Genomic DNA, 144,179 nt, shown 5'->3' with positions numbered 1-144,179 from the left:
TTTCTTTTACTTTTTCCTCTTTCTCTTCCTGAAATCTCTATTAAAAAAAAAAAAAACTTGATCATTTGTCCTACAGCATTTCCTATAGTCTAGATTTTGCTGATGAGTTCCATTACTACTTTCTTATCTTGACATTTACTGTGAATGGTGGTTGGATCGTATGAGTTTTTCTTAGTGAAACTGCTTCATAGGGGTGCGGTATTCTTTCAACACAAAGTAGGCTATCCGCTTTTGTGATGTAGGCAGACATCAGTGGGTATTACCTATGTCCATTAATGCTTTCAGAGTTGCAAAATGATAAATTCCAATTCTAGTGCTCCAACTTAATTTATTAATTGGAATATTTCTATACAGAAAAACATCCCCTCATCAACTTTTTGGCTACCCAGCAATAGAGTTCATATATGAAAGACAGGATAAGTGCTTTATTTGTTCCCCTTTTTTCAAATTAAGTTTCAAAATAATAAGTTTACAGGCATCCTGCAACAGGTACCAAGTAGGATTGTTATTTATCTCAGATATTGATGAGTAACCTCCCACTCCCTACTCCTTCAAACTTGATAGTTTAAAACAATAAAGCACTTGGCCAAGATGGAGAAACAAGGCCCAGATTACCCTCCTGCCTAAAATAAATTCTTTAAAACCATAAAATATATGAAACAACAATTTGTAAGACACTGGACATTAGGCAACAAAAGACAGTTATCTCGGAGAGACAGGAAACAAATAAGGTAAGCTCAATGAATTCCCCTCCACACTGACTTGAAGGAATTTAGAGGCAATGGCATTGGGGGTGGGAAGTGGGGAGGCTGAGGCAGATCTCAGCATACTTTCTAAGATGAGATATAGCTAAGTTTCTAGGGAGTCCAAAGATGCTAGAGTTTACAGGACTAAGTGCTAGAGAAGAGAGAACTGTTTATATAGAGAGAATTCTGGAGATATGCAGAGATCAGTCCTCAAGGATCGACTGAGTACTGATCAGCATATGCATGTGAGGAAACTACCTGAGATTGGAGAAAGACCCATCTGAAAAGATTAGAGACAACAGTACCTGGCAGTCACACAGGGCCACAAATAGTGCTTATCTCCACCAGCCAGACAAGGAAACCCCATGATTCATAAAGCACTGGGAATAAAGTACATGGGAAGGCCTATCTCAACAGTAGAAATTATTGAGCATTGGAGTAAGCACTAAGCTGGTCTGACCTAAGAATCTTAAATTCCAAATGTAAAAGGTCAAACTGTTTTCAGGTAACATAATCATAACTAAGAACAAAGGCCAAGTATCCTTATAGGAATGCAAAAATACCCAATACCCTACAAGGTAAAATTTACATTATCTGACACCCAATTAACTGTTATTGGTCTAATTGCTTTTAAGATTACCCTGGTTTTGAGCAATTTGATTATGACATGCCTTGGTATAATTTTCTTCATGATTCCATAAGAGATATTCTTTGTTTTAAAAAAATGGATGGAAATATGATCTACACCAAGGAATGAAGAACTCCAGAAGTGATAAATTCATGTATAAATATATGAGTATTTCTTTATTATTTAAATATTTTAAAAGATCATTTATTATTTAGCTGAAATAATAACAATGTACTATAAGGTTTATAACATATAAAATATGTCACAGAAAACATGTATAACCACAATAGCACAAAGGTCAGAGAGAAAGAGAAGTATACTATTGTAAAGATTTCTTGCTATATTTGAAGGTACATTGTAATAAAGTAGAGGTATATACTTTAAAATTTAAAGCGACCACTAAAAGAAATGATATGTTATAGTTAATAAGGAAACAGTGGAAATAAAATAAAATCATACAAAATATTTAATTAAATGAAGGAAGAAAAAGGGAGTAAAGACTAAATTAATCAGAAAGAAAACAAATAACAAGATGACATATTCAAACTTACCCATACTAATAATCACATTGAATGTAAATTGTCTAAATACCCCCAATTAAAAGGAAGAAACTGTCAGGTTGGATTAAAAAACTGAGGCTTAACTTTGTACTGCCTACAAAAAACACATTTTAAATAAAAAGATACAAATAGCCTAAAAGTATAAGAATGGAAAAAGATATCATGCTATTGATAATCAAAGAAAGTTAAAATAGCTATATTAAAGCCATACAAAGTAGATTTCAGAGCAAAGAAAGTCACTGGGATAAAGAATGTCATTTCACAATTATAAAATTGTCATTTATCAGGAGGACAAAACATTCTTAAAAATTTATTCACCTAATAACAGCTTTGAAATACATTAGGCAAAAATTTATAAACTACAAAGAGAAATAGATAAATCTACAAGTATATTCAGAGTTCAATACCATTTCCTTAATAATTGATGGAACAAGTAGATAGAAAATCAATAATGACTTCTGTTCTCAGAGATCATCAATCTATGTCCTGAGAACTAAATCCATTCCACTCCCTGTCCCACCTATTTTTGTAAATAACATTTTATTGGGCTAGAGACAAGCTCATTCACTTATGTATTTTCTACGGCTGCTTTCATGTTGTAACAGAAGAATAGTATTTAGGGGGACATTTGTAGCTCTAGGTGCCAGTATTTTGTACAGAATAAAAATAAAACCAACACATCAAGCTTCATGAAACACCATTAAAGCATAACTTAGACAGCAATTTATAACACTGAATGCCAATATAAGAAAATAGAAAAGATCTCAAATAAATTACTTCAACTTCCACCTTAGCAGCATAATTGTGACAGAGACATATTTTGTGGTTTGCAAAGCCTAAAGATACTATCTTTCTCTCTAAAGAAAAGTTTACTAATATGTAACATAGAAGATTTAAGAATACAACCACTTTGACCTAATAGACATTTTAGACTACTCTATTCAATAACAGCTAAATACACGTTCTTTTCAAGTGCATGTGGAACATTTACCAAGAAGGACTGTATTTTGAGTCATAAAACAAGTCTCAATTAATTCAAAATGATTAAAGTCATACAACATGTATTCTCTGATCACAATGGAATTAATGGGATGATGGGCACACTTGCCAAACCATCAGTGATGGTTTCATGTGTGCACATATATGTCAAAATTTACCAAGTTATACATGTTAGATATATGCACTTTATTGTATGTTTGTTATACTTAAATGATACTTTTTAAAAATAGGCATTAAAAATAAGCTGGGCAATTCAGCTTCTCCCAGCTGAGCTTTGTTGGTCAGCAGGTTGCTGGCTGGTTCAGACTGGCCTCAGCTGAGATGACTTAATTTTGTTTAATGTAATCTCTCATTGGCCAGTAGGCTAGACTGGACTTTTTCATAATCTGGTAGCAGTGTTGCAAAAATGAGAAAGCACACCCGTATAAGAGAGTAAGCAGAAGCATGTAAGGTTTCTTGAAGACTAAACTTAGAGCTAACATGGTATCCTTTCTGCTACATTCTATTGGTTAAAACAAGTTACGGGATCAAAAACTTACCCCAAAACAAAAGTCCTGGACCAGATGGCTTCATAGGCGAATTTTACCAAACATTCAAAGAAGAATTAACACCTATTCTTCTCAAACTATTTCAAAAAGTTCAAGAAGGTGAAAGCCTCCCTAACTCCTTTTATGAGGCCACCATTACCCTGATTTCAAAACCAAAGACCTTACAAAAAAAAGAAAACTATAGGCCAATATCACTTATGAACATTGATGCAAAACTCCTCAGTAAAATATTAGCAAACCAAATTCACCAATACATTAAAAATATCATACACCATGATCAAGTTAGATTTATTCCTGGGATGTAAGGTTGGTATGATATCCACAAATCAATTAATGTGATACTCCACATTAACAAACCGAAAAGATAAAAATCATAAGATCGTATCAATAGATGCAGGAAAAGCATTTGACAAATTCTGGTATCTATTTATGATAAAAACTCTCAGCAAAGTGAGAATAAAGAGAACATACTTCAACATAATAAAGGCCATATATGACAAACCTACAACTAATATCATACTCAATGCGGAAAGACTAAAAGTGTTTTTCTTAAGATCAGAAACAAGACAAGATGCCCACTTCTGCCACTGCTCTTCAACATTGTATTGGAAGTCTTAGCCATGGCAGTAAGACAAGAAAGATAAATAACAAGTATCCACATTGGAAAGGAAGAAGCAAAACTTTTGTTATTTGCAGATGACATGATACCATACATAGATAACCCCAAAGATTCTGTTAGAACTGAGCAATGAATTCAGTAAATTCAGGATACAAAATAAATATTCAGAAGTCAGTGGCATTTTTATATATCAACGATGTACTTTTGGAAAGAGAAATTAAGAAAACAATCCCATTCACAATGTCATTAAAAACAATAACATACCTAAGAATCAAATTAACCAAGGAGGTAAAACACCCGTTCTCAGAAAATTATGTCATTGAAAAAAGAAATTGACAAAGATACAAATACATGAAAGCATGTACCATGCCCATGGGTAGGAAAAGTCAACATCATTAAGATGACCATAGTTCCCAAAGCAATCTATAGATTCAACGCAATCCTTATCTAGATACCAATGACATTTTTCGGAGAGCTAGAACAAAAAATCCTAAAGTTTATATGGAACCATAAAAGACCTCAAATAGCCATGGCAATCTTGAGAAAGAAGAACAAAGTTGGAGGTATCACACTACCCGATATCAAACTGTACTACAAAGCTACGGTAATGAAAACAGCATGATATTGGCATAAAAACAGATGCATTGATCAATGGAATAGAATAGAGAGCCCAGAAATAAATCCACACCTATACACTCACTTACTATATAGCAAAGGTGGCAATAATATACAATGGAGTAGACAGTCTCTTCAATAAATAGTGCTGGGGAAATTGAATAGGTACATGCAGGGGGAAAAAAAAGAAAGAAACTGGACCATCTTCCTATACCATATACAAAAATAGACTCGAAATGGATTCAAGACTGAAATGTAAAACCCAAAACCATAAAATTTCTAGAAGAAAACATAGGCAGTAGTCTCTGATATTGCTACTAGTAATTTCTTTTCAGACATATCTCCTTGGGCGAGGGAAACAAAAGAAAAAATAAACAAATGGGACTATATCAAACTAAAAAGGTTTTGCACAATCAATAAAACAAAAAGACAACCAACTGAATGGGAGAAGATATTCGCTTATGATAGATCTTATAAGAAATTAGTATCGAAAATATATAAAGAACTCATATAAGTTAACAATAAAAAAAAAAAAACAATCTGATTAAAAAGTGTGCAGAAAACCTGAACAGATATTTCTCCAAAGAGGAAATACAGATGGCTAATAGACATATGAAAAGATGCTCAGGGTCATTAATCATCAGAGAAATGCAAATTAAAACCACAATGAGATATCATCTCACACCTGTCAGAATGGTTATCATCAATAAAACAAGTGTTGGTGAGGATGTGAAGAAAAGGAAACCCTCATACACTGTTGGTGGGATGGAAAATTAGTACAGCCACTATAGAAAACAGTTTGGAGGTTTCTCAAAATATTAAAAATGGATATACCTTTTGACCCATCAATTGCACTTCTGGGTATTTATCAAAAGAAACCCAAAACAATAATTTGTAAAGATCTATGCACCCCTATGTTTATGGCAACACAATTTACAATTGCCAAGATATGAAAGCAACCTAAATGCCCATCAACAGATGACTGGATAAAGAAGGTATGGTTCATATATACAATAGGATACTACTCAGCCATTAAAAAAAAAAAAAATGAGATTCCACCATTTGCAATGACATGGAAGGACCTAGAGGTTCTTATGCTGAGTGAAATAAGTCAGGCAGAGAAAGATAAATACCATATGATTTCACTTATAGGAACAAAAAGGCCAAATAATCAAAAACAGACTCACAAATATAGAGGACAATTTGGCGATGCCCAGAGAGGTGGGGTTTTGGGGGAGCTGGGAGAAAGAGGTGAAGAGTTAAAGAAGTACAAAGTAGTTAGTAGTTGCTAGATGGTCACGGGGATGAGGAGCATGGCACAGGGAATGCAGTTAGCATTAATGTAATGGCAAAGTGTAGAGCCAGAGGAGAGTAGCAGCAATTAGGAGGATCCTTTATAACCTATATAAATGTCTAACCAATGTACCGTATAATTAAAACTAATAACAAAATTAATTTTTTTTAAATGCAAGTTACAGAGCCAGTCCATATTCAAGGGATAGGGAAAAGTATTCCAGCTCTTGATTGGAGGAGCTGCGGTCACATTGTAAGGGGTGGAGATACAGACAAAAAATAGTTGCTGTTTTGCAATTATTTTAAGATCATTATTAATTCATGGCTTTTATTATATCTGATGTATTTTAGTCAATTGCAGTTGTCCTTATTGATATTCAAATTGTTCATATTAGGACAGTGGGAGCCAGTATTAACTTAGAACCACCTGCCACATCCTCTAAGTCTGGAGATTACATATACAAGAATTACCTTTCCTATGTGGTTTTTGGTCAGAGTTTGTGAATCACAGGAACTCATGCCAAATTCGAAAGCCGGAAGTAGAAGCAGAAACCATTATTCTCAAGAGTTGGCTGTGATCAGATTCAGTCGCATCATAGACCTAATTGAAAGGTTCTCAGACTCTTCTAGAATTCTTGCTTTTCATACCACTTCAAGCTTCAGACCGAAAACATTAATAATGTTTGTCTTGTGATTGTCTGTCTTCTTTACCAGCTTTTCCACACTCATGTAAATTCAAATTCATATAATAAGCCAGTTTATTTCAATAATTGTTGTTGTGGCTCTTTTTGAATCTGGGCTGATAAAAGAATTTCTTCAAGTTGGCTCCTGAGTCCTTTTGATATAACATTGTTCAGTCTTTGATAACTCACTTACTTTCTGGTATAAGATATTCTGAGGCTATTTTATGCTATTACTTCACAAGATCTGGAATCAGCCATTTCTTTAGGAACCTCTGTTTTTGTTTTTGTTTCTTTTAAGTCACTTGAAATAGTTCCTCTTTGTCTGAGTACATGATTTATTAATAACATCTCTTGCCACTATCTGACATTGAATCATATATTTATTTGCTCATTGTCTGTCTCCTTCACTAAAATATAAGTCTAGTGAGAGCAAGTACTTTGCTTTGTTTCCCACTGTATCCCTAATACATTTCCAGCTACTAAAAATATTTACTTTCTTATTCTTATCAAGGGATTTCTCACAATTTCTGTTTAATTACTAATAGCTTAGACCCCTTTAATGCTGAATATTCTTACCTCATTTACAAACTATATTCCACAGATTTCTGACATCTTTCGTTTTTTTTTTTCAAGGCTATGTGCAATGAATACAATGTTAACAAAGCAAATAAAGTTTAAACCTTTTTTGTTAAACTCTTATGCAAAGTGACAGTTAGTTGCTAGTTGTTTTTTTGTTTTTGTTTGTGTTTTGTTTTGTTTTTGTTTTCATTTTTTGGTCTTTATTATACTGCAATTAAATTCAACATTTACTACTTCAAAAAAAGTGCTCAGAAAAGTGCCTGCGATATGCCAGGCCTTTTTATTCCCACAACAAGCCTTGGAATGCATATATAAGAGTCCACTACACTGGGGCAAAAGTAAGTGCAGATTTCAGCAAAAATTTGCTGCAATGCAGCTGTTATGCGACACCTAGTAGCTCTGAGGTTTCTGTGGACACAAAAAATAAATAGTGAACTTAGAAAAGTATCACCACAGTAGTCTATTTCATATGGTACCAAACATTTGATACTAACCATGGAGTGAAAATGTCAGTATGCAGATTAGTGCAGGGTAAAAATTGAAATGTAAATAATTATAATCCCGCCAGTATAAAGCACATGTTTTTCATAAATGTCTCTAGTTTTCTTATTGGCAGCCTGAGTACCTGTAATCGGAGAAATGCCTCAGACTGAAAAAATATAATCTTTCTACTATAAACTTCAGTTATTTGAACTGATTAAGATGGAGAGTAGTATAAATTTTTGGTGTTTTAACAAATCCAAATTATACAAGCTAAACGGAAAGAGTGTACCCAGAGAGGCCCTTTATTAAAGTTTTACTAGATCAATATGTTTTAATATACAAACAAATATATTGAATTATATTTGTAAAAGGTATACCAAAATACACCAGGTTTTTAAAAACAATTGTACTTTATATTTTAAAGATACATAATCAGTCTTCTTTACGAACTTGCCTGTACAATCTACAAAGATATTCTGAATTGTTGGTGTCTGGATTCTTCAGTTTTAGTGTTTTGTAAAGTAGTAACACATTGAAGATGAAAATCATTAATTCTAAATGAGTCAGAAACCACTTACAGATTTCTTAAAACCAAAAAGAATAAACAGGAACTACCTAATCAGTACTGCTAAACCACTATCCAAGTTGTCATCTACTATGGAAAATGAGTCTGTTTGGTAAACTATGAATGGGTTAAAGAAATAATGTTAGACATTTGTATTCTCTGTATGTACTGTAAATATAAAATATGTCAACCCGAGAAGGCTATAATAGAAATATTCTATGATTTATCACAACAAAAGGTTGATCTACATTTGATAGCCCCAAATTCATTTCACCGCAAGCCTTGATGGGGGGATGGGGGGAGGAATAGGAAAAGCAGAGTATCCTAGGTAACAGTAGTACAACTCCCAAGGCAGCAGATGTAAAATGATCAGATTGCAAGTCTTCTGATCTGGGCTTTCTACTTCAATAAATAACACACGTGGACAGTCATTTTTTCCTGTCGGGCCAGGTCCTCCAGGAAGCAGACACCAATATGGAGTTAGAAATGCAAAAGATATAGTGGAGGTAACATCTGTGTGACTTAAAGAGCAGAGAGAGGCAAAGTGGGCGGAGAAAACTTACAGTCCCCAGTGCAAGTCTGACACCTAGGAAACTGAAAGCAAAGGATGAAAGATCAGATCCGGAGAATGATCTTCGATCTTTCTATCTTTCGAGTGCAGCTCTGAGAAAGTCTCTGAGAAAGTCAGCCCAGTGGAGAGCACTGGTGCAAAGTTTGCTCATAGAGGAGTTTCAAACTGGGCAGAAATTGCCATGCTCTAGTACCCCTGCTGTGTTTGGTCTTTCCAGGGAGCTGTTTAGAGAGAGCTTGGCCTTGATTTGAACCTTGGGGTAGATCCTGAAGGCACTGCAGTAGGAGGCTGTCAGCTCACTGTAAACTTTGTGGTAGCTTCTCTGTTGATGGTAGATCTAAGTGACACACCTTCATCATGGCTGGCATGTGTCCCATTCACATCATAATGATCCATAAAGCTTTTTTTTCCTTTAGTGATAGAATAGATATTACCTTAAGAATATGTCATCTGGACTACTTGATCTTTCAGTTATTGTGAAAATATGATGTGCACAAGGAAAAAGTACACCTAAAGGTTTTAGAGAAGTGCACCAAGACATCTACAATGAAACAAGAATTAAAATGACATCAGGCTTCTGAACAGCAAGGGGATAAGAGAGTATGCATCTGAGTATGCTTAAGTAACTGTAAACTAGAATTTTATATCTAGGTGATCATTTAAATAAGAGTAAGATGAAGATGTTCTCAAGCATACAAGGTCTTAGAAATTTCATCACACATAGCTATTATTGAAAACACTTCTGGAAGAAGCATTTCAGAAAGAAATGAACAATTAATTATAATAACATTTTATGTAATCATTACTCCCATCTCCCACCCAAAAAAAGAGAGGAAATAATAAAAAAAAAAAAAAGGAGGAAAAAAAAGATGCATTAATAGGGATTCTGAGATAATAATGTCAACATAGTTGGAGGGTGTTAGACTGGTGGGAGTTGAGAGAAGGCTAAGATATTGATCTTCCTGGAAAACAACATATCAATATTGTTTTAGGCTGGATTTTCCTTGAATCAGATGCTGAGCCAAGGACTTGAGGGCAGATACTTTATTTTATTGGTGGGCCTAAGAAACACCGATAGGAAAATGCAGAAATGAAACAGGGAAGGGAAGAATGCTAATACAGGATACATTAAGGAGTAGATCATCACCTGGGCCATGAGATTAAATCCCACTGGAACCATCTGAGAAATATAGAACATGCCTAATATTTGTCCTATTGGAAGAGCACAAAAGCTGGGGTGGTTACCCTCCCACTCTTACCCTCATTGGTTAAAGACTGTTCTCATGGGCATTAGCGACCTGGAGATTCCAGTTTGCCCCACATGTAGCCAAACACCTGCCTAAGCTCTGGAAAATATCCTGGCTAGGGGCCACAGTGCCTGAAGTGAGAAGCTATTGGTATGTATGGGAAACATAGTTACAGCAGATGTGGGTTGGGTACCAATAGCAACTGCTATAGTCCACACCTTGCACTGTACAGATCTACATATGCCCTACATAAAATTTACCATTTAGTTGCTATTCTTTAATTTACTGACCAGTCACAATTTTAAATAAAATATAGTAAAATTTAAAATAAAATGAACTACTAAAAATGGGAAGCTAATTGAGACAAACCGCAACCTCTCCTTCAATTATTCCTGAGGTTATGACTACTATTCATCATCTTACCTCTTTGTTAGCCATTTTATTGTCCACTCACCCTTGACTAGCACTTCTGCTAGTCTAGGTTGCTTCACTTTAAAGAAACTCAGAGCCTCACTGCTGAGGGGTCTGATCTCTTTTTTACTGTTTTCTAACCAATCTGTGGTTGTTTCAGTTGCCTTTTCACTGTTATCATTAGGATAAAGAGCATCAGGATGAACCCAGTGAATGTCTTAAGTTCCAGGCATACTTCTCCTTGACCCCATAATGTAGTAGTAACTCTATCTCCTCATGGTAAGTCAATCTACACCATTGTGTATAGTACTCTTACTTTGCCTGCTGGCCTGTTGGCACAAGGAATCAAAAATGATCAGGTAGCAGCCGCACCTTCCTATTTAGTAGAGCTTTATAAGTCCTTTCTAGTCTAGCATAACCCAAGTTTTGCAGATAAAAGTACAAACATCCAAAATGATTTATTGTGAGTGATGATAACAGTCACTCCTACTTCTATCCTTTCATTCTTGGACCCATGTGTCCTGGCTGTCACAATCACAGCACAGATAATGATTATTAGTTCAAAGCATGTATCACATCCTGAAGAACAGCACTCCAATGCCACAAAGTATCATGCACAAGGTGATGCCTTAGCTTATATCTATAAAGAAGCCACTTAACATTCTGTCAGAGTCATGGATTCCGGTAATGTGTTGTATGATAGAATCAGTAGTTCCTGGTCATCTGCACATTGTCCTGCCTCCTTTGCTGTAAAGCGGCCCATTGTAACCAACTCACACAAAGTTATTGATTGATCTCCTTGAATGACCATACCATTTTAAGGCTCAGCATCAGTCTCTGCTGCTGGCAAATCTGATATTTAACAGCAGAAGTAGGATTAGCTTTGGTAGGAGGAAGCTATGCTGTCGAGACCATACACAACTTCCATCTCTACCTTCAAGACAACTTTTTCTTATCATGAGCACTGGCATAGCCAACGACAGAAGCTAGCTAACCTCTCTGGATGAGTTATTCTGTACACTGTTTTTTCAGCTCCTCCTCTTCATTTTATGCTCATTCCAAAGATCCATCCACATATTTCTTCCTCAGTTTTCCTTAATTCTGTTTGTTCAATCCTGTCCTTTTTAGGCTCTTGACCCACAAGCCAAGCCATGTGGCATTTTCTTTAAATGTTATGTATGGTCATTCGGACTACTTTTCTGTCCACATAAAGGTGGTGACCTAGTGTGCTTCTTGAAACTCTGCCCTCTGGAAAAGTTTCCTTTCATCATTGTTTTTCAGTGCCACACCTGAGTAGGTCCATAGCGTAGCAGTAGTTCATTTTTAGCTCACTCTAACATATTGAGCCGGCTTATCTGGAGAAACAAGTATAAAAGAATACCTTAAAAAATCCCATGTGTTTGGAGATTTGAAATAACACACTACTAAATGACCTTTGATTAAACAGGAAAAAAAAAATGAAGGGAACTTGTAAAATATTTAGAACTAAAACACAATGTACTATATGTCAAGTCTAAGCAACATTACTAAAGCAATGTTTAATGGAAGCATTATTGTTTTGAATGCATTTATTAAGAAGCTAGAACAAGCAAAAACAAACAAGTTGGGAATTCAAGCCAAGAAGACAGAAAAGGGACAACAGAGGCCAGTGGGGGGGGAGGAGGAAGAGGAGAAAGAAGAAAATAATAAAGATAGAAGCAGAGTCAGTAAAATAGAGAATGACAAAAAAAAAAATTAAAGCAAAAGGTAGAGATCAACAAAACCAAGAGCTGGTTCTTTGGAAAAACAAAAAAGACAGACAAATAAATATGCATATAACGTATGACTCAGACACCCCAGTCTTGGTAACATGCCCAAAGATAATCTTACACAAGCCCATAAAGGAACAGATACAAGATAGTATATCTCAGCACTACTTGTGAAAGTGGGCTTTTGAAGGCACATTAGTTGGCCATCATTGAGATAATGGAGAGATAAAATGTAATGATACATATTAGAGTATGCTATGAAATAGTCAAAAATAATGAACTAGATATAAACAGAGCTAAAGAATAAATCTTGAAAACATGCTAAGAAAAAATACACTATGCAATATCATTTGCGTAAATTAAAAACACATGAATATAAAAGGAATACTGAGAGTTTTAGAGATACAAAAATTTTCTAAGAAATAAAACACATTGGCATATAACCTGGGGGGAGGGAAGCAGATATGATGCAAATTGGAATAGAATCTAAAAAGGAAATATAATAAAATTAAATAACACAAAATCAAACAAGAGAAGTGCTTTGCTAATAATAGTGTACCATAAACCCAAAAAACAAAAAAAAAAACAAAAAACAAAACAAAACAAAACAAAAAAACAGACTATTTTGTATGGAATAACCTCACATGAAATGAAACACTCTTGGAAGGCCCATTGGAATAATCTGAGCTATTGACCAAGCTATTTACATCTGAGGTTAAAATAAAATCGTATATTGCTATTAGCTACTAATTGCATGACATGGAAATTGAATTTCATCTAAAGTAGAGATCACATTCTTTGATAAAACCAAATAAATAGACATGTCTTTTTGAAAGATTTTAAGATATGATTTCTGACTTTATTGTGCTTTTTCTATGAGCAAATTTAGGACATATTATTCCCAGTCCCTAAAGAGTTCAAATATTTATCCAACTTAATACTCTATGGTACATGAAATATCCTAAAAATAATGAATGGTGACATCTGATCTTAAAATCCTGGTTTTAGATTTACATTTCCAATGTTCCAATTCTTTTTTTTTTTACTTTAAAAGGTTTTAATGACTTTTAAATGTAACTTATGACACTTTTATGTCAAATCTAAATATTAATTTACTTATATTATAAAGTATACATTTTATAACTATAAAGGTCTTTAACAGTTATTCATTTATCTCTGTTTTGGACACTGTCCAAACATAATAACCTAATTCATGTATTTTCTATTGTTTTGAATACTGATGACAGCTATGTCCTAAGCCAAAACAGTTTTGTGCAAAAACAGACATGTTTAAGTTTGGTAATCGATTTTAGAGTGGAGATAGAATAAATGTTTTCTTTAGGCAAAAATAACTGTCCCAAAGAAATCTCGACTGCACGATCACAAGCTTTAAGTCTGGAAGAAGCCTTAAGACAGTTCAGGAAAATCATTTGCGAAAAGAATCTCTTATGTTAAAAATAAAATTTACATGATTTAGTATACTGACAATATAGCTGGTACTCAATTAATACTTTCGAATGAATGAAGTGCGAAGATTTATCACAGCAAATCATTTGCTTTTAAATGCCCTTCATTGAACTCTTCTTCTGAAGAAGTAACAGGAAGATTCAGGAGGCAGGGCCTGGAGAGTGGTGCAGATAAGGCTGAGTGAAAGTTCTGCCTGCACTTTTAAATTTCCCTAGTGATGCTAATGTTGCCTATAACAGGCTATTGGCTAAATAGGTATCAGGAGGTGTTATATGCCCTTGAGAGTACAGACTAACTGAATTTTAGAGCTGTTAGATGTAAATATACATATGTATTTATTCATGCTAGTAGGTGGACTACTGAGAATTTATTCCGATTAGTTTCACTTTCACTATCTTATGGTATAATAGTCACATTTAGTAATGTGTGTTGCAGTGCTGCTACCAACCATTCAAAGTTACCTCCAAATTTCTGTAACAAAAAACAGCATCTTTTACCAAGCCTTTTACAAAATGTCATTCAGAGACTTATGCTAATTCTGTATATTTAATTTTGTTGCCCAGATTTTATTTAACAACGTTTTACTTGTTCTCATCTTCTCCTCTCACTGTGATTTTGACAACACGATTTGTCTCTTGCCTCTCTCTAACTGTACAGAATCTCTCCTGCTGCACTTCACATGGATTCCCTCTGTATCTCAATAATTTCCCTGGATTTTGTGTTTTGTTCTTTTAGCTGCCACGATGTGTAAATGAGCCCTTTTAATTCTTCAGATATGAACTATATGGGTTTACATAGCTGGTCTAATTTTCAGATTCCTCCTTTATTTCTAAACTTCTCAAGGCCAGAAGCTGTGATTTACTCATCTTTGTATCTCCAGTATCTAGATCACAGCCTGAAATATAGAAGAAACTCATTAAGTGTTGAAGTGAACAGAGGAGAAGCAGATTCAGAACTTGAAACTGGGATAAATTAATTCTCATTGCTCTCTATGCTATCTATCATATTTTATGCCCAAGTTATTTTATGGAAGATGCTTTTTATATACATACTTGTCACTGAATTTACAACAAAGTAGGATTACTATCTCATTTAAGGACAAAAGAAAACCAGCAAATCTTGTTCTGAAAGAATTTGAGTAACTTGCCTAAAGTTAAACAATATTAGAGTAAATAGTAAAAAAATCTCTTTCAAAAAGTTTCAGCTGTCCTGTCTAAATCCAGCTGATAGATACAGAATTTCTCCTAATCCAAACCTGGTGTCAACCATGGAAGGCAGGAATATTTGGGGAGAAATTGCGTGGTTAGAACAAGAAGTTATTGGATCTTACCTAACAGAGCTTGGATTACTATTCAAGAGACCCAAAGAAATTCTGGCCCTATAATTGGCATGCAGCCACCCAAAACAATAGAAAAGGAGTCAAAGGAGTGAAGGAACAACGCAGTTCTTTCCAGATGTAACATCCAAGAGTCATTGAGATGATAGAGATTAAAATGTCTGATTTCATAAACTATCTCTCCATTATACCATGAGCCAAATAAAACTTCAGGGAAAAAAGACCTATTTCTTACAATTTTTTATCATATTAATTCAGTTACCTGTTACTGCATAAGAAATCATTGCAAGACTGAGCAGCATCAAACAATTTTACTGTATCTCACAATTTTGAGGGGAAAGAAGTTGAGCAGGTCTTAGCTAAGAAACTCTTCTGTTTTATGTGTGCTTGAGATCATCATTGTATAAACTGGTGAATGGACTGGTCTGGAAGATCTAAGACCTTTCACCCGCATGACTGGTACATTGGTGGGAAAGTCTAGAAGGCTGAGTTCAGCTGGAACTGTTGACTGGAGCACCAGCTCCTAAATTTTCTAGCATGACAGTTGCAAAGTAGTCAAATTTCTTACATGATAACCCAGGCCCCCAGAAAGACTTTTTCAAGAAATGGGAAGTAGAAGCTGCCAGTTTATTAAGGCCTGGTTCTGAAAACTGGCAATGTTGTTCCCACCATGATCTATTGGTCAAAGCAGGGATAGAGCTCACTATGATTTAAGTATAAGGGGACAAATTTCCAGATTCTTTGCTCTTCTAAAAGTAGGTTGAGTGTGTTGCCATTACTACATTTCAGTATGCACAGAATTTTTCTTATTAACATTAAACAATAGAATGTAAAGACAAAAAAGTGTTTTAGGAAATGTATAGACAAAACTTGACATTTTACAGAAGTAAAACTGAGGTTCATTCCTCATGAAAATAATTTATACGTCAGCCAGAACTAATATCCAGTGCTCATTGATCTTCTTTAGTTGTACTGAGAGCATAGGTATTTTACGTTGGTATTTTTTCAAAGAAATTTTATTAAGAAACTGAAGAGGAGAAACTGTTTTTAAAAATGCCAAATTAACCAAACTATTGAATGACCTGAAGGCAGGTATTTTTAAACTTAACCAAAATATTTATCTTTAATGAATAAGTGTCTTATGGCTCAATCTAAATGGTATTTGTGCCTTTTTTTTTTTTTACTAGCTTTCCCTTCCTTAACCCTGTCTCCTTCCACATCTTCAAAAGCATCTTTCTTCCTGTTTCTGAGATATTTCTAATCACTTTGGCCTAATGAGACCACAGGCTCTTAATTATCTACAAAATCATTTCTTGTACAAAACAATGCATTTTTATTTCATAGCAATGTGATAACATATTAGTCTCTATCTCAGATACTCATCAGAAATGCTATAAAAGGCAAATCAACTTCAGATTCTATCTTAACCTACTGGCAAATATAGTTTTCCTGAACATTCTCAGACTGATCGCCTGGTATTGAGGAAACAGGTAATAAACAGTGTTTAAGTAGATACAATTATAATGCCAAAGTTTATAATTAATGCATTTATTCAGTTAAATTATTTTATAACTAAAAGAAATTCAGTCACTATAAGAAATTCCACTCCAAAAAAATTATCTCATTCAGTCACTATGACAACTAACTCTCTCAAACCACACAAATCCACTGAAAATTTTTTTGTAGCACTTTCCCTGTAGCCTATTCTCCTCAGTGAGGAAATAACACCTATTTTATGTGATACTATCAATAAGCTGTAATTGTTGTAATACTGTATGTATAGTAAAAATTCTTTAAATAAATCAACAAACACACTGCTCCATTTGCCAGGGCTGTTAAACACCACAGGCATGTGAGTATCTGGTAGTAGCAGCTGGGTAAAGAGGAAGGATGAAAAAAATGTTATCAGTGGCTCCTGACTTAACAAGGGTACACAATGGAACAATTGACAGACAGCTTCTACACAGGTTCTAAAGATTTTAATTCTAAATTAAATGACCAACATACCTTGGGCACCTCTCATACTCATAAAAGCAGCATGTGCATGACAGAATCTCTTAGTAATGGATTTGATAGGCTCCCATTTCCCACTGGTTAACTGTTTGCTCCAGGGACTTTAATTCCCTCACATTTCCATATTAGAAAGTATGAATATGAATATATAGGAAAATAAAAATTCCTAAGCTTCTATTACCCAGAGGTAAATGTAAATGGATTTTTATGATTTATTTTTTTATGATTTATTTTTTTATTTAACATAAAAACAATGTGTGAAAATTTTTTTCATGTCTAAATCCTCATCTAAAGCATCTTTTTCTAAGAGCTTTGTAGCATTCTACCCTATGGTTGGTTCATAAAAATGTACTAATTATTGACCATTTAAATTAATTCCGATTATTTGCTAATAAGATAATGCTGTCATAAATATTTATTGCATTCATTTATGATTATTTCTTCATGACAAAAGCAAAGAAATGGAATCTCTGGGCCAAAAGTTTTGACCTTTTAAGGCTTTGACTGCATATTAACAAATTGGATCCATAATCTACCAATTTTTATTCTCTTAGCATTGTATGAGATTCATTTTTCCCATATACTAACATTAAAAAATAATAGTCATCTGTACTAGTCAAAAATAATTTATCTCACTGATACTTCACATTTCATTTATTTGACTAGAGTAAACTTATATTATGCTGAGATTTTTTTTCTCCCCAATTTTTCTCTTTAGAGCTTCTTGAAAAGAGGAACCTAGTCTTATGTTTCTCAGATCTACAAAAATGTGTCTCTCATAACACTCAGACCAGAGTTTGTACCTAATTATTTTTGTTAAATTAATGAAGGCAAAATCAGAAAAAAAAAATTAGACCAGAAACATAATAGATAGTGAATATGGGGTCATCTGTGATTAGGAACTGGTTTCATGGTAAATACACAAAGAAATACACAATGTAACAATTTATGTATAAGTAATATTCTCATAAATGTAAGATAAGTCAGGAATATTATTTGGGACTAATTGGTAAAAGGTCAGTCTAAAATAGTGAAAATACTTAACTGGATTTTTTAAATGTGGTTTTACTAATTTCTGAATATACTTCCACAGCTTGAAGTAGGAGCATCCAAACCTTTTCTAAGCCTAAATACAGGCCAGCTGCAATGAACAGATGAGATACATAATAATTAGAGCTTTCTCTTGCCTATATTAAATTTGTTGCTAAAACCTCAAAAAAAAAGTGTACCTTAAATTAATATACTGAATTCTACTGATTACACAAATGCTGATAAAAGAAAAAAACCTAGTTATCGTACATAATATAATGAGAACCTTAGTTAGATCAAGGAATATAATTCAAACCAGCAGAACACAAGACATAAGTGTGTGAGATGAATGGGTGTGTATCTCTGTGTGTGTCTCTTCATGATACTACTACCCGACTGAAGAAAAGAAAAAGTTTACTGCTCTGAAGACCTGCTAGAGAGAAATCTTCCCTAACAATTTGCTGTTACCTTTATAGGAACACAACCACTGCCTCGCTCCCTTCCACCTCCCCCGGAATTCCTTTCATTTTGTCATTCTCGCTTTCACTGAAGTGTAGGGCTCAACGAGCAGAGAGCGAAGAAAATGAAAGACTACATGAAAAAGTTAACATTTGACTTCTACTCACATCCCATTGGCCAGAACTCCATTACTTGGAAAAAGAGGCGGGGAAATGCATTCTAGAAATGTGCAGGTTTGGTGAGCAGCCTGCCATTCTGTGCCACATTGCCCTTTGATTTTCGTCATATCTGTGTAGCTTCACATGGTGACTTCAGGAATTTTGCGCTGCCCTAGTCTTATATATGCTATTATTTACTTAGTATATCTTACATTCACTTGCTTTTTATACTTCAAAAGATATATTTAAAAAGAAAACTAGCAAAACTATAATTGGAAAAACAAAGTGCAATACCCATGAATAGAACTTAACTATAAAAATAAATGTACTAAAGACAAAACAATGTTATAAATTCTAAGGCAATATTGGTGCCTTCAGAAGCTTCTAAGCTGAATATGGCTCTTTGTTGAAAAGAGAGATTAGCAAGGGATAGGAAGAGGCATAATGGATATTTTATCAATATCAAAAAAAATCTTTTCTATTTTATAATTGTAAATTCTATTTGTTTTTTATTTTAATATTGTCAAAATTGTTTTTGTTTTCTTAGCATTTGATTAATATATTAAACTTTGGTGCAGTTTTATTGTAAGTACAGTTATTTTCAGTCATAGAGTTGTTTGTTAAATCCAATACTTTTTTAATAAAATACTTTTATATACAATAATGCTAGATATATTTGGACTTAATCCTGCCATCTCGTTTTGACTTTTGCTTTGCTTCCTTATTTTATTATTTTCTTGACTTGTTTGATCAATCGGATTTCTTTTTCTATTTTTTTTTCATTAATGAAATTGGAAGTTACACATCCAGTTCCTCTTCTCCTTTCATTTATATACGATTTAATATATTTTTAGCAATATCTATGGTTAATTATAGCAACGTATAAAATTTTTAATTTTAGCAATATCTAAGGTTAATCTTAACACAGTTTCAGGTTTTATTTACTTTGAATTTTGCCCCATTCCTTCTTCCCAATCTCTAAATGTCATTATCATCAGGAATTTTAGGACCATATTTTTCACTGTACTTAATTAAGCATTATGCATCGACAGTATTAAGACTTAATTGTGTATTTGTGTGCTGCTCTTTCTTATATATCACAGTTTCTGTTTTCTCATATTTATTTGAAGTTTTTCTTTTTACGTATTTCATGTAATTATTTCAGAGAGGTTCTGTGGGTGATAACTTTTTGAGCTTATGCAGGTTACAACATTTATTTCTTTTTATCTCACATTTAAATTCTAGTTTGGACAAATGTATACTTACATTTTCAAAATAATTCATACTGAGTACTTAAAAGGTATTTTTGGAGTGTTTTCCAACACTATTAAGCAATTCTCAGGGAACACTGATTTGGAGTCCTATAAATTTAACTCAATTTGACTCTGTCTACCTGGGGATAGCATTAGATCCCACCGGATAAGGGCTCAATACCTCAAGACTGACTCCATATCGGAGGCCAATTACAAGTCCAGGTTGTCATTTGTACTTCTGCCCAACTGGATATAAATTGGAGGTCCCCACTACTCCCTCCTCAGTTCTATTAATTTGCAAGAGTGGCTCATAGAACTCGGAGAGACATTTACTTACCTTTACCAGTATTTTATAAAAGATATTATGGAAGATTCAGATGAATAGCCAGGTGAAGAGGTACACAGGTGAGATCTGGAAGGGCCCCGAGGACAGGAGCTTCTGTCCCCCATTAATGGGGTTCTGCTACCCTCCTAGTATGTGGATGTATTCATCAACCTGGATAGTTATCAAGTCTCCTTGTTGAAGAATTTTTATAGAGCTTAATCTGTGGTGGCACTCTTCTTCCCAGAAATCGGTGGGTGAGGCTAAAAGTTTCTACCTTCTAATCTCTTAGTCTTTCTGGTGACCAACCCCATTATAAGGTTATCTAGGAGTCCCACCCTAAGTCATCTCATTAACAGATATGTTCAAAGGGCTTGTTATGAATAACAAAAGACACCCCCATTACAAAGAAAATTACAAGAGTTTTAGGACTCTGTGCTATGAACCAGAGATAAGGACAAGATATATTTTTTACTATACCACGTAATGATCTATTAACTTAATTATTGAACCTGTTTTTTTATAGGTCCAATACAGTGGTCAGCCTTGTATGTCTCTTTGCTTTGCTGTTTTTCTGGCAGTATATACTTATATTATAAATAAAATGTAAGAAAATATTAAACCACCTATTGAGGAACAAAACTGAGAAAAGCTCTAGATTTCTTAATACAATACCAGATACTAAAAGACAATGTAGCAATGCTTTCAAATGATCAAATAATATTATTTTCTACATTCTTAGCTAAAGTTTCAATTTATCGTGAAGGAATGATGAAGTTATTTTCAGTCAAGCAAGACATCAAGAAATACACCTTCCATACACTCTTTCTTAGGAAGCTTTTGGAGGATGTGCTTAAACCAAGCAATGGATTGAAACGAGGTATGGGTTGTAGAATAGGATGTAGCCAGAAAAGCAGCAAAGCAGGAGGAAAGAAGACTGAGAAGGAAGGTCTCTAGGAAAGTAAAGTATATTGATAGTCTGATATATTTAAGCATTTGAAAGTTATCTGCCATGTACTGGTATATAGATATTTGCTGGATTTCTTGGTGCAAATAAAAATTGACAAGATGATTTTTAAAAAGTATTAAACTTGAAGAAAGAAAAAGAAAACATGAGAAAGGAAATAATCACAGTACACTATTTGGTTCAGTGGTGAAAAATCATTTACATGTCCATAAAAATGGAAACATTTTGTATTAATTTTAACTACATAAAAATCTTATGGTGAGAAAAAGTATGGGATGATGCTAGTAAAAAAGAACAAAATCTTAATTTTTAAGCATCATATCTTAAATTGATAAATCATAATTGCAGTATAAGCACTTATCATTCAGAAATATGAAAGTAGAAGAAGAAACAGGTAAAGGACTTAAAGTAGGTGGTAATGGGGGAATGGAAGAATAGGGAAGGGTGGGAGGGTAAGGCAGGAATTTCTGATTATACATTATTTAGCATTATTTGATTTTTAAAGCCACGTACATGTATTTACTGATGTTCATAGCAGCATTAATCACAGTGGCCAGGACATGGAAACAACCGAAGTGTCCTATGATAGATGATTGGATAAAGAAGTGGTGGTAATATATGCAATCAAATGTTACTCAGCCATAAGAAGAGATTAAAGACTGCCATTTGCAACACGGGTGGACCTCGAGTTAATCATGCTAAGCGAAATAAGCCAGACAGAAAAAATTGAAAATCATGATATCGCTTATATGTGGGATATAAACCTGAAAGTAACAAATGAACAAGACAAACAAACAAAGACTCATGGACATGGACAATGGACAACTGGTTATCAGAGGGTAGGGGAAAACGGGGAGGAGAGAGGTAGATGGGGTAAAGGAGATCAAATATGTGATGACAGAAAGAAATCTAACTATGGGAGGTGAGCACACAGTGTAAATATATATATCCCTTACTATTTATTTAAGTGTATAGCTGAAACATTGGATTTCATTAACCAACGTCACCATAAAAATTTCATTAAAAAACTATGTGCGTGTATTATTTTGAGAAAAATAACAAATTAAAAAAAAAAGAATGCAGAAGCAGATAAAATGATACCCAAATATGCTGAATGTAATTTGAAAACCTATCTCTAAATGCTATTTCTTTACTAAATGTAGTATGTTGATTGATGCTCTTTCTACACAGACTTAAGAAAACAATTAAATCAATCAGATAGTAATAGTATTAGCATCATTCTCAATACCGGTTAAGAAACACAAAAGTCAGAGTGACAGACACGGTAATAGACACCTTAGCAAATATAAGGTTAATTGCAGTTAATTACGGTGGCAGAGAATTTTATTGTAAGACCTATTTCTATAGAAATGTAGAATCTAGAGTCATGTGCATGTATCACTTGAAGATACTAGATTCAGCTTTCTGGAAGTATTTGCAGTTTGAATTACAAAAATCAGTTCCATTTTATGGGTATACCTAAACATGTGGATTAATGACTACATGAATTCTAGACATGACTTTTCTACTTAAAACTCTTGTGATCACTGAGTTGATAATATTTTGTGTTAGCCAAAGGTAGCTATAAAAACCTGCAAGGGGGAAGAGATGAAGAAGCATTAGAGAAGAAAGAAGGAAATCAGACAGGAAAGAAATTAAGAACAGATGGTCATTGGTATGGAGAAAGGTTGTACCTTGATTGTCATTATTGCCATACTGAGTACTAAAGAAATTACTGTTGTGTTTGCAAGCAAGGAGACATTAGGCCACCCCTCAGGAGAAAAAGAATATTCAAAAGACTGAAGTTCCAAAATAGCAACCGTCATGGAGAAGAATAGAGTTGGATGACAAATAATTACCAGACATAGAGTTCTAATCCTGATCTAATGACTGTTTTCTGAAATAGAAAATTAAGGTGTTATATAGAATTTGTTATAAAGAACTACTTGATGATATTTTATGACATCCACTTTATTACTTATATTAACCGACATATTTTGAAACATGTCTAGAGTTTTAGAAGTGATTAAATTTGTGTTTTTTATAGTCATAATTGAAGCACAGTAGAATAATATATACAATTACCATGAACAACTAGGAAGTTTAGACTGTAGAAGAAAAGTACAGGAATATTAAAGTCATAGCTTTGAAATTAATTCTCTATTAGACACTTAGTAATGAATAACTTGGGAAGAGGAAGATGATTTTGTAAATGTGCAACTAACTTTTATAAAACAATTCCGAAGAATTTAAAAAGATGTTTTTAAATATTTTTTCAGCAATTAAAATTATTTAATAGTCTTATTAGCAAGGTAGGTGAATTATGTGATATTGCATACTTTACACTTTGGATGTAACTATTGTGCAAGCAGGTTTCAGTAAAAGTCTACTTCATATTTACGTGTATGACAAAAATACATGTGTTTGTTGTAAATATGTCAATATACAGGGGCGTATTTTAAAAAAGGCAAATATTCCTCCCTGCCCTATTCAATATCACTACTTGTCAGTAATCTGAACAACATATGGTGTGTTCGTCACCTCATACAAACATAGTGTCCTTCCATAGCATTGTTCCTTTTTTTTTTTCAAAGTGAGAAAATACACTGAGCAATTTTTTAAACCTTAGCAATATTGCAAACATCTTTTCTGATCTATATGTTTAGATCACTGAAGGCTCAATAACATGGATATGTTTTCGGACCATTCCCCTATAGCTGTACGTTCTTAGTATTTGTTTCCAGCATTAAAATGAGCTTCCTTTTACATATTGGGTATCTTGTTCTATAGAATATACTTATATAAGTGGACCTTCCCAGATTAGAAATAATGCATATTATTATTATTATTATTATTACTACTGAATAGGTACTATGTGAGCATGATAAGAAAAATTTCAAAGAGGAAAAAAGCATATAAAAAACAATGACTTCCATTACACAGATTTTCTTTATGCTTAAATAGAAAAATTTGGAGAGTTCATCATCTAATATATATGCCAGCCCAGGAGGTTGGATTATGATAATCATTAGTTAATATGTGATTAGGTGGACTAGTGACTGTCATTGATAGCCAATGTTCATTAAAGCTATTGATGTACAATGAGCATTGAATTAAAATGTGTGGCAGGTTCTTACTTTACTAGCATTTAAATTGATCAATCCCATTGCTTAGTAAATTTTTATCTGGAAATTGATATTTTATGGATTTCATAGTCTACCAGGTTTTCAAAGGATATGCAAACTATATAATCTGCAAATTTTCCATTTTTATTGCTGTTCTTGTATGAAATAAGACTTCAAGAATCAAGATGAAACTGGTGATAATAATTTGGCTGGTAACTAATTAGTCCAATGAAGAATGCTTAAGGAGTTGCTTAGAAAAAGCAATGTGAAGCTCCCCCATCACCATATTATGAGAATGAATCACCACTAGAATTAAAGGCAAGAATTTTTTTCTCTGATGTCCCCATTGGCTAGAGTAGTATCAAGCACATAAGGACTCAATAAATACTAGTTGATTGCATAATATTCAAATTAAACCAAGAACTCGAAGACATGGGCTTTTAAATGATCTGATTCCAACATTTAAACGAGAGATCTAAGAAGCATTCACTCTAAATAGTATGTATATAAAACAATTGAAATCAAGTAATGTACTGGAGAGGCAATCGGATGGAAGTTGTGCCATATCTATCAAATGTATCCTATCATGTCAGTACTATTTTACTTCCTATTTTTAGCTTTCAAAGGGCTAAAAGCTGGTCTGATTCTAGAAGCATCTTTCCATCATGACATACCATATTAAAGGTACATAATACAACCCAATTTACACAAGAAAAAAAAAACAACTTATGAGACCCAAGGGTACATACATTCAATTGGTTTACATTTTAAAGGTTATGATGAAATTAGGAAAAATAAAGACATGTCTCTGACGGTTTGGAAATATTAAACTGGAAGCAGAAATATTGACTGATTTGTTAAAGTCCTTTCTATCTTTTTGATTCCTGGAAAAATAGAAGCTACTTTATACAAAGAGAAGTGAATAGAATTTGACAAATATGAGTGACTAGCACTCAAAACTATATAACACTACTAAAAAGCAGGACAATTTTCAACGTCTATGCATTTTTTCTTGCTCCCAGTGGCAAATAGTATAGCAAATCTTTCAAAAACCTGACAGACCTTATGAGCTGCAAATTAGGCTTGGTTTTGATAATTGGTATTTCTAAAAGTAGAAAATTAAAATGTTCCCAATTAAAAGCACTGACTAACTTTACTTAAACATTACCTATATAATTTTGGGGGGAAAGGTCTATCTGTAACTACAATGTGAATCTAACTTGACAGAATATGTGCTTATATATTGGGCATAAGGATGACTAATTCTACAGATATAATAGAAAAATAAAACTCAATTAGTAAAATTATCTTGATCTTTTGGAATTATTATTCTGTTAATCTTTTGGAAATGTTATTCACTCACAAAAAAATGTGCTTTAAAACTTCTGAAACAAACTCTTTTTGAAATTTATTTCTAAAAGTCAGAGACAAACTTTAAAAGTAACATTTATACTAAGAATACATGCGTTAGCAAAAAAAAAAAAAAGCACGGGAATACACAAATGAACATAGCAACATTTTAATGAATACAATATTCTGGATACAAGTGGAATACCACTAGATAAGAACTGTATTTACCTCAAAAGTCTATGATAGTATGGATTGAGATAAACCAAAGTTTAGGATAGTCACTTCACTATTCACATTTTAATCAGTGCTGACCAAAAGCTAAAGTAATTTATTTTAGGCTAAGATTTTCAATGAAATTATAGAATGAATCTTTTATTTAATGAAGGTGATCTGTACTCATTTAAAGGCAGCTGGGGCAAGTCAAACCACGGAGAGCCCTTACAAAGACTAAGCACCAAATAATGAATTGTTTGTGGCTTTCGTTTTGGGTCACCTTAAATTTTATTTTGTTTAAAATGTGTTTTCCATTAACATTAACATATAAATTCTTTCAGGCAAAAGTTTTAACATGGAGCTTTCTATGTAGAGATCCTACCATCTGTTACTTACAATAATTTTTAAGCAATGAATACTTCAGAACAATCCCAAGCCCATACTTAATTGGTTACAATTCTAAGATGCACAACTTTTTCTTTAAAGTTTTCTGGTCCCTGAAAAGTAGGGCCAAATGTATTAACTGGAAGTAGCATTTATTTGTAAAAGAAAATCTTACTCAAAGATGATAATGAATAAAATAACTATTTAGACTTGCATATACAATCTTTCTAAATTTTCATCTGGTAAGAAATGGTTACAATGTCCTTCAGGCTTACTATACGCCCCATAGAATCCAAAAAAAAAAAAAAAAAAAAAACCAACAAGGAATTGAACATTTCAACAAGCTGGGAATTATTTACTGTAAGCATAGAGTGAAATTCTGGAAGACACACTACCATACTTTGATAAAACACTATTAACAGGTAAGCATGTGTTGAAGGCAGTTTATAAATGAAAACATTACAAATCTTTTTTATGCATACAACTTATAAAATAGAAAAAAAATGCTATTTTCCCAATAGTATAGCATCCCACTAACACTATATAGTTAAGATTGAAAGCTTCTGTACACACATCCACTACACCTGAAATGCAGCAATGCGCCTCTTAGACAGTCTCATTTGTTATCTAACATATGCCAACCATGGTTTTACGGGAATTGTTTGCTCGAGCAGGCTAAAACAATCATTCTGCTTTATCCATTGAGACAAAGTTAACCAGTTTCAGGGAACAAACTTTTATAATCGGTAAAGAAACATATTAAACCTACACAACAGGATGGAAAATGCTTCTAAGGACATGATATAATCCAAACTGGAGGATAGCTTATGCCCCTAGATATAGGGTATGCAGGAATAGTTAGGAGCCTGGAGAAATACATTAAGACATTTGAGACCTAAATGATCAACACATCAGTAATAACTACTAGAAACTCAAATGTTAATTATTGGTGTTTTTCCAGCAGAACATTATCCAATTTTACTGCTTAAGACTACTCAAAGCTGTTCTGCCACTATGTGTTTGCTGTTAAGTGTAAATTAATATCCAAACAATAGGGAACAGTCTGAATCACACAGAATTTTGAAAAATTAGAATGTGTATCTAATTTTATTTTCGTATTCTGAAAATAGTGCTATAACACTCAATTTTATTATCTTCCCAGCTTCTTAGACCTGCTACCATTATAGGTTAATTTAAACATGGTTGCCTGCAAATTCTTTACTAGAGGAAGTAAAAGCAAAGTACATTTTGGTTGTTTTATTGCTGGTCTCATGTATGTGCTTTATCAATGAGTACTACTCCAGGCATTTATTGTGCTACTTTAACTGAACATGAGACAAATTGGTAGTTCAAATTTTGACAAGTGATTTTGGGGGGTAGGGCTGGCAGGCATATTTAAAATGAAAAAACAAAATATCCACATAAAATCTAAAAGCAGATGGGCATTTGTGACCACCTGAACTAGGAACTTACGTCTGTAAAATAAAGACACGGAAAGCTGTTTCTGAAAAATATAAAATCTAACCTTGTTCTTACTCACTTTGGCTCTTTTAAAATGAAGACATGGTAAAATGACCTCAACGATAACTCCCATAGGACATCACTTGTCAATATTTTGAAATAGAAATATATTTTATAAGTGTCTTAACTTGAATGTTTTCAAAGAATGTTAAGATATTTTTTTAAAGCTCTATTCCAAGTTTTCAGCCGTTTAGTTTTTAAAAAATACAATTTGACTCTCCAACAAAGAGGACATAACTGGGATAATTAAGCTACCTTGATAACCTTAAAGGATAGTGAGATTCAGATAAAGATCATTACCTGAACATGGTTGACCTTTAACAGAACTGATTATTTCCTCACCCAAACAGTTATGCAGGATACTGCCAGATCTCTACTACACAAATCTTGCCAGTATTTTTATACAATTGTTTACCATTGTTTAAAAACCTTGTATCACCAGAGGCAAAGCACATAAAAGTGAAAGTAAACCTGTTTCTAGTCTATTTCTCCTGAATTCTTATAAAATCATATCATATGGAAAATTATAATTTCCTTATTATCAGCCCAAAATTACTTATTTTCTGTAAAAGCAGAAAACTCAATCATAAAAAATCTGTTTAAATTAAAATGCCAATCCTGAAGTCTTTTAACGAGACATTAAAAAAAAACTTACAAATTCAAAATACTTGAAAGCTATGGTTCAAAAACTTGTTTCTATAGTAAGAGACTAAAATCACGTCACTGCAAAATTCCCTATGGCTTTTGGCACTGACATTAAAAGAAAGATTTTAGTCTTTTGGTCATCTGAAGCTGCTACTAAATACAATAAGCCTTTAAAAAAGGGAAAAAAAGAGTGAGCAAATGAAGGATAGTTAACTACATCATATACAAAGAAAGCATGGTTTGATATAAAGTCATTTTCTGCTAGGGATCTGAAGATACAAGAACAGTTTCCCACCATCCCTTCTTTTTTGAAGAAGATCCTCAAATCAAAAATAATGCCTTTAAGTTTCCGTAAGTGGTGTTGCCTGGCAGCAGCTTCAATTTCCTAGGCTAGTCTTCAATCCAAGTAATTAAGTAATCTCACAAGGAATAATCATACATGGCAATAGGGTAAAAAGGCAGGGCAGTTCTTCCATGCACAAACATTTCAGGAGAAAAACCATCCATTTTAAAGATAACCATCAGGTTTAAGGTATCCTAGCACACTCTAAACCCTAAGTTTTGCTTTACACCATTGGTGACTAAAATCAACAATAAGTTTTATGGTGTTTTTTTTTTGTTTTTGTTTTTTTTTTGTTTTTTGTTTTTGTTTTTTGTTTTTTTTTTTGCCTGCAACTATATACACATTGCAAAACTATTCTGCATCACATGATTTTAAATGAAATAAATATAAAAATGAACCACACAATCAACACAGAACTTTAATACTCCACATTATTTATCTTGATCACAATGGTGGTAACCTTGTCAACAATCTTGTGAGTTGAGGAGTTGATTCTCATTCTCATATCCATCAGGCAGATATGCTCTCCTCAGCTGGTCTGACTTAGGTATGGAGCCTCCATTCTTCACATGGCGAGACAGGAAAGCACGGACTGCTGGGTGATCAGCCTTCTCAAGTGGGATGTTGGCTTCCAGGCACATTTTCACAAAGTCCTGGATAACACTGACTTTCTCTGTTTGTGCAGTACTGTTGCACTGAAGGGATGCAGTTAGGGGCCTCTGCTTTTTTCTCACATTCTGCTCTTCAAATTCTGCCTTCCTCTTGGTATGAGTCTTTGACTTGAGGTGGTCACTAATGGCAGACTTACGAACATGATTGAGAACCACATTGCAAGAAGTGCAGAAGAGTTTTCCTCCATCTTCATGCAGCTCACCTCCAAACTCAGTGACTCGATCCAGGGGAGTCACATACAAAGCAGTCTTAGAACGGTTTCGAGCAGGTGGTGTTGTCATAACAAATCTTTCCATTCTGACTTTGAATAAGGTTCTTTCAAGACAAAAGAAACAAAGATAAGTGTTATAGCAATAGTTCATTCAGGGAGCAATTAATGAAAGGAAAGTATAAACACTTTTAAGATTAAAGACTTCAGAAAAAACATCATATTAATAAATCATGTTCATTAAGTCTTAACTTACCTGAAACATGTAAGGGAAAGCAAAACCAGAGCAAGTTACTAGTAACAACTAGGTCCATTCCTTGATTTTGAGGAAATTCAAATATATTAGAACCATGAAAAAAGAACTTCAACTATCTTAGATGTCACTATCATTTAGGAAAACCTAATCATAGGTCAACATTTATGGTATTAATTATATTAACTCATCCAAATCAGATATGTATTTAGGTTTAAAAGAACTTTGCAGTTCTGAGGCAACTAATTTTAGGGACACAATTGTAGGAAATTGTAAACAAAGCTTGTTCAAACAAGTGGGCAACTAAAATGGCAGAATTTTATATGAAGATGAATATAATCTCCAAAATTGCACTGAGAAAAAAAGTAAAAACTAAGACAGACCAAATGCAATTAACGTCAGCAACAATGATATAAAATTTTAAAGCCAAAATAGAAAGTTCAAAGTCAGTCATTTTTTAATGCATACATCTCTACTAAGTTTTCCCAAAGGTAATGATCAAAATATGCAAAGTGCTTCTTCTAACACTTTTTTTCACTAGACTAATACTTACATTTGTTACTATTTCACTTATTAACTTGTAAGTTAGAACAAAACTAAGAACTTATTAACATAGTGCCTAGTATATGATAGTCAATCACAATTTGTCGATGAAATAAGTAAATGGTTATCTTCATTATTTTCTCAAACACTTAACTCAGAGAATTAGCTTAATAAGTTTACCCTAACAATTTTATGATCATTGCCAAAGTCATGATGTTACAGGCACTGAAAACATGAGATACGGAACAAAAGTTGGTGGCAACCATTTGTTTACTGGGGCTTACTATGCCTTTGGGCTAAGCTCTTAAATTAACCTAGATATAAGAAATTATAATGAATTTCACAGAATTCAAGGTGGAATTCCATTCTGTAAAAATACATTAGACACGAATTCCTAAGTGTGCTCATAAGAACTATGCTTTATAAGTAGAATCACAAATGACATCAATCTATACCAAAAAATTCATAGCTGGATAATATAATCTCAAAAAAAAAAAAACAAAACTATAAATTGCCACTGTGCTAGACATCTATGAACATAAAACTCAGAGCACTAAATATTTCACAGAAATTCTAGAAAGTATGATAAGGCTTAGGTTTTGATAGGTTCAATTGTTTTACTCCATTAAAAAATCTGTTTAATCCATGGTTTTCATGTGCCACATGTTGTTTGGTGATAGGTTTCCTGCCTAGTAAAGTAGTTAGAGAATAACCATTACACGTTTGCACTTTCAGTTAAGGGTTTATATTTTATAATCCTATATCAAATCAGTTCCAATTATGATTAATGGCTCTGACCTAGTTATGAAAAACATTAAATATTTGTGCCCAGTAATGCCTAAATCTTTCTATGGGAAACGACTTCTGTCTTTAAATATTTTGATTTCAAACTTTAAGAAACATGTTCATTTTTCTCTGAAGAATGCTGCTCAATCACTTGTGATGTGAATAGCCTATAAATTCCAATGTCTTTTAACTTTCAAAAGTCTGCTTTACTGCAGAAACAAACATCCACCCAGTAGAGGATGCTCTAGTTTACAGACACGAAGAAAAAAAACTGTTTTCAATAGAAGGTAAAGGATATTTTAAATGCAGAAGTTAAAAAGTTAAGACCAGGAATTAGCCAACAAAAGAGAAGCAGCAAATCACTTACTAGATCAAAATAAAAGTCATCAGAAGTTTTCAAGTTTTAATGTTTACCGGATTAGTTTCCAGTATTTTTCGTCTTGATACTTAGGAGTAAATGGTCCCCAGCGCAAAAGCAGAGAGGCATGAAATCTGGCACTTTCCGTTTGTTCAAACCAGAGACGCTTTCGAATCAGTTTTTCAACAAGTGGTGGTGGGGAAACAGTTTCTGGGCTTGCACCCTGTTTTCCCTGCGGTGCCGGGAAGTCATGCCTTTACTGTAATACACGAAAAACAAATGGAAAGAAAAAATGGGGGACGGGGAAAGAAAGAAGGGTGGATGAAAAAATGAACAACAACGTCAACAGCCACCATGCAGGTGTCTTTAAAACCGCTCCCTTTAGGAAACTCCAGACCACATATCCGGATCCCAACGTTTACCCCAACACTCCTCAACCCAGTCTCTTCTCAGTAGTACGCCCCGCTTTGAACCTAGTCCAGCGCCCAAGGCCCCAGGGCTGGGGTGGGGGGAGGGAAAGGCGGGGAGCGGGACTTTCTCGCAGTCTATATGCCCTCCTCCCGCGTCGACCCTAGCACGCCGGCGCCCCACCGCCCCTGCCCCGCTAGCTGGGCAGGGCCAAGTCTCAGCTGCCGGCCGTGGGCCCGGCAACTCGACAGCCGAGTTGGCGGCAGTCTCAGGGGAGGAGGCGGTAAGGCGCCTGACGGAGGCGGCCGCTGTCAGGCTTCCCGTCTCCTCCCTCTTCCTCCCGCCGACAACGGCGCCCCAGCCCCGCCCCCGGCTTCCACTTCGGGACGGAAGGCCCCGGGCCCAAAGCCCGCACAAACGGCCGGGCCCACCCTTGGCCTCCCTAGCTTCTCGGTACCGTGGGATCCGGGCTGCCGGTAGGGGAAGTGGACGAGACCCGGCCGGAAAGGAAAAGAGGAGGAAGAAAAAGAGGAGCAAGGGGTGAGGGAGGAGGATCCGCCGCCGCCGCCGCCGCCGCCGCCGTCGCCACCGTCGCTGCCGTAGTCCGATCGAGCCCCGCGGCGGCCGCCGTGTCCCCCGCCGCGCCCCGTCCTCCTGTACCGCCTATGGCAAAACTCGTGGGCGGTCCCCAGCAACCGCCGAGCAGTATTGACCAATGGACAGCGGCTCTAGCAAACAGGCGGCTGTCTTGACCAATGGTAGTGGAAAGGCGGGCCTGTGCCTGATTGGCGGCTAGATTTGCCCAATGAAAACTGGGGGCGTGGGTGGGCGGAGCCGGAAGTAGAGCCAGACGAGAGGCCCAGTCCGCCTAGGGCGGAGGGAAGGGGGAGGGAACTAGAGGAGGAGGAGGTTAGCCGAGGCAGCTACGGCGGCGGCGGCGGCGGCGGCGCAGGGGCTGGTACGCGCTGGGCGGTGAGAGCCTCATGGCGGAGGAAGAGAGCGACCAAGAGGCCGAACGCCTCGGAGAAGAGCTTGTAGCCATTGTGGAGTCCCCGCCAGGCCCTGTGGGGCTTAGAGTTGCGGGCAACAGCAAAGGCAGCATTGGCGACAGCAGCTGCGGTGGCGGCGTCGTCGGGATCAGCAGTCGGGATTACTGCCGACGCTTCTGTCAGGTGAGGCGCCGGTCGGCCGCTCGGACTTGTCACCCGGGTTCTGGGCCTCCCTGTGTCTCCTGGCCTTCTCGTCCTCGAATCAGGGCTGTGTCCAGTGCTCGCTCCACCAACCCAACAAGGAGAGTGAGGGTGAAGCTCCCCCTCCACCTATCCGGCTTGGGTTGGGGGGCGGGGAGCGAGACGGGGATGACCCGTGGGTTTAGGGTTGCTGAGAAAGTGAGTTTGTCGGTGGTGGAGGGGGTTCAGCTGGCAGGAAAGCTCCGTAGTACTGACATGCCTCCCCTTTCCCAAACAAACCTCTTTCTGCCCGAGGGTCCCGCCTTCTTGTGTTTCCTACCCTATTCCTTCTCACCTCGTTTGGAATCTGGCAACACTTCCTGCCTTCCCTTCTCCGCCCCTAGCCCCCTGTATTCTCCGCTTTTTCGGAGACGGAAGGCATGCCATCTCTCTACTGCTCCCTGTCCTGTCATCGCCACCCCTCCCCCTCTGCTAGGGTCTCCTGTCATCCCCTCACAAGATCCCACTGGGTCAATTCTGTTGGTTTAGGCGCTTACCCACGATGATTTAGTTACTTTTTGGGGAGGTAGGATTAAGACGGTGTGATTGTCATCTTTTTTTTTTTTTTTACCCCTTTCCCCGACACACGCACTTTTTTTTCTAATTAACTACTAATAGAGAAAGTAATTTTCCTTAAACTATTGCTCTCGTTGCATCACCAACGCCCTCATTCTTTAAATTACAATGTATTTATTTAGCCTATACAATACAGTGTCCGCACAATGACAGTAAGTTATTTACTAGGTCGCCTGCTACTGCGATTAATGTAGTTTAAAGTGTTTGACCATAATCAATATAGCATCAAAGTGTTCGTCTAGGGGTAAAAGTTGTGTAATCTACATTAACATCTATGTATATTTATAGTTAAAACATTTTATTCTCATTCACAACAGTCTTTTTTTTTTTTTTTGCAAACTTTTTGGAAAAAAGTTCTTTTTCACACCATTCCTGTTTTTTAATTTTATTATCTTGGATGTATAGAGTTCGTTCACATTATGGCTCCACCACTTCCTAGTTATGTTACCTTGGACAGGTTATTGGAACCTTTACATATTAATTAAAGTTAGCTATTGATTTCATTCTGGTAACGAGTAGGAAATAAAGTTAACAAGAAGTGGGGATCATATTTGCTGAATTTTGATTTTATGCCTTTCCAAGCATTGAAAGGAAAAAGATGAAGTTGAAATTTTCAGGTAAGTTTTTAATACTTAAATTGTGTTTTGGTTTTGATTTCATTCCTTCCTCACCTCCTCCTCCCATAGATAAGTTGACGTGAAGGTGGAAATATTCTTGATGTAGAGGGGTGTATTAGTTTTCTTTGGCATTGCTCTCTATTTAGTGACTTTTTCAAAAGTGTATTTTTATTTTTTTGGTAGTGGCATTCACTGGATTCAGAGGTTCAGTACCTTTACAGTACTTGTCTTCAATACATTTTACATCTAGAAAAAATAGTATTGGTAGACATTGTATCTACAGGAATTTTTTAAATAATTGATCTTTTTAGTAGACTCACCTGCAGAAGTTTTTATTTTTTTTCCATTTTGCTTTTAATATTACTAATGAGCAACTTGGTTTGGTTACCTTTAGCTTTAATTTACTTGATCGGATAACCCTTAATTGTTGTAGAATTTGAAATTTTATTCGAGGGTCAGAACATTTTTAGAGAACTACTCTTATTCTGTTTTTTGAAATCAGTCTTAAGAACAAATGACTACATTTAACCTGTGAAATATAGTGTCTGAAAAGTGACAGTAAATTATTTTAGAAACAAATAAAGTTGACTATTTAAACAATTCCACTACCTCCTAAATATACAAGGAAATAAAACTATACAAGAACTTAACTTTTATTTCACTTTGCTAAATTTATGTTATACTGACATACTTTCATGTTACGAACTTTTACTTGAAATCTCATTATGTTTTATAATACTCTAGATGAGCAATAGATCTGTTCTTAGGATTCCTGTCCTGGTTCCACCATGCAGTGAAGTCCTTTTTTGTATTAAAACCTTAAGACAGAATAAAAGATTACCTGTATTAAGTAGAATTTTATTCATTGATTAATAAAATTCTAGTAGTATGGTAGTATTGTTTTATTTGCCAGTAAGGGAAGTAGATTATATAATCTATTTTCCAAAGATTATGTGTGTATGTGTGTGTTTTTTTAAACATTTGGTTTCCTAATATTTACTAAGGGGAGTATTAAGTAACTTGCATTCATTAGTAAATGATTTAATTGTGAGTAATCCATAAAATAGATAATATGGACTTGGGTGGATGACAGGTTAACTAAATATATGACTTAACACACAGCCTGGCATTGAGAAGAAAGGCTCTAATTTATCTTCCTCCTTTTAAAGAGAAATATGTTAATAAAAATTTCTTGGCAGTGTGTGGGTGAAGGAAGAGAGGAAGGAACACTTTAAGAGAGGTTCTTGTGTCTTTTACCACAAGGAAAAGTAAAACAGAAGACAATAGATGTTATAAGTGATAAATTATGCATGCACTCCCGTGTATTTGATGATATACTTCTCTTTTTGAGAAGCAATACCAGTAATTATAAAATCTCAAACTAAGGGAATAGTCCCTTAGACTTCAGCTGATTTTTATGATGATGGATTTGAGAGATTGAAAGTGTTGATTTTCAAAGAGTTACATAGTAAAATGTCTGACTAACTGCCCCTATTACATCTTCCCTTGGCTCTTATTAGCAGACTCTCAAATGCTTAAATAGAATTGGCTCTTAACTGATATTTACTTTGAGGGTAAAAGGAAGAAGTTGATTTTTATTGAGGGCCTACTAACTCTTAAGACCTTCAGATGGGTCTTATTATGTAAATTGCATAGTCGAAATTGAAATGTGAAGGAGTTAACTAGTCTTCAGTTCTGGTAGATAGATCAGCTGGGATTTGAACCCAGCAGTTAATTTCTCCTGAAAGACGGATTTGAGATTACAAATGAATTCTCAAATGATTATAAAGTGACTTGTTTTGGGCAAGTTGTGCAAAGGAGGAAAAAAGTTCCTGGACATACTCATACTCAGGGAATCATGGATGAAAAAATGTAAAAGTACTTTTTATTATGGAACAATGTAAAAAATATTTTGAGAAACAGTCTGATAATTATTATTACTCTGACTTGCTAGGTGCTGTGAACATTTCCCCAATTTCTGAAGGTTGTTATAATTCACTTTATTTTGTTGCTGGATATATCAAAATGTTTTGACCACAAATTGATTGTAAACTAAGCAAGTTAAGGTACTTTCTTTTTAATTCAGTTCCAGAATGAATATAGCAAATGATAAGTATTTCTGTAAACACTCTGACATGTTTATTAAAATAGACTTTAAAATCGTTTCTTACCACAACGGGGTTAATAGTCATCCCATGAGGATGTCATAAGTATAAAATGAGAGGAAGTACTCAGTAGTGTACCTAGCACATAGATAGGCTTAAATAGATAGACGCTATTAATATTTCTTATGGGAAATCCTCTGAAGGTTTAAGAGGGACATTAGAGATAATCTAATTGGTAGGTCACATATATTTTGTATCCCACAATAAACTTTGGAAATGTTACAATTCTAAAATTCTGTTATTTAAGTAGAAAAGCCAAATGCTGCTGATAAAGCACTAAATGATTTTTTTTCTCAGAGATTTTGTTTCCTTAGGGGACATTGGCAATGTCTGGAGATACTTTTGATTGTCCTAATGGGGGTGGGGATTTGCTACTGTCATCAAATGGGTAGAGGCCAGGGATGCTGTTGCACATCCTACAATGTGCAGGGCAGCCCCAACAACAAAGAATCTGGTCCAAAATATCAGCAGTGCCAAAGCTGAGGAACCCTGCTCTACTCTTACTTGGGAACTCTTAGTGGATACTTTGTATCTATAATGCTGATATAAGTAGCAAAAAAAAAAAAGTATTTAATGATCCTCAAATAAATTGAAACAACTTCTCCATACTAGGCACTTTAATAGTTGCCTGAGATACAATCTAACAGAAAAAAAGGGTTTGCCTCATGATTTTACATACTAATGTCTCTTTAGAGAAATTAAAATTTGTTTTAGAAAAATACAATCCTTATCTCTTAGTCATTGTATAGAATTTACATAATATTTATAGTTCTTTGAATAGTTTTTTAGGGTATAATAATACATCTTAAACAATTCTTATTAATTGGAATATTTAAAAAATTACTTTTAATTTTTATAAATGCTTTATGTATACTTAGTTTAAAAAGCCATATAAGGCTTACATATCAAGAATTGCATTTTGCTGCCAATAGAGACCTTACTTAAATATCTTAAACAATAGTACCTGTTTATTACTCATGTGAAAAGTCTTGAATAGATAGTGTGGGGATATTTTGGTGGCTTTATCATCATTGCACTATAATTTGCTATTTCTTTCTTATCAGTCATCCCTGTCTTACCTCACGTTCACCTCATGTTCCAATATAGTTGCTGGAGTTTCAGTCATCACATCTGAGCTCCAAGTAGCATATCAGAGTAATTCTGGGGTAAGCCTCAAATATCTTGCACTAAATTTTACTCAGTAACTACCCCTTTTGTTTTATTAGCTATCCCCATCTGAAAAGAATGTTAAGAAATTTGGGAAATTATTGTGGTGTTTTTTTTGTTCGTTTTGTATTTTTTCCCCCTTGATAAACATGTCTATGATTCTGTTAGAAAGTAAGGAAGAAAACAAGAATGGATATTGTAGAGGCAGCCAGTTCCCCCCCCCCCCAAAGCACGTAATGAAACATAGCAATTCATACTCTGTCCCTTTCCTTCCCCACGTATTTCCCAACTCTTAGTTTTTATGATATTTATCTCTATAGTTATAATTTTCTTTTCCTACTTCTAGATATGATCATTTAGCCTAGTTGACAGAAGAGATGGGGACTACTTTACCATCTGCTTACTGTTTGGTGTATACATTTTGATTTTACCCTGTCTTCTCTGTTATCCCCTTCCTTCTCTCTAACCTTTCCTTCTCCGCCCCATTATGAGTTCAGCCTCTCCAGAGAATTAGGAGTTACTATTGGTCTAATAGGGGAGGGGACCTAGGGGAGATGTTGAACTGATCTTTCTGTTTTGAGTTTACTTTCACCTCCATTTTTAGAGATCTGTGGTGTTTCAGGTTCCTGAGATTCTCTGGGGTTCTTCACAAATCAGCTTGTACCTGAATTCCCTCCTTTCTAAATAATAGCTACCCAAATGTGGTCATCTCTCCTTTTTAACTTGTTTTCCTCTTTATGAGTTTAGGACTTTTAAAACAAATATATTTTTACTGTTATTTTAGTGGAGTTTTGGGTGGGAACAGAAGTAAATGTTTAATATGCCACATTTAACTAGAAGTCTCAAATTAGTTTTTTAGCTCAGTAAAGAATAATGCATATGAAAGATGATGAAAAGTATTGAAGCTAATTCATAGTGATTTATTTAGTTTTGAAAGAGTATTCTACTTCCTGATCTACTCTGTAGTGAACATTCAGAGCTGTAAATAATTCCATCACATGACTTTACTTTTATGTGTTCTTTTTGGCAAAGTTTTTTTTTTACTAAATTGCAAATTAAAATTTTAGTGATTTTAAAAATTGTTTTCATAACTCGATAGATTTGGTACATTGCCAATGTTCATAAAAGGTGAATTCCATGGAAAAACATTAACTTTTTATTATAATTAGGAAAAACAAAACAAAATGAACTCTAGATCTTGGTGACTGTATTTGGGGGCCTAAATGCTTTGTGGTGGTTGTTTAATGCTTTTTTAGGTTGATTTTTAGAACTGAATTATATTAATTGTTCATAATGCTATTATTTGTAATAGCAAATCATTGAAAATAATCTTATTGACCAAAATTAGGGGAGTTGTTACATATAATGGAATCTTATGTTCTCCTAATAGTCATGTTTTTAAAACTATTCATATAGGAAACTGTTCATGGTGAAATAATTACTGAAAAGACACACGAAATGTGTAATTTCATCTTTTAAATAAAAAGGACTGAAAACAAATATGTCAAACTTAACAGTTGCTAACTTCTTAATAATATGTTTAGAGCTGAATTTTATTTTTATCTTTATACTTAACTATTTTTTATATATATTTTTGATAATACCTATTGCCTTTATAATCAGGAAAAATAAAGTACAATAAGAAATACATTTTATTTTTTTCTGTCCCTACCTCAGATATTGTTTATTTTCTGTGAGTAAATGCAAGATTATTTTGAATATGATGAAATTTTTAACTACTTTGTTTTTCAAAAATATGTGAAATGCTTTTTGATTAAGTGAACTTATAAAGGTCATTTTTGGTTAACCAATGAGATCTTAATCTTAAATAACTTCTTTAAATGAAGTTCACTGCTTTTAAGTTTTTTAATGATACTGCCATTTTGCAATTCTGCCAAACAGAAGTAAGGCACCAGTTGCACTGTTATTGCTGACACTAAATCTTTTGATTTTCTGCCAAAACATGGGAAATCTTACCTTAACAATTACAAACAAAAGCAAAAAGCAGAATTTTAAATTAAATTTAAGAAAGCATTGATAAAATATGTCTGGTGAGATATTTGAAAAAATAAAATGTGATCAGTAAAATATGGTCAATCAATATCCCATTTTAAATGTATATTAATATTTAATGGTAAGGATATTAGGACATTTAAAATCTAAGGTAATTTGAGTAAATATTAATTCTGGTTATCAATTATAGTTGTACCTAATCAAAATTGGAGAGTTTAAGTTTTATAATTTTTAGTAATTCTAACAAAAGAGAACCTTCAGCTTTCATGTAATATATATCACATAGATTTTTTGCCTCCCTTTTTCTCTGACAGGTCAGTTCATCGTTTCAGCAGACTATTTAGTATGGATCTGTTCTCTTAAGATGAGACCCAATTAGTGTCACCTGGTCAAAGCCATGGTGGAACACTGGTGACAAACTAAATATGAGAGAAGGTGAATCTGTATAATGTGTTACATAAAATCCTAAAATCCAGTACTTTAACACTCTCTACCAGTCAATACCCTCAACTCTCAAGAGAAGTGATGAATATGGAAATAGGTGACTCTCCCACCTAAGCAATAGAGAAAAGAGTCATCGAAGTTAGGATTGAAACTTGTCGGTTATATGAGGCACTGGCATATAGTGGTAAGCAAACAGGCTTTATTTTTGCATACAGTTACAACTGATAAGTTCTGTAAAGAAAAGGTGTATAACAGTAGTACCCTCTTATCCATGGGGGATACATTTCAAGACCTCCAGTGGATGCCTGAAACCATAATTGGTATCAAACCCTGTATATAATGTGTTTTTTTTTTCCTGTACATACCTACCTGTGATAAAGCTTATAAGTAAGAGATTAATAACTAATAATAAAATAGAAGACTTATAACAAAATATTGTAATAAAAGTTATGTGGTCTCTCTCAAAATATTTTTATTGGACTGTACTCACCCTTCTTGTGATGATGATGTGAAATGATACAATGTTCACGTGATGAGATGAAGTGAGGTGGATACCCTGGACAAAGGGACGGTCCATGTCCTGGGAGGGAAGGTGCAGGACTGCACAAGATTTGATCATGCTATTCAAAATGGTGTGCAATTTAAAACTTATTAATTGTTTATTTCTGGAATTTTCCATCTGATATTTTTGGACTGCAGTTAACTGTGGGTAAACTGAAACTGGAAAGTGAAACTGTGGATAAGTGGGGGATTACTGTAAGATAGGGCTAATAAGAGGCTTTTGCCTATTTTTGGATTCTTGGGCAAGTTGAACTCTGCTAAGATTCTTTGGTTTAGTTTGAACACGTTGAATTCAAGGTGACTTTCCTTATCCAAGGAGAGATCTTAAAGATAGTTGGGAGTTACAGAATCTAGAGCTCAGAAGTGAGGTATGGTCATCAAAGCTGTGTGGATGGTATTTGAAGCCATGTGTGTGAATGAGCTCACAGAGAGAGAAATAATAGGGTGGGAAAAGAAAAGGACTTAGAAGTGAAGCTTTAGAAACTCCACAATTAAATGGCCTTGTAGGAAAGGTTGTGTCTTCAAATGAAGTCTGAGAAGGATTAGTTATTAAAGAGGTTGGAGAAAACCAAGGAACTGTGGTATCACAGAAGTCATGGGATGGGAATGTTTTAGGATGGTGTGAATGGTAACTGGTGTCACAAGCAAGCCACTGAGTTACATGAAGGTTTTTGGTGACTTTAAGCAGAGCTATTTTGTTGTAGTGATGGGAGCAGGAGTCAGAGTAGAGTAGTTTGAGGAGTAGGAGGCAAAGAAATAGAGCCAGTAAGTACAGATAATTTATAAAGGAGAAGGAAAGATATGGGCGGGAGCTGGAGAGGTGTTGTGGATTGAAGGTGAGGGTTTTTGTTAAATGATGAGAATTTGGCATGTTTAAAATCTGATGAGACTGATTCATTTGAAAAGAAGAGGTAAATCTACAAAAGAAGGAGGGGATAATGTATAAAATAAGATTTCAAAAAGGAAAGGAAGAACAAGATTCAAAGCGCAAGGGAGAGGGTTCCTTTATGTAGGAGCTTTGGGGTAGGAGGAAAGTTCATCTGTTTAGAGTACCTTGGGGGTAGTTGGAGATTAAAGGTAAATGGCGGTTTAAAATAGTAGCTTCTTAGAGTGGGTAGACTGAATTGGCCTACAGAACCATTTGAGTTTGCCAATTATGGGTGACCACTAGTGTGTACTTTTGTTCTGCAGTGTTTATCTGTGCGGAAGGCATGGAGAACACAATTGTATGAAAACAGGCTCATTTTCTGGCTCCAGTAAGGATAAAACAGTACAGTACAGAGAAGTGAAAAGAAAATATAGAGAAGAAAGACAAGTAGTTCTAGCAGTAGATATTAATAGGCATACAACATTGCTCTATGCGCTTGTGAAAATGTGTGCAAATATATGGGTATATGTCATGTCCTAATAACTAAGATACATATTAACAGTTTATTAATATATATTTCCCTAACTGGAGTTTACTAAAATTAACCAGTGTCTGTTTTGGTTACACCAAAGTTGAAATGTTCTAAATACTCACTAATCACTGTTGCCAATAATTTAATATGTGTGTGTTATGTTTTAGTATCTGGAAGGTTTAGTTATTTTATTGGAATGCTCTGTAGATGTATATAACTCATATTGCTCTGTAGATGTACATAACTCAGCCATGTATCAGGTACAATGATAAGTCTTTCACCTGTTTTATCTAATTTAATTCATTGTCCTACAGGATATGTACTACCATTGTTCTCATTTTACAGATCAGGAAACTAAGATGAGAGAGATTAAATGGCTTGACTAAGTAAACATACCTAGTATGTACAAGTCACATTGGAATCTGGCCAGTCTGACCTTCAAGAGCCCATGTACTTAGCTATTCTAATATATACACATTATATTGCATCTAGGAATATGCATTTGGTATTCATTATAGCATCTGTGCACATCTATTCAATATAGCATACCAAAGCAGCTACTGACCAAGTAGAAGTGATTTTTTAAAAGACTCAGGGTAGCACAATAACTAAAGATGTTCATGAATATAAGAAAGTGAAAAGAAATCAAACTGAGCTATCAAAAATTCCCTATAAGAAGTTTTATTTTTTTCTAGCCCTCTTCAATGAGATATACCTCTCTCAGAAGCAGTGGCTCACTGTAGTTGTTATCCACAAGAGTTATGATGATTACAACCAGTAGAAGTTATTTTATGTTATTTATCTTGTGTTCTTGAAGAAGGATGTAGAATGTTTTAGATGGGTATCCTAAGTGATTTTAAAGGTCATTCTCAGTGGCATTCAGATTTAACCTTGAATATCTGGAAATCTTAGTAATCCAGAGTACAATTGATGTGCATTTAGATTTGATTATCTGACCTTTTGCCATTCTTTGAAAATTCTTTCTAATGATATCTCAGGTTCTAGAACTCATTAGTAAAGTCTAAAATTTATATTCCATGCTCATGAGGGTGTGGTGAAATGGATATCTCATTTTCAGCTGGTGGAAGTAAAAATTACCACAACTTTTCTGGACCATTATTCACCAAAATATATTAGAAATGTTAATTTTTACCTTTTGACTTGGTAATTTTCCTTATAGCATTAATTTCTGAGTAAATATAAATTTGGACATAGAACTTCATAACACTGATTTTAGTTAATAAAAAGAATTAATCGAAAATTGAAAAGAAACTAGAACATCTAAAATAAAGTTTCTCAGCCCTCATAAGCTAAAATGTTATTCAGCTTTAAAAATGATGTTTCCAATAACTATATAATGACAAAGGAAAATGTGATAAAAAAAATTAGGTAGAAAAATTTGTAACAGGATTGATTATACAATTTTAATAAGGCTGGACCATTCCCACTGTATTCACATGATTTTAGAGGAGGAAAGTGCTATAAAGAAAAATCAAATGAGCTACTTCACTAGAAACAGGATTTCTTGATGATAATCCTTCGGAGCCATTCGTATACTTCCAGAAGTCTGTGAACTCTCGGAAATTATTTGCAAACAGTTTTATTTGCATTTTCTTGGTGAGCAGGTCTAACATCATTTGTTCATTTTTTTGTTTTTATCAGATTCTCTTAAGAATTTCAAAACTAGCTAAGCAAACACAGCTCAACAACAATCCAAACACCCCAAAAGGTTATGGATCTTTGTTGTAAGTCGTTGTGACATAAGAAGCACTACTTTTTTTTTTTTTTTTTTTTTTTGCAAATAAAACGTTATTGGCATATGCCTATTTATATATTCTGTAGCTGCTTTCATGATACCACAGCAATGTTGAGTGGTTGTGATGGAGAATGTGTGACATTAGCTGCTTTCTGGCCCTTTAAGAAAAAGTTTGTCAGTTCCTGTCCTAGATTCTCATTTATTCTTTATGATAACCCTGTGAGACAAGGACCGTTTTTAACTTCATTTTATCGATGCATCTGAGACTCAGAGAAGTTAAACAGCTAACACCAAATCACACAGCTAAAATGGGAAATATACCAAGATGTTAATAGTGTTTATATGTAGGCAGTATAATGATGTATGATGTTTTTCATCTATTACATTTGCTACAGTGAGCATATATAGCTTAAATCAAGAGGGAAGAAAAGTTGTGAAAAAATTTAGGTAGAAATGGATTGTAAAAATCTTAAAACTCATTCATGCTTTTTTATTTTGATTTCTTACTGTGTCATTCTGTGTTTATAAACTTAAGAATGGGTATGCAATTTTTGCTTCCCTTGTTGGGACTTAACTCTGTGTAGTTCTTTAACTCTTGATTTTCTGAAAAAAATATGAAATTATTCTATTGACAGTTTCTTAAGAATTATATTATCTGAAGCCATTTTGTCCTTTAACTCTTGAGATTTGTCTTTTATATTTCGAAGTTAACTTCAACAACTGTTAATGTTCATAGTAGATGCTTATAAAATGCTTTATATGTATCTGTTTGACAGTATGTAATTTTCCTTAATATCAAGTGAATTACCCTTAATTATTTTAGGCATAGACCTTGATAAAGTATGATAAAAGTGTTGTAGAAAGTATTGCCAAAAGAAAAAAAAAATTGGCTGGGTACTATGTGAAATGCTTCACCCTAATGATGATAGGGAATTTAGGAGGAAAGGGTCACAACTCCTGCTCTCAAGGAGCTGAGTAAGGGAGAAAAGTTTTATCTGACTCCTGCGTTTACTGTTACGACCTTGGTCCAAAACACAACCATCTTTCCCCTGGATTATTTTATTTCCCTGCTTCCAGTTTGTCACAGTTTATTCTCCACACAGCCAAGGTAGTCCTTTTAAAGACGTGAGTGAGTTCTCTTCTAAACCTTCCATGATTTTCTATCTCAAAGTCAAAGCCTAGATTCTTAAAATGGACTGCAGGGACTTCGTGATCTGGCCCCTTTCTAGCTCTTTGACTTGTCTCCCATTACTCTGTGCTTCCACTACTTAGCATTTTTGCCTTTCCTTCAGCTTGAATAAGTATGTAGTTGTCTCTTCGCCTTTGCATTTGGCTTTTGTTTTGTCAGCCAGAAATACTTTTCATTTAGATATGTGTATGGTTTACTCTAGTACTCTCTTCCAGTTTCCTTTTATAAAAGAGATGGAGGCCTTCTCTGAACATTTCAGATAAAGTATGCAGTAGCATCCCACCTCTAGTACTCCTTTACCTTGTGTTTTATTGGTTTTTAAGGTACTTAACACAATCCAGTATTTATTTGTACCTATTTTCCTTCAACTAAAACTAAGCATCAGGGTACTTATATTTAATAAGGTTTGAATAAATAAATGAGTAAATATCAATAATTCCTAAAACAGTGAAACTGGTGAGTAGTGCCACTAAAACAATATATATATGTATATATTTATTTATTTATTTATTTATTTATTTATTTATTTTTGAATTACACTTGACATTCAGTGTTTTGTATTAGTTTCAGGTGCACAGCGTAGTGGTTAGATATTTATATAATAAAACAATGTGTATTAAGTCCTCTGACAATTCACTCAGAGAGACTACAATATTTCTAATAGAGATAATTTGGGAAAGTTTTAGTGGATGAGATAACTTTGAATTGAGTCTTAAAGAATCGTTAGTATAAAATATAGGCATAAAAAAAGGAAGTGGTATGGGTAGGAGGACATTATAAAGAGAGTGGATAATTTGTGAAAAGGTGGACAGCATGGTGTATTTATGAATGAGGTTAGTTAATTGTCTAGAGTCATGATTCTTCAAAGCGTGCTTCCCCAGCCTGGAGGTAGGAGCACCACTGGGACACCTCAGTAATGTCAATTCTTGGCTCCACCTCAGATTTGCAGGATCCGAAACTTGGGTTGGGGCCCAGCAGTCTCTGTTTTGCATAAGCTTTCCAGGTGATTCTGATGCATACCAAAGGTATACACTGGACTAGAACATGTATGTACTCAGAAAAGTAAGTATTTGTGAGTATTATAAGTAGAAAAATAGGTTGGTCCAGATCTTCGCTTAGAAGTTTGAATTTCGTAGGAAGATCTGTAGGTTTAAGGGCAAAGCAGTGCCATCATTAGTCATAAATTTTGTTTTAAGGTAGACAAAAGGAAGTAAAGAATGAAAGCCTAGACAGAAAAAGGAAGCAATTGCAGTATTTCAGCAAGAGAGTAATTGAGGGCCTGGCTGGGTAGTGGCAGTGAAAATGAAAGGACAGGAACAGTTTCAAGAAAATATGTAAATGAAGTATTTAGCATCTAGGTGAATGTGGAGACAAGGCACAAAGAATTTTATGAAATTGCATTATTAGGTTTCTAGTGTAAATGTCTGGGAATATGGTGGTAGTATTAACAGTAAATGGTAGAAGGAACAATGAAAGGATCAGTAGTAGAGTTCTGAAAATTGGTTTGAAGAGTTATTGCATTCTAAAAAAAAAACAGAACAGAGATTGTTAATGGACTTTTTTATTAATCTTGAGGCTACTCATTCCTATTAAAGAACAATGCATTTTCAGGTAGCTGAAGATAAAGTTTTTTGAAATACAGGACTCAAAATTTCCTCTTTTTAGCAATACTTCAGTACTTAGAGTATATGGCTTTTTAATAGAGGCTGTTTCTGTTGACAATTAATTTACCTATGATAGTTTTTGAGTTTAAAATTTCCTTTCAGGTTTTAATTTGGGGACAGGGGACCAAATGTCAATAATAATAATAATATATCAAATTTGATCAAATAAATTGTCTCCTATTAAGTTCATAAAGAGAAATTAAAGTCTAAAGTCCAAAGAGGTTAAGATCTCAAATTCCTCCCTTTCCAGAATATTACTTAATCAGAGCCAATGGGTCTCTCGTATGCCTCCATTGTTAGAGGTGGAGATTTTTTAGGAGCTGTGTACCTCGGATGTTTTCCTCTGATTGGGAGTGGCTTCTTTTGTACTTCTAAAGCATTATTACTTAGCCTCCAATTTCTTGTGTGTCTTAACTTTTTTTAAGACTCCAAAAGTCTACCCAGCGTGGTACCCACTGAATTTAGAAACACTAGTAATTCCTTGAATTTAGTACATAGTACAGTTGACTGACATGACTTTTGCCAGTAGTATTTAGTGATATCAGAGGGAATATGGTGCAGAAAAACAGGGTACCAAGTCAGTTTTTGTTTCAACCTCACCAGAGTGCCAGTCAGTTGTGCCAACTGCCAAAGTCTATAACTTGTACGTAAGTTTTACTGGGAAAATTCAGGTGGTTAATTGAGCCACTGTATGCTTACCATATTTTTTGTGGAGTAGGCGCACTTAACCTGAATATACCTACTTTCTTGAAAGTCTTATCTGAATTCTGTCTTGCATAGTTTAACATTTTCACGGCTGGCAGCCCCTGGCACCAGGTCTTACTTAATGTTTCCTTCTTCAGATTTCCTTCATATTAGAAGGTTTTAATATCCACTACTTTTGTGCTGTCCTGGTACTTGTGTGCTGCAGTAGGTGTGGATTCCATTTAGTGGCCCAGCTTTTCTATACTGCCTCTTGTAAAGAGTGCATTACTAAGTGTAGTGCACAGTCTCCTCAGCTTCAGTGTTCTGTCCTTGTCTTGAATTTCTCATTTTTAGTCCTATACTACCTTGGTTTTTGCCACTCCCCCTGAAATTTTTAGGCCTGTTGAGCCAAAATCATACAAGCACTGCTGTTGTGCTCCATATTTGTATAATAACCATAAATGGGTACCTGAAATAAAGCTGCTTTTAATGTTTCTGACGTCTGCTCACATAGGAGGCCAGTGAAGACAATATTTCTGCTGTCACTTATTCATCTAGACCTTTTTTCACTCTTCTTTTAACTGTTCTAGGCCTTACGTAATTTGTTCTACTTCATTGGCAGTGTATACATTCCTTTTTGTCATATTCTTTTCAGCAACAGTGGGATATACTATTTCAGGTAAACATACTTGGGTTTTGTTTTTGTTTACATTTTAGTCTATTCTTAAGTTGGCTACTCCTGTCTTCCTTTTCCTCTCTTTGCTTTTGGGCCCGAGTTTTAATATTCTTGATTATCTCTTATAAAATCTCTCATAAAGTCAGAGATGAAAGTCAAAGAATTCTGAGTTCATCAAAAAGTATTCATTATCAAATAGATTTTGCCTACTCTCACCTCATGACTTAAGAAAATCTTACCAGCTCAACATCAAACCTAGGACTAACCTCCTGTTTTTTTTTTTCTTTAGTGTTGATTTTCCTTTTCACTCCCAGAGGACTAACCTTGAGTTCTTGGGGCTCTTTCCTTTATGGCACCATGTCATACCATACACTGCCTTCTGTAATAACTACAGATGGTCTCTGACTTAACAGTGGTTCCACTTATGATTTTTCGATGTCAGGACAGTGCAAAAGCGCTATGCATTCAGGAGCACTCGTACTACTCTGAACTTTGAATTTTGATCTTTTCCTGGACTAGCAGTATGTGGTCAGATACTTTCTTGTGATGCTGGGCAGCGGCAGCTAGCCATAGCTTGCAGTCAGTCGTGCGATCATGAGAGTAAACAACCAAGTCTACAGTGTACTGTGTTGCCATTGCTTTTTGGATATTGTGTTTGGTGTTTTGGCATCCCATCATGTCTACAAAATGGCTCATCTCTGTGCCAGTGTGCTTTCAGTTTTGTATGTTAATGGTGAGTACCCACACAACCATTCAGTTTTTTACTTTCAGTACAGTATTCAATAAATTACATGAGGTCCTCAGTACTTTACTATAAAATATGATTTGTGTTAGATGATTTTGCCCAATGTAGGTTAATGTAAGTGTTCTGTGCATGTTTAAGGTAGGCTAGGCTAAGCTGTGGTATTTGGTAGGTCAGGTGACTAAATGCATTTCTGACTCATAGTATTTTCAACTTAAAATGGGTTTATCTCAATTTAACTTCATTGTAAGTCAAAGAGGATCTGTAGTCATTTGAAGTGTATCTGAAATACTTCAGATTATTTAAGGTAATCTGGCTGCTTTTTACCTTTCAAATCTGTACAGACTTTATGTTGCCTTACATAGCAGTCTCAGTTTCAAGGTGTGTGTGTGTTTTTTTTTTTTTTTCATTTGCTCTTATGGACTTTTTATATCCTTAAAAGAACATCTTGCCATAGTTGGATTTCCAGTCTGGTTCACTCCAATTTCCATCCTACAGTTACCTTCTATACCTTATCCCTCTGTTAGGTACCTTTGGCACCAGTTACCCTCCCTTTCTAATAAGTAACAACTAAAATACCTCCCCACTCCTATTTTTAAGAACACATAGTTCTGGTTTATATATTTTTTTCATATCTGTATAGTCTAGCTTCTAAAAATGAACTTATTCTTAAGGAATTTCCTCTCCTTCTGTCTTAATCAACATGACCTTTTATTTTTTTTTAACCCTCCAACTGTTATTTTATTGTAACAAAACAAATTTAGTTCTTGAGACTGAGTAAACCTGGTACCTAAAAGTTAGTGCTTGGGGCATAGACCTTTAAAATTTCCCTTTTGGTCTTTGAATTTGTAATAATTTCATTTTTTCTTCTGCCTTAGCCTAAAAAACTGATTCATGCACTATATAATAAGGAACCTGACCCTTCTTTATCTGTTTACTTGGTAAAATTTATTAGCCATCTTCATTGAGCTCAGAGGAAATCTTGACATCTGCAGCTTTAATTAGATTTATGTACTTACCCATCTCAGAAGCTACTTGAGACCATATTATGGAGTGATTCTAGAAGCTTTGGACAAGTCACATGAATCTAAGAGCTACTCTTTGAGAACAAAATTAAGAGAGAGAGGGACAGAATTAGACCAGCTGAATTAAGGCTAAAACTAATGATTTAAAGGTTAAACATTCACGTACTAGTGTAATAAGACCTATATATGGAACTTAACCAACTTTTCAATTTATTCTTCTTGGCTTGTAGTCTTTGTCGAAAAACCAGACAGAAGGAGCAAAAAAAATTTCCACCTACTAGTGTCTAAAAAACCTATGTGACTAGAAGACATTTAAAAAAATGAATAATGTAACCAGCGCCTCAGCCAAATTTAACAATACTCTCAGTAGCTAGGCCATCCTAAATTGAAGTCAGATACAGAGTTCTGCTTAGGCCATGCTAATTAAGATATTATCATGTGCACACACATCTGTGGATACTACTAGCTGCAGGTACACAGAGATTTATTTAGTCCACATTTCCATTTGATGTTAATATACATTTACATATGCTTATATTTTGGGGTTCCCTTGTCTCTGTCAATTTTAATATTTATGAGGGAAGCGTTAAATATTTACTCTCTTTAGTGAGTCTGGAATCTCATGAAAAATTGATAGGGATCAAAATTTATCTAAACTCTTAAAATTGAGCCTACTCTTACCTTCTTTGTATCTACTTAAGAAGAAAGTTGGGTCTTTAAGCAGATACTCAGGCAGCCATGTGGAGGACCCTGGCCTGCCTCATACTATATGGATGCAGGAAACTCAAGGAGATGTTGAGAGCCTTCTGGGTGTGATATTGTAATGGATATTCTGGCTATGGTTGGTAGCTTCCACTAGATGATAATGAAGATTCCTTTTAATAGTAAGATTATATGGAATATTAAGATTTGAGATGCTTATTCTGTTTTCCATTTTGTAAAAAAAAATTAGCTTATTACATTCATAGAACCTATTAAACACCTTAATGTTACAATAATATTAAGGAGTAGTGAGCTTAAATAGTATGCTTTGTTGAGACCCCAAAAGAACTGAGTTTTAGGTTGCTTACTACTAAAGATTATGCCCTTTGCAGATTCTAAACAACTTTAACTTATTAGAATCTACTTCTAAACCATTTTGATGGTCTTTTAAACTATAACTTTTATTATAGATTTTTTTACATGATTATCCTGATAGAAAAAGTCAAATTGTAAATGACTCTTCCTTTCTTGAACAAAGCTTTTCTTTATCATCTTGATTCCAATGTAAAACTGGAAAAAAAAAAAAAAAAGATTCTTCAGGTATCTGTTTAAGCATGAAGTGTTTTATTGGTATTGCTGTATCTAGGATATGCTTCATTTGTCAGTGAGTATTGAGCTAAATAGTTGACGCTCAGCAGTAGCTCCGAATAGACTTAGAGTAGCCTGTCTTCTTGCCAAAAGTGAGCAAAATTTGTTGTAATTAATCACACTCGGAGACAAATCATTAAGCAGTACAGACTGATGCAATGAAATAGTTACCAAAGTAAGATTACCTCACCATTTTCTTAAAACAAAGTGTGTTGGTAGTAATAGTTCTTATTTGTTAGGTGTCAGGAATTACCCTAGATTTTCATAGATAGTTTACTTAGTTCTTTAATCGCTCTGTGATTAAATGTTAAATTCACTTTATTAGAAAAGTTAGATTGAGAAGTACAATAACTTTGCTAATATTACAGTTAGTAAATGACAAAGCCAGGTCTAATTCAAAAACCTATACTTTTCCCACAGTGCCGCCAAGGTACTTGCTTCATTTTTTATTCTGACTCTTAAAAAATATACTCATAGGCAAGGGTAGATCTTGCTGTGTAATCAATCAGGTAACAAAGTAGGGAAAGTAAATATAAAATTAGCCTCCAGAAAATAAATGAGGACATTGAAATTTGAGGGGAAAAGTTGGAACAAAATAATTTGTTTTTAAATTTTAAAAAAATTGAGCTAATTTTTATACTTGGAGAAAACAGTACAGTTATCAGAAACAGAAAAATAATGGATATAGTATTCACTAACTTATAGACCTTATTAGGAATTTACCAGTTTATCCACTAATGCTTTATCTATTCCAGGATATTTTCTCTGATCTCATGTTGTATTTAGCTGTTATTTCCCCTTCGTCTCTTCCAGGCTGTAACAGTTCTTCAGTTTTTCCTTGTCTTTGATGACCTTGACATGTTTGAAGAGTACTGATCAATTTTCTTATAGAATATCCTCTAGTTTGATGATTTCTCATGATTAGAATGAGTTTATGCATTTTTGGCAAAAGTACCACAAAAATGCCATTGTGTCTTCTTGGTGTATTATATCAAGAAATTTATGATAATGATATATTTTCTTACTTGTCTTATTTCCCTTGATGGCTTGTTTAAGTTTGTGTGTGTGTGTGGGGATGGGGGTGGTTTCTCTGCTCTAAAGCTACTATCTCTTTGTAGTTGATAAATGTCTTGGGGAAATACTTTGAGACAACAGATCCTGCATCTCCTCAAACTTTCACCCACTAATATTAGTGTCGATACATGGATCTTGTCTGCAACAGTCATTACTCTGTATTTGCCTGATGGTGATTCTCTATTTCTTTTTAATCCTTCTGTGTTCATTTATTGGGATTCTATTGTGGGGAAGAGCTGTCTCATCTCTAGCATTTATTTATTTGATTATTTATATCAGTATAGACTCATGGACATTTATCTGGTTCTATGGATTAAAATCCAATATTATTTATTTTGTTGCTTAAATTGTTCTAGCTTTAGTCATTAGACGCTCTTTCCAGTTGGCTCCTGTGTTTCTACATCTTATCATTTTTTCAGCATTTCAGTACTTTCTGACACCACAGAATATTCCAGCCCCATTTTATTTTCCCTGCTCCAGCCCTGCTAGGGGAGGGCTTTAGGAGCCCAAGTTCCTTTTTTTGGAGAATAGTGTTTAGAGACCAAGATTTTGCACCTAAGTGTGCATATTGCTCTTGGAATAACATCACTTCTAGGTCTTCTCAGTGGAAAAAACTAGGAAATATTTGTGTGTGTGTGTGTGTGTGTGTGTGTGTGTGTACACATATAGTGGCTACATTTCAAGTGAATAACAATCATACTGATGGGGTGGAGAAAAGACTAACTTAATGTTTATTACAGTGTTTATTTTAGCCATGCCACATAGAAAACTAACAAATTCATTGAATGTATAGATTGTGTTCATCTTTGTTCAGCAGATTAATACGGGTATGCAATGAGCCATTTTTTGAATCTCTTATAATGGAAGGTAATAGTAATGTGTCTTCTGGTTTGTTAATCAGATTTAGAAAGTGGATGGATTCACTAAACGATGAAATTAACATTAGCGAACAGCTTTACTGACGCCTGTGAACTCAGCAAGGTGTATAAAATATTGAAAGTTGATGACAATGGGAGACGTCAGGGTGGAAAATGACAGGGATGTGAATGGGCAACTAATAGAAATGCAGTCATTTTTGATGCTGTGTTAATGATCTAGTTTATTATTACTTGGATTTAGAAATCAAGAGGATTATTTGCTCAGTGACAAACTTGTGTTTGGCAGTCTTCATTGTTATGTTAGAAAAAATGAGAGCTATCAGTTAAGAAATAGATAACCATATTTTAGTTGACCACATTATATGATATTTTTGGGGTTCTTTAACTGCTACATTTCTATTATTTTTATGCATTTGTATATTAGTCAGTTCTAGTTACCATAACAAAATATCAAATTTGGTAGCTTGAACAACAGAAATTTACTTTCTCTCAGTTCTGGAGGCTGGAAGTTTGAGATCAGGATGTCAGCATGGTCAGGTTCTAGTGAAGACTCACTTCCTGGCTTGCAGACAGCTGCTTTCTCTTTGGGCATCACTGTGGCCCATGGCGGAGTGGGGTGGGGAAGGAGTGAGAAAGGTAGAATGGAAGGAGGAAGAGATCTTTTCCTCTTACAAGGCCACCAGTCTTGTCTGAGTAGGACTCCTAACCTACAACATCATTTAGCGTAAGTACCCCCTCAAAACTCCATCTCCAAAGATAGTCACATTAGGGATGAAGACTTTAACACATGAATTTTAGGGGGACACATTTCAGTCTTTAGTAATTTGAATGATACATTTTAGCGTCCCTAAGCAATGAATGTAATTTTAACTTAATAAGTTTACATTTAGTTTCTATTTTGACAGTTTTATTTTTCCCTCTTAATCCGCCCCACCACCCCCACTTCCACCCCTGACCTATGGATGTTGCTGTTTCCCCTTAAGAACTGAATCTTTCAAGGCGGGGCATCTTCTATACGCTTGCAGTGTGCACCCAGGACCTGACCGCCCCACCTCCCTGCACTGGACGGTGGCGGAGGTGGGGGGAGGTAGGGGGGCTAGCGCTCCTGGGGTGTGATATTTGACAGTTTTAACAGAGAATAAATCTGTGTTCATTCTCACAGTAGTTTGCCTTGGTAAATTAAGGTATGACAGTGTATAGTATATACTATATCCCTTATGGTAAATTGCACTGCAGTAATGTTTGTTATGATCTTCAAAATGGGGGGAGGGGGGAAGATCCTACCAATCCCTAATGGACTGCTGATCTTGAGTCTCTGTTTTTTAGACCTATTTCTTGGAGAATTTAGAACTGTAGTAAATGGTTGATTTTAAAGGTCCAGGTAAATACTATTCCTTTGTTTGCAGCAACTTCAACGTGATTCTGACCATTATGTTAAATCTGTTACTTATTAGAATATAAAAGAAAAGGAAAAATGAAAAATGTATTGCTCACTGTACTGTGGCCAGGTAGAGCACATTCAGATTATGATGTTGTGGTATTAGCTCGTATTAACTGAGTGCTTATGATAGCATTTATTGCATATGAGAAAAAATTCAAAGTAAAAGGACAATGTAATGTATAGTATTACATATTTTAAGGAAAATATTTAAAAGAAATAATGTAGTATGTATAGTGAATTAGCAGTGTCTGGTGTGACATTAAGTAGTGTAAGGAGATTTGTAAATTTCAGCCAGTTTTGTTTATGACCCTTCAAGAGTATTGTGGCTAACATACTGTAAGTGTTGTCAACAAGGACTTTTATTATGTTAGATTTGGGCTCAGCTAGATCAGGCTGAGTATTAGTAACTAAATGTTGGTGAGTTATGGGAAGCTATAATGGAAATGGAAGCTGAAAAAGTAGGAAGTGTCTCTTCTAAGGAGATAAACCCAGCCCCCAAATAGGAAGTGAATAAGGTTGTAAGTAGACATGGATTAGGGCAAACTCTTTGGGACTGAGGATGGGAAAAATGTGAGACTGTCGGATGGCCGTTATTTTATGTGGTACCAATATAATGTTGTGGAGGCCAAAAAGAGACAATTAGGCTGGTCAGATACTTTAGTCAAAAGTATGTTAGATAAAAGTATGTTTATCTAACATTCTATTTTGGCGGAAAAGTCTGTTCTACTCAGGGTTATCATAGTAGTAATTTTTACTTTCCAGATAGTAAGGGCTATAAGATCTAGAGGGATACAAGTACACAGAGACAATACTCTTTAGCTTTCTTTTTTATTGGCACATGGTCCTAGAAACATTGGAGACATATGCCAGATACCTGGTATTGTAATTTGTCAAAGAACTGTGAAGGCTATGACAGTTTATCTAAGCCTGCCACAATATCATGGGTGCTGGCAGAAAACACGAAACTCGTAGGCGAGAGATAAAGGACTTTATTATTCATGGCACAGCAAGCAGGATGAGCTTCAAAGTTCATGATGGTTCCCTTTGCCCCTCAAGTCTCATAAATGTATTAGGAATGGCTCAAGCAGATCCCGCACTCAAAGTAGGTTTTAATCACAGCTGAGGAACCTCAAACTTAGGGAACCCTAATCTTTTGTAATGGTCTGCAAGCATATCAGCCTGATCTTTGCCCTAGAAGGAGATGACATCTCAATTTTTCTGGACAGTAAACAGGCTCACTGGTCTGGAGGGAGACATCATCTTTATTTTTCAAGGCTGTTTCTTATAAATGTATTTGAAAAGATGAAGGCAGTCAGAGCCTCTCTTTGAAAAGCTATTGAAATACAAGAGACCAATGGAAAATTATCTCCCAACAGGAAGTGATTAGTGCGAGAAATCCTTGAGCTCTGAGTGTTCTTGGCTTTTTTCCTCTGCTCTAGTTTTCCAGTTTTTAAATCAGTGTTGGAAAACTTTTTCTGTAAAGGGACAGATATTAAACATTTCACGTTTTGTGAGCCTTATGATTTCTTTCATTACTATTCAACTCAGATGTTTTAGCCACAAAGCAGCCATAGGTAATATGTAAATGATGAAAATGGGTATGTTCTCATAAAACTTTATGGACATTAAAATTTGAATTTCATATGATTTTCACACATCACAAAATATTTTTTTCAACCATTTAAAAATATAACATCCATTCTTAGCTCATGGGTTGTACAGAAACAGGCAACAGGCCAGATTTGGCTTGTAGGCCATAATTTGCCAATATGTTTTATATGATGAATTTTTAAAATATACAGCAGTCTGGCATAAGATCATAATTTTATAGGTATACATTTTTAGATATATATTATAGGTCAATATTTTATAGTAATTGATAGTTCTAAAATGTTTTCTCATAAATTATCCCAAAGTAAGCATTAGTATCTCTATTTTATTGTGAGGAAACTAGTGCATAGAGAAGGAAGATGACCTATCCAATTCATAAAACAAGTGACAGAGCCAAGACTATATTACGGACTGTTTTCTCTATAATATGGTATAGTTTAAATTTTCATAATGAGAACATCATGCCACTATATCTTTAATTCTCACTTGTTGCCAGAATGCTTAGAGTTCAGTCTTACAAAGAATGATAATAATAATGCATAATCGTTTCTAATTTTCTTTATGACTATATTTTGCTGTCTAGCTGTTTTAATATTTGATAACTGGTATTTTGACAAGCATGATATAGGAGGTGAAGAGTATGTTACAAAGTTAGGTAAAGATTTAGCAGCTGAACAGCACAGTCATTCATATAATATTCTTTTTCCACATTTTTAAAGATAATGGTTAATTTTCAGATGTATACCATGAAAACAAACAATATGGAGCTCCCACCCAATCATTTGTGTTCATGCTTAACTAATATTATAATTTATGTAATACCTTTTATCCAAATTTTTTAAAAAATGTACTTTTGGATTGCTTTCCTATCAGGTGGTTGAAGATTATGCTGGAAGATGGCAGGTCCCTTTGCCACAGCTTCAAGTTCTTCAGACTGCACTTTGCTGTTTTACATCAGCCAGCACATCATTCCCAGATGAATGTGAGCACGTACAATATGTTTTGAGTAGCCTTGCTTTGTAAGTACTCTTTACTTCTTATAAAATATTTTTCTTGATGTATTTGAGAATTGGTTTTTATTTTCTCTGTGGAAGGTACTTTTTCTAAAATCTTTCCTCAAAAAGAAATTTCCATTTTTTTCATTTAAGTATTTAGGTTTAACATCGAACAGTTAACCACAATTTTAGTTTTAGAGTTAAATGGAATTGTTTTATGGATTCTTATGGTCACTACCAGCACTTTCCTTTCCTTGTTAATTTCCTAGATTGCCTTGGCAAGCTGTTATGTTAGGTCCCATAATACAGCAGTTGAGGCCATCATAGTTAACAGAAGGGGTCCATGACCCCCGGACCATGGACCAGTACTAGTTTATGTTCTGTCAGGAGCTGGGCCGCACAGCATGAGGTCAGCAGTGGGCTAGCGAGCAAAGCTTCATCTGTATTTGCAGCTGCTCCCCAGCTAGCATCACTGCCTCAGCTCCACCTCTTATCATCAGGCATTAGATTCTCACAGGAACACTGGTCCCTGGTGCCAAAAAGGTTGGAGACTGCTGAACAGAAGGACCTTAAATTGGTCAGAAAAAGGTTAGGAAACTCCTGGTTTTAAAAAATACTTGTAGAGGACTTTGAGTTAAAGATCACAAACTTAGCACTTGGGTTTATCTTTTTTACCGTCCTATAATTATAGTAAAGAAGTAAAAGATAGAAATACAGTGAGATGTGACAGAAGAAAAAGAACTCCCAAGAAAATTCATAGTGAAAGGTTCACCAGAAGCTTTTGCAAATCTCATCAGACTCCTTAAAAAGTTTGACAATATGGACTCCAACACCAAAAGGTTTTCATTAGTAGAGAGGAATGTGCATTATATGCTTACAGGCAAATCTATGAAGAAAAAAATAAATAAACCAAACAAACTACCATGAACATATTTCTGAAGAGCGGGATCCTGAAGAAATGACTCAGGCAGGTCCACCTGGAGATATTCCAGAAGTCATTGTTATCATAGGAGATGACAGCTCCATGCGTGTTATTGCTCCTGAAGACCGTCCAGTGAGATAAGATGTGGAAGTGGGAGATAGTGATATTGATAATCCTGACCCTCTTTAGACCTACACTAATGTCCATGTTTGTGTCTTAGTTTTAAACAAAGAATGTATAAATAGTAAAAAAATAAAAAAAATTTAAAAATATAAAACTTATAGAATAAGGATATTAATATTTTTGTACAACTGTTCAATGTCTTTGTGTTTTAAGCTAAATATTATTACAAAAGAGTTAAGTTAAAAAACAAAAAGTTTATACAGTAAAGTAAAAAAGTTACAGTAAGCTAAGTTTAATTTATTATTAAAGAAAAACATATTATTAATGTAGCATAGCCTAAATGTACAGTGTTTATAAAGCTTATAGTACTGTACAGTAATAATCCTAGGCCTTCACATTCAGTCACTAATCAGTTAATAACTCACCTAGAGGAACTTCCAGTCCTACAAGCTCCATTCATGCTATACAGGTGTACCATTTCTTATCTTTTTTTTGCTGTATTTTTACTGTACCTTTTCTATTTTTAGATATGTTTAGATACAAAAATACTTATGATTGTGTTACAGTTGGCTATAGCATTGAGTACAGTAGCATGCTGTATAGGCTTATAGCCTAGTAGCAATAAGGTATATATACCTTATAGTCTAGGTGTGAGGTAGATTATACCATCTAGGTTTATGTCAAAATCACCTATCAATGCATTTCTCAGGATGTATTCCTATTTTTAAGCAACTCATGACTTATATGTAAAACATTGTTTAAAACAAAATTACCCTTTGCCTTGTAAAATAGGAAGATAGTCTGGCTTTACCCCCTCCCCCCCAGAATCTTAGAGAGGTCTAGAATTTGAATTTGCAAGGTATGAACTAGAGAATAGGGAATGAAGTACTTTGGGACAGTGCAGATAAAGAAGTTAATTGCAATTTTTCCATTCAGGCCAGTCACCAGGCCTTAGGGCCTAGAGAGAGATGGGGAAACAGTATTGCTCCTTTTTACATTCTGGCAATTAAGGGTTCCTCTTTGAGACAGCTAGCTAACCACTTAATTATCCTAAAGAAAAAATCAATCACTAAACTCTAGACATGTTCATAGGGCTCCCAATTAATTTGCTCACGGCCTTATTCTTAAATATTAACAGGTATTCAGGAATCATCAAACACATGAGGAATGCCTGCAACTTGAATAAAATACAGTAAAAACAAACAAAATATCTGGAAGTAATAGTGTTATTATTGGAGGGAAAAAAGCAAAATATAAAATCTATAATGAATATTTTCAGAGAGAGTTGAGAAACTATGAATAACATTAAAATAGCAATGTACCATGCTGTGTGAAAGGAATACTGAGATACCAAAAATGAGTTTGAGGAAATTAAGAAAATATGATGGCTAAATTTTAAAATTCTGTGGGAAGGTTGGAAGGTAAAGTTGAAGAAATAATGAAGAATGTAAATCAAAACCAAAGAGAAGGAATGCATCATTAAAAAAAAAAATGATATGGTGGTTCTATATATGAGGGTTGTTATTTAACTAATTTAGAGAAAATATATTGGAGGAAATTTTCGAAGATGTAATAAAAAATTCCCCAGAACTGAAAGTCATGGGTTTCCAGGCTGAAAGAGACCAAGAAATGCTCAGCACAATGAATATGAAAGATACTCAGCTAAATACATCATTTTGCTCATTCAAAATATCAAAAAGAAGAACGGACTTAAATACCTTCTAGAGAGGAAAAACTAGGTCACCTGTAAAGGAACAAACATCAGATTGATTTCAGTCTTTATACAACCAACAGTGGGTGATAGAGTATAATTAATCAGTGTCTTTAAAGATTTGAGGGGAAATTATTTTCAATGTAGAATTTTACACTCAAATTGTCAGTGAAGTATGGGAGTAGAAAGCACATTTCCAGTCATGAAAAGACCTAGAAGATTGACTTGTCCGCATCCCCTTTCTTGGGAAGTTATTAGAGAGGGTGTGCCAGGTGAGAGTGTAATATAAAAAGATCAGATGACAGTGAACCTAGAAAACAGTGGTTTTTACTTTAGAGGGAAGAGAAGTCATGGCATAGTAATAGGTTTTACAGATACGTCACTTCATAAGGGAAATATCCAGTAAAATTGGAGATTTGAGACGAACCTAGAGAATTTGGAACCATTTAAGGTAATGCTAAAAGACAAACAAAGGAAATTGGACAAGTCAGGAAAATTAAAAATAATCTGAACAGGAAGGGACACAGAGTCATAGAAACCTTAGATGTGTTCTGAATATTATTTATATAGTTTTCTTAATGTAAATGATGCTTATTGACTTTAAACTTAAAAGTACAAAAATAATTATAGAACAGAGGGAAATTATTAACTTTCAATATAAGAGTATTTATTTAATGGTACTCGTGAGTTGAAAGTGAAGTACAAAGGCACGGTATCTTCCTTTAATTCTTATTTTGCAAACTGGAGTATCAGTTATACATGAAACCATAAATAAAGAAGTAAAGTTACAAAGATAAATAATAGAGGAAATAATAATATTAAGAAGGTGGAATTGGTTGTGTGAGGAATTCAGTTCTTCCATGCAGGAAGTCAAGAGATAATATTTTATTGCTTCCTAGCTTCTCTACTACTGCTCATGAAAATCAAGAAATAATAGCAAAGATTATTAAAAATATTCAAAGTTGTTAATTCTGAGGCATTGGACTAGCGAGAGAAGATTGAAGGCTTTCTATGCACTTAGTATTTTTCAATCTTAAAGGTGCGTTAATTTCATATATATGAACTAGATTCGTTTTATATATAAAAAATTGAGTGTATGTATATTGTGCTTCTTTAAAAATTTATTTGTATATATTTAACACTGTAGGAGGGAACTATGTGAGGAGATGGATATGTTAACCAGCTTGATTGTGGTGATTATTTCACAATCTATATGTAAATCAAAGCATCAAGTTGTACACCTTAACTATATACAATTTTTATTGGTCAATTATACCCCTCAATAAAGCTGAAAAAAACTGTAGGGAGGGTAGGAGAGTTTAGAATATACCATTACCTAGATTTGTAAGAGCAAGACAGTTAAAGAGAACTATATTTTTACATTTAGTTTATTATGCCTAAATGAATATGGGAAATGTATTAGGACTTTTGTTATAATTGACAAATCTTACTCAAGCTAATTTAAACAAAAAAAAAACAAAGAGGCAGGGGGCGGGGATGCAGAGGGATTTATTAGATGACTAAACCATGGGAAATCAAGGACTATAACTAGTTTCGGGGTTTTCTGAATCCGGAGAACAAAACATTATCTAAAACTTTTCTCTCCCTTTCCATCTTTTTCTCTTTTGGCTTCATTCTCTCAGGGCTGCTGACAGTTTTGGAATTAAGCTTAGTTTATTAACCAAGGAAGAAGAGACCCGCTCCTTCCACCTTTGATACCCAGAATATTTGGAGGACTCGGGTCCAGCCAAGGTTATGTGCCCATTGCTTGGACTAATCACTGTTTGAGGAAAGTGTGGTAACATTTTTGTTTCAGTTTGATGACAGACCCACCTTGTGGCTAGGAGAAATAAGGACATTGCACCAGCAGCCTCTTCAGAACCATAGAAATGTTGGAAGGATAAGCAGTTCCCTCAAGAAATGAGTGAGGTAGCATGAAGGAGAGCTGGCTAGGTAGACAAATATAATAGATGTCCACTATAAGGAATATTTTTATATGTTGTTTTGAAAGCTGCCAAAACAATTTCAGTTATTTTCTACTGATTTCTGAGAAAAAAAAAGTGTTACTAGAAATATGTTATTTGTTAGCAAGAAGTATTGTTCCTTTTTCAGTGCCTATATGGATTTTCTTCATTTATTCTATGTGATCTTTGTTAACTTTAATGTGGTAATGTGAAATTGCTTTTAAGGCTTACAAAAGTACTTATAAAAAAAATTTAAGTCATTGGTTGACTTCTGTTTTATTGCTTGCTAGCTTTTCTACTACTGCTCATGAAAGGAATAATGTATTAAGCAGAAGCAAATCTTATTTAAGATAGTGCTAGGCAGAAGAAAATTATCTTAGTGGTTTGTCAAATAGTAGTGTTTCTTATAAAGAAAAGTTTTTGCATTATTTGAATTTACTTTAACAGAACATTTAATTATATTTTTAATACCAGAAGAATGTGGTGGTACTATTAAAAGAGTAGTAAGTCTATAATTCTGTTTTATTTAAATAAATATATAAGTCAGAAAATTTATCTGACAATCATTCCATAGTTATTCATTCAGTCATTCTGTAAATCTCTGTGCTTGGTTCTAGGGATAAAGTAGAAAATAAGGTACTTAAGTCCTTGTTCTTAAAGACTTTACAGTGCTAAAAGATATTAAGAGTCACATTATTATGTAATTGTAATCATGAAAGAATTACAGGGTACAATGAGAAAGTCTAACAGGGAACTTGACTTGGTCTTGGAAGTCAGGGAAATGTTAGAGGAGCTAACATTTGAGCTGAGATCTGAAGAAATAGTAGCATTTAATTAGATGAAGGAGCATTAGAGTCTCCCACGGACTGTAAACAGAATGTTCAAGGTACCTAGACAGGGTGTCAGGATATTAATGGATGTCATTATAATTCACATCTATTTGTAGAATTCTTATTTGTAATGTATGTCATGTATTTTTAATTTTTAAATCATGATATATATAAAATTTATAGATGAACTAAAGGATCAACATAAGTAATATCTACAATATTCTCTATATAAGTGCATCTATTTTTATAACATATCTACATATAATATATAAGTTTCTATATTCTGTGGTAGTCTGGTCTATAAGTCCACCTTCATAAAAGCCTATACCCAATTATACATTTATATATGAAGATCTGCCTTCTATAGGCTTGGAGTCTCTAAAAACTACAGATTTGTTCTTCACAAGGAAGGGAAATAGATTCTGTTTTTATTTATTGCTGTTTTTTAGATTTTATGGTAATGAAAAGTCATGTAGAGATTTGTCTTAAATCAATGATAATTTTAGCTGGGATGACCCTCCCTGTAAACTGTATTTTTGAAAGAAATGAAGATTTTGCTATATGTGTATGTATGTATTTGCATTAAAAAGGACCTCAAACTAATTCCTTTTTATATATTAAAAAAACAGGCCTGAGCAGTTAGGAAAATTTTGCAGACCTGAGTTAAGTTCTGACTTTTTTTCTTAGTGTTTTTGTGTTTTAGATTGGGTAAATAATTCCTAAGTTTTACAGGTAGAACAAAGTTGAACACCCTGAAACTAAGTGGACCTTTAAGGTAAATAACATAGACTTTACCAGTTTTACATAAAATAAAAGTAAACTTTAATGCTGCCTTCCCAGCCTCCTTTAGCCCAATGAAAAGTAAATGTTCATAGATTTCAGCATTCCAGGCAGGGTTAAGTGTGGGACAGTAGGTATTTGCCTGGCAGCCATTAGGTCCACAGGATTCACAAGGTCCACTGGAGGAGGGCACTAGTTCATCTAGTAGCATTTAGCATATGCAGTGGCAAACACTAAAAGTGTATAATATGCTAAACTACCTATGAAAGAATAACAGAGGGCCTTCTTTTTCATGGAATTGATTTGGTTTAATCAGCCTCTTATTTAGAGTGGCTAGACATTCATGTGCTAGCCCACACATATCATGACCTTTCTGATTATGTTGCTGAATTGTACTATATTTCAAACATAGAATTTGTGTCTAACTTCAGTCTCTGTTACAGCCAAGTTTTATTTGGTTGTATTTATGACTTGGGTCTAGACTTCAACTAATTTAGGAAACAGCCAAGAAATCAGAGGAAGAAGGGCTAATTGTAAAAGGCCATTTGTTTTTTAGGGGGCTGGCCCCACAAAAGGTGTTTGTCATATAGGCCACAATCAGTATATCCTTTCTCTACAACATAAAGCATTCCTTTTGCTTCTTGATTCTTAATTATTTTACCAACACTTCTATAAACCCTTCTTCAATTTTGTATCCATTATCTTTACTATCACTTGTGTTAGGTGACTTCATTTATTTTATAGAGAAATCCAGGCTGTCTAGTCTTCTGTTTCTGTTTTCTCTCTTTGAGATAAAATTCCTTTTTGAGGCAGGTGGTGGTTTTGATTTGATTCCCTTACTGAATTCCTTAAACATTGTTTTGTTTATCAGTGTATTATAACATTTTGTTCCCAGGATTCATTATAGCTAAAGTCAACATGAGACAAACCTGTATGCATTTATTTATACAGGCTATGTTTAGAAACCCCAAATTTCATTTGGTACTAGTTGTGACTAGAATCTTTTCCCCTGTAATTTTAGTCTTTATTGTTCCTTTCGTTAATTTTGGAGTGAAGTAGTTGAGACTATAATAATTTATGGTCAAAGAGAGGGATTATTAACTAGAGTATTTGTTTTGGCGAAGATGAAAAGTGATCAGGTGATGACATATCCTATTCCCACCCATATTAATATAGTAAGTCCTCACTTAACGTTGTTCATAGGTGACTTTAAGTGAAATGATGTATAATGATACCAGTTTTACTAGAGGCTAATTGATATAAATAAGAGTTAAATTCCTACAGCATCTCATCAACATTATAACAAAATTACATAGAACAAAACAATGTTATTTGAGGACTTGTATTATCAGAATATAGAGGGATGTACATGTGTCATTTTTTAAAATGGTATTTGTTCTAATATAACTAAAGGAAAGAGAGCTTGATAATTCTCTTAGTAATGGTACACACACACACAAAGTTCAAAAGCAGTAGACTAAAAGCTGTTCATATTGCTATGGACTTAATACACATATACATAATATTCCATCCAAAAGCAACAAAATACACATTCTTCTCAAGCTCATGGGATAGATAATGTTAAGCCACAAAGCAAGTCTTAACAAGTTTAAGATCGAAGTCATACCAAGCATCTTTTCTGACTACAATTATATGAAAATAGAAATCAACTACAAGGAGGAAGCTGGAAAACTCACAAATATGTAGAGACTAAACAACATACTACTAAACATCTAGTGAGTCAAGAAATCAAAGAAAAATTTTTTAAAAACCTTGAAACAAATGAAAATGGGTATACAGTATAACAAAATTTATGGGATGCAGCAAAAGCAATTCTATATAGCAATAAATGCCTATCTCAAGAAACAAAGTTTGCAAATAAACAATCTAACTTTAAACCTAAGGGAACTAGAAAAAGAAGAGCAAATAAAGCTCAAATTTAGCAGGAGGAAGGAAGTAAAGATCAGTGCAGAAATAAATGACATAGGGTCTAAAGAAATAATAGAAAAGATTGATGAAACTAAGAGCTGGTTTTCTGAAATGATAAAATTAAATCTTTAGGTAGAGTCACCTCAGATATAAAGAGGCTCAAATAAATAAATCAGAAATAATGTTACAATGATACCACAGAAATACAAAGGATCATAAGAAACTAATATGAACAATTATGTGCCAACTAATTGGACAACCTAGAAGAAATTAATAAATTCTTAGAAACCTACAACCTACCCTGATTGAAGCATGCAGAAATAGAAAATCTAAATAGACTGATTACTAGTAAGGAGATTTAATCAGTAATCAAAAACCTCTCAACAAACAAAAGTTAAGAACCAGCTTCCCTGGTAAATTCTACCAAACATTCAAAGAAGAATTAATATCAATTCTTCTCAAACTCTTGCAAAAAATCAAAGAGGAGGAAACATTTCCAAAATTACTTTATGAGGCAGGCATTACCCTTATATCCAAACTAGACAAAGGCACCACAAGAAAAGAAAATTACAGGTCAATATCCCTGATAAACATAGATGCAAAAATTTTCAACAAAATATCAGCAACCAAATACAACAATACATTAAGAGGATCATACACCATGACCAAGTAGTAGTTATTTCACAGATGCAAGGATGGTTCAATATCTGCATATCAATCACTGTGTTATACCACGTTAGGAAAATGAAGGATAAAACCATGTGATAGATGCAGAAAAAACATTAAACAAAATACAGCGTCCATTTATGATAAAAACTCTCAGCAAAATGGATAGAGAAAATGTTCCTCAACTTTGTAATAGCCATATATGACAAGCCCTCATCATCTAACATCATCGTGCTTAATGGTGAAAAGCTGAAGTTTATCCTCTAAGATTGAGAAAAGATAGGGATGCTCATTCATACCACTTTTATTCAACAGAGTACTGGAAGTCCTAGCCAGAGCAATCAAGCAAGATAAATAATAAGCATCCAAATAAGAAAAAAAGTAAACTTGTCTCTATTTGCAGATGACATGATATATATAGAAACCCCTAAAGACGCCACCAAAAAGTTGTTAGAAACTAATAAACTAATTCAGAAAAGTTGCAGAATACAAAATCAATGGCTAAAAGTCTGTCATGTTTCTATACACCAATAAATGTCAGAGAAATTAAGAAAACAATCATATTTACAATTTTATTAAAAATAAAATACCTAGAAATAAATTTCACCAAGAAGGTAAAATTACTTTTGTTAGAATGTCCATACTACCCAAAGCAAACTAAAGATTCAGTGCAATGTCTATCAAAGATACAATGGCATTTTTCATAGAATTAGAACAAACAGTTCATAAAATTTAAATGGAACCACAAAAGATCTTGAATAGCCAAAGCAATATTGAGAATGAAAAACAGAGCTGGAGGCATCACTCTTCCTGATTTCAAGCTATATTATAAAGCTAACCAAAATAATATGGTATTGGCATTAAAACAAACATATAGATCAATGGAACAGAACGGAGAGCCCAAAAGTAAACCCACACATGTCAATACATGTTCCTCAACTTGTAATAGCCATATGTATTATGGTCAATACATTTACAACAAAGGAGCTAAGAATATACAGTGGGGAATAGACAGTCTCTTCAATAAATGGTGTTGGGGGAACTGGATAGCCACATTTAAAAGTATGAAACTGAACCACTATTATACCATACACAAAAATCAACTCAAAATGGATTAAAGACTTGAGCATACGCCCCAAAACCATAAAACTCCCAGAAGAAAATAGACAGTAAACTCTTTGACATTGGTCTTGAGAATGATTTTTTTTTTCCATTTGATAACAAAAGCAAAGGCAATAAGAGCAAAAATAAACTAAGGAACTTTTGCACACCAAAGGAAACTACCAATAAAAATAAAATCAAAACCACGATAACATATCACCTCACACCTATTAGAATGGCTTTTATCAAAAAAATAATAAGTGTTGGTAAGAATATAGAAAAGAGAACCCTATGTACTATTGGTGGGTGTGTAAATTGGAAAACAGTATGGAGGTTCCTCAAATAATTAAAAATAGAACTACCATATGATCCAGCAATTCTACTCCTACATATCTGAAGGAAACAAAAACACTAACTCAAAAAGATATCTGTATCTCTGTGTTCACTGAAACATTATTTATAGTAGCCAAGACATGGAAACAACCTATGTGTACATCATTAGATGAATGGATAAAGAAAATGTGATATACCACACATATATATGTAATGGAATGCTATCGGTTGTAGAAAAAGAAGGAAATATTGCTATTCGTGACAACATGGATGGACCTTGAGGGTATTATGCTAAGTGAAATAAGTTAGAGAAATATAAAATATGATCTCACTTATGTGTGGAATCTAAAACAAAACAAAACTCAGATACAGAGAATAGGTTGGTAGTTGCCATAGGTGGGGGTCGAGAGGTAGGCCAAATGGGTAGAGGTGGTCAGAAGATACAAACTTCCAGTTATAAAATAAATAGGTCATTGGCATGCAATGTACAGCATGGTGACTATGGTGAATAATACTGTATTGTATATTTGAAAGTTGTTGAGAGTAGATCTTGAAAGTTCTTATTGTAAGACAAAGATTGCAACTGTGTGGTAATGGATGTTAACTAGACTTTTGGTGCTCATTTTGTAATATTTGCAAATATTGAATCATGTTGTATACATGAATCTAATATAGTGTTAAATGTCGATTACAACTCAGTTGGGGGAAAAAAAGAACATCCTGCATGATCAAGACAAACTTATGTATGTTTTAATATTTAATATAAATAAGTGACTCATATTGTCTATAGCCTATTGGTTATAGTTCTAATTTTCCATTCTAATTTCGGAACTGGAGGGACAGAAAATAATTTCCTGTTGGTCTTGTTAGGGAATGGTCATTAATAAGTTTATTTTTGTTTCCTTTTACATTTTCTTTTTGATTAAGATATATAGGTTATTTCAGTCAAGATCTAGTTGGGGATATGTAAATCATGCTAGATAATTCGATAGAGAATTTATTTTAATTCATAGAACCTTTTTCAAAGTTGTTAGAAGATCTGAGAGAGTAGACAAGGAATGGATGGCAAACCCAGACTTAGTACTTTAGTAAGTCGCTGTTAGCTCAAGGAATGGAAGGACAAAGAAAGGATGAACTATTGGTAGAGCCCAGAGACTAGAGTTGGTTGATGAAAGGAAGAGGCACTGACTTGTATGAGAGGGGACCTAATGAGAGAGGACCTCATGAGAGATATAATTATTGCTGCAGAGGACCCCGAAACCACAGATTCAAGAAACTCAAGAATAAGCAGGATAATTTGAAACACACACACAACACCTACCACCTAGATCACAGAGATGCATAACATTCAAATTCTGGTAAATCACAGAAAATTTTGAAGGCCACTAGAGTAAAAGGTGTTACATAATTTAGAAGACTAAAGTTAAAAAATACAGCCAACATCTCAGGAACTATGCAAGCTGGAACACAATGAAGTGACATCTTTAATGTGCTGAAAGAAAAAAAAAATACAACACTTATAACTCTCAATTTGAGAAAGAGAAATAAGAGTATTTTCAGGGAAGCAAAAAACTGAAAGAATTCATTCCCAGAAGATGTGAGCTACCAAAAAATGTACCACAAATATGATTCCAGATAGAAAATCTACCCAAAGAAATTAAGAGAACTTGAAATGGTAAAAGCTGAAAATACATATAAAATGGAGTTTCGATTATTTTTAATCACTGTGAAATGTAACTGTCTAAAGCATGGAGGGGGCAAACAATTTCTTAAAAGGCCAGATAGTTTAGACTTGCAGACCATAGAGTATTGTAACTACTCAACTCTGTTCTTGTAGCCATTGACAATACATAAATGAATGTATATTTCTTTGTTCTAGTAAAACTTTTACAAAAACTGACATCTAGCCTATGTGTCATATTCTCTAAATACCAAAACTAAAGCAAAAATTGCAGTGAGGTACTGTTGGTTTATAGAATATTTTAAATTAAAGTGAATGACAAAAATAGCACAAATATTTATTATGTTGTACCTAAAGCAACATAATATTATTTGAAGGCACGCTGGGACTTATTAAAGATATATATTGTCAACCCTGGGGTAATCACTAAAAACTTAGAATACAGAGGTGTATATATTAAGCCAAAGTGGAAATGAAGTGGAATCATAAAATTAGTCAACCCAAAAAAGGTAGTCTGGTAACTTTTTACCATTTGTAATATTTGGGAAAATATGGTCTGACTTCTAAGCATCCTGCTGACAAAATATAATTTGTTTCATAAATAGGGACTGTAGTGGTACTCTGGTTATTTAAGCTTGCATAGCTAATAGGAATATACTGATTGATGAAAGTCAAATAAGTATGATTATGTATGGTATCATTTTTTTAAATTCGGAAGGCATACTGTCTATAATGTGTTCTACAAATAGTTTATGTTTTTATATGTCATTTTGTTTAGATAATTCTGTTTTGAATAATTTAGGTAAATAAACCATAGGTAACCTATAATTTGGACTAGGATTCATTATAAATTGATTATAGACTATTACACATTAAATATTAAATATATGCTTACAAACATCTTAAACATTCAGCATTAAAAACTATATAAACATTATACAATAATACATTGTTGGAAAGAAACGTTTTCTAACAATCTTTATAATTTACGTGAAGAAAAATTAATGTCTTATTTCAACAAAATTGAAACATACACAGCTGAGAAGAACAAATCTGTGAAGATCTTGTCTTTCCTCTTAGATTGTTGAAGGAAACTTGGATGGCAATGTTAATAAAAGTAGTGTACTATATTATTAGCAAACACTTATAGCTCTACCAGGGATTTTTCTAAGTGCTTTATAAGAGGTAGCTACTATTACTGTTTCTATTTCATAAATAAAGAAACTGAGGTATATAGATATTAAGTGACTTGCCCAGGGTTACATATCAAGTGAGTGGTGGAGTTGAGATTCAAACCCAGTGTGATTCTAGATCAGAAATAAGTAAAAGAGCCAGATATTTTAGGCTTAACACTTAAGGTCTATGTTGCCACTACTCACTGTAGTGTGAAAGCAGCCGTTGTCAATATGTAAATAGATGGGTGTGGTTGTGTTCCAATAATACCTTATTTATTGATGATGGTATTTGAATTTGATGTAATTTTTACTTGTCATGAAATACTCTTGATTTAACAATTTAAATATGGCTAACTATTCTTACCCTTGCGTTATATAGCAACAGGCCTTTCTTGGGCCAGATTTGGCCTGTGAGCAGTAGTTTGCCAGCTCAGCTCTAGACTACTATGTATAATTTGAGGTCCTACTTTGTTCTATTTTGGACATATTTACTCTGTGCCCTTGAATCGTTTTCTTCCCTGAGGATTAGACAACTTGATTTCTAAACATTTAGTTGATCCTTTGGACTACTAGTCAATAGGAAGTACAATGGGTATGAAACATGAAGTTTCTGCTTCTACATGTACTAGTTTTTTCTCTAGTGATTTCACTACTGCATGAATACCTACTAACGTACCTGAATCTTACCCTAAGGAAGGGTTAGCTAGACCATGTTGTTTTACCTTTATTTACTCTTTATTAGTTTTGCATGGGTTTTTCTCATTATTAGTTTTGCATGGGTTTTTCTCATTTTATATTATTATCATGGAGTTGGGTCTTGTTATTGAGGTAGCTGATAGTAGGGCATCACAGATCTCTCTTTAGAAGAAAATGTTGCCTCCCCTTTCATGTTCACATAATGTGGATATATAATTTTGCATCTTTTTTTTTTGATTCTCTACAAAATCATGTTGGTCTGCATACTCATATGTAAATTTAGCACCATAGCAATTCTGTTTTTATTAACCTTTGTATCTCTCCCTTTTTCAATATAACTAATTGCTCTACCAGTCAATACTGTCTATTCAACATTATGATGCAAACTCATTCCCTTCTACCTAGTGAAAATTTAATGCCTCCATGTTTTAGCATATTATAATAGAGATATATGTAAAGTTCAGTACTGTTAGTTTTAGGCCGGATTCTTACGTGAAATTATATAAATAGATAAATTATATAAATAAGTCTTAAAGAAGCAACAGATCCAAAGACCTTAGGAGCATAGGAATTTTAGAGAATGTAAAGTTTGCTCTGACTGGAGATCATGGAATTTGTGGTAAAAGCTATGTGTGTAAAAGCAGTTTTGGATCAAACATAAAGGTTCTTATGGCATGATAAGGATTTTGAATTTCCTGCTCTATATCAGCGATCTCAAATAGTAAGTAGACTAGGAAGGGAATACAAATAATAAATAAGTCACTTAGGCACTGTGTTGGAGAAATAAGGGCAGTGTTTGGAGACTGGCAAATTGGAGAGGCGCTTCATGCCCTGTAGCTGCTTGGCTTATTTGCCATAGAGAGATGCAGCCCCTGTGTTACGGGGGTTCCTGTTTTTCAAGGGCCTAGAGAAATCTAAGTTTAATTTGCAACATCACAGTTTTTAAATATTCACAGCTGACTAAAATATTTTAAAATAAGGTTTTACCTAAACAAAACAAGTATGTCAGCTGAAGGTCTTTGCTTTAGATGGTAGAAGCCAAACAGCAGTTTTTAAGTCTGAAAGTGGTCAGATCATTCTGTGTTTTAGGAAAATAACAATGACTGATGTGTGGAATAGCAAGACTGGAGTTAGGAAGGGCCTATCAGAAGCTTAAAGATGAGATGAGTGTGAATTAATGATTTGTTAATAAGGATGCTGAAGATTCCAGACATATATTAATGGGGCTTTTTTCATGCTTATTGATTGTAAAAAAGAAAAAAAAATTGTAAAGGGTTAATAATGAAAAATAATTCTCCTTTTCATCTCTGACCCCAAGTTTCTGTTTGCCCTATGCAGAGGCAATTGTTTTTACTAGTTTGTTGCATATCCCTCGAGATGGTCTGAACATATGCATTGGTGTATCTGCCCTATACTCCATCCCTCCCTTTACACAAATGATAATTCAATAAATATATTTCTGCATATTTGCTTAGCAATATATCTTGGACTTTTTTCCTTATCTACTCATAGAGATATAAACATATTCTCCCTAATACTTTCATTAATATTTGCATTATATTTCATTGTATGAATGTATTGTAATTACCTAGTTCCCTGGAAGAGATAGACATTTAGTATGTGTTCATTCTTTTGCTACTAAAAGCCATCTATTGTTGCATATCCTTATATGTACATCTTTGAGTTTATATATGTATATTTGGAGGCTTAAATTCTTAGCAGTGGAGTTGTTAAGTCAGATGGTATATGTGCATTTTAAATTTTGATGACTATTACTGTGTTGCCCTTAAAAAAAGAGGTACTGTTTGTCATCCCTCCAGCAGATATCAGAGCCTGTTCTTCTACATCAGAACCATCATAGAACATATCAGCATTTTCATTTTTTAAAATATGCATATAATTCAGCATTTTTATTTTTAAAAATATAAAGGACAAATGATATTTCATATTCATAAATACTATTTAATTACGAGTAAAGTAAAGCATCGTTTCATATTTGAAAAAATCTACTTGCATTTCTTTTCTGTGAGTAGTCTTCTGTCCCATTTTTCTACTGGGATGTTGACTTTTTAAAATTACTTATATAAGCTTTTTAAGTAAGGAAATCAGCAAAGATTATTTCTCTGTATCATTTTGCTTTTGATTGCTTTTATGGTTTTTAGTCTATTGACATTTTAAATTTTAGCTAGTCAAATTTATAAAAATATTGGTTTATGGGGTATGGTTGCTATGCTATTTTTAGATGGGTTTTTGTAACTATTGTGTAATACTTAGGTCTTTTATATAATTTTTAAAATGATATAGGCTCAGTTGATGTTTGCATGTTAAAATGTTCAGTCTTCATTAATGATTAATTTTGATTAAAGGCAAGAAGTGTTTATAAAAAATAACAACTTTAGGTATTCATAGTTGAGTATCTTCTGCATGATTTAAAATTTAAAGATTTTGAGGGATTTGTTATTTGCTCTATTTTAGTATTACTAAGTAATATATGATAATTTTCTAGGTTTCCATACTCATGATTAGGAAGTCATATTTCTTCCTGTATGAACTCATGAATTATTAAAGGCACATAAAATATTTACTAATGGTATTTTCCAAATAATTTATTTAAAAATAAGGAACCACAGAATTTGGGGAGTTGTCATGAATGAGATAATCAAGGTAAGCTAAGAGTTTGAGGATCCATGTGTCATTAATTAGATATTATAAGCAGTGATATTGCTATAATATAAATGTCGACTGAGAGTTTCAGGGTAACTCTCTAAGTTATACTTTTGTGTCAGTTGATTCATCCTTTATATCACTCTGAAAAATATTAGATTTTGAATTTTCTCTGGAGCCCATTTTACTAGAAATGTGTACCCATTTAGCTCATCTTCACATGTGTAGCCATATTTTTGCCACCTGATATACTGCTGCATTTTTTTTTTTTTTTTGCAGTAAACACTGGTAGACATGAGTAATGTAATTGTTCATTCTGTAGTTCTAGAACATCAGTGTATTTCTTTATATTTTCCTTGAAGACACTTCTATTAATTTTACAAGAACATAACATGAATCCTAATTGATTACTGTTTCAAAACCACTACTTAAAAACTAGATATCTGTTATTGCATAGCTATTATCTCTTGAGACTTAAATTGGGGCAAAAAATCAAAGAAGCGATAAAAATTATCATTCACTTATTCTTTTTAGGAGTTTCTTTGAGTTACTGCTGTTCTTTGGAAGAGATGAATTTTATGAAGAGCCTTTAAAGGATATTCTTGGATCATTTAAGGTAAAGCAATTTACTACTTCTTATTTTTTCTACATTTAAAACAGAACTTTATTCATGCCTTAAAATGGCATATTGGTTATTTATTGCTTATAAGTTTCTATATTTACTAAGGTGGTGATGCTTAGGATTCTGTTATATGGTGGGGGGGAAATGTTTCTTAAAATGAACTTTTAGCTGTATTTCTAAGCAGTTTCAATTCTATATTTGTTATACCAGAGCCTGCCGCCAGCACCCTTATAAATTCCTAAGCATACCCTGGACATATACTCACTTTATTGCTACAGTCTTTGGTGTCAAAGCCCCATGTAGAGTGCAGCCATAGTAAAAAAAAGAGTTTTGTTTATTTTTTTACCTAGACTAGAATCAGGCTGTCAGTCCCATGCCACATTTTCCCTTGGCTGTACCCTGATTTTCTCATCTATTTTCTCAATAGCCTCCCCAACAAAGGAGGCAGATATTTATTTATTTATTTATTTATTTATTTATTTATTTATTTATTTATTTATCTATCTCTCTATCTATTTATTTATTTATTTATTTTTGCGCAATCTGTATGAGAGAAGAGAATAAAAAAGATCCAAGACCTCTCCTATAGATGGCAAGAACATTTGATCTTTTTACCATTTACTTAGGAAGCAGTACTTAGTACTATGACTCATTAAAGTGTTCTTGGCATTGTCTCATCACCACTTCTCTGGGGTAGAATAAAGGAAAATGTACTTAGAACTACCCTTAGGGGTAAAGGGTTCTGATAACATATCTTACATTTATTCCTGTGGCGATATCAAGAAAGGTTGATGGTCAACCAGGAATATTATTGCCTACCTTGAGGAAAGAGATCAAAAGAGTAACGGAAAAGTTATGCAGTGCTGTCTTTCACTCAGAATTTTTATTTCGTATTTATTGAAAGCAAGCTTTTAGACTGAATAGATTTTTATGGTTGATCACTCGGGTACATACACAAAATAAGAAGATTATAAATGAACTAAATTGACAAAGGCAGGGGTCCCCAACCTCTGGGCCATGGACCAGTACCAGTCCGTGGCCTGTTAGGAACCAGGCTGCACAGCAGGAAGTGAGTGACAGGCAAGTGAGGGAAGCTTCATCTGTATTTGCAGCCACTCCCCAACTCCAGCATCACTGCCTCAGCTCCACCTCAGATCATCAGGCATTAGATTCTCAGAGGAGCACTAGTCCCTGGTGCCAAAAAGGTTGGGAACCACCGGTAAGGTATATCTAAAACTTCTTCACATTCAGAATCAGACTCTAGATTTGCCTTTCCACTTAGCAATGTCTGTTTTTCTATTTCATTTGGTTTTCAATGACATCAAAAGTGTTGGTGAAAAACTAAAAGCTATTGGTACTTGGCTTTTAAAAGCTTAAGCTGGCTTTATGGTTCCGTTTAGCCAACTTTGACTCCCACTTCAGGGGTATTGTTAAATTAGTTTAATTGCCATATACCCAACTCATACCATTTGGTTCCCAAGAGTTAAAGTGCTCTGCTAGTCTTGAATTTTATTCTGTCACCAGCATACACTTTTGCAAGTTTTCATGGTGTCTCTTTGAATATCCATGCAAGCAGAATGACAACTACATCATAACCTCATTACCAGGCTGACATGGATTCTAAGATATCATTGGATATACAACTGGATATTGGATATCATTGGATTTATACAGCTCTGATTTCAGAGCTGTATAAAAATAAAAAAAAAAAGGTGCATGTTAAATCAGTGAAATTAGGTACATTATATTGAATATTTTACTTTATCCATTCTTACATTCAGCAAAAAAGGTCAAAATACTTGTTCTCATGGAGCTTACTTACATTTTAATTATAGCCTATATTGAAGTATTTAAATCTTACTGATTTTTCAGTTTTTGCTTTGACATTTGTGTTCTCGGCAATCTGATACTCTTTAACTTTTACTCAGCAAATATTTATTGAGTCCCCACTATGTGCTAGATGCCAAGCTCTGAGACAAATACTAGTAAGCAAAAACAGAAAAGCCCTACTATTGTGGAATTTAATTCTAGTGTAGAAACAGAAAGACAATAAACCAAACTTTTGTAAAGTACGAATATTTTAGAAAGTGACAAATGATTTAGAGAAAAATGAATCACGCCAAGGAGAAAGGGAATGCTGGCATAGTGGTATTGGGGGAAGAAATTTCAGTTTTAAATGAGTGGTCAGGGAATGCCTCATGGAAATGTAAGCTGAGCACTGACAATGGGAACCCTCTGAAATGTCAGTAGGTGAGAGACGATATTTGATTTCTGTTTTATGTTTGTGAAATAACATTTTGAAGGGATATCTTTTATTATTTTCCTTATGAATAGGACGTCTATTCAATTATCAAAATAATCATTTCCTTAAGGTAGGGTTCATAGTTTTACACCCTTTTCTAACTCCTCAAATTCTAAAGCCCACCGCTTTCCTTTTTTATTGTGTTTTTAAAAAATTTATCTGCCATTTTTGTTGCCGTGGCCTCTTCCTACTCCTGCCTCCTAGGAGAGATTTCACCTTTTGTTACTATTTTCACTTTACTTGGAGAATCGTCCTCCATTTTCTGAACTGAGCTGTTGCTGCATGTACTTTCCAGGTCTGTGCTCTTAGAGACCCAGGAGTGGCCAACATGAAGTCCATCATGTACATCCCTCTAAAACTTTGGATTACTAAAAGCTTTGTGGATTTTCCAGGCTTTTGACTGACTTTTGATAAACTAATAGCAATCCCAATGTCACCATTTGGAATTAAAAAAAAATTATATACTAGTGCAAACTAATTCCCCAAGTGGTTCCTTTCTGTCTACTTTTCATACAGTTTCATACTAGCTTAAGATCATGTTCTTTCTCCTCTACCATGTACCTGGGGATCTTGTTAAAATACAGCTTATGGACTGAGAGTCTGCATTTCTAAGCAGCTCTGAGGTGATGTTTATGGTGCTGGTTTCTGGACCACACTGAGTCATCAAGGGACTAACATTCTTTGCTGGATTTAAGTTAATTATTCCTTCTGTGTCCACTCCCTACCTCCAACCTCATATTCCAACAATTAAGTATTCCAGTTTGCCACTCACTCTCTGTCATCTTAGCTAATTTCTGTGTCAGTTTCTTCATTTGTAAAAGGAAACAATATTGTACTTGCGGCATAGAGTCATCAGCTTGGCAACATTCTTAGCAAAATGATCTGTCAGGTTTAAGGCAAGCCTGATAGTCTGTCTGGTGAAGGATATGGGCTCTGAAGTCATACTACCTAGATTTCTAATTTCACAATAAGACCAAAACCCAGACTTTGCTTTAGCTTATTATGTTGCTCCATAAATTTCTGATCTTCTAAAACCTGAGCTATTTAAGTCAAAATTTTTAAGTCTTCTTATTCACTGACTATAATTTTTCTTCTGCCTTAATCCAAGAAGAAACTTCATTCTTAGAGCCAGATGTTCCATTTACTGGCTTCTAAAAGCTTGCTTAGTAGCCCTTGGCAGAGTGTGGGATGGGCCAAACAGTACTTGATTAACCAAATGTGTAATTAAATAGGGGAATGAGTGAGTACCAGAGAGAGAGAGAGAGAGAGAGAGAGAGAGAGAGAGTATTGATATATTTGCCTACACAAATGAAGGATAAATCACTCCACAGACATTTCTATCTGATGTCTAGCTGTTTCTTTTTAAAAAACTCTTTTAGAGATGTATCATCCAGCTGAACTCTAAAACACAAGGAACAATGAGTTATATTGTCTGAAACATTTACCTTATGTCCATTGGTTACCACTGTGTACAGTGAGATGGGGGAGAAATCAATAAATGTATTCTTAGGTTGAAACTATCATATATCTATTTGCATATTCTACTTTGACAGTGTAGGAAAAAAATAAGAGTATGCTACATCGTAAGAAAAGTATAAGGGAAAATATTCCACTCTCTATGAAAGAAACAACTGTGCCACATATTTAGCACTGGGAGTGAAAAAGATTAATGTTAAAATGAAAGTTTCATTTTCTGAAATCATTTTGTAAAGATTGTATTCCTCAGATAAATCTTGTGCTAAAATGGGTAAAACTTTGATAATTTCCCACTGGCATTTATCTTTTTGAAATTATTACTCCTGATTAATAATTCTTATATATCATGAGCTCAGAAATATTTTCAGTTTCTCTCTGTATTTTTTTATATAATGTTTGAGAAGGAAACACCTTACTTCAGTTAAACTGTTGAGATTCTATAATCACTTTGAAGAGACACAAGAGCCATTTAAGCTCAAGGGACCAAGAGCAAGTCTCCAAAAAATAGGGCTGTCAGCATCAATAAGTTACATATTTCAGAAACGTCAGTGTGCCCTGACACATGGAACAGCAGTCATCTAAAAGAGGGTACTAAACATTCTACATTAATAGTTACTCACACCATAGTATCCAACCATAAACAAAGATCTTATATTCTGAGCATCTTGCATTCTTGTGTTGTCAGGAACAGGCATATAAGTGCTTTCAAAATCAGTGATAGGATTAACACTTTGAAACTGCTCTGAAAGCACATTAGGATCAGTGAGGCATTCATTGTTCACTGAAAGCTGATTCTTTAGTGCCCTAATACATAGTAACTAGAAGTATCAGCATGTTAGTGCTTGAAGTAGTTTATATTTTCCAAGGTAAAATGTTAGATAATAGAAAATTTAGCTGTAAAGAACTGTAGAGGGCATTAAGTTCAATCTGTTTAATAAATGATGAAACGGAAGGCCAGAGAGATTTTGTCCATTTATCCATTCAACAATATTTATTGGAGATTCAATAACTTGCCCAATTTGTGTCATAGCCGGTACGGCAATCTGTTCTCTTGAGTGACTCCAGTGCTTTTTTTTTTTTTTTTGCTGAAGCAAATTTCATATTTATTCCTTTGTGTGGGAATCTGTGTTCAAATAAATCTTGCATACACCTTAACTCTGCTTTAGGGTCTGTCTTACAGGTTAGAACTGTAACAATAGCACTTCTCTGTTGGCTGGTTAATTTTGAAATTTGATTATGCTCTCAGTTGGTGGTTTTACTGTATTTGTGATTGGCTTACCCTTCAGATAAAACTCTCGATTACTAATTTAAGTAACATTTACATTTACTACTTAATGTGTATTAAACAGATACCAATTGCTTCATTTGAATATTCATTTTTTCAAAAGTCCCAAAAGCAGTGTCTTAAAGTACATGATTCTAGTTTTTAAAAATCAGATATGCGTAATTTATAGGTATTCATGGATTTTTATAATTTTGAGACTGGGAGCCACCTTACAAATTATTTAATCCAATAATACCTTATTTTGCATATCAGAAAATTAAGCTCCAATGGAGTTGAGGTTTTTAGAAGCAGAATAAGGTCCTAAGTCTTACTCTCAACCAGCATTCTTTCCAGTATTCCCTAATCTATTATAAGAAATGATGTAATAACCATGTGTTTGCAATAATGTATATGTTGAAAGAATAGGTTTAAAGGAATGTTTTATTTGTTCTGTTTTAAATGCTTCATGGTCGAACATTTTAAAACCTAAAGACTGCCTTATTGAGGAGAGGGAAGAAGAAACTTTAATGTGGTTATCTGAGTGACAGCAGATGAAAGGCCTAGACTAGAGTGTAAGCCTGTATAAGTGGCAAGGAAGAAGCAGATGGGGAGATGTTAAAGAAAACTGACATGATATTAGGATTAACAGAAGAAAATAAGTTTTATATTTGATTCCAAACACAAATATAAAAACAAGTAATATCTAAACCAGGAGTTCCAGACTTGTGATATCACTCCCATCCAGGTTTTTCTAAAAAAGAGTTTAAGCACATATCCCAATTATATGTATATTTGTTATTTATATATGCGTACTAATACTGTATACGTTATGAAACATAAAAATACATTTAAAGATAAATATAGTTTTAATATTATAAAAGCTTTAATGACACCAGTGTGAATGAATATGCTTTATTTTTTTTTAATTTTAACACTTGGTCATATAGTATTTCAAAGTCCTATTTTAAGTTCAATTTACTTTGGTACTAAGTTTTAAAAGTTATTATAGGTGAAACTTTGATAACTTTGGTAGAGCCACATAGACAAAAAATTTCTTCTAAATTATGATTATTGGTTTTAAATGCCTTTCACCAAATATACAGAGTTTTGTTGAAATCTGAGTACTGAATTTCTGTTGTTCCGGAGGTCAATCAATGTTTTCTTGAATACTAACCATTTTTAACAAAGGAATTGAAAACTAATTAAAATTCTCCAGTTGAAAGGTTTTTCAACAGAAAATTCTAGTTTAAGATTTTTAATGGCACAGATACAAGCATTGTAGGTGACATTGATTTTTGGCAATGATAATCATGTAATAATGCAGACATTTCCAAACATTTTAAATTACTTTCTTCATAAGAACTTTTCTTTTGGAAAAACAGTAACTTTTACATTGTTATATTGTCCTCTTTATGTGGGCAAACTAATAAGTGTTTTAATTTTACAAAAACTTCAGGTAAGTACTCTTCAGAAACTTACCACAGAAAAAAACAGCAAATTTGCGATAATTGTCTTTTTGTAAAAGAAAACTGCATAGCATCTTTAAATTTTACAACATTTTCAAGAGCCGTGCCATAAGATAACCAATAAAAAATTATTTATTATATAATGATAAATTTATTATATACTAAAAGATATGATCTTTTTCATTTCAAAGTATTATAAATATTTTACTGTATTTTAAATGCTTTTTAAAAAATAAAATTAACCACATGGAAGACCTCGTATATTTCTGCTTTGAATTGCTACAATAGCTTGCTTATAAATGAATATGGCTGTGGATTTTATTCTAAAATCTACATTTTGTTATAAAAATAAGTATATGGCATAGTTTTTCTACTTACACATATTTCAGTAAAACCCTATTTTGATTAAAAAAGTTATTTATTATTTAGAATATATCTTTTTTTGGCACACCTTTCCTTTCCTAACTCTGTTTGAAGAAGAATTTTAACTGCCTAGGAAGACGTTAACACTAAATAATGCAAGGCCTTTCTCATATAAATACCAGAAGAGTATACTGGTAGAGACTTTCAATATTGCAAGAGAAGGAATTAAGTTTATTATGTATTGAGGTAGCTAGTGAAGCCTTCTCAAGGAAAAGTGGCACTGTGAAAAGATAGGAAAGGACTTAAATAGGTTTATAGGAAGGTTTAGATAGGATTATAGGAAATTGTAGGAGAAAGAGCATGATATGAGAAAAAGCATATGCAAGAAAGTACAAGATGAGTGTGAGAAACATGGAAGAGACCAGACTGGAGAAAATAATTCATAAAGTTTAATAGGTAAATGAGTAGGTAGGTAAGTCCAGAGGTCTTTAAATATGAAGTTGGAGCATTATGACTTTCATCCTGTGATAAGCTGCCGAAGGGTCAGATCAAGTATGTAGAATAGCTAGAACACTGATCTACAGCTTCACAGACATCTTCTAGAGTTCAGCAAAGTGGCACGAGTTCAGGGAAGAAAAATCTTCCAGAACAAAACATTAAGCTCATGCCGCATGGATTCTAAAAGAAGGAGGAAGGAGTTGTGTTTTCTCTCTACCTTTGGCAGTGACACAAGGTTGAATGGACATTTATGAGGGAATTATATTTAGCACTGTGCAGTGGGTATCAATGACAGCAGACAGATGACTTAATAAAGGATTAAGTTAATATATAGGTCCAGATCTTTAAGTAAACATTTTTTAAAAAACACAGTATGTGTATAATCTAGGAAAGATAAGTTGTGAATTCTTCAGTGATTTCTGTGCTTCCTTTTTCACTTTGAAGGCTTTTACACTAAATATCAAAAAAGCTACCATACTATTTAAGGAAGGAGGAGCCAAAAGATACAAACTTATTTGTTCCTCTTTCATCCTGTCTTTTTAAAGAAGCTAGAATGAAATGTTACTTCATTTTTATTTCCTATCCAGAGCTATTTTCCATAGAATTCATCCCCAAAATATGGTACTTGACTCAAGAAGTGGACACATAAAATATAAACTCAAATTTATAATTTTTATCTTAGAAAAAATGAACTTAAGCTACTCTACTAATTTTTAATGGAAGGATAGATGGGAATGCAAGTATATAATTTATAGTGTAAACATTTATGAAAGTACATACTAACTGTAGGAGTTGCAGTCAAAAAAGTATACCAAAATTGGCTGTGGTGTAGGGGTTGTTAGATTTACAGATCATAATCATCAAGGCTTTCTTTTAGAAATTTTGATTCAGTAGGTTTGAACTGGGGCCTGGGAATCTATTATTTAATAAGACCTTGAAATGTTTCTTATTTTCAACCAAGTTTAGGAAATTTGTAATAGACTTGTTTCACCATATCTTGACTTAAGCCTAAGTTCAGTTTTATGTCCTGCAGTGCTATTATGTCTGCATGTTTGATGCCTCTCACTTACCCTAAGCCAGCAAGAAAGATGGGTTGTCCAGGGGCTCAGCAGCAGAGCTAAAGTTCACCAGGTGATTCAGGGGATAGCACCCAGCTCACCTTATTTATTTCTTGTGCTCCAACTGGACCAAAAGCCAGCTTGAATTTCAGGGGCACCAATATATGTGTCTAGTGTAATTTAGGAATTTGTTTACTTCGAGGTTTGATATTGTTGATTGTTTTTACCATTAAGCTGTTGACATAGATCATTACTATGTCCCGTGTGTTAAAAAAGGCACAGCTGATCAATAATTTTATGTCTTTTTTTTTAAATGCTATAACATGCTGACACATGGAAACGTAGAAGTTAATTTTATACTGAGACAATTGAGTGTCCTAAAATAAAATATTTATTAAAAATGTTAAAAAAATAACAACTAGCATTTATTAAGTGCTTACTATGTGCCAGGCACTGTACCAGGGACTTTTCAATATTGTATATTATTTAATCCTCACAACAATCCTATGAAAGTGGTGTTTTTAGTATCCTTTCTGCAGGAGTTAACTGAAGGGGCACAGAGAGGTTAAGTAACTTGCCCATTGTTTAGAGGGCTTGTTTGCCTGCTTGCTTGTTTAAATTTGGGAATGTCCTAAATGATTTTTAGAATATGCTTATTTTCATGTTTTGACTTAATGATCCTTTGACTTCTTTGAGTGAATCTTAAAATTTGATTTCTCCTACTGCCTTGTTCTCTTCTAAAACAAAGAAAACCTCTTGTATATTTTAACAAGGAATGAGAAGCGACATATAGATATCACTTTGGAATGTTCAGATGATGAAAAAACATGACACTTTAATAAAAGCAAAGTGTTTATTGTGACTTTTGAATATGTAGCCTGGTGATTTATTTATCTGATAAGTAAAATAAGTGAATATACATATATCGTTTTATTCTGAAGCTTTGCTTTTTAACTGTTAGTAAGCTTTTAATGTCTGAGGGATTTTTTTTTCCTCTGAGCACAGAAAGAAATTCTGGCATTTTTTTTTGTTTTAATTGATGTGCAATTTATTCAAATTTTTAACATTCCCAATTCTAATATCCTTTTTTCTTAAGGATTTAAGCTCAATTTATGCATTTAAAAATATAAATCTATTCATACCTTCACTAAGCTTTCAGTTAATCATTTTAAATTAGCAAATTAAATACCCTGAAACATTTTAAAATACAACACCGAATAAAGTGTATAACTAAAAAAGCATAATCATTTAAATCTTGTAAATCTAAATCTAATAAATCAAATTTATAAATTCAGCAAACCAGATTTTCCTAAATATTAAACATTGCTTACACATTTAACTTCTGTTACATAATTCATATTATAATCACAAGTCTAAGAAAACAGAGTCTCTGAAAACGTTTCATATATATTAAAAAAACAAAATGCATAGGCAAATTATCCGTTAATGCCCAACTTATTAATATAGTTTTACCTTAAACCTAATGCAAAGTTTTCATATTATAGGTTGGGTTTGTTCCTTCAGCCTGTCATTTCTTCATCCCAAGACTACAAATGTACCTACACAACAAAATGGAATAGCATTTCTATCTTCTACCACAACTGAGATTATACATTTGGGATTGGGGCAGGGCACCTATGTGTCTACCTGAACCAGAGTCTGCATTGGACCCCTCTGCTTATTGTCAGGCTCTTGCTTGCCATTGTTAACAGAAACTTTATGAGCCCTCAAGTAAATTTAACTGAGCATTTAATTTAATGTTTACATTTTTGCAACCTGGTTCTTTTCCTAGAAATGGTGTATCCCTTAAGCTTTTTCCTTGGGTTGCACTTCATCCCTATTATAATGGGATTTCCTAAGTCCAATTATGTACAGACTGTGTAACCTTTCGCATTAAAGTCTATTTGTGTACTAATGGGGTTTTGATACCCTATGTAGGTTACTTAGCAACCCTTTTTCTTTTATAATTTAATAGCTGCCTCATTGGCCATCAGTCATTTTATTGACAATGATGATCAAGTTTAGTTTTTAACCCCTTTAAATTCACAAAGCCAAAATGATTTTTCTCTCCTAGGAATGCCAGAATCACCTCCGCAGATATGGAAATGTGAATCTGGAACTGGTGACTCGAATCATTAGAGATGGTGGCCCATGGGAAGATCCAGTGTTGCAAGCTGTTCTTAAAGCCCAGCCAGCATCTCAGGAGATAGGTACTTCAGGAGACTCAAAATCAAAACCAGCATTTGTGAGAAGTGAACACAATTTCATTTTCTAACTAGAGCAGTAATAGTGATTTTTTTAATTTTATTTTATAATACTAAATAAGAGTTATGTATTTTCATAGGAAGTGTGTTTAATTTGTTGTACTAACCTGCCCTAAGAGTGATTTTTGACACCAGAGAGGTACATTTATTTCTAGTAATTTCCCACTTATTCTGATATGAGTTCTGAGTGTTAAGGCATTTACTGTCCAGATGTTACTTACTTACAGAGTTCATTTGTTTTTGTCACTTTAGTTATATTTTAAAAATCTATTTAAGTAGGAACACTCTTAAAAAAAAAAAAAACAAAAAACACCCTACTTAAGCCCTTGGGTTCTCCCTTATATAGGAAACTGTGAGTGCTAGAACTCATTCAATTTTTGTCACCACTACTCTCTTTCCTACACCTAGCCCAGTGCCTGGTACAGAGTAGGTACTCAAGTATAAGTATTAGTTGATTGCATGGCCACATGATGACGGCATAAGTGAATGGGTGACTAAATAAATTTCAATTCCAAATACTCTAGAGCAGTATTTCCCAAACTTCATCCATTAATAGAAGTTAAATTTTCTCTAATTCCCTTATCACCTGCTACTTTGGCATCTCCTCCTCTCCAACCTAGATCCACAGTGGTGCCTGTGAGCCACAATTTTCTTTTGAGGCAGGAGGCTCTGTAAATTGTTTCTAATTAATTCTTTTAAAAACAATATTTTCCATATTATTCCTGAACCATAGAATATTTTGGATCACCAAAATTTAGAATGTAAGCTCAGGAGTAGTAAGTAAGCACAAAACCGTGGAAAACATTTTAAAGCATGTAGAGAGCTATGGAATGCAATTATAAGATGGGCAAAGGAAAAAAAAAAAAAAAGACCTCCCAGCTCTGGAACCATTCAGACCTTGGTCTGGTGAGAAAGATGCTTTACACCACAGATTGTGCTGAGCAGGTTAGGATCTTTCCATTTGTCCCAGGTTAAGGGGTGGCAGTGGGTTGTGAGTAGAAAGGACTGGAGAAGGGGCTGTGATTCTTGGGCTGAAGAGCAAGCAAGTTGATTCCAGATACAAGTGTGGACAACTGTGACAAAGACATGAGAGAAGAGGAAGAGATAAGTCCAGGAGAAGTAGTGCAAAGTGATGGGTTGATGTGGGAGGTAGGACAACAGTAGGAGGAAAGCACTAATGTATATGTGACAGCGGTATAGTGGTATATACCCAGGGAATACAAAGGAGACTGGCACTTGATGTGAGGGTTTGAAGAAGGAATTAAAGAACTGAAAAGGGAGGGAAGAGGAAGAATTGGATTATTGAGGGAAAGTATGAAGAGTTTAATATAGGAAAGGTAAGAGTAATAGACTGAAGGAAACTGTGAGGAGAATAGGGAACGAGGCCAGAGAGGACAGGAGCTAGACAAAGAAAGCTTCAAAAGGAGTGAAAGCATGGAGAAAGAAAGTTTGGGTTTTTAGACTTGTCTGAGTAGGAGTAGAACATACCTGTTAAAGGTTGATATAAGGGCTGATGGCCTCAATCTATGTATATATAGTCCTTCATACTTAGTCCTTTCATACTTAAACTGACCTCACTCTGGGAAAAGCTGTTCTAGAGCATCATTAATATGGATGACTCTCTTCCAGTTGGGATTATTAGAGTAAAGACTAGTCTGAAGTTTATCTTTGTATTAACTATACAACTCAGTGTCTGCTTATCATATATTGTCAACAGAATTGCAAGGCAAATGTTGAAACCTAAATAAAATATCACTCTTAGGCATTTTAGAAGCTAATGATGGAATATATATAACTAATTAAAATATGTTTGAGTTCAAAATGAGATATGGGTTCCAATTCCTGCTCTGCCACTTAATTTTTATCCTTGGGCAAGTCATTTGACCTCTCTAAGACTCAGTTTTATGATCTGTAAAACAAGTACTGTGATACCTGTCATAGGTTGTTGTTAGGTCTAAATAAACTTATATAGATAAAGGTGTTTGTATATTTTTAAATTGTGTAAAAGTATTTGTTAGTAATTACCCTTATAGTGATACATGAGCGCATACGAATAAGCAGTCCTACTTTTGGCTTAATCTTTTGTTGAACAGTAATAGAACATATTTCTTTTATGATTTAACTTTTTCATTAATTGATATATTTCTTATATTTCTCTATAATTGGAATTAATGTGGTTTTAATGACAAATTAGGATTCATCCTTTAATCTTAATAGTAATTAAAATATTGGGCAGTAAGATGAACTACATAATTATAGACTAGGAAGAAATTCCAGACCCCATTTTATTTGAAACATATTTTAACATTAGTGAACTGAAAAAATATTTCATGTTTTTTTTTTTTTAATTTTGTGTTTTACTTTTTAGACTGAGAAGGGATCTACAGATATTTCTTGAGTACTGTTTCTGTCACTCTTATTTCCATTTTTCCAATCACATAACTGTATATTCTTTTCACAAATAAACTCCTACTAAGAAAATGCTGTTTAAATAACTAGTTAATCTAATTAGGTACCACATGTTAGTGATAAAGTTTCAAACAGCAATCCATTTGAGAAAATCTTTGTTGAGAGTAATGAGTCTGTTTTCTTTTTAATATAGTGAACAAATATTTAAGTTCTGAAAATCCACTGTTCTTTGAACTACGTGCCAGATACCTAATTGCTTGTGAACGCATACCTGAAGCAATGGCTCTTATTAAATCTTGTATAAATCACCCAGAAATCAGTAAAGACTTATACTTCCATCAAGCACTCTTCACATGTCTTTTTATGTCACCTGTAGAAGATCAGCTATTCCGGGAGGTATTGTTTAAGATTTTTGTTTGCCTATCTTCATTGTAACCTTACAATAAAAAAAAAAAAAAAAAAAAAAAAATGTAGCCCATTCTTTTAAATTCCTTTTACACTAATACCAAAGGTTTCAAAATTATATTACTAAATGTGTTCTCTCTGGCACCATTCTTTAAGCTCATGTTGAATTAGAATCTAAAATTAACAAATGATGAAATTAAAACATTCATTAATAAGCATATTTATGTTGAATTTCTGGTGTAACAGAGGTCAAATAAAAACTAAGAAGCATTATGATTTTGCCTTTTAAATAAAATACTAAAAAATTAAATGTTCTTGTTTGTTATTTTGTTTTTTCAAGATGAAAGAATTAATCTTTTCTCAATATGGACTCTTATTTACCTACAAGTTATGGACATTAACGAGATTAATAGTCCTAAACTGTAGATATTATAAACCATGAGAATTGTTGTACAATTCATTACTATCTTAGTAGAAGAAAACTAGAAATCTAATTTCTTCTCAATGTTTAAACATTTATTACAACTAGCTGTTTAGATATTTTTAATGATATGAACTGATTTTTCTTTTCTTCTTATAGCATTTATTGAAAACTGATTGTAAGAGTGGAATTGATATCATCTGTAACACAGAAAAAGAAGGCAAGACTATGTTAGCCTTGCAACTGTGTGAATCTTTTCTTATTCCACAGCTCCAGAGTGGGGACATGTACTGTATCTGGTAAGTGTTCTTAATGTAGAAATTGAAATGGTAAGATGGAGAACAGAAGGAGAGCTGATTAACAGAGTTTAAACTTTATGTTTTTTAAAAAGTTATGTGAAAATGTTAAGCAAGAAACCATAGTAGGTTGTAAAAACTAAAAATTAAAAAAAAAAAGATAACGTACCAGTAAACTGATAGTGTAAATGTTTAAGGAATATATCATAATGAACCAATTATATTTTAGAGTGTTAATTTTAAGACATAAGCTTTTTAGAGCAGTTTTAGGTTTACAGCAAAATTAAGAGGGAGGTACAGACATTTTCTACATTCCCCTTGCCCCTACACATGTGTCAATTTCACTCACCGGAAATTTTTACCAAGGATGAACCTACACTGACACATCATAATCACATAAAGTCCACAGTTTATCTTAGGGTTCACTTTTGGTGTGATCTAGTCTATGGGTTTGGACAAATATATAATGACATTTATCTGTCATTATAAAGAACATGATTGCTGGAATGTATGGTTAGAGTATGTTTAGTTTTGTAAGAAACTGCCAAAATGTCATCCAAAGTGGTTGTACCATTTCTTATTACCACCACCAACATATGAGAGTTCTTGTCGCTCATCTTCACCAGCATTTGTTGTTGTCAGGGTTCCAGATTTTGGCCATACTAATAGGTGTGTAGTGGTATCTCATTGTTTTTATTATTATTATTATTATTATTATTATTATTTGCATTATTATTTTATGATGACATAAAATGTGGAGCATCTTTTCATATGCTATTTGCTATCTGTATATCTTCTTTGGCAAGGTGTCTGTTAAGGTTTTTGACCCATTTTTTTTAATCGAGTTGCTTATTATTGAGTTTTAAGAGTTCTTTGTATATTGTAGGTAACCGTCCTTTATCAGATGTGCCTTTTATAAATATTTTCTACCAGTCTGTGGCTTGTCTTTTAATTCTCTTGATATTGTCTTTCACAGAGCACAGAGGTTTTTAATTTTAATGCAGTCCAGCTTATTGATTATTTCTTTCATGGAGCATATCTTTAGTGTTATGTCTAAAAAGGTATCACAATACCCAATGTCATCTAGGTATTCAGTTTTATGATTTTGTATTTTAAATTTAGGTCTGTGAGTTAATTTTTTGTAAAGGGTAAAAGGTCTGCATCTAGATTCTTTTTTTTTTTTTTTTTTGCATGTGGATGTCTAGTTGTTCCAGTATTGTTTTTGAAGAGACCATCTATGCTCCATTGTATTACTTTTGTTCCTTTGTCAAAGATCAGACTTATTTATGTGGGTTAATTTCTGGCCTCTCTATTCTGTTCCATTGATTTGTGTGTCTATTCTTTAACCAATACAACAGTGTCCTCATCACTTTAGCTTTATAGTAAGTCTTGAAGTTGGGTAGCATCAGTCCTCCAACTTTGTTCTTCTTTGGTATTGTATTGACTATTCTGGGTCTTTCGCGTCTCCATATAAACTTTAGAATTAGTTTGTAAATATCTATAAAATAACCTGCTGAGATTTTTAATGAGATTGCATTAAATCTCTGTAGTTCAAGTTGGGAAGAATTAACATCTTGAAAATACTGAGTATTATCCATGAACATGGAAAATATCTCTATTTAGTTCTTTGATTTAATTAACCAGTTTTGAAATTTACCTCATAAAAATCTTGTGCATATTTTGTTAGATTTATACCTAAGAATTTTGTTTTCAAGGTGCTAATGTAAATAGTAATGTGCGAACATTATTTTTTTCAAACATTTTAAGAATTACTTAAAAGTTATTAGGATACATGACGCATCACGTTTACCTAGCAATTATGTAATTTAGAATGTGATATGATAGTGCTTTTAGTACGTACCCTTCAAGTGCTATTAGGCAAAACCATGAATAATAATTAAAAAGATTCTAATAACTTCTGCCTCCAGTACACCTCCCTCCCCCCCCCCAACACACACGCATTCACCCTACCATATTACCACTTCATTATTTTTAAGGGAAAACTAGGTTTCATTTGCTGAACATAATCTGAAATGATAATGAGCTATAAACACTTTTTAATCAGTGCTCTTGAATTTTAAGTTTTTAAATATTTAAACCAATAGTTTGAAGGAAGATTTAAAACTATACTCATTTAATAATTCTCGTTTTATAGATTAAAATCTTCAGACTAAGAGAGTTAAATAACCAATTAGTAGCAGAGCTGGGTCTAGAAACTTATGGACTTAAAACTTGTAGGAGAGTATACTTTTAGTTAGATTATATAAATTTTTATTCAAAAGTTTATCCTGTAAGTTGGAATTTCCATTGAGGAGGGACTCAGGAGGCAATGGTAAGACAAAGACAAGCATTATCATTTCTTGATACGTAGTCATTCCCAAACAGAATATAGTCATAACTGTTACAGTATATCTTTTCCTCTGGGGTTAGGAATGTTCTCTGCCCTTGTCTGTTTTAAACTATTTAAAGAGGATATTTTAGTCTTCTCATTTCAATATACTCTTAAGTAAACTGGAATCAAGTATAAACAACAAACAGGAAAACATATTTTCTTCTTTTCTTAGCTAATCAATTTCTACTGTTTAGGAAAGGACCTTAAAAATAGAACAATGCCTATCTTTCCTGCTCCTGGCCACAGTCACCCTCCATGAATAGAAGTTGGGTGTGTAACTCTCAGTTGCCTAAGTGGAAAGGAATCTTTTGCCTGCTTCTTTGTCCTTCCTTCTGAGTAGGCTAAGTTTTGATTGTCTGCCCTCTTATTTCTTCTACTTCTCTGTATTTCTGAATGCCGAGATCCTTTTTCTTGCTCCTAAAAGTTGATTTTCACTGTAATTTGAAGAGCAAGATTCTTTTCAATATATAAAGTCTATGCTGTCTTTTTCTTCTGGCCTTCCCTATAAGCCAGCTTACCCTTTGTCTCTCCTAAGGACTGTACCTGACCCACACTCCAGTTTTGCTCTATCTCAAGCCAGTGGAGTAAGCTACTAACCCCATTTCTATCATCATCACTGAATGAATGAATGAATGAATGAATGAATGAATGAATACAAATATAGAATAGCAGCTGCAAATAGTTGCTGACTGCTTCCTATAGTCTTTGCTTTATATGTGTATTATCTCATTCGTTCCAACGATTTTATAGGGTAGATAATATTATGCTCAAGCCATTCAACTAGCAAATAATAAAACCAAAATTCAAATCCAGACAGGCTGACTCACAGCCTCTGCTAAACATTACTTACTATAAGTGAGTCAAGTATGAAAAAAAAAAAACAAAACTATGTTATATGGGTGGCTGTAGGCCCTATTATAGCCTATTCTCCTGCAACTAAATAACTTGATGAACTTGATGATTTTATTAGTACTTAGCTATCTGGTGTTTGTATATCAAATTGGTGCTTTGTTTTCTAAAGGACCCTCTGTTTGAAAAGAAAATTTAAGCTTCATTAAACATTCCCTTTGGTCTTCACAAATAAGACTATCAGTGGTTTTTATGGTGTTTGTTTTTTCCTTCAAAACCAATGTACAAGTAACACCTGAGACTCCTTTTGTAAATTCAATCGAAAGGAAGCTTCATAACCATATCCTGAGATTTGTTTTGCCTGCTAGAATGCTAAAATCCATATTATTAGCCCTCTTCTGGCAAATTTATTAAGATCTTGGTATTACATTTTGTTTACAAAGCTTTCTCTTGAGTTAACAGAGATAGAGGGAAGTAAGATCTCTCTTCAGAAGAGAAAAAAAATATTGTACCTTAAGAATGTCTCTCTAAGGAATCTCAAATTACTTTTGGAGTGAGTTGGAGAATAAATATATACATTTCTAATATGTTAAACATTCATTTGTGTAATATTGAATAGAATACTTTCCCATAATTTCCAACTATCATTTTTTTGTCTTTAAATCCGTTGCAGAACTAATCCACTTTTTTTAAAACATAGTTGATGTGTTTGCCTTTTTCTATCCATAGCCTTTTGTTCTTAATATACCCCTTACTTAGAATGGCCATCATCATCTTTTATTTCATTCCATGTCTACATTTTCTTTAATATATATCCTCAAGAGGCTTCCTCTAAATGATTTTAGCATTTAGGAATACATTTTTTTATACTGTTAACCAATATTTATTGAATAAATCTCATTGCTTGGTACTATTAAGATTATAAAAACAAGAATACAGGAAACTGGTGATTTACTTTAGTATATGTGCTGCCAAAGTGAACACGGAAACTAGTGATTTATTAAACATTAGTATGTACCAGACATTTTACTTAGGTGGTTTCACTTAACTGCTCTCAGTTCTTTTTATGTATAAGAAAACTGGATAAAAGATAAAAGTCACACAGCTAGTAACAAAATGAAGTTGGAATTTATATTAGTCAGTTTGCAAGTGATAATATCCTATGTCTAACTAGTTTAGGGAAAACGTATAGGCATACGTCAGAGATTGCAAGTCCAGTTCCAGCCACTGGAATAAAGCAAACATCACAATATAGGAAGCCATAATCTTTTTATTCATGGAGGGTCTTGCCTTCAATTTGTAAAAACATGCAACATCTGGGAATCACAATAAAGCAAAATGCAATAAAATGAGGTATGCCTGTATTTAATGAAAGGACACTGGGGTATGACTGAGTCACAAAAAGGACAGCGATATAATTGATCCTAAAAAGAGAAGTGCTGTCAGGGACACTGAGATTGCTAGGGTTTTTAAAAAATTTGTTTCTCTCTTGTGCCAGTTGGTTCTGATCTCCTCTATTGCAGACCAGAAGGAATGCCAACAATCCCCAAGCCTTACAGTGTAGAGTTGAGAACATTCCAGGGACTCCTGCCAGGGTCAGTTACCTATTCCTAAATTAATATCTTAGGGAAGGTTAGAGGGGTCACATAGGAGACATGGCAACTGAGGTTCCAACTTTGTGTATTCGGGTTATTGCCAGAAAAAGGTGCCTCACTGTAAATGGGTAGTGTCATGCCAGTTATTGTATAATGCCCTATTGATAATGTAGATCTTTCTTATTCCTGGTCTCATGTTTTTTCTACTACTTCCACTATACAGTGTGTCATTGAGGAGATTTATAATGTATTAATAGTTGGGAAAATAGAGCCTATAAAATATAAGCAAGGAATATATGAAAGGCGTGAAATCAACTGGGGGATAAGATCTGTTCTGAAGTAGTTATCACTTAATTTGGGGTAATCATGAAGATGAAGCACTTGATATAGACTTTGAAAGATGAGCTCATCTTAGATATAAATAAATACTTTCCAAGTAGAGTAATCAGCATAAACAACAGTGAGAATAAGTGAAGCAAATAACTGACAGTGAGGAGATCATCCTAGAAGAGTTCCCAGGACCCAAATCCTGATGCTTCTGACTCTAAAACCCATGTTTCTGTTGCTATTGACACTATACGGTGTATTGAAGAAGCAGTGAATGAAATGATCTGGAAGGCTGGAAACATCAGTTTAGCAACCCTGTAGAAAGTACATATGTAAAATTCAAGGGCCTTATGTGATTGCATTAAGAAAGAATGGTATGGCTGTGGGAAAAAGTGTAATTGAAGTGTAAAGCCTGTGGAAAATAATTAGGTTAGAACCAAATAGATCAGAGAAATGTTTAGTGTCATTGACTGATTTAGGAAAAGATAATCAGAAATTGGTAAAGAAGTCAGAGCTAGAGAGTTAGTGCAAGGTGTGAAACCTGATGAGCTTTCTAAAGGAGTACATGTGCAAAAAAAAGTGGGTGATGGACTAAAACTTCTGAACACCCATGCAGCTAGTATGAAATGGAGGTGGAATTTTGGTTTTGCTTCTAATATGTCATTTCCATCATTTTCTGTTTTGTGTTTTCTGTACTGTCTCTCTAAGTAGGCTATGCATACCTTCATGATAGTAATCATGCTGCCCTTAAATTTAATAATTGTATGTACTTGGCTCAAGATATATACTCAGTAAGTCACTTTTTAAAAACATTTTCATCAATTATTTTAATACTTTTTAGATTATGATGCTTTATGTAACTAATGACACCATTAAAGAATTCCAGTTTGCTAAAATGTGATATCCAAATATATCCGTTATATCCTAGATTTCCTTTGCCTCAAAACCCACTGCTCCTACCTTTTTCATCTAACAAACTTGGCCATATTTTAGAAAATAATCTACCTGGAAGAGCAGAAAATCTAAAACATTTCAGAATTAGTATTATAATATACTTACACTTAAATCTGTAGTACTTTGATATCTTAATAGATTGAAAACAGATAATATGAACCACTTCTTTGCAGAAAGTCTACAGCATTTATTTTTAAATTTTCAAGTAGAGGCTTAATTAATGGCCAAAGTTTATTTTTAAAACATATAATTAATATTGGTATATCGGAACTTATTTTGATCAAGTACTAGATAGAGAAGTTCCTTAGGTTCATCAGTATATGATTTGAATCCATCCCTTACCACTGCAAAATTGCAATTTCTGATCTTTTTTCTCCCATAAAAGTAGCAGAAGTAGCTTGGGAGTTAACATAATATCCATTTATGCCCACTTATACATCTCAAGCAGGGCACTAGAGAATCAGCGAAAGATAGGTAATATCTGTATTTGAATTAACTGTATTTTTGATATCTCTTTTTTTTCTCATTTACAGGGAGTTGATTTTCATATGGAGTAAACTTCAGCTTAAGTCTAATCCTTCAAAACAAGTATTTGTAGATCAATGCTACCAGCTTTTAAGAACAGCAACTAATGTGAGAGTCATTTTTCCTTTCATGAAAATCATTAAAGATGAGGTAAATAGGATATATTTACCCTTCACTTTAAATGAAAATGAAATTACAGTTTGCTGAAACTTGAATCTCTTATGATAAAATTTATTTAATTATAAAGTTAAAGAAAAGGAGCAATTTAAAATCACATTGTCTCTCTCCCCTCAACTTCAAATTCCCAACATTATACAATGGTGTGGTATGCATGTATGTATGTATTCGTGTGTGTGTGTGTGTGTGTGTGTGTGTATGTACACACATATATAAATGTATATACACACACATATATATACTTACATATATAAATGAAAATAACTGAAAGAGAAAAAGTAAATTTAGTGTTACTTATAATTTAATATGGAAATAGCTGCTTCCATAGAAGCTATTTTTTCATATAATTAAATAAGTTTGTCCTTTTTAACACTATCCTAAGTCCTGCTTGTAGAATCTTCATTAATTTGCAGATGAACTTTATATATCTATAGGCAATACCTGTTCACTGTCATAGAGAAATATAGTTCATAGTTTTAAGTCTGGTGTTTAGGTGAAAAGAAACCATGAATACTAAAGAATTTTTGAAACTTAAGGACAAATTTTAAAGTGTTTAAGTGAAGTAATATAAACCCATTACCTGTTTTTAAGAATAGTTCTGAAGCAAGTTTTTCATGGGCCACTTACAAGTACTTGAGTACAATTTTAAATATGACTTTTATGTAGACATGAAAATGAATCCTGCAGATCCTTGAACCTTTTTCCCAAATGTTAACAGAAGTTGGAATACAAAGATAGGAAAGATATAGCTACCCTACATTTTAACTGAATATTTACATGGGTTACTTTTAAATACATAGGAGGCATCCTTTAAATAATATATTTTAATTTTTTAATATATTTATCACATTCATTATCATATCACTCATTAGATGTATGATCATGTAGTGATCATATTCCTATGATATAAAGTTGGCAGCACTGTATCAGAGGGTTTGTTTTACTTTTTTCCTACTTATTTTTCTAACTGCATTAATATCTTCATTATTAATAGTGAAGTTGTCATTCAAATGCATTATCAAAGTTATCCTCTCTCCTCATCAAAAGAGGGGGAAAAACAAACTATGCTATGGAATACTTCTCAATATTTAAAGCGCATCAAAATCACCTGTAAAACTTTTTCAAAAATAAAGATATCTGTGTTTTACATATTCTAATTTATACCAAAAGGTGACTTTGTTACAAAAAGTTTATAGTACAGGGGAAGTTCAGCTTTCTTAATTTCACAAGTCTGGTCAACTCTAAGAATACATTTTAAGAGGAAAGGTTCAAAGATGAAATAAATATGAAATTTATGCTTAATCGTTTACTAAAACATTTTTATTTGATGGAATATATCATTCACATGCCTCAGTACTATGAAAAGAGGCACAGACAATTAGCATGAGTTCAGAAGACATCACAGATGGCATATCTGAAAAGGCTTCATTGAGAAAGATGCTTTAAGCTGGGTTTTGAATGATAGAGGAGGATAATACTAACATTTGTGGAGGATTTTGTATTTTACAGAGCACTCGTGCCTTATTTTATTATTTATTTATTTCACACAACTGCCCAATGACATTGATAGAGCAGCAGAGAAACATAGGGGAGAGTGTAGGAGATGAAACTAATAGGAGGGACTGTAGGAGGCAGGGGGCGGGATACTGGAGATCCTAGAAGGAACTTGAATGCTACACTGAGACTTGGAACTTCAGTCCATAAATATACTGGAATTGTTAAAGAATTTCAGGTAAGGAAGTATCCTGTTCCCTTTTGTTCTTTTGTCATGATCCTGAAATTTTTAAACTTGGGCAGTTGGGTACATTATAACTTCACAAGTCAAGAGAGAGAATGTAGACAGAATTTAAAGAGAAGGAATTCTGTTTTGAAGCAGTGGATTTTGAATTTGTTATATCTGGAAAATCTAGATGGGAATATCTAATAGTAACAATTAGAAATAGGAAATTTGAATTCAGAAAAGGATTCCAAGATGGAAATGATGGATTTATAGAGAAAAAAAACTAAAGCCAGTGGAATAGATCTAATCCCATTCATTCTGTAAATATTTACTCAAAGGTCACAATGCAGAGTACTAACCACTAGACAATCATAGCGAGATACCTGAACACCACACAAAGGTCACTACATGCAAACTTCTATGCTAACAATAAGATGACATAATAAATGAGATATTGTATTATTTAGGAATTCGAAGTGATTCCTAGGAATTTAAGAATTCCAAGTCAGGGGTAGGGGCATAAATAGATAGTTATAAAACAATATATATATGCTTTTTAGAAATAAGTAAAAGTTATTATCAATGGAAAGAACAAGCAATGTTTATAATAGGGAATGTTTAACTCTACCCCACGCAGGGGCCAGAATGAATGGTGAGAAAAACTTACAGTGTAGAACCGATTCTCAAAGAATGAATAGGAGATAGGTAGGAATTTACTGGCTAGATAAAGTGGGAGTATAATGTGCAAAGTTAAGGTCTGCTTGTGGAACTCAAAGTAGTTAAGTAGGGTTACATAGCATGAAAGGGACTAAGAGGACATAAAGATGGTAAGGCAGACCAGCGTTCCTTTCTGTCATTATAATATACCATATGCAGGCAGTTTGATATGTACACACGCACATGCACACTCTCTTTCTCAATTTAAAGGCATCTTACTTTTGTATCTCTTTTATTCAAACAAGCATTTAGACCGTTCCAAATCACTGGCAGCATTATTTATAACTTGAATTAGGGGTAGACAACAGATTCACAAATAAAAGTTGATGCAGTTATCTTTAAGTCATCACTAAAAGTTTGAAAGCTTGAACAACTTTCACATAATTTCTAGTAGATTCATTATTCTGATATCTTATTAGATTTGGAAAGATTGTAATTGCCTTCTTCATGTGGCCTAAACTTTTCCCCTTGTTTGGATAAGTAATATTACTTAAGTAACAATATTATTTAGTGCAGCTTTATGAGTTACCAAAGCAGTTATTTTTTAAACATCAAAAATTGATACATGTGTTTAAATATGTATACTTTAACCCTTCTGCCAGAGAATGTAAGATTGATCCCTAAAATAATAAACGCTGTCTAGAAATTTAAAAAACTTCAGTCTTCATAAATTTATGAAGCATTTTGTATTTTAATCACCATAAAGTTGTGAAGCATTTTATATTATGGTTAGTAGAGCTTGACAGACTTGAAAATTAAATCAGTTGGAAGTAAAAATGCTTTTTTCAGATTATTCTCAACTTAAGTAAGATTTATTTATATATTAAAAAAGAATTTTAAAAGGCTACACATTGAGGAAAATTGCACATTTGAAATACTATGTTTATTTAACTTTCATTTCAGAGTTGTATTTTTAAAAGATAGTGTCATATTTTTAAAAAAGGTATTTAGTAGTAATATTTTTTTCTTTTTCAGGTTGAAGAAGAAGGCTTACAAATCTGTGTTGAAATATGTGGTTGTGCTCTACAACTAGACCTTTATGATGATCCCAAAACTAAATGTCTAATTTATAAAACAATTGCACATTTTTTGCCAAATGATTTGGAGATCCTCAGGATTTGTGCACTCTCAATATTTTTTCTTGAGCGCTCTTTGGAAGCTTATCATACTGTTGAAGAGCTTTACAAACGTCCAGATGAAGAATATAATGAAGGCACCAGTAGTGTTCAAAATCGTGTTCGTTTTGAATTACTTCCAATTTTGAAGAAGGGATTGTTTTTTGATCCCGAATTCTGGAACTTTGTAATGATTAAGAAAAACTGTGTAGCATTATTAAGCGATAAATCAGCAGTTAGATTTATTGATGAAAGTACACTGGAAAATGCTACAGGTAATCTAAAAAAGGCGGCGGAACAGCAAGGTTTAGATGAGGGGCTTGACTCACTTACAAATCAGAGCACTGGAGAGCTTGATCCTGATAGTGTATCTGGAGTGCAACCTAAAGATCATATTAATACAAAGAAAAACCTTACAGTTCTTAATGCTTCCAAAGTAGATCACAGTGTCCCAAGGCATCGGTGTATGTTATGTAACAAAGAATTTCTAGGTGGTCACATTGTAAGACATGCCCAGGCTCATCAGAAAAAGGGCAGTTTTTCATGTGTAATATGTGGTAGGAAATTTAGGAACAGAGGACTTATGCAGAAGCATTTAAAGAATCATGTTAAGAAAATACAAAGACAACAAATTGCTGCAGCTCAACAGGAGAATCAGGAGATCCCTGCTTTGGAAGAAATACATTGTTCCAATACTTTCATTTCATTTGAAATTGGGAATTCTGATAATAAGGATTCGGAAGTGCAGGCTACAAATGCTTCCAGTAATGGAAACAAAGAAGTCATCCCTGCGCATATGGCTGAATTCATTGAAATTCCCGTAAGTGTGTCGGAAGATGTAATTGAAAACGTTATTGAAAATGGCAGTCTGGATACTTCTTTAAATAATGCATCGAAGCCTTTACCTGTATGTGAGGATGACTATGAGGAAGAAGAGGATGAAGAAGGTAATTATGAAGAAGATGATTATGACCTGAATCAAGAAACTTCAATACTTCATAAAATCAATGGAACTGTGTGCCATCCAAAAGACATATATGCTACAGATCAAGAAGGAAACTTTAAGTGCCCTGCTCTTGGCTGTGTCAGGATATTTAAAAGAATTGGATTCCTAAATAAACATGCAAGAACTGTACATCCAACTGACTTAAATGTGCGGCAAACGGTAATGAAGTGGAGCAAAGGAAAATGTAAATTTTGTCAAAGGCAGTTTGAAGATTCTCAACACTTTATAGATCACCTTAATAGACACAGCTATCCAAATGTGTACTTTTGTTTGCATTTTAATTGCAATGAGTCGTTTAAGCTGCCATTCCAGCTTGCTCAGCACACAAAAAGTCACAGGATATTTCAAGCTCAGTGTAGTTTTCCAGAATGCCATGAGCTTTTTGAAGATCTTCCTCTGCTATATGAACATGAAGCTCAGCACTATTTAAGTAAAACACCAGAATCATCTGCAAAACCAAGTGAAGCAATTCTTTGGGATGTTCTTACAGACTCAAATCCTAATCATCAGGAAAAAGACTCATCTAGTAATGAGAAACAAGCTATTAATCTGCCAGTTTCTGCTAGCAAATCAAGGAAAGATTCTACAGAACCAAAGACATGTATAGAAAGTATGGAAAAGACAGACAATTTAGTTCAGAATGGAAATGAACATTCTGATGGTACTGTTTCTGATGTAAGCTTGATAGACCAAAAGATGCCTGATATAGAGCCAAATTCTGAAAATAATTGTAGTATTAGTGACTTAGTTAATGGACACAGTGAAATAGAGCAGACACCTTTAGTTTCACCAGATCCTTCTTTGAAAATTGATACAAATAGAATCAGGACAGAAAACGGTTCCATTTTACCCAGTGTTGTACCACAAGAACACAGTACCCTGCCAGTAACTCAGGCACCTTCCAAACCAAATCCTACAAGTGAACATACTTCATATGGCTTAATTTTATCAAAGCCATATGTCAGACCATTGCCTCCCAGTTACCTTGATGAACGGTACCTTAGTATGCCAAAACGCAGAAAATTTCTGACTGATAGAATAGATCCCTGTTCTGATCAAGACGTTTGTAAAAAATCAATGAAAAGATTGAGATGTGGCAAATGCCTGACCACCTACTGTAATGCAGAAGCACTTGAGGCTCACCTTGCACAAAAGAAATGTCAGACACTCTTTGGATTTGATTCAGATGATGAAAGTAAGTCTTCTATCTTCTTAATAGGTTTATCTATAGAAATAAAAAATGCCATAGGTCTTTAAGGTTTAAAAAATTAACACTTGTATAGCACAGGTCATAAAGCACTACCTATACATCCTTTAATCCATACAAATATTATGAGGTGATATTACTCATCCTGTTTTATAGAGCAAGCAACTGAAATTCACAAGTAATTTGCATAGGCACAGGCCTATGAACTTGTGGAAGCCAGAATTTGTACACAAGTTTTTCATACTCTGAGCATTATCTTTCAATGTATCTGATACTTTTCTTCATTTTAAGTTTCATGTAATAAAAGTTCTGGAAACAGGAATTATGATGGAAATGTTTTTCACCTGTATGCCAGAATATAAGCCAAGTGAAGTTGAGCCACCATTACAAAAACAAGTAAAAAGAATCAGAAAATAACTGAAAACAAAACTGAGCAAAGGAAGAGCTTGTCTTTCTACTGATATCAATATTCTTTGAGAAAGGATATTAATAAACAGGAATTTTAGAATTCCAGTCGAACATCTATAAAATTTGAATTAATCAAATTTTGTGTTCTGTTTTACAGGTGCCTGATAAAAATGTTTCAGAAAGATCTGTCGATCAATCAGTAGTGTGAAAAAGGCACTACAAGAAAATGCATCATCAGTTTGCTGTTTCCCTGATGGCCTTAATTTTAGAGCGGTCTCGGATTACTAAAGATAAAGACAAAGCACATTGTCTAGAATGAACTCAGAGATCTGCTGGTTTAGATTCCAAAAGGGTTATTACAAAACTCCCAAAGTACCAGTTATCCAGAAAACCACATTTTTTAAAAAGTTCATGATAATAGCAGCATGTTCAGTTTCGCTTGTGTGAGAAACATGTTCAGGCAACTAGTCAAAGTGAGAAACCAGCTATGGCCTTACAGAAAGGGAAAAGTTAACCCATTATTTTAAAAAAAGGGGAGGGGTTAGTTACAATAAAACAACTTAAAATGTTCTACAAATGAGATTTGTTTTCTTGTCATGCATAACTGACTTATATCCTCCCATTTGGTCAAACATGGTTTAAGGAATCACTGCTATTTGGTTTATTATAATTTAAAAATGGATACATGAAAATAAAACTTGACATGTCATCATATTAACCTTTAAAAGATTGTAACTTGTTTCCAGGTGATTGAGTAGACAGATCAAAGTTCAATGAATGGCATGCCATCATTGAAAAGTAAAAAACTAAAGAAAACAAAACAACAATGCTTTGATAGAACCTTCCACTTTCTATTTTTGTCATACCAATGAGTTATATTTAAAAGGCAAGCAGTGCCAGTTAAATAGAAGAAATACCATCAATAACTTTGGGGAGGGATATGAGGAATCTAAGACCATTAAAGGCTATCTAGTTGAAAGAAAAACACTGAATTGCAAATTCCTCAATGTGAATAATGGTATAAGCACACTGGGATATTTCTATTTGTATATAGAGTAGCATTAGGACATTGCTTGATGATTCATAGTAAGGTCCTTTAGACATTAATGTGAGTTATCTAAGTATAGTCCTATAAAAATAACTGGCTGTAAAAAAATATGTAAACTAAGAATCAGGTGAAGAATTCATTGGTCTTATTCAGTTAGGAGAGTTAATTATAAAATAAGCCATACTTCTCATGCTTTCTTATTTATTAGTAATGAATTTGGTCTGAATAGTAATTTTTCTATATATATATAAAAGGAAATATTTACACAAAAAAATTGCACAGCAAGAACACAATAGATATATTGATACATTTATTTTCCTTGACGACCAGTAATTTTCCTAAGAAAGATTTTAACAGTCAATTGTTAAAATGTTTTTTAAAATACCCTCAGATGTGTTCCACTTGTACATTCTCTAAAAGAGGAAGCTTAAAGGCTTCCTTTTACCTAATAATGTGTTGATCTATAGCAAGGATAAAATGAACAAAAATGCAAAGGCAAATTCTTCAAAAACTGAGCTACTAATGTACCAATGTCAATAAATATTCCAGTTATTCCAACTTACACATTTTTGTTCAAAGCAGATAATCTTATGAGACCCTGCTATTATAGATTTTTGGATATTAAAGCTTCTTGAATGAAGTTACCAAGAAAGTGGAACATTTCTTCCAAGGTAGCATTCAGGCTTTATTAAATTAGGATTTGGAGGTCACGATACATTAAATATCTAAAAAAAAAAAGTTCCCAATTTTATTTATCATGGACATTCATTACTATGCAATTGATAGTCATAAATCCATTCCAATCAAATGTGGGTCTTTTTTTTTTTTTTTTTATGTAGCCTACATTAGGCTGTGGGATCTTATTTAAATAAACATAAAACAATCAGATTTTTTAATTCTTTCAGGTCAACTTTAAAAAGTTTCCATATTTCCAGATAAAATATAACACTTGAGTTCTGTTTCATTTCAGTCTAATATACATCATGTAATAAAAAGTCTGTTTGGAAACTAGTTCATTTGAACAATTAAGTTCTTTTTGAAATATAATCTCTGTATATTTTTCAGAAGTTTAAAATTACAACTTAACATTTTATCACATTTTTAACTTTGTTTTTTTTTTTTGTAAGCTGTAACTATCAACGGATTCATCTCTGTAAATTATTTTCATTTGTTTTGCAGTTCATACTAAGATGTTTTAAACGTGTTCCGCTTGCTATTTTTTTTGTCTTTAATTTGAGGTTTTCTACTTTTGTGTTGCTAAGGGAAAACTGTTTCTGAAAGACTGAGGTCAAATCAGTTTAAACATAACTAAGTCAAGGAATGGTTTATAAAATTCTGTTTGACCACACTGTTCTAGCCTGTTTATATACTTCTCAAATAATTGCTATTGAAAGAATGTGTACATTTTATGTATGTTTTATAAGACATGAACTTAAATCATTTTGCTTTTAGAGGGTGCATAAACTTCCAACAGTTCTAATTTGGGATTCAGAAGAAAAGAAAGCTTTCTTCAGATTTTTTTTTCTTTTCTGCTCCTTCTATTTTGAGGATATTTTTATCTTACATGGGCCAAGTTTCAATTGTTTGTTTTTAAATAAAAATTTTCTTCAAAAGATTAATAACTTTCTGCTATGTTTCAGTAAGGTCAAGAAAATAGCAAATCTGAATTTTTGCTGCTCAATATTATGAAAGGAGGTAGAAAGGGGGAATCTCCGTGGACAAGGACACTGGTACTTTGGGCTTTAGCCATATTCATTTTTTAAACCACCAATTATATGGATAATTTATAACATTGAACTTGTTATTCTCAAATCACACTTGAAGGTTCAGCCGTACTCCTTTCATGTTCGGTATAAACTGTTGTATGGATGAGAAACCTAAAAGGGATGATAGTGTTTATTTTTTAATTTATTTGGTACTGTAAAACACCTTTTCAGAATGACTAAATGCTGCATATGCATTTTGGAATTGTTAATATGTGAAAGATTACAGATTCAGCAAGAAAGGAAATTTGTGCTTCCTTGTTGAACATTAAATTATTTTACTTTGCATTTTATAAGAGTACAAATTAAAACTGAGCCATTGAACTGCAATAAATCAACAATAGTGTCTCATTTCAAGAAATTTTTGTACTGTACATAGATTTGTTCAATAAAACGTCCTTGTTGGTAATGACGTGTTCAGTTTTATGTAGCAATGTTTCGAAAGGAATTATCAGGCTTAAGGTATATATTAAATAAGAAATTTCCATTATGTCTCAAGGAAAAGGTATTTCCATTAATATTACCATATTCTGATTACTGAGTGATTTTAAAAAGAATATAGGAAAAAGGAAAAAACAAGTTTATATAAAATAGAACTTTTTAGAAATTATTTTTACTAATGTCCATATGCAGGAATTACACATTGACAGAATGGTGGTTACTAAAGCCATTTCAGGTAAATGGTTTCAGTGTGAGATAGCACTCTCTGCAAATTCAGCAGGTGGAAGACAATTATGAGAACTCTTGAAAAGCAAGGCTGGATGGATTTATTCTCGGTAATTCTTCAAAGATAACCTCTGGTGGAACTTAGATGATGAAGTCACTTGGAAATAAGATGTAAATGATAATGAAAATTACTACCTAAAAAGTATCCGAATGGGAAAATGTTTACGTCAATTCATATCTAAAAGGTCCTTGGGCGTAAGGGCTCCTACTTTTTTGTTTACTAACAAAGGAAAAACCCCTATGATATTTCCTGGAACTGGAACTGGAAAACGGGGCTGATGTAGAAAAAGAACCTCTTTGATGTGATCAGATAGCACTGAGTTAAATACAGTTATTTGCACATATTACAAAAATGAAAGATACTGAGTTAAATACAGTTATTTGCACATATTACAAACGTTATGCTTTGAAAAACACTATAAGAAAGTTATTGAAACATTCTAGAGCTGAGATCTAGAATTCAAAGTATATGATTTATGATCATGATTTTCGACTTAAATGTATTGAAGTATTTAGATAAAATTATTGGGGTGATTTTCCATTTTTCAGAAATGAGGTATTCTGGGAAGCAAGCAAATATTACTAAGTAGGCTTCCAAGATAAATTAGGTTGCTTTTCATAGCATAATATAAGATCTATACTGATTTCAAAATTCAACTGATAGTAGACAGAAGTTTTGGCAATATATCAAGACTTAATATAGAAACAATCCAGTTCTACATGAATAAAAACAAATGACTAAAAGGTTCATGCCTTATTTATGAGTGCTGCACACTGGAGAAGAAATGGCTTCTTGTTTTACTAATTACTGCATACCAGCTACTTTATATGTGTAACCCCTAATTGTTAAAACAAGTCTTGTAAGAACACTGCTTTTTAGAAACCAAGGCTCAGAAAGCTGAAATAACGAAGTCACACAGCTAATAAGTAGAGAAGTGGAAGTGAAAAATTAGATGTATCCTAAAACCACTCTGCCATGTAGTCTTCCCTACAAATGTAGAGTATGAATAGATCTAATATACCCAAGTTGAGAGGGCCAGACTTGCCTGAGGATTAGCAATTTGAGACAAAAGATGAAGTCTGCCACAGACGTAGCTGAATATTTTATTCTCTTCTACCAGCAGTAATTCTTACAGTGTGGTCTCCTCAGCAGAATTGGATCACCTGAGAACTTGTTAGAAATGCTAAGTTTTGGTTAGGTGGGGCACCCATCTGTCTTTTGACAAGTCCTCCAACTGATTCTGAAACACGCTAAGGTTAGAAAACCATATACCTAAAGCAACAAGGTTCTTTGTATTTCCCTAGAAGGTAAACTATTTCCCCTTAAATTCATAGAGCCTTCATAGAAACTCAGTTTCCAAAATAGTTAAAGAAGTCCTCTATTAATAATTACTTAACTGCATTTGTATAAATGTGTATATATATATATTTTTTTTTTTTCTAAATTAAGTTTATTGGGGTAACATTGGTTAATACAATTATATAATTTGCAGGTGTACATTATAACATTTGTATATTCTATTGTGTTTACCACCCCAATCCAGTTTTCTACAGCTAACATATATTTGATCCCCTTTACTCACTTCACCCTACCCCTACCTCCCTATATTTGACCCCCTTTACCTCACCCCTTCCCCGCACCCCCCCCCCCACCCTCTGGTTCCTCTGATAACCACTAGACTATAGTCTATGTCCATGAGTCTCTGTTTGTTCTGTTTGTTTGTTGCTTTTAGGTTTATATCCCACATATAAGTGATATCATGTGATTTTCAACTTTTTCTGTCTGGCTTATTTCACTTAGCATGATTATCTTGAGTTCTATCCATGTTGTCGCAAATGGCTGTATTTCATCTCTTCTTATGGCTGAGTAATATTCCATTGTATATATGTACCACAACTTCTTTAGCCAATCATCTATTATAGGACATTTAGGTTGCTTCCATGTCCTGGCCACTGTGAATAGGCTGCTATGAACATTGGTATGCAAATATCTTTATGGATATGATTTTTCAAGTCTTTGGGGTAAATACCCAGTAGAGGGATTGCTGGATCATACGGTAGATCAATTCTTAGTTTTTAGAGGAACCTCCATACTGTTTTCCACAGTGGCTGTACCACTTTGCAGTCCCACCAGCAGTGTATGCGGGTTCCTTTTTCTCTGCATCCTCTCCAGCATTTATTACTTGTCCTGTTGATTATAGCTGTTCTAACAAGTGTGAGACGGTATATCATTGTGGTTTTGATTTGCATTTTTCTAATAGCTAGTAATGTTAGCATCTTTTCATGTTTGTTGGCCATTTGTACATCCTCTGGGGAGAAAAAAGCTGTTCAGATCTTCTGCCTATTTTTTTGATTGGATCATTTGTTTTTTGTTGTTGTTATTGAGTCATATGAGTTCTTTGTATATTTTGGATCTTAGGACAAAATATACAAAGAGATATATATTGTTTTTGGTCTGTTTTTCCCTTTAGTTCTTAGAGGCATTGCTTGCAAATATATCTTCATATTCGGATGGTTGTCTCTTTACCTTGTTGGTGATTTCTTTTCCTGAGCAGAAGCTTTTTAGTTTGATGTAGTCCCATTCATTTATTTTTGCTTTCATTTCCTTTGCCTTTGAGGTCAAATTCATAAAATCCACTTTAAGTCCAAGGTCCTTGAGTTTTGTTCCTATGTTTTCTTCTATGCATTTTATTGTTTCAGGTTTTATATTAATCCTTAATCCATTTCGAGTTAATTTTGGTGTGTGGTGATAGACAACAGTCTAGGTTCATTCTTTTGCAGGTGGCTTTCCAGGTTTCCCAGCACTTTATTGAAGAGGTTTTCCAGCACTATTTATTGAAGAGGTTTTCCTTTTTCCGCTGTATGTTTTTGGCTTGTCAAAAATTGTTTGCCCATATAAACGTGAGTCTATTTCTAGATTCTTGGTCCTGATCCACTGGTCTGTTTGTCTGTTTTGTTGCTAATACCATGCCATTTTGATTACTGTCATTTGTAGTATAATTTGAAGTTGGTCAGAGTGATGCTTCCAGTCTTGTCCTTTTTTCTCAGGATGGCTTTGGCAGTTCAGAGTCTTTTGTGCTTCCATATGGATCTGAAGATTTTTAATTTTTTTCTTTAAAAAATGCCAATGGGATTTCGATGGAGATTGCATTAAATCTGTATAACAGATTTAGGTAATATGGTCATTTTAACTATGTTGCTTCTTCCAAGCCAAGAACATGGAATATCTTTCCATTTCTTTGGATCTGATTCAATTTCATTTAATAGAGTCTTGTAGTTTTCATTATATAGGTCCTTCACATGTTTCATTAAACTTTTCCTAGGTATTTTATTCTTTTTGTTGCAATTGTGAAAGGAATTATTTTTTCCACTTCTTTTTCTGACACTTCATTGTTAGAATATAGGAATGCTATGGATTTTTGAACATTGATATTGTAACCAGAAACTTTATTGTATTTGCTTATTGTTTCTAGTGGTGTTCTTGTGGAGTCTTTAGGGTTTTCTATATAGAAAATTAAGTCATCTGCAAATAAAGACACTTCAACTTCTTCATTTCCTATTTGGATGCCTTTTATATCCTTCTCTTGTCTAATTGCACTCGCTAGCACTTCCAATGTTATACTGAATAACAATGGCAAGAATGGACAGCCTTGTCTTGTTCCTGATCTTAGAGGGAAGGTTTTTAGTTTTTCACCATTAAATATAATGTTGGCTGAGAGTTTGTCATATATGGCTTTGATTATGTTAAGGTACTTTCCTTCTATAATGATTTTGTGAAGTGTTTTGATCATAAATGGATCCTGTATCTTATTGAAGGCTTTTTCTGCATCTATTGATATGATCATCTGATTTTTATTGTTTGTTTATGTGATATATCGTATTAATCGATTTACATATGTTGAACCATCCCTGTGCCCCTGGGTTGAAGCCCACTTGACCGTGGTGTATAATCTTTTTAATATATTGCTGTATTTGGTCAGCTAGTATCTTATTTAGGATTTTTGCATGTGTGTTCGTAAGAGATATTGGTCTGTTGTTTTCTTTTGTATTATCTTTACCAGGTTTTGGTATCAAAGTTATATTGGTCTCATAAAATGAGTTGGGAAGTATTGCCTCCTCTTCCATATTTTGGAAGAGTTTGAGGAGAACAAGTATTAAATCTTCTTTGAATGTTTGGTAGAATTCATTGGTGAAGCCATCTGGTCTTGGACTTTTACTTTTTGGTAAGTTTTTGATGATTGTTTCAATTTTCATGCTGCTGATCAGTCTATTTAGATTTTCCACTTCTTTTTGATTCAGTCTAGGAAGGTTGTATTTTTTCTAAGTGGTGGTCCATTTCTTCTAGGTTATTAAATTTGGTGTTATATACTTTTTTCATAGTATTCTTGTATGATCCTTTGTATTTCTGTGATATCAGTTGTAATTTCCCCTCTTTCATCTATGATTTTGTTTATTTGTGTCCTTTCTCTTTTTTCTTTAGTGAGTCTAGCCAGGGGTTTGTCAATTTTATTAACCTTTTCAAAGAACCAGCTCTTTGTTGCATTTATTTTTTCTATTGTTTTTTTTGTTTGTTTTCAATTTCATTTATTTCTGCTCTAATTTTGATGATTTCTTTCCTTCTGCCAGCTTCATTTCTTCTTCCTTTTCTAGTTTTTTAAAGATGAAACATTAGGTTGTTTATTTGGGCTCATTCTTGTTTTTGGAGGTAGGTCTGTAATGATGTGAACTTTCCTCTTATGACCCTTTTGCCGTGTCCCAAAAATTTTGATATGTTGTACTATTATTATTATTCGTTTCTATGTATCTCTTCATCTCTCTTTTTATTTCTTCTCTGACCCACTTATTCTTCAGTAGCATGTTGTTTAACCTCCATGTATTTGTGGTTCTTCCTGCTTTCTTTTTGCAGTTGATCTCTAGTTTCAAAGCATTATGATCAGAGAATATGGTTGTTATGCTTTCAACCGTTTGCATTTGTTGAGGCTATCTCTGTGTCACAGTATGTGGCAATTCTTGAGAATGTTCCATGTGCTCTAGAGAAGAATGTATAAGCAGCTGTTTGGGGATGGAAGGCTCTGTAAATGTCAGTTATGTCCAGCTAATGTGCCATTTAAGGATGTTATTTCCTCATCGATTCTCTCTATGGATGATCTGTCCATGTCTGGCAGTGGAATATTTAGATCCTCTACTATGATATTGCTTTTGGTCTGTTTCTCCCTTTAGTTCTGTTAGTAATTGCTTTACATTTATATTTTGGGGCTCTCTGATTGGGAGCATAGATATTAATAATTGTTATGCTTTCTTGGTGCATGATTCCCTTATCATTATGAAGTGTCTCTCAGTATCTTTATCTTTTTTTTATTTTTGAAGTCTCTTTTGTCCGATATTAGTACTGCTTCTCTCGCTTTTCTCTGAATGCCATTTGCTTGAAATATTTTCCACCCATTCATTTTGAGTCTAGATTTGTCTTTGGAGCTAAAATGTGTCTCCTGGAGGCAGCATATAGTTGGGTTTTGTTTTTTGATCCATTGTGTAATTCTGTGCCTTTCTACTGGTGCAATCAGTCCATTTATATTTAGGGTAATTATTGAAATAGGAGGTCTTCTTATAGCCATTTTATCTTTTGTTTTCTGGTAGCGCGATGTTTCCATTGTTTCCTTATCCTGGTGTTTCTGTTTTCTTTATTTGGGTTGGCTTTTGTGGGTTTTGCCTCTAGTTTTTCTTGTTTTATGTTATATATTTCAGTTCTGAATCTTTGGTGTGTGGTTACCATTACAAATATGAAAAGGATACGAATATATATACAGTTATACATTTTCTTCTGCATCTGCCTTATCTTCATTCCCCTTTGCAAATTTGGATCTTTAAATCCTCCCCTTCTTAGTCATTGTTGTCTCAGTTTGTCCCTATGTATGTAGAACATTCAATACTATCTTGTTATAACAATTCACTTATTATCATTTAAGCTATAACGCCCTGTTCTTAGTAAGGGTTGCACTCCTCTGCTTCTATTTGCCTGATAGTCACTTTACTCCTAATTATGTATTTTTGTTGTTATTGTTGTTGTTTTGTTTTGTTTTAGGTGAGCTGACCCCTTTCAGTATTTCCTGTAGAGCAGGTCTTGTATTGGAGAATTCCCTCAATTTTTGTATGTCTGGAAAGGTCTTAATTTCTCCTTCACATCTAAAGAGCTTAGCTGGACACATTACTCTAGGCTGGCAGTTCCTTTCACTTAATAGTTTAAATATTTGATTCCATTCCTTTCTGGCTTGTAAGATTTGTGCTGAGAAGTCCAAGGATAATCTAATGGGGTTAACCTTTATATATTACCATTTTCTTCTCCCTGGCTGCCTTGAGAATTCTTTGTCGTTGATTTCTGATAAATTTAATACAATGTATCTTAGTGAAGGCGTTTTGGGGTTGAGATACTTGGATATTCTGTTGACTTCTTGAATTCCAAGCTCTACTTCATTCCTTAGATTTCAGAAATTCTTGTCCACTATTTGAGAATGCTTTCTAGTCCCTGCTCCTTTTCCTCGCCTTCGATAATACATATTGTTATTGTTTTTCCTCTCTTGATGGTATCAGCTAGTTCTTACATTCTCTTTCATTATTTTTCATTCTTCGGTTTCTTTCTCTTCCTTCTGATGCATCTCTAGATTTCTGTCTTCGATATCACTAATCTTTTCCTCCATTTGGTCAACTCTATTTCCCCATCTTGCTTTTTCATTTTTCAACTCTTGCAGTGTGTTCTTTATCTCCAGAAGTTCTATTTGGTTCTTTTTGAGGGTTTTGATCTCCTTGCTCTGCCCTTCTAGTTGTTTTTTCAATTCCTGAAATTGTTGATATGATTCGTTTTCAACCTCAATGAGTTTTTCAGAAGTGCCATCCTAAATTCTCTGTCCATTTAAGTTGCATATTTCTATGTCTGTAAGCTTATTTTCTGGAGATTTTTCTCTTTCTTTATGAGAGGCCTTGTCACTTTGGTTGTTCATGGTGTTTAATAGACTATTTCTCTGCCTGGGCATTAAGGGAAGTGTATTATGCTGTTTTCCAGAAAGGTTTACTTATAAAGGTCTGACTGTAGTGTGTTGTAAAGGTGCTTTTCTTTTGGTTTCCAGTAGGTGGCATCTAAGCCTCTTGGATTAGCCCCTACTTTATATAATGCCTGTGGCAGCTCTCATGTGCAGATGCCAGGCTTAGAGTGCTGGTGTGCGGTTGGGGTGTTTTTTGTTGAGTTTTAGATGTCAGTTTATTGTCATTGCAAGGGGAGAGATCTGGGGATGTCTCTCACTTTTCCATGTTTTCCACCATGTCTTCCGTTGAAGTGCGGCTCATAGCATTTGTTGCCTGAATTGAAATGTAGCTTACAGGGCTTGCAGCTTTTGCTGCAATTGGAAAAGCCACTCACAACGATGGCTGCCCAGCTGTGAACACTTGGTTCTGAATCACTTGTAGCTGAGCTTGGCAGCAAGCCATTAATACCTGCTGGTTGGGTGTGTGGGGTCTCAGAGAGACAGTGGCTGTCAGATCAAAACAGCCGCAGTCTTACTGGAAATTTGGTAACTTTTAAGTTCCCACAGATGACCCAGATCACAGCAAGACCAACTGCTGTTTGGGACTGGCCCACAAGTCCCCGATATCTGCCCGAGTTCGTGTTGGCAGCAGTGATCTTCCTGATCCTAATCTCTGAAATGGGACTCACAGCACTGGCTGGCCGCTGTTGCTAGGATTTAAAACGCTGCTCACAACAATGGCGGCCCAGCTGTGAGTACTTCACTCTGAATCACTCAGCTCAGGGCTTGGCAGCCAACCATAAACAACTTTCCCTGGCAATCTGCAGGTTAGGCTGATCTCCCTCAGACCAGCTTCTCCTAATGGTTCTGTGAAAGGGGTCTTGCACAATCAAGCTGGCATGGTCTGTTAGGGGGCTGGACTAAGGCACAACGATGGCTTCCTTTCCAGCCCTCTTTCTGACTCTAGGTAATGGAGACTTTTTTGGAAGGAATCCCACGCAGGCCTCAGACCCACCACTGATGTCCCAGGCGAGTGTCCGCGGGTCAAAAAACCTTTGTATGGGTCCTTCAAAGGGACATCCAGGGGCTCAGTCTTCTTCCGTCTCATCCAGACAGCCAGAATCTCCTCTAATTTCTACAGTTAGAATTATTAGAATCTCCTCTTCCCTGGGCTGGGGAGCCCCCAGATGTGACCAGGACCCCCATCTCCTTCAGGAGAGCCTCTGCAACCACTCTCTACCAGTGATCTTCCACCACCCACAGGTGCGCGTCCAGCCCGATTCAGGACTTTGCTCCTCCTACCAGTGTTGATGTGGCTTCTTTACATTATCAGATATAGGTGTTATGATCAGCTGGACTTCAGGTGATTCTCCATGTTGATTATTTTATTATTTGGTTGTAATTTCAATGCGGTCCTGGGAGTAGATGAACCCTGCTTTTACCTAGTCCGCCATCTTCCTTCTCTCCCTCTCTTAGGACTTTGAAGATCAGTAAATGTATATTTTAATAGTTAGATCTAATACCTTAAACCACTTTCATCTAGAAAACTTTTTTTCTTCAAAAAGCATTCAATAAATGAAACTACCAGAATGTGATTTAATGGAAACAGCTCAAAGAGCTGTGGGGATCAGATGTATTCAAATTCCAACATGATAGTTTTATGCTTGTGGATCCTTAGGCAATTAAGTGCATCCTACTGAACATAGATTTCCACATCTGTTAAAAGTTGTTCTTGCAAGGTTGTAAGAATTAAGTCTGTGAAGGGGGCCTGGTGCTGAGCCCTTACTGTTATAATTTTATTAAATTTCACGTAATGGCTCCTGTACTGTCTTTGGCTCCAGCCAAAAACAGCCCTGCTGTTCTATTCCATGCATTACTCACCACTGCTCCCTTTACTTGTAATTCTTCACTTCCTTTCTGCCCCAGCCCTCATTCTTTGCCTAATTCTTGGGCATCACCACTTTCTCCAGAAAGCCTAATTTCTCTTGAAAACTGATTTAATCATTACTTCTCCCCGTCTTCCTCCTCTCAGTAAATGCTAGCTCTACTTGCACAAACCAAAACCTTTAAGTCATCCCTGAGTCCTTATCATGTCCTCCACTCTAAATCAATCTACCATCTTATCTCCATTGGACTATAGTAGAGGTCCTCTTCCTACTCTTGCCCTTCTCCAGACTGTTCTTCATACCAGGAAGCACCCCAAAATGGTCTTGTTTGCAACAAGTTAGATCATGGCATTCCTTAGTTTAAAATCCTCCAATGGCTTTACAACACATTCATTTATTCAACAAATATTTCATACTATGTGCTAGATTCCGTAATAGACAATAGAAATAAAGGATAAAAATCCCTGGCTCACAAAACTCACATTTTACTGTAGGAAAGCAAACATATAGTATCGGATAAGTGCTACAAAGAAAAGTTAAGTAGGGTAGAGAAGGTTTAAATAAGCATGGCATTGTTAGTGATCATTTTAAATGATGATAGAGGAAGTCCTTTTTGATAAGGTGATTTTTGAGCAGGGACCCGAATAAAGGAAGGGAAAGAGAACCATTTAAATGTCTGAGGGAAACCTGTGCCTGGCAGAATAGCGAGAGAAAAGGGACCTACACGGCAGTTTTACAGAACAAATAGCACTGTGACTAGTCTGCAGTGAGAGAGGGAATAACAGGAAATGAAGACAGAGATAAAAGATAAAAGCCAAAGTCCATAATGGCCTGCAAGGCTCTAGATCTACATTAATACAGTAGCTACCAGCCACACGCAGCTATTAAAATTTAATTAAAATTCAAATAAAATTTGAGTTCCTCAACCACATGACAAGAGCTCAATAGCTACGTGTGGCTGGTGGTTGATGTATTGGACAGCACTGATACAGAACATTTTCATTCTCTCAAAAGCACTTGGACAAGTGTTTCCATATCAGCAGTTCTCAATTGGGGATGATTTTGCCACACAGGAAAATGGTGGAAAATTGGAGAAATTTTTGGTATACACAACTGGGGGAAGAGGTGCTACTGGCATTCTACAATGCATAGGACAACCCCCATGACAAAGAATTATCCTGTCCAAAATGTCTATAGTGCTCCTGTTCAGGAACCCTGCTCTAGATCAATCTTGATTACAACTCTAACCTTATTGCTCATTGCCTCCTCCTTGCATAAGCTCCTCCAGCCTCCCCACCTCCTTCCTACATGCCAAGCACTCCATTCCTTCCTCATAACCTCTACTGTTGCTTTTCCTAGGCCTCTTCTGTGGTTCATGCTCTCATTCATTTTCTTCTGGTCTTTCTTTCAATGTTGCTTAGAGAAGCCTTTCTTGACAGCAGTATAAAATAACATCCTCCTCATCACCCTCCTTTTGATGTATTTTTCTCCATTTCCCAACACCGTATAGTTTATTGTCTGTTTCTTCCCACTACAATGCAAGTGCCTTGACTTGTTCCCAGCATAAAGAACAGGGCCTGGCAAGTACTTACATTTTTTGAAAGAATGAATGTAAAAGTTGGGCATGCCTTCCATGTGGTCCCACACCAGCATTATGAGCACTTACTTGTCATCTCTTTACTTGCCAAATTCCCAAGAGCTTCTTGAAGAAAGTCTGTCATTTCTCTCAATCTTCAATGCCTAGCATAGTAAGCACTTAATGCTTAATGAAAAATGTAGAATTGATATGTTTAGTAAAATACCCCAAATAATCTCCACTGGCAAATTAGATTAACTATGCTTCGAATGCCTGTTTTAAATACTATATTTATAGCATATTTTATAACTAAAATTTAGGTGTGATTTTTTTTTTAATGTTAAATTTGCTAACCAGATATACAGATGATGTATACATTTCAGCTACTAACTGGCGACATACTAATTAAATATTACCAAATTTAAAACATGGCTAAAAAATGAAAGGATATAAAGGCAAGTGCTTTAAATATGATTCCTAATCCGGACTTGGCCCAGCAGAGCATGACTGTTTCCCTCTCGTGAATGTGTGTTGCTGTCATACTACTAGCAATAATAACAGCTAACATTTACTGAGCTCCTTCTTGGGTCTGGGATTGTTCTTCACCTCCTCTCCCCTCACCCCCGACCCGCCCCCCGCTCCCTTCACCAACAACCCTATGAGGTAGGTATCTCTACTAGATTCATATCGAGATAGGAAACTGAGGGTCAAAAAAGCTAAAGAGCTTGCCGCACCGTCACTGTTAGTAAACGTAGTAGTGAAACTCAGGTAATTTGGTTTCCGGAGTCTTCAACTTTAAACTACTCGCCGATACCGCCCCATCTAAGACCAAGCTCGGAGGACCGGAATGGAAGCAATAGCCTATCTTTGAAAGTCAGCTGGGAGGCGGGCAGGCCTGACGTAGGACATGTGATTTTTAAAAACTTTTCATAGTATAATGTTAAAAGCAAATTATTTTAAGTCAGTTATATGTAATTTAAGAATATCAAACTACAAGAACACCCAGCTCAGCCATGGCCGAAGACTTTCAAGTGCTCCCGGGGGCCGGGCCAGCAGGCGGGGTGGAGGCGCCTCCATTGGCCGGCCCCGCGGCATCACGGGAGCTCGCCATAGCCTGGGGACCGGCGTCCGCTTTCCACGCACCTGCAACTGCGCCGCCCTCCCCGATGTTCTTTTGGAGGAGGGACACCTGAAGAGTTCAGAGTTTCGCTTCCTGCTACCAACTCCCTTGTGGAAGGTCTATGTTCTCGGTGTAAACGCGGTCCTTCTCTATAGTGAGAACCGTGGGACTCCACTCTGTCCTGGCCTACCCGGAACGACAAATTGGAACACCGCGTTTCCGGATTGACCTCATTGGCTACCACTTCCGCCCAGCGGTCTGGAATACCCGAGGCTCTTTGGTGGCGAAGAACAGGAAAAGCACTTCCGGTGCCTGTTGCCAAGGCACCGGCCCCTTGGGCCTAAAGGAGCGACGTTATTGGCGTCGTCCTCTCCCCCTTTCCTGGGGGTCGAGATGTCGGGCCTTAGCCCCCCAGAGAGAGAAGGCTGTCGTAACCTGCTCGGTCTACTAGACAACGGCGAGATTATAGCTCTATGCGACACCATTACCAACCGTCTGGTGCAGCCTGAGAACCGCCAAGGTAAGGATAGACCCTTCTCCCCAAAGGCGGCTGCGCCTCCCCAGGCCTCACCTAGGCCTCACCTAGGCCCCAGGCTGTGGGAGCCGAGGAGCTGAAGGCTTCGCCCTGAATATGTCCCGGGACGCTCGGGAATCTCGGCCACCGCCGGTGCCTTGGGGCCGCGACGCAGCCTCGGGGGCCCCGCCGCTCCCTGCACCTGGAGGAGGTGGTTGCTGAAAACAGCATTACTTCCAGGTTTTATCCATGTAATGTTATTGGCAAATGCTTGTTTCGAGGAATCAGAGTACGTGAATAGTCGTTTTAAGAAAAATGGCCAAAAAGAAAAATGTCTAGGGAACCAGGGTGTTTTCCATTTTGTTTCGATCCGCTGAGGAGTGTTTGCTGCTCAGGCATTTTTTTTTTCAAGCTTAGAGGAGATATTATAAGCATTTTTGTGTCAGTCTCCTAGGTAAAACAACTATTGTAATAAAAGAAGATAGTAGTTTGGTTTCGTTTCTTTTATTTTTTAGATCGAAATTTGATGATTTTGTGTTAAAGGAATATATTTCTTCAGAGCCAAACATTTCGGTAGAATAAATTACAAGGGTTATTAATATTCAGCCTGGTTGTAATGAGTCCGTATAAAAATGTAATGAGTAACAGCATTTGTTCCATTTTGTATATCACCTAGCTAGTTTTATTTTAAACTCGCTGAATTTTACTCTAAAATGTGAAAATTCCAGCACCCTATATTAGTATATGACTTTTCTACAAAAGATTCTGCTTTTTAAAACTATCTACTTCGAACCATGAGCATTAGAAGAAATTCCTAAGAATTTAGACTTGAGTGGTTTTAGATTTAATGTAGTTCTTCAGAATTTATGTATTTTACCTGCTAATCACCTCTAAAGTCAGAGATACTGAATTTAAAATTGTAATAGATCAAAATACTGGATTTAATTGGTGATTCTAAAACCAAATAAGAAAAAGAAACTTCCCAGTACAAAATGTTAAATGATTTGAAGTGGTGTTTCTCGGGAAAAAAAAAAAAAAAAATACATCAATAAACATGAAAAGATAACCTCTGTTGAAAGCAGTGAAATGAAAACCGAAACACAAAAACCGAAACACACGGTCTTTTTTGTGTACCAGATTGATTAAAAAAAAAAAAAAAAAACTAAATATATAAATGTCAAGTTTTGGTGATCATGTGAAAAAAATTTGTTGACAGTTACTGCAAGAGTGTAAATTAGAACTACCCACTTTGAAAACAAGTTTGACATTATCTTCTAAAATGGAAAATTTAGTTAGTTCTACGCACATATTCTAGACTTGAGCTTCTCAAACTTGAATGTGCCGATGAATCAATCACTCATGATCTTGTTAAAATGAAGGTTCTGATTCAGTAGTTTTGTTGTTGTTTTGAGGGAAAGGGTGCAGAAATTACACATTTTTAACAAGCTCCCAATGTAATGTTTACGCTGCTTAACCCTCTGTGTAGTGGGAGATATGCATGAGAATAATAGTGTTTGTAATTAGACACACAGTAAAAGCCTGTAAACAGGATGGATAACCTTGTGATGTAATCATAAAATTAACTATGGTACAACAGTGAAAATCAACTAGAGCTACGTATACTCATATAGATTGATCTCAGAAACAACGTTAAGTGAAAAGCTGATCACAGAAGACTGTATGTATGTTGATAGAGTGAATTTTTAGAGTGTTCAAAAATACCAAACTATATTGTTTAGGAATATATAGTTATGGTGTACAGCTATAAACAAAAGCAAAGAAATGGTAACATTTAGGATAATAGCTACCTGTAAGGGGGTGGAAAGAGAAGGAATAGCTAGGGAGGGGCAAAATGACCACTTCAAAGATAATAATTTTCTGCATGGTGTGTACATGGAAGTTCATTTTATTGCTATTCTGTATACCTCACACATGTTAAAAATAAAAATACAAATCAGGGTTCTGCCACTTCTTAGAAGCACGATTTTTGATACTTCATGTACCTTTAAGTTTCATTATCTGTAGAATGAGGATATTGAACTACAAGTCCTTGCACATCTAAAATATTGTAATTTTACAACCATTTTTAGGGATTATAATTGAATTTAGGTCCATTGGCCTTATTAGCGAAAAAACAAATTTTTTCTGGGTCAATTTTTTTCTTAAAACACAACATTTTTTAAAAGAAAATGCTGAAATGTTACTATATCTTATGAGAAGTGAAAGGAAGAGGGGATATTCAGTGGGGAATTTTGAAACAATTTTTTTTTTTAAACCCAAACCTGACAACCCACGTCCTGTTTTTTAAAAATGATAACCACCTCATGCTAAAGCAATAGTGCCATGACAAAGAGTTTATAATTATTGATATATTTCTGCTGACCCTAGGCAAATTTTTAAGTGGCTCATGATTTTCTGTTAATATTTACAATTTCCTTCTAGATGCTATTCGTGCAATATTAGCGTACAGTCAAAGTGTAGAAGAACTGCTGAAACGTAAAAAAGTCCACCGAGATGTCATATTTAAATATTTGGCATCACAGGGGGTTATTATACCTCCAGCTACTGAAAAACACGGTCTTATTCAGCATGCAAAGGATTACTGGAAAAAGCAGTTACACCTGAAATTGAAGGAAACACCACAACCAGTTAAGACCTCTGAGGACGTTAGACTCTTGCAGCAGGTAAAATAGATCTTACATACTGAATCATAATTCTGTCTCAAACTCTTTAGATAATCCAAGATCTTTGGTAACATGGTTAATATATATATATAATATATATTATATAATATATATATTTTTATCATTTTAGCTTTAATTCATATCTTTTGCATTTTTAAAGGAACACCAGTAAAGCACCTAAGAGATAATATGTCTGACATTTAGTAAAGTATGTAAAGTATTCTATTGATTTGTTAGGGGAGAAAAGTCTTTATCCTCTATCAAATGAAGACTATAGGATTTTTAAAGAGAGTAGATAGACTGCAGGATCAGTTTAATTTTAAATTAGCCTCTAGTTCTCTAATTTTTTCTTACTTTAAAAGAATGCTATTGTAAGCCCTTTCTCATTTTGAAAACTTTCTCTGGTATTAAATCACAAAAGTTCCATGAAAGAAACTTAAATATTTTTTATATTTGATTTTTTATCTAGAAACTGTTGTTTTAATAATTTCCTCCAGTTGATATTGTCTGTTCCTAATTTTTTTTTTATATATCTCCACTATACATTTTCTGTATCATGAAAATTTAAATGTTGATCAAATAAACCTCTGGGTCATTTTAAACTCCATACCACATACCTTTTTGAACCTGTTTTCTTTAGAAAATGGGCATAATGATATTAGTCATAAAGCTTGTGAAGACAGAAAGAAAATATCACTTAAGTGCCAAGCAGCACAGTACCCAATATATTCAATAGCAGGTGCTCATAAATATAGATATGATACCATGTAAATAAGGTAGTATGCTCTGGAATAGTAGATGAATGAAAATCTAACCTATCAGGTATATTTTTGAAAGAACATTTTCTTTGAAATAAAAGAAATAATAGTGTAAAATTAATCCAGTCATAGTAAATATTGCCTGTTTCAATCATATTAGAAGTATGTTTGAAGACAGTAAAAATGATTATTGTCAACTTCTTGTGTTATGATTTATATGCCTCAGAGTGTATTTATTTAAAGCATACAGTTTGAAGGCTTTGACAGAACTTTTTTCATACCTGTGAAACCATTGCCACAATCAAGAGAAAATGCTTATGTAAATTATTGACTGTTCATGCTGCTATTTTAAGAGGCTTTGTTAAGCCTTAATTTCTTAGCTGAATTTTTAGATGCTTAAGCTGAGAACTTCTAAAATGATTTTTCCCCGTTTTGCACAAAGAATTTACTGTGCATAATGGGTTCAATGAGTTTACATATAGTTCATTTCTCTTCTGCTGTAATCAGTACATTAAAAACATGGTTATGAAACAGGTTAGAAAAATAGATGAGAATTAATCTTGGTTTTATTTTGTATTTATTTATCTTACCCAGGAGGAGAAAGAAGATAAAAAAGCTGAAAAAGTTGATTTTCGACGATTAGGAGAAGAATTCTGTCACTGGTTCTTTGAACTTCTTAATTCTCAGAATCCTTATCTTGGACCACCTCAAGATGAATGGGGGCCACAGCACTTCTGGCATGATGTCAAGCTTAGGTTTTATTATAACACATCTGAACAAAATGTGATAGACTACCATGGAGCAGAAATTGTGAGCCTTCGTCTGCTGTCACTAGTGAAAGAAGAACATCTTTTTCTCAGTCCCAACCTAGATTCCCGTGGACTGAAATGTGCTTCTTCTCCTCATGGTCTGGTAATGGTTGGGGTTGCTGGGACTGTTCACCGAGGGAACACTTGTTTGGGCATTTTTGAACAAATTTTTGGACTCATCCGCTGCCCTTTTGTGGTGAATACTTGGAAAATCAAATTTATCAACCTGAGAATTATTGGAGAGACTTCTCTTGCTCCTGGAACATTAATGAAACCAGCTATTACATTTGAACCAAGTGATCTAGAGGCCTTTTATAACGTAATTACTTTATGTGGTACCAATGAAGTACGACATAATGTAAGGCAGACAGTGGATAGTGGAACTGGAGACCAAGCTTTACAGTGGAAATGAAACATTGTTGAACAAGAGTACTGAGTTTAATCCTCTAAAGCGTTGAGCACTGTCATTGTATACAGAAACTTTTCCAAATACTGCATCAGTAATATCTTAAGTGATTTCAGATGCGAGGATTGACATATTTTAGTTGAAATATCTTTTTTGACTACAGACTAACATATAAATACTTGCCTCTTTCTGTCTGAGTTGCTGCAAATATCGAGAGCTTAATGCAGTTCACCAAATAAATCCCACTTTAGATGTTATAAACGATGTGCCTTAGAAACCAGGTAATATTCTCATTTTACTGAATTAAATATTCAGCTTGTGTGTGTACTTTTCAGGTGGGAAGGGAGTAGTAGTGTTCAAGGTTTTCCCTTGTCAAGTTTCTCATTTATCTAGATCTGGATAATTTTACAAACGCATCTCATGACAGTGTTTTGAAAAGTGCTTATTTTAGAGATGTTTAAACTCAACATTCTTATTTTAGAAAACTCGAATGACAATCTTGTGCAAAAAGTCCAATAATTTAGCAGGTGGAGAGAAATTTACTTTGCCTTTTAAAAATTTGGAGAACATTTTTCAAAGTTATCTACTGTAGTCTAAACTGAACAATCTGCAATATTTTCTGAACTGTTTTGAGCATTGATAAGTGCTGTTTTCAAAACAGAGCTTATTATCTAAGGCTTCAAATAACAGTTTTATATAGCATTTATTGTAATATATGAAGGAAACATACTGTCGAAATTTTTAAAAAGCTGTGCCATGCCCATTTCCTAACTTCTAATTGAATTACTGTTTTCCTCTTGCTTGATCTTGGATGAGATGACCAAAAAGGTGGTGGGGGGGAAACACATTTATAATGTGGCAATATATATATGTAACATATATATGCGCATATATATATTATATATACATAAATATACATCTCCACCATCATGAATTAAAATTAATAGGATTTTTTTTTAACCTCTAATAGGTTTTACGAGGTTTGAGTTATGAGGTTAAGTTGCCAAATTACATAGTTGCTTTAAATTTCCAGCAGCTACTTGCTGATCCTGGATTTAGTTTGTAATTTCAATTTATAAAAATGTCATTTGGAAAAAAATTCAACTGGGAAATGTGATGATGTACATGTTAACTACCTTTAACTGCTCGTGATCATCTCGGGTGGCTGAAAAGAATTTTGGAAGCATGAGGAAAAAATTCTTTGTTTTTTTAAATGGTATGCATCTTATGAGGAGTACAAATTGATATATCCTAAAATAAAACATGATAAAGGAGGGAGATCCCTTTCGTCTGCTATAAGGATAGTATATTGTTTAGATTTAAAGCCAGATTTTGTTTTTCTTCTTTAAGTTGGAAGTATTATACCATGTAATCAATAAGTATCCTAAGTAAAGGATAAATTAAAAACTATTCCCATCTGGTTTCTTTGTGCTGTTGATGTCAGGTACTGTAGAAGTATTACTATAAATGGTCAAGATGGGCAGAACTTGCCTTTTGCTATCTTCAGTATTGAATTTTTGAATTTGTGTAATGGTCAAAGCTGAAATTTCATCGTGTTCTTTTAATCACCCTTAAAAATTTGAAGTTTTCCTGATAGACTGACTGATAAACTAAATCTATTGAGGATTAGAGCTGTGTTTTATTTCCTGTGAATCCCCACAGGTGGGCACACTGTAGGACCTAGTGTTTAAATGAATAGATGAAAGAATGAGCAAAAGAAGCTTACATTCTGTATGAAAGACTTTTGTGCCTAGTTTGTCTTTGGTGTTTCTCTTCAGTGGTTGTTTTTTGATCATATTGTCTGAATTTTATATGTGGATACACAGAAACTTGTAGGTCCCAGACGACCTCAGATTTGGGGGAAATTTTAACTTTAAGATTTTCTGAATTTTAGAACCCCCAGGGTCAGAGTGAGGTATACTAGGAGGGCCCTAAGACTACCTAGAAACTATTATAGGGGAAGTGTATACTTCCTCATCGGAGAAAAAAGACATGGAAGAACTGAAATTTGTTCACGAAGCTTAAAGCTTGGTCAGGCCTCTGAGAAGGTCCAGAAGAACAGTGCAGATTGAGCTTTACTTTTACTACCACCCATTGTTCTGTTTATGTTAGCAAATGGCAAAGACCCCACCTCACTCAGCCTTATGTCTCTTGCTTCAGTATATTCAGGTGGTATTTGGAAAGTCTGTGGAAGCAAATGGTAAAGAATACAACGTTTCTACACATAATTACAGTAATTGGGTGGTCAAACCATGGGCATCTGGGCTTTATTTACCGTAGGCTGATTTGCTGTAGTCTACATGAAATATTCTTTTTCTGTGTGAAAATTAAATCTTATATAGTTGTATTGGGATGTTTTATTAGTATCTAGAATGCCAAAAAAAAAAAATCATCTTATTAACAATCAAATAGAAAAAAAGACATTAATTTGTTAAATCAACTTAAAAACAGGAAACACAAGTTAGGAAAATATTCATGGGTTTTCATAAAGATAACATTTTTATGCTAGTTACCTAGTCTCAGTAAGAAATTTTAATAGCACCAGAAAAGGATTTAAAGAATATTGGTTTATTTTTTTTAAAAAAAACTAATCAGAAACATTGTGTTTTAACAAAATGGCTCATGGACAAGTAGATCACAAAAATGACTGAAAACCATACCTTAACATGTTTCTTAGTATGTATTTGTACAAATTTAGATGCCCATTTCTTAACTGGTTCTTAATTTGGGTGGGTGGGGGGTAGGTCTTGACCTTTTGAAAAATGAGAGCTATTCTTGTGCCCTCTCCAGAGCCCCTAGACTAGAGTCTTAGGAATGATCTCTAGGAAATCTGTTAATGATAGTTGTTAATGTGTGAAGCTTGTTTTTAAAAAGGTGTCAGATATTAATATAAAACCTGAAATACTGTCAAGTGAAATATTAAAATAAGTTTCATTTTGACAAGGTTAATTAACAATGGGCATGCTTCGGAGAAAGTGAAAAATGTGAAAAGGAAAAGTATTTTAAATATTTTATCAAGACCTTTACAAAAACTTTCCTAAGAAGATATTTATTTAATAACGATCGTATATTGCTTATTTCCTCTGATGGGACTATATATGTGATCTACTTTAGACCACTCCCTCTCACTGCCCCCCACCCTCTTTATAATCTTTGGATATAGCCAGTTTGAATGCAGATAGCACAGCTGCAGTGCTTCTGGATCTAGGTTCTCTTTATTTGGCATATATTTATTGAGCATCTAAATTTGTAAGTCAATCAAGTAAAAGATAAAATAGTCCATGAATACATTATTCTTCTAAATTTATGTTGAATTCAAATCTCAATCTCTGGGTTTAGATATCTTAAGGTAAGAACTACCTTAGGCCTTTTGCAGAAGGATTTGGTAATATCCTTTTATGTGGTCAGAACAACAAAAAACATTGAATTGAAATTTTAAGTTGCTATATGGTTCCAGCTAAGTCATATAGATTTTATCAATGCACAATATAGAATATGATATTAATGGTGTGGATATTTTAAGTATTAAGAATATTATGATAGTCTTAAAGGTTGAAAAATATTTCAGAATTGTATCAGACCACTAAATCCTTTTAGCTTTATTTTTTCTAATTTAAACCTTTCTAATAGTCTTTCAGTAAAACAATATTAAAATTGAATGTGATGGTTGTAATGTACCTCGAACATAAACCAGAAACTCCAGACTTACTTGTATTAGAATCACTGGTGTAGAATTTGGTACCATCTAATTTCTGTTCCCAGTACTGTCAAATTTAATTTCCCTTTTTTTTGTGAGTCATTTAGTGAGGGTTCTTTGGTTAGCAGATGAAAACTAGGCACCCTAAATCTCAAATATGAAATTACATTTGAGTTTAGGGATTGAAGGAATTACTGTTGCCTACTTCCAACTGTGTTGCTTGTCTGATCTGATGTTTTCTGAACAAAAAAAGAAAAATTAATGATGACTTAGGAAAATCTTTTTCCTTGAAGCACTTAATTGCACAAGTTTGCGTTAATCTTTTTCATCTCTAGTCTTTTACTGTAGGAATGGTTAGTATCAACACTTAATTGTTCTTAAATTGTTATTGTGTAAGTTACTTTCGCCTTGCTACATAAGTAGTAAATTCCTAGAACTGGTGATTCTTATTTATTTCACAATCTTTTCCCCTGTGTCTTGCACAAGATACATAATAGCTAAGTTTGGGGTACTTATTATATACTAGTTTCTCCTCTGTGTACATTTTGTGTATTAATTTATGCAATCCTGTGATCAGCTAAATGAAGTAGTAGATACCATTATCTTTATTTTACTAGAAAACAGCTGAGTAATTTTCCAATTTTAACAGCTAATAATAGAGTCTAGATTTACAGCCTGCGAGCCGTGTGGCAACTACTACACTACATTGCCACTTAAGTATAGTAGGTTTTTGAAGAGTCCTTTTTGACTATCTTCAGTACGAAGGTTGTCATTTGCTGGCACTTATTTTCAAAGCAAAGATGGCTTTAATCTTTATTATTTATCAAAATACAGAGTAGGAGAGTAAATGCATACTGTATCCTCTTTTAATTATACTTCTTAAGTTCTCATTTAGTGATTTAAAACCTCTTGGAGAAAAGAAAGAATGTTCATGTATGACAATATTAGGAAAAAGAATAAAAGTAAACATAATATAACAATTTATATCAAATTTCTTGACTTCACTGTCTCACAATCTCTAGTCTTCCCTTCTTGCCATGTCGGGATGTAGCATATATACAGTATTGTTTTCTATTTCAGCTGCTGCCGTAATTAGACTCTCAACATGAACCTAGACTTATTTTAATAATTTCTTATTTTTTTACTTTAATATTTCTTACATATTTGTGACAGATTACAATTCCCTTAAAGTACAGCTTTCATCATATCTTCCAAGCTCAGACCTTTCAGTGTTGTTGCAGTACCTCCAAAATAAAGACCAGGTTTCATAAACTGGCTTTCGTCACCACCTAGGTTTAATTCTACTCATTTTCACACATTGTATGGTCCTCCCAACATCTACTACTATGCAGTCTTTATATTTATCCTGTTTACTTAGTCCTCTGGTTTATAGACAAGCATACAAAATTGTAGAATTTGATTTTGTTGTTACACAATGTGATAATGTAGAAAGAAAAGAATTAGGATTGAAATTAAGTTTAACAACTGGAAATGTCAACAAGTCAAGCATTTTTTCTCTAGGAATTTTGTGTACATTATCTCTAGAATCTTTCCCTAGCTTTTTGCATGGCTGCTGCTTTTTCATCTTCAAGCAGTTGTTTTAAAAGTTTCCTTCTCTCAGACTAAGTGGACCTTCTTGTTAATATTTATCAGAGTACCTTGTTTGTTTCAGTTTTTAGCACTTTATATACTGTTAATTTATTAATTTCCCCCCACTAGATTGTAAACAGAGCTAATATGAGAAGCTGTACCCCTCATTGTATTTCCATTGCTTTGTGCAGAGCCTAAGTATTAAACAGATATTTTATTAAAGATATAAATAAGGGAATAGTTATTCAGAGCCTTAGATATTACTCTTTATTTGTAGTCTGACAACTGCTACTACCTTACTTTGCAAGAATTTAAACTCTAATCCTCGATTTCTTCACACAAAAATGAACCAATTAGATGAGATGAGTTCTGAAATCTATGATTTTGAAGTTACAGATTTTGTGATTACATGCCTTGTCAGCAACTCAAGAATATTAAAGGAATTCATAGTTCATTGTTGAGGAAATTCTTCATTATTTTGCTTCCACATAAATCACGCTCATTGAAAAACACTCTTTTTTTCCTAACAAATAAACACTTGTAGGTGTATGTGTTTATTTATAGAAGGGAAAAACCAAAAAAATGAAAATATATATTATATCTAAAATAGAAGAGGGGAAAAAGTGCATGATTCTTTCAAAGAGGCTGAGTAATAGCAATTGGCAAATATTTAAGAGTGACACCAGAGATCAGTGATAGATTTGGACAGGATTTTCCTGCAGGAAACATTGCTCTGGATGGGTGCTACTTATAAGGCCATTGAGTTCATTCTAGAAAGTTTAATGGAAAACATTTGTTTAATAAAGACAAAGTTTTGCTGTACTGACCACTGATTGGAATAATACAGTGTTACGATAGAATGTGCTTAGAATTCAGAAAGAAGATATTAGAAAATGTAAGCATTTCAGGGGAAGCCAGAACTAGTAGAATAATTATAAAACCAATAAGAGAAATTTTATGAACTTTTAGTAATTAGGAGAATTGCAGAATAAACCATGATTTGAATTCGAAAAGCAACCTTAAGCTAGAGCAAGAGTTTAAGAAAAGCTGGTTTTAAATAGTGTATCAGTATTTTAAACTTTCAATTTGGCAAACATTTATTGAGCACTTACCATGTGCCAGGCATTTTAACAAAAGACACTTGGTAATAAAGTATCTTGTTTCTTCTGCTTTCTTAATACTTTTCTCACTTTTTAAAACGTAATCCTTGATAAATAGTTCAGTAAGTTTCAGAGGGAAAAAATACACTGAAACCATTTTTCACATACTTTGCGTGTATTTCGCAAATTTTATTCACATAATTCACATTTCGCAATTTTTAAATAATAAATGATTTTTATAAAAATATCATTAAGCGCTTAACAGTGCTATGTTCTAAGTGTAGAATCAATAGTTGCATGTGTGCATGACAGAACTGCATTGGTCCATTTACCCTAGCCAACACAAAGTTAACATGGTTTTCATCTTCAGTCATGTCCTTTCCTAATTTAATGTTGATTAAATTTTCATTTTATGATTGGTAGCCTTTTATCCCCAATTCACAAAAATGACTCACTGAAAAATGATGAAAATAGTAACAATACCATCATTCATAAAGTCCCATAATGTAAATATTAGAACTTCAGTGTGAATGCAGAATTAGAATTTGTGTGTTCTGTGCAAGAGATTGTGTGAGTGTGATGTTTTTAAAACATCAGCTAAAGCACATTAAGGAGATCAGTGATGAATAGATGAACTTTTTTTGGCCTGCATTCTATTCACCATTGGTCAGTGGCCTGTCAAATATTTGCATATCTGTCAAACTTCACATCTGGTAAGCTAAGTTAATTAGGTGATTTTATTTTTCCTAAACACGTGTAAAATATATCTCTGTCTAAAACATGTCATGCAAGATGGAGAAGAGTCCAAAATTAACAGAAGTATCATCCAGAGTTGCATGCTTTAAAATAAAACATATAAGAAAGACACTGTTGCCAGTTTTCAGTCCCTGAAAATTGGCACACAAGGCCCACTCAGTGTTTGATGACTGGAAGAGACCTCACTTTGGATCAGTCACTGGGGTTCCAACCCTAGAAATCACTTGGACACTAAAGCATGTTTTAGCATCTCGACGATTATGTCCATTTTTCCATGTATATTTTCTGTGTCATGTCCTCAGGTATAATCCTCAGAAATAACTCATGCTAGCCTCTGACAACCAGGAAGCAATCTTACATGTGGGTCTGAATTTGTAGACTAGATTCAAATATCAAATCTGCAACAAACAAATACCCTGTTGCTCAGAAGCTTGTGAAAACAGTCTTCCTGTTATTAAACTTAATCAGAGAACAATCAGGAAACTATTGGAAAATCTCTATCAAAGATAAAATTACATAATTCAGAACCAACATGGAAGAGCAGTTCCTATTATATGCATTCTAGAGGCTATTTCATTTTGCAGACAGAACCACAGATGTGCAGTGTCTGAATTGTTAATTGTCTGTCATATGAGTGAAAAGTTTTTCTTATCCTAGTCATCCCTGAAAAACCATGAATATAAAACACAAGACTATACTAGGAAATAAGTTTTGATGAGAACTAGAAAATATGTGTCACAATCTTTAATGATGGAACACTAGCTATTTGGGCATCAATGAAAGTGATTGTTAGGTTAATAAAAATCTTATTCAAAAAAGCTCATCAACTCATCCCTTTAAAAGAGAGCAGTTATTTTTCAACGATAAACCATCAAGATGCTGATTCAGTGTTAAAGGGAATAGAAAATACAATCAAATTTTATCGTGTCACGTCTGTACCGTTTTTACAATTCTGTAAGAAAATGGCAGGAAGTTAGAAAATTGTTTTTTCCTCCAGTACTGCCTGGTTAGAGAAAGGTGTTTGTATGAGGTTTTGAGATAAAAGCAGAGATTAAAAACATTTCTTTGCAACATTGTTAATGTCAGTGAAGGACTTTTCCTTAATTTCAGTTACCTCGTCACATGGCATATCTACCAGTCCACCTACTGTCTTGAAGAGACATCCCTCCAGTTCCATCATTTGAATTGTGATAGCAAGGAAATAAGATTAAGATTACATGACTCTTGTGCAAATGGCTCTGTAGAGCTTCGTTCCTCTACCCTTTTCCCAATCTCATTTTCTTGGCTTGTTGCAGAAACAATATATTTGGGAATTTATTTAAAACCATGTCTAAATACTGCAACATAATATGAAGAATAGTTTCCTGGGCTGAATGCAAAAGAGATTGGAAATCAATTTAACACTATCTGCAGGTAGATTTTTCTTTTGGTAATTCTACATAAAAAGATTATTGTGAGAGAAGGTATATGACTAATAAAGAATACTGTATGTGACCAATGGGTTTTGTAAATCATGTAGCTATTCTTAGAATACCAGAGCAAAAACAAGCTTCCTCTTTCTATATGAATATAGTACTGTAAAACAGAATCGTGGGGAAAAAGTAAAACTGTTTATATGTCACTCTTAGAGAGATTCAATAAATTGTACACTAAAAGCTATGCTGACCTGACTTTATATACTGTTTTTTGTTTGTTTGTTTTGTTTTTTAAGCAGTAATCATCTTTTCACATAAGCAATTTAACTGAAAACATCACCAGGATTTTTTTTTTTTTTTAAAGCAAGCATGCAAATGCCTTTCTTTCTGTCCTTTCATAACCCATGTATTTTGGCAATTAGTCAGAGATCACTTCACTGTGTCCTTTTACTTTCCACCCAAATAAGGTTTAATTTGAAACAGTTTCAGTACTGGAGTAAAAAAACTTTTTAAAAAACAATTTTCTTTTGTTCACATTCTATGAATTACAATTACTAATAACATGCCATTTATCAGTAGACAGTCATTTTTTTAGACATATGTAGAGCAAGGATATATTTTTGCACAATATATTGGAGGGAAGAGAGATTTTCATCAAATGATTTTTATATTCTTTATTATTCTTAGCCAAAATAATGTTTTTATTTATTATCACAATAAATGCATAAATATGTCATTTCTATACCTTTATTCGGGTGGCTTGCTGTAATTATTCTTCATTTTATAGACTGGTTTTCATAATACTGGCACTTTTGAATCTCTTGGACTGGTACATTAGGGAAAGTCTCAAAGTTGCTCACAAGTAGCTTTAAAATACTCTGGTCCCAATTGCTAGACTTTGCATAGTGATGAATTTAACTTTTACCTGTAATAGGTGTAGCACACCAATAAACGAGTTCTCAAGATACATAAAGTATAGTAAGTGCTATAAATATACACCACAATTGAATAACTAAGCAATTGCTAATTTTTTCAAGACTTAGTGAACATGAATTATAAAAGATTTTAGGGCCTATGTAGATAAATAAACAAGTACATTTCATTCTCTAAGGTACATTTCCTTAGGGATAGGTTTATTTTTATTCATAAAATGTATTAATTTTGGGGAATTTTTATAAAACATTTATTTTTACAAGTTATTCCACTTTAGGGTACCTACTTTATTAAAATTTTATTCCATCTCAACATGTTTATTGGACCACATTTTGCTAGAAACAAATTTGTGAAGACCTGTATAGCATGAGGTAATATTGCAAAACTACCTTGCCTTTCTTCATCATCCTTTCTTTCCCCATCACACTTTTTTTTTCCTTTTAAAATTAAGAAGGAACCAAAGAGACTTTATCCTCCTCTTGTTTAGAACCCTAATGCTGCTGATAATTTTGAAGAAGCTTGCAATACCATCTTGAAGTGTGGAATTTTAGTGACATCTGGTGGCCAAGACTTTTCTCCGAGTTTCTAATTTGTAGTAGTGGTCTGGCTTTGTAGCAGTAAACTTTGAACTGGAAAATGTGGAGTTCTGAGGGTACCTGAAGACTTTTCGAAAATTTAAACTGGCATAAAGACTTTTTTGGAAATCAATTTTCTTATCCTCAATCTCCTGCCCTCTCCCTAAACTACCTTGACTATACCTGTGGTCTAGACACTACATCATTTCTTTTTTCATTCTTCCTTTTACAGTTACCATTCTTCCACAAAAGACCTACTTCTCACTTTTCCCTAGCCTCACTATGGTGCATTGCCCTGTGATAGCTAAACCTCTGGGTGCTAAGCACAGAAAATTTGAAGTATTGGTGTTGGTGTAGTGAAATGAAATCACTACAATGATTATTTAATGAAGGTTTTTTGAGTCAGATGGTTTTCTTTAAAATTATTTAGTTTCAACAATTATTTTACATTATTTGGTTTCAATAAAATTAAAGAAAAAACAAATTACATTTTTATCTGATAGATCACTAACTAAAAATAAATCTTGGCAATAAATCACTACCTGATTTTTTTCTGTTTGATGTAAAATTTACATACCTTAAAATGTACAAATCTTAGTAATATGTTGAATATATTGGGTGATAATATAATTTCATTTCTCTTTACTTATTAAGTTTGATTTCTTATGCTTACATCAATAAAATGAATAGCATGATGACAAGCACTGACTTATACAAACAATAAACCCATCCCATTATTATGGATTTCCAGTACAAGCTGTGAATTAGTTATGTTGTTTTGATCAATGATATAATACTAAAAAATTACAATATTCAATCTAGAAGAAAATTTTAGTACTTAAAACATTGTAGGGAAAGTTTAAAATTATGATATTTTTCTCTCATAGTAGTGTTGTACCATGAGCAATAAGTCTTTTAAGCACAAAATATATCACATTAGAATAAAATTCTGTGGAGCAACTGGAATAAAAGTACAAATTAAGGAGTACAAGTAAAACTTCTAACTATAAAGAGAAGCTCGTTTTTAAATATTTAAATACATATTGGTGGGGATGGAATTCATTGAAGTTTTGGGATACATTTTAAAGAACTAACACTTATTTTAAAAATGGAAATTACTCCTTTTTAACTAATAATGTAATAAAATATTTCAGATGTTGACTTAAAATTTGTGAGAGAATAAAGTTTGCAAACATTCTTTTAGGTGATATGCAAGCAAAAAAGCTTGAAGAACAAGACTTTATATTATTTAACTTGGCCTTCAGTTCATTGACCCAGATAGTATATTTGGGAGGAAAACCACTTCAACTCATGCTTTAGATATGCGATAATGTATTCTGAAAGTAAACCTAGGACAAAGTATTAAAACTCTATAAAATATTTTATATCAAAATAATATTCTTAGATTTAGAGAACCAGAAATCAAAATAAAAGAAAAATGTCCAGGAGAATTTTTTCTTTTTTAATTAGAATTGAAGTGTTCTGTATTTGATTGTACAATTCCATCATTGATTCAATTATTTTTGGTGCTAAAAATTCACATCATACTCAATAGATATTATAGAGAAAAAAAAATCCAATGTAAAAATGTTAAAATAGTTTGTGGATGAGAAAGTATCTTTAAAATTAAATAAGTTACATACACATGACTGGTTTTTAAATAACAGGTTTTTAATATTCGTTTTTATGTAGCAAGGTTTAATGTGATGTGACTAACATCAATAGTATCTTTATTAACAGCAAACAGAAAATGTTGAGTCTCTTATTGGTATGACATTGTGCTGGGCACTGGGGTTACACAGTGGTATAAAATATGGTAAATATTTGTATATAAGCAGAATAAAATTTAATAAGGAGAAGACAGCACAGTTGGTACTAACAACCTGGAAACATTTTGAGAGTGGTTTAAACTATCAACAAAGAGCAGGACTTTGATCCATATAGAATGAAGGTTGGCAAACTATGGCCCAGCAGCCAAAACCTGCCCAATATCTGTTTTTGTATAATACCTCCAGCTAAAAGTAGTTCTAATATTTTTAAAGGTTGAAAAAATTAATAATATTTGGTAACTTGAAAATTATGTGAAATTCAAATTTTATTGGAGCACATCTACATTCATTCATTTATTGCTGGGTTGTGTTTGCTCTACAGAGCAGAGTTGGGTAGTCATGACTGAGACTATATGGCTTTATTAGATATCTAAGTGGAGATATCAAGTTTGCAGTTGATGATGAAATAATACCTCTAGAGTTTCTCAAGCAGTGTCTAAAAACTGTCAAGAAGACCTAAAGCATGTATTTGGAGAACAGACTCCAACCAAAGATATAAATTTGGAACTCATTAGCACAGAGGTGTCATGTAGTGCCATGAGAATGGCTGAGACCATCAAGGTATGAATTTAGGTACTGACAAAGTCTGAGAACTGAGTTCTGGGTCCCTCTAATATTAAGAGGTCAGGGAATTGAGGAATCAGTAAGAAAAATAGAGAAACAGTGGCCAGTTAGGTACAAAGAAAACCAAGGAAGAGTGGTACCCTAGAAACCCCTTGAAGAAAGTGTTTCAAGGAAGGAGTGAGCAACTGTTTTAAATAAGTCATTGGGTGGCCTTGACTAGGGCCAATTAAATGTAGTGACAGAGGGTAAATCTTGCATAAGTTCAAAAGAGAATGAAAGAAAAGATATTGAAGTAATAAACACTCAAGACATATGATCTAAAAGGGAACAGAGAAATGAGTTAGTTTGAGAGAGATGTGGTGCATGTGGGTAAAGAGAAGACTTTCTGGTATCTTCTTACAAGGGCATTCACCAATCCCATTTTGAGAGCTCCACCCTCATGACCTCATCCAAAACAAATTCCCTCTCAAAGGCTCCATCTCCAAATACCATCATATTATGGGTAGGGCTTCAACATAAATTTGAGGGGGACATGATTCAGTCCACAGCAGTTGGGAAGGGAGGGTAGGATCACCAGAGTAGAGGAAGACAAGGACTGTGTAGTGATTATTGGTTATTGAAGTGATCATCTATGAAATCATAGGAATAACATTAGAGAAAGTAACAATGAACCAGGATTTAGAATCCCTAAAGAGGAGGATTGACCTAGGATCTGTAGATGATTGCAGCAAGGAGGGCATTGCTTTGTATAGTCTGATGGCATGAGATTCAGAACTGAGCATTTTCAGAAAAGAGAAAGAATGGTCACACTCATACCAACTGATAAAAGGGGTGTGGGAGGGGAAAAAAAGCTTCTATTTGAGGATGCTGGAAAGAAAGCAAAATTCTTAAATTAGCCTCTGATGAAGGTCAGGAGAGAACAATTCATAACAGAGACCCAGTGAGACATTGATAAAACAGATATTTTTATTTATCTCAGTATAAAAAGCTTCACTGGCCTTGAGAGATAAGTTTAACCTTAACTTAGAAAGTCTTGGCCTTGCTTTCACAATTATATAAAAATTGCCTTATGTCTGATTTCTCTTTTATCAATATGTAAGTTCCTGGGAATTGTGTATAATTAAAATTAGAATTTTAGTAAATAAAATAAGAGCAGTAGGGGAGTCTATTATTTAAAAAAGCACAATGGAAAAGTTCTTAAGAGAGAGAAAGAGAGAGAGAGAGAGAGAGAGAGAGAGAGAGAGAGAGAGAGAGAGAGAGAGAGAGAGAGAGAGAGAGAGAGAGAGAGAAGCACAATGGTAAATTTTTCAACTAAGTGCTATGTCTTTCTAAACCAGACATCCCATATTCTCCTTTCACTGAGAGGTCCACCATAAGGAACAGCTATGATTGTGATGAGAGGAATCATCTATGTCTACGCCAGGAGGGGCTGGCTGTGTGACATCTGGGACAGGAGATGAAAGGGGTGGGGGGAGTAATGAGGCAGATGCCAACAGTGGTAGTTAGTAGTTGTGCTGATGGCTGCACCAGGGAGAACTTTAACCACTATTCAGGATGAGTCAAGGAGCACCATGGGACCCAGACAGGAGAAGGAAAGCTGAATCAGCATTTTTTTTTGGGGGGGGGAGCAGTTATTATCTATATCTTTTTTGGTTTCTTTTATAAATTAATGTTTTATTGCATTTCTTTTTTATTAATTTTATATTGGCGATGGATGATGGCTACCTGCTGAAAGAATATTCTGGAATGCTACTCTATTTTACATAAATCTGGAAAAAAAGTGATCTTGCCCATCAAAATTAACCATTACTTTCCCAGAAGAGGATGTATTTTGGAAGAATGGTTAACAATTTAAATATGAATGAATAGAAATTTTATAGCTAGTGAAGGTGTTGGGAGTAGGGGGGAAAAGTTTTGTAGAATGTAAATGTTTAATGGTTTACATCAAGGTCAGCAAATATCTGATTCCAAACTCCTCCTCCTGACTTCATCGCTAAACCATAGCAAACACCAATAGTTTTTAGTCTTCTCCTCCTTTCCCACTGAGCTCAAAGGAAGTCACACATTTTTGAATATATTTTTCTACACACCATTTCTAATCAATTGGCATTAGAAAGAGGTAAAATCCAACCATCATCTCAGGTATAGATATCATCTGTGCTTTATGGGGAATGCAATCTCCTTGTTATGGTCTTCAAAGAGAGCTATGTCTTCGAATCATAAAGTCAGCATTTGTAAATATGTTCAAATGTTCAATAATATTTAATTTATATATTCTATGAATTTTATTGTGTTCCAGGAATGTGGGATATATCCTTCAACAGTTTATAATATAGATGTATATATGTAGTACCTCTGATATTGAAAGATGATTATTTTGCAGTAAATTCTTAGTGATAATTATAGTGATTATATGTTAGATTAGGTTTAATAATTTGAAACTATTTTTAATGTCATAATTACAATATATCTTCTTAGATAATGACATTATGTATGTCTAACATTTACATATAATTAGATATTTGTTTATATTTTTTTACTTGTAATTTCAGCGAGAAATTTATCTTGGTAATTTAAATATCTCTAATTAAAATCCCATTTAATATCTGTAATACATTTCATCATATAATTGTATGGTTTAGAGTTTGGAGAGATCTTAGAAATGATCTATTCTTCCCTAAAAGATAATGCAGAAATTCCTTCTACAGCATTTCTTATAGTCACTCAAATTTTTTAGAATATATTCAATAAGAGGGAATTCACTATCTCCCTAGATAGCTCATTTAATTTGGAGGCACCTATAATTATAAGAAAATCTTTCTTTTTAAAAGAAAATCCCAGATATGTTATCTCACCCTTAAATACTTCAACGATTCTTTAATGGAGGAGGAATTTTCTAATTAAACAATTATACTAATGTTACATCTAACCAAATTAAAAAGGGAAAAATAGGTTAAATAATTATTGAAAACATTTATGTCTGTGAGTGGTAAATGAGGATCATATGCTCTATTTTTAAATTTGTTTGAAAATTTTCCTAATGAAATGATTTAAAAAATATTGCTAGAAGTAACCAAAAGAAAATATATATATATATTTCATAAAATATCTATATATATATTTCATAAAAAACAATCTGAAAAAAAAAAATCTTACATTGAGTGGAATTCTGCCACTTTATAATTTAAACCTATTTCATCTACTAGATCAGTGGTTCTCAAACTTTAGTGGACATTTAGATTGGGTTTGTTGTAACATAGATTGCTGCCCCATCTACAGCTCTCCGCCCCAGAAACTTATATTTTTTAGTTCTCTGGTGATATTGACGTCTAGGGGCTCATGTCCTGTGACTTTTACCATGCAGATGAGAATTTAAAACACTTTTATTGGTACAGAAAAACCTCAATTATTCTGGTACCTGAATTTCACTAAGATGGGTAAGTAATTGCAGTGGGATGGTAAATCTTTCTGTGTTGACAAGGTTGATACCTCTATAGTCTCAGTACTCATTTCAGTGCCTGTTATATTTGCTACCCACTTTTACTCCTAGAAAGTCATTTACTAAGCCTAGAAAGAAAAGGTGGAAATATAATTCATAAATGTTGGGTGCTTTTTCCAGCGCTGAAAGAAGTTTTCCCTTTACATTTTCAGATCAGAAACCTGAAGAAACTGACTGTATTCATAACTGGCAAAACATATAAAACGCTGGGCCTAGGAATTATTCAGGGTAACGACATGATGAGGAGACTTTCATTGAGCACCGTCTACATACAAGATATTGTGTTAGTATATGGAGTATGAACAGACAAATCTTGATTCCCTGGTACTGTTACTGCTGGGGTGATGTGAAATCTGGTGTCACTCCAGAGGCATGGAGGGGGTCTGCCGTTCTTCCCTGCCAACATAGTAAAGAATTACAGGTCAGTGAGGTTTAGAAAAAGTAAGATTTATAGAAAGTACATTTTAGAAAGAGACGGGCCACGCTAAGGAAGGCTGTGGTATTTGGGAGGTGAAAAGACAAAAGTACGCAAAGAGAGGTTTTTAGCAAAGAGCTGTAACAGCACAGATGTGGGAAGGTCTCTTTACATTTGGACTGTGATGGGAGGGTACAAAGGCAGTACTAGGGGAGCTTCATGCGAGGTCTTCTTTACTGACAGTTGACTACTATGTTACACTTTGCCTACTGCGCATGTGCCTACCTAGAACTTGGTCTATTATAATTAGATTCATGAATTTCTGGGCATAGGCATGATATTATAATGATGGTGTAATGAGGCTGAGGTTATGGACAGGTTGGGATAGTACTTACTGTGACGTAGTTGTGGCTGGATTAAGCTAGCAGCTTTTATGGCCTTTGTGCCTTAGGATGTGAGATAATTTTTTTTTTTTTTTTTTTTTTAGGCGAGGCAACCCTTGGTTGATATCACAGATTGCAAGGACCTTGTCAGCTTACAATCTCTTATTTTTTTTTATTTTTTAAGCCTACAGCACCTGGTCTTCCTAGGTGGTCTCCCATCCAAGTACTAACCAGGCCTGACCCTGCTTAGCTTCTGAGATCAGATGGGATCAGGCTTGTTCAGGGTGGCATGGCTGTAGAAGGGGTAATTTTTAACTATAAAAGGGGTGGTGTTTCTGGGAGGTCTTTCAGAAAGGTCTTTGGAGAGGTTTCTATAGTTACAGAGCTGGGCCTTCACTCCTGTCATTCATGCCTGATTAACTACCTAACAGTATCAACTAGTAAGCAAGATATAGTGTGTGTGATAGGTAACTTCAAATTATCTTCCATGCTCATAGATGAGAGGTCCACAAAGAATGCTGGTTACTTAGCTAAATATGTACTCAACATCTGAAAATAAAGCTATTAAATATTCTTAATTTTATCTCCTTATTTCTTTCCCGTCATACCTAATAAGCTTCTGGAAACTGTACTCTGTATGAATTGTTTCCTTTTTTTCCCTTATCTCCCATTTACTTATTCTACTATAATTTGGCCTTTTTTCCCCTTGTTTTTTTTTAAACTATTCCACTGAAAATTCCTGTCAACTAGGTCACTAGTGATTCTTTTAGCTTCAGATTTCAAACAATTTTTAGAGATTTTTGCTGACATGGTAAATTTTTCTGAAGCTTTTATTCCCTTGAAATCCATGACATCTTGCTGTCCTACTTTTTTAATTCTAGGTAACTATAATAATCTCTTAACAACAATAACATAATCTCTTTAGTTTATTTTAACTTTATATCACCCAAATTTTGGCACATTACAGATTTGGTATCCTCCAGGAGAAATTAGGACAACCCACTGAGTCTTCAACAGAAAAAATATATTCTGAACATTTTCTTTATGCAAGTAGTCCTTAAGGCACTGTAGGGGAGAAAAAATGAGGAAGATGTATGTGTATTTTAAAGGAATTTACAATCTATAGGATACTATACAATTAAATAATCACATAATTAGAAAGTTTAAGGTACAAGGTATAAAAGAAGTAATAAGTATTCTTCAGAGTTTCTTTTCTGGAAATATGGCCAAAAAAATCCACATTAAATCCTTTAGGAGAAAGGTAAAGATCTTGATTAACTAATTTTATGTAATTATGCATGGTATAATTTTAATGGTGACCACTAAAATACATTGAACTTAAAATCTCTTGAAAGCAAATAAAGGGAAAACATGAAGTTAAAGAGAAACTGAGATTAACATTCATGAAAAATGCAGAGCAATTAAAAAGCACAAAATAATATGTTAGCAATAAGTCTAAATATATCAGTAGCCATATAAATGTGAATGGATTAAATTGCCAGTTAAGAGAAAAAGATAGACTTAATTAAAAAAATAGTTATTAGTACCACTGATAATCCATAAGGAAACAAATTATTACACCAATTCCTATAGAAATTATTTCCAAGTGGTTTAATGAACTAAATAAGAAAAGCAAAATTTTCAGTCTCTTAGAAGAATAAAGAACATATATGACCACAAGATAAAGGAGTATTTCTTACATAGTCATTAACAGCACAACCACAAGAGAGGAAGGTGGTTAAATTGACTACTATATGCATAAAATTATTTAATTTGTGTGAAGTATAATTAAATAGTATTAGCTATTATTTTAAAAATTATTTTAAAAATTCTGTTCATCCAATGAAAATATTAAAAAACTGCAAAGATAAGCCAAAGTTGAGCAAAGATATTTCAAAGTAAAAGAGCGATAAAGGTTAGCATATGGAATTTTAAAATTCTCTTAAAATATATATATAAGAAAAAATTCAATTGAAAAACTGGTAAAATAGATAAATAGATAATTTATAGAAGAAAAACATATAACTAATAAATTTGTTGAAGTTTATATGTAATCCAGAGAGGACAAATTAAAATCATAATAAGAAACAAACCATATCTTTCAGGGTCACAAAAATTAAAAAATGCTGGGAATGATTATTGGAAGAAATTACAACTCAGTAATTTTACTTCTTGGCATATAAACTTAGAAAGCTCTGGAATATACATAAAAGGAAATTATTTTAGCAACATTGCTTGTAATACTAAAAAACAGTGGGAGCAATTTAAATGTCTATCAATACAGAGAGTGGATGAAACAATTATATTATGATGATGGAATACTGTGGCAAAGCTAAATGTTGAGCAAACACCCCTCCCCCATGAATCCCTTAAGCAATAGAATAAGGTAAACAGCATGACATCATTTCAATACATTTTGAAAAATGAAAAACTATTATAAATTATTTAGAATTACATACATATATATTAAAACTATAAAGAATGCACCTAAATGAAAAATAACAAAATTATAGTCATGGTTACCTCTGTGAGAGAAAAATTCCTCTGAGGAAAGGCACATTGAGCTCCTCACTATGTTTTTAATTTTTTATTTGCTAGTTACATTCCTCTCAACACCTTTTTTATATTTGAAACATTGCAAAATAGGTGGAATTTTTTAAGAACTGTAAAAATTAGAGGGGGTGGGGAGATCAACTTTGACTAGAGAGGATTAGGTAACAATTAAGTTTGTCAAATAAGTCAAGGGATGAAAGGCAGAGATGAAAATGAAGACGGCACCACAGTGGAAGGAAACACCATGAGCTTCTGTTCTGAAACTAGGAGCAAACTCAGAGAACTGAGGATGGCCCAGTTCCACTTGAACATGGAGAGAGGTTGAAAGCAGGAGAAAATGTAATTTAGAATGCTTCTCGAAAATCTTTGACTATTAGGGTTCATATAGAATGGAAAGAAATTTAGGGCTTGCTTATTTATTTATTTATTTATTTATTTATTTATTTATTTATTTCCTCCCCATCCCCTCAACTTCCACCACTACTCTATGGAACCACCCCTATTTAGGGCTTATGAGCAAGGAATTATAAAATCTTGTGTGTGATTTCGAAATACTAAAATGGTACAGAATTAATAAAGATTTGGAATATAAAAATGATGAATTTGGTATGTGAAGATACTTTAGAAACCACTGTAGCTAGGAGGGTGGCACTGGAAGTGGCAAAGTAAAGATAAGTGTGAGAAGTACTATTGAGATGTGAATGAAAAAAATCAGAGTCTGATTGAGCATGGGGCGTGAGGACATGTAAGCTTTTGAGGCTAGATGGAAGAATAGTCATGGCATTAATAGAAAAGAAATACCAGGAGAATGCACTGGTTTAAAAAAGGAAATTCAGTTTTACACACAGTGAATTTTATATATTTCCTATAGAGATATTGAGAAAGCAGCTGAGAACTATGTATCTACTCAGTAGTGTTATTAGAAAACATGTACAGTTGGCCCCCCACATCTGTGAGGTTCACATCCACAAATTCAACCACCACAGATCAAAAATATTCAAAAAAATGTTATGTTGTGCTGACATGTACTATGTACTTAGGCGTGCTATGGTTACATTGGTACTGAATGTGTACAGATTTTTTTCTTGTCATTATTTCTTAAACAATACAATATATTTACATTGAATTAGGTATTATAAGTAACCTAGAAATGATTTAAAGTAAATGGGAGAATGTGCATAGGCTATATGCAAAGAGTTCCATTTTATATGAGGGACTTGAACGTCTGAGGATTTTGGTATTTTCGGGGAGTGGAGGGTGGTCCTGGAAGCACTCTACACTGGATACTGAGGGATGATTATAGTTATGATTCAATCTAAAGAAAACAAGTAAAGAAAATAGTGGTGGAAATAGAATATTTTGGAATGACTATTTTTAGGATGCTGGAAGAGAATCCGGAAGAGTTGTGTAACCATTGGTAAGAAAGAGACTAAGTAAGTGGTCACAGCATTATGCTGAAGTGAGGTGAGGAAACTAGAACTAGGTTTCATGATTCATAGGTCATTGGTGCCTATTGAGAGGGCGATTTTGAAAGCATGGCTAAATGAATTTCTCATTATGTTAGTTTTTAAACATAAAATTTCTAATGCTATTTTAATTAATTGTGACATTTCATTCCAATTCTTTGACTAATTGTTTCTTATTTTCCTTCCTATTTATCACTGTTCTAGGAATTTTCTCACCTTCAGAATGTTTACCAAATAGTTACCAGAAATAGTTACAGGACAATGAATTGTAGTGAAACAATCTAGCTTCATTTCTTTTTTCCATTGACAGAGGCATCTTTCAAAGCCTTAAAGTTCTAAAAATGACCTTGCTCCAATGATTTTAGTGATAATGCCTATTATATTTATCTATTTTAGCTATACCCATTGAATGGAATTAGTTTGTTTTTTATTTTTTAACTAGAATAATCAATCTGCCAAGCACATGACATACCTAGTCTCCCAGATATAACAAAATATAACAATGTCATTTTGGTATTCCATTTATTCAAGTTCTTTATCTGGAACACTTGTATGGTCTCATTCATCTCTTCACAGACTCACGGTTGCTATCTCCTGAAAGTATTTCTCTAAAAATAAAAACAGAAAACAAAACAACAGAAGAACATAACAACCAGTAAATCCTAAATATTTGGTATTTGGTTCAAAACTTTACATTTGTTTAATTATTATTTTTACATGCAGAATCATCATAGAATCTTAAATCTGGAAGAGAGACCTAGGAGTAAACTAACCTGCATCATTTAACAAATGAGAAATGAGAATCCCAGAAAAATTAGGGAATCAGTAAAAGTTACATGACATATAACACATTGTACTTGATTCAGAATTATACAGTTACAATGACCAACGCATAATAAAATGATTTAAAAATGACTTATTTCAATCTTTCTAAATATTAGATTTTCACTGTGGACATCAAATTATGTTAGGAGCTGATGAGGAAACAAAAGATGGTGATATCCCTTTCTTCTAGGAGGAACATAATTGTGAAAAATCCTTGCTATGCCATCTACAGATTCTAATAAGAAAGTTGTCAGTGTTGGATAAAGGGAGAATGAATAAATGATTTTAGCTAACAAAATATCTCTTCTCTATTATATAGTAAAGTTACAAACAATCCAATCAATGGATTTTATATATTAATATTTTTCAAACAAAGCAGTCAAACCCACTATTAAGTGCCAGATGCTTTGAGAGTTCACTTCAGCCTCCTCCCCACACCCCAAATTTGTTGTCAAAAAGATATGACCAAGGAAGACTGGGAAATTTAGATTTTTTCCCTT

The 144,179-nt window shown here is 34.0% G+C and overlaps 3 protein-coding genes, 1 long non-coding RNA gene and 1 other non-coding gene across 9 annotated transcripts; 3 read left to right on the top strand and 2 right to left on the bottom strand.

Moving 5' to 3' along the window:
• Positions 1-26,256: 26,256 nt before the first annotated feature.
• CGGBP1 (CGG triplet repeat binding protein 1) lies at positions 26,257-32,709 on the bottom strand. Of its 2 annotated transcripts, none has more exons than XM_016145834.2 (3): positions 32,566-32,709; positions 31,757-31,959; positions 26,257-29,867 (listed from the first exon to the last, which is right to left on the bottom strand). In XM_016145834.2, the coding sequence occupies exon 3, from the start codon at positions 29,846-29,848 to the stop codon at positions 29,345-29,347; it is 504 nt and encodes a 167-aa protein (XP_016001320.1). In that variant the 5' UTR covers positions 29,849-29,867; positions 31,757-31,959; positions 32,566-32,709; the 3' UTR covers positions 26,257-29,344. The 2 variants fall into 2 exon arrangements, with proteins under 2 accessions (XP_016001320.1, XP_016001319.1); XM_016145833.2 differs by having other exon boundaries at positions 31,710-31,959; positions 32,566-32,708.
• Positions 32,710-32,785: 76 nt separating this feature from the next.
• On the top strand, positions 32,786-104,996 carry ZNF654 (zinc finger protein 654). Of its 4 annotated transcripts, XM_016145829.2 has the most exons (9): positions 32,786-33,280; positions 57,244-57,389; positions 74,475-74,556; positions 85,064-85,199; positions 87,856-88,058; positions 88,648-88,787; positions 95,435-95,576; positions 99,016-101,356; positions 101,934-104,996. In XM_016145829.2, the coding sequence occupies exons 1-9, from the start codon at positions 33,092-33,094 to the stop codon at positions 101,939-101,941; spliced, it is 3,387 nt and encodes a 1,128-aa protein (XP_016001315.2). In that variant the 5' UTR covers positions 32,786-33,091; the 3' UTR covers positions 101,942-104,996. The 4 variants fall into 4 exon arrangements, with proteins under 4 accessions (XP_016001315.2, XP_036075642.1, XP_016001314.2 ...); XM_036219749.1 differs by lacking the exon at positions 85,064-85,199; XM_016145828.2 differs by lacking the exon at positions 101,934-104,996 and having other exon boundaries at positions 99,016-101,927.
• Positions 58,680-62,345, top strand: LOC118601757. The gene is made up of 2 exons (XR_004950568.1): positions 58,680-61,160; positions 61,765-62,345. It is a non-coding gene; the product is annotated as an uncharacterized LOC118601757 (long non-coding RNA).
• Positions 104,997-117,065: 12,069 nt separating the features above from the next.
• Positions 117,066-123,708, top strand: CUNH3orf38 (chromosome unknown C3orf38 homolog). Its single transcript, XM_016145835.2, has 3 exons — positions 117,066-117,428; positions 119,865-120,106; positions 121,459-123,708. The coding sequence occupies exons 1-3, from the start codon at positions 117,302-117,304 to the stop codon at positions 122,083-122,085; spliced, it is 996 nt and encodes a 331-aa protein (XP_016001321.2). The 5' UTR covers positions 117,066-117,301; the 3' UTR covers positions 122,086-123,708.
• A 15,309-nt stretch (positions 123,709-139,017) lies between these two features.
• Positions 139,018-139,136, bottom strand: LOC118602236. Its single transcript, XR_004950638.1, has one exon. It is a non-coding gene; the product is annotated as a 5S ribosomal RNA (ribosomal RNA).
• Positions 139,137-144,179: the final 5,043 nt, after the last annotated feature.

The sequence above is a fragment of the Rousettus aegyptiacus genome, unplaced genomic scaffold (assembly GCF_014176215.1).
Source record: "Rousettus aegyptiacus isolate mRouAeg1 unplaced genomic scaffold, mRouAeg1.p scaffold_m13_p_4, whole genome shotgun sequence".
Lineage (NCBI taxonomy): Eukaryota > Metazoa > Chordata > Mammalia > Chiroptera > Pteropodidae > Rousettus > Rousettus aegyptiacus.
Note: the sequence above shows the minus strand (reverse complement) of the source record. Positions and strands in the feature narration are given on the sequence as shown.

Excerpts from the sequence above, each read along its gene's own strand:
- CGGBP1 (XM_016145834.2), bottom strand. The coding sequence starts at position 29,848 with ATGGAAAGATTTGTTATGACAACACCACCTGCTCGAAACCGTTCTAAG.
- ZNF654 (XM_016145828.2), top strand. The coding sequence starts at position 33,092 with ATGGCGGAGGAAGAGAGCGACCAAGAGGCCGAACGCCTCGGAGAAGAG. Across the intron at positions 57,390-74,474 it reads GTTTTGAGTAGCCTTGCTTT|GAGTTTCTTTGAGTTACTGC; the intron begins GTAAGTACTCTT and ends TATTCTTTTTAG. Across the intron at positions 88,788-95,434 it reads GGGGACATGTACTGTATCTG|GGAGTTGATTTTCATATGGA; the intron begins GTAAGTGTTCTT and ends TCTCATTTACAG.
- CUNH3orf38 (XM_016145835.2), top strand. The coding sequence starts at position 117,302 with ATGTCGGGCCTTAGCCCCCCAGAGAGAGAAGGCTGTCGTAACCTGCTC. Across the intron at positions 117,429-119,864 it reads GCAGCCTGAGAACCGCCAAG|ATGCTATTCGTGCAATATTA; the intron begins GTAAGGATAGAC and ends ATTTCCTTCTAG. Across the intron at positions 120,107-121,458 it reads ACGTTAGACTCTTGCAGCAG|GAGGAGAAAGAAGATAAAAA; the intron begins GTAAAATAGATC and ends TATCTTACCCAG.